Source organism: Panthera tigris, chromosome B4, assembly GCF_018350195.1.
Source record: "Panthera tigris isolate Pti1 chromosome B4, P.tigris_Pti1_mat1.1, whole genome shotgun sequence".
Taxonomy (NCBI): Eukaryota; Metazoa; Chordata; class Mammalia; order Carnivora; family Felidae; genus Panthera; species Panthera tigris.
Genome location: NC_056666.1, coordinates 48,482,120 through 48,604,015, shown reverse-complemented (window position 1 = coordinate 48,604,015; position 121,896 = coordinate 48,482,120). Strand labels below are relative to the sequence as shown.

Genomic DNA, 121,896 nt, shown 5'->3' with positions numbered 1-121,896 from the left:
TATTTATCTTTGAGAGAGAGAGAGAGAGGGAGAGAAAACACGGGAGGGGCAGAGATTGGGAGCCAGGATCCGAAGACAGAGGCCACCACAGGATGCGGGGCTCGAACTCACGGAACTGTGAGATCGTGACCTGAGCTGAAGTCGGACGCTTAACCGACGGAGCCACCCAGGCGCCCCTGGACAACCTTCAGTTTCTTAATGTCCCTGGTGATACGACTCTCCGAGCTACACACCGTACCCATCTTTAACTGAGGGCCCCACCGGGATCAGGCCTTGCCATTGCATGGGCTGAAACTGACAAAAAGCCTCTGGCTGTTCTGGGAGGCCCAGTGTCAGAGATGTCATAACTTAAGTTGTTTTTCAAATGCGTCAAATGCTGTGAAAAACTAGGGGTAGGAGTCTGCATATGTTATGTTTTGGTCGCTTTATAACCCCTTTGGCCAAAGTAGATGTTATATTTAGTCCCGGGCATGGCCTCTGGACTCTGAGCCTGTGCCGAACACCAGGCTAGAAAGCTGTGAGCCAGGAAGCGAGCCAGCTAATTTGAGGCACATTACATCAGACGTTTCCTGAGGTGGAAAGGAAGGCCTCCTTGCTAGAAAGCAGGGAGGATTTTGGCTCTTAGAGATTGGATTCAGTAACTTTAACTCCTTGGCTAAGGGCCAACCCACTAGCAAGCAGCTATCATATGGTCTGCAAAAAATTCAGATCCAAAGTCTCCAGATCCTGCTTTATATGTTAATACCACACCTTCCTTGAGAGATGGATTGCCTTTGGGGGAGTGGGAGTGGGGGGGGGGGGCAGGGACAGCTTTTATAACAAAAGACACTAGAAAATCTGATAAAAGATTTTATAAGAGATTAAAATAATCTTACTAGCTTCTCTCATTTTAAATTTGGAAGGGTAACATTGACTTTGTACTGGAAAATTTATAAGCCTTGAATCAAAATGCTGTCCTAAAAAAATGTTGTAATTTGTCACTTTTCTTTTTCCTTTTCAAGTTACATAAAAGCATGTGTGGTGGTGGATATGTTGGTATTAGATATTAAATTTATAAATTAGGCCTTCATGGTAGTTTCTCAATTAACTTCAGAAACTGACTTTTGCAGTGAGGAAATCTGATGTCAATAGCACTCCAAGTTAAATATTTTGTGACGATAAAGTCTTCCTCTCTCTCTGTACCACGTAAGCTAGTATGAACTGCATGTGCTAAGCACCTCTATGTTTAGAAGGTTGTAGCACGACTCAGATGATTACAAAACAAAACACCTTATTAATAATACAGAGGCCCTGGCAGCCTCCGCTCTGAATGCTCACACTGAGTCCTGGAGTGAAAATGAAGCTGCTTAAAATGGTTTTAGGGTACCTGAAGGGACGAGATACAGAGCATCTTTGGGTGAATTATCATGCTGATACTCTTTATACCTGAAAAATAGAGAGCTCTGAGGAGGTCACTGCTACAGTTGGTGAACTGAGATTCAGGAGAGGCAAGTTCCAAAGGCATCTGTTGGGATTAAAATCCAAGACTTCTCGGGCGCCGGGTGGCTCTGTTGGTTAAGCACCCGACTCTTGATTTCAGCTCAGGTCACGATCTCATGGTTCGCGAGTCAGTGCACAGACTGCTTGGGGTTCTCTCATTCTCTCTCTGCCCCTCTTGAGCCGTCTTGCATCTCTCAAAATCCAAGCCTTCTGATGGATGGATGCTTTCCCCACTCTAAATTCTATAGTTTCAGGAGCACCAGCATACCAATGGACAAAGTGACTGCTGGGGAGACCCCTGAGGGAGCCATCTGGAAAAGTGCTTTCGTGTGCCCTTTCTGTGGTCTAAACTCTTGAGTCTCCAGTCTAAACTCTGGATACTTCATTTTCTCTTTTGGGAAAGTTGATCTGGTACTATTTGATCCCTACACTGAAGGGGTGCTCAAGAAAAACATGAAATATTTATGAAGTGCTTTAAGTTTCAGGGGAAGTAATATTCCAGCCTACGAAAACGAAATGGATTCCGGCTTACCCATGCACCTTATCGGCTCATCCAAGTTTGCGCACGTCACTCCTGACCTGTCCTTGTGTGAAAATCTAAGGATGTCACACATACACTCGCCACCTTTCTTTAGCCCTGTGTGTTCCCGCGAATGGAGTGGGTGATACATTATTAACATGTCCAAGAAGGGAAATGAAGAGGTAGGGGTGAGAAGAGGAGGTGGCAGCAGGGAGGCGAGAAGGAGAGGAAAGGAGGTAAGAACTGACAATGCCTGAGGAGCCCAAGCTGTTAACCTGCAGGGTGTGGGCATCTTCTGCTGTTCCCCCTGCAAGGTGAACCTGACACTCGCTGGCCAGGTCTTGCACAGAACTGTGCCAAGGTCCGCGGTGGCCAGGGCTCCTCGGTGACGAGAGACAGTAGGGTGTGGAGCTGTTCACTTGGCATCCTTCACCACCACTAAGGTCACCGATAAAATATTAAGCTGATCCTGGGTACATGGCTTCATGAAGATGATCGGGAATGAAGGGAAGCCAGGGCGAGGGGCAGCCATCAGATCAGATGCACAGAGGAGAGCACGCACGCGCACGGGGAGGCAGGACAGCCACGTTGCCACAGTGAAGCAGTCAGCTTGTGTTTACTTTCCACTCAAAATGTTTTCCTTTGTATATCCATACCATCACCTCTTGTTTTTTAAGGAAGTGACACAAAATAACAGGCTTCACAATGCCGTCAAATGTCACAATGCACAGTCATGTACTGTAATTGTACAAAATCGGAAGAATAAAATGTTACTAGTTAACACTGGTTAAAATGAAACGGACAACCAAAAATGAAACCAAACGAAAAGAAATCAAACGCTGGAATCCATAGAAACGCTTGACAATATTACCCAAAAACGCCGCCAAATAATTGTCCTAGCATGCTGCAGCTCATTGCCATGACTTCATAAGTTCCCAGCTCTTTGGGGGAAAGAAAGTGCGTTTTCACAGCCTACAGTTCTCAAAGAAACAGCTTTCACATGTATGCAGGTCAACAGATAAAGGAATGCAAACTCCAGGCACCAAGGTTGCTCAGACAGCAGTGGAGTCTAAAGAGTCCTTCTTAAAACCATTCTGAACCAGATCTGATTTGTTGAAAAAGAATCTGGAGGGTGACATTAGTTGAAGAGGGCCAAGGAAAAAACACTTAGCTGTTAATAAGGAAGAAAACCATCAAGAACTAGAACAATTAAGACTTAAATATTTTTCCTACTCTACTTTGAAGCTGAATTACAGCTCTTCATATTTGGAAAAGATATGCAGTTGATCCGTGGGTACAACCCCTCTCTCTTCCCCCCTGCACCCTCCCCCCCTCCTGATCCAGCATCTGAATGTCGGAGTACAGATTTTGCCAGTTCAATTTCCGTGAAGCAGAATTACGGTTTCCTCATGTGTGGCCATGCCGCTTTTTAACAATGAGGTATAATTTGATACTAACAATGCCTGTTCCCTCTTGGGCTACGGGCTTGATCGGTCATGTGGGTAGAAAACAATTCAACTTCCTGATAAAATCACACATACAAAAATTATTGCACTTAGAAACAACAACAACAAAAACTCAGCCCAACCAGCCAAGGGCCAAGAAAACTCTTCTTCGGAAGTGCTGTGCTTCCTGCCCTTTGCAGAGCGTCTGGACCTTTCTGGTGTTCGGTTGAATGTGGTCCGTTATTCAATGTCCAGAAGTAAAAGAGTCCAAAAGACACTGGAGGCTCTTTAAGGCTAAGTCTTCCCGGTGCTTCAATGAGATAAATTATCTCCTTGGCCACATACTACAAAGCAGGGGCTCTTCTTAGCAAAATGGCTAGCAGCGCCCCTAAAAAACTCTGGAAGCAAGGGAGGATGGGTGCACACCATGTCCTGTCCTGTGGGGGGGGGGGAGTGGGGATGGAGAGAGAGAGAGAGAGAGATTGAAAGAGAGAGTAAGCGGTCTGGGAGGGTCAAGCCACACACGGACAGCTCTGTGACATAGGTTTATCTGTACATCTTTCTCTGTTTAAGCCTTTCCTGTGGATCTAAATATCTTTCCCTTTTCCGCAGATTTGTCTCTGTCTTAGTCTTTATCCTTCCTGCCTCTTCGGGCTTTCTGTCTTTTGATGGATATGAAGGTAGAATGCTAATCTTACCTTGCTACCCACTGGTCCATACGCTATTTATCCTTCCATTTTCCTGCCACAATGCACAGCTACCTTCTCCACACCCTGTGAATGGTCCCCCCACCCCCACCTCAGTGTAGTCAGATACATTTCACACTCCGTTTACTGACTTGAATTGGCATATTGTTACTTCAGCTAAGATTACTTACACCTCCCAAATCTGATCTCCTGGTCGAATTTGAGCACAAGGCACCAACTATGTTACTAATGTTTTCAGGAAGCTCTCAGGAAAATGTTCACATAATGGATGAGATCAAGGCATTCTTAAACTCCACTATTCTGAGAATATTGCCAATACTGTTTTTCTTCTCTGGGATGTGTGCTCCAGCTCACGTCTTTTTTGTAACTAACCCCTCGTATGACCCTTGTAATCAATAAAACATTTGCACAAAATATCTAGATAGAGTTGGGTGAGAGTATCCTGACATTTCGTGCATGGATCCAGTATCAGAACAATTTAAGGTTCAGGTGGAGAGAATGAAGGTCATGTCACAAGGAGTTGCTGAAGCCCCTAATGTCACACTTACCAACCCGGGTACATGGAAGCTCTCAGATCTGCAATGGTATTAATCTCGCCCTATGACCCCACTTGTGGGGGCAGAATCCATACAACTGGTGACTGCTGCCTTTTGTTGTTCTAAGACAGAGTGCCCGTGATGGCCTTTTCTCTACTTACTGCTCCGGGTTCTGAACTAGGACTTGCTAACATTCTCGTAGATGACGTCACTGATGCAGAACTGTTGTTTCTTCTTCGTCCACATCAGCTGCACACACTGATGGATAAAAATGTACTGCTCCTGGTGCATAGGACAAAAACGTGTTTCAGAACAAGATATTTTTGTGCAAACACGTTCCAAGACAGACTATTTTAATCCTATGGCAGGATTAAATACCATGATGTCAAAAAACAATTTCCATTATTTCTGAAATAATTTTATCACTAGGAAATCCAAGAGAATCCACTGTAAAAATATTCTGATTAATAATAGAGTTTACGTAATCACCGCTTAATGCTAAAGAAAATGTCCAATCGATAAATCATGGGCCTCTTTTGAAAAAGAAAAATAGTGTATCACTTCATAATATACACCAAAATAAAATCCAGGAAGTTTACTAAATTAAGCCATAAAAATATGGGGGGGGGGGGAAATATAGGTTAATTTTTGTCTGATTCCTTTTAGGAAGGACTTTCTAAACTTCAAAACGATGTAACAAATCACAAATGAAACTTTGAAAGTACTGTATATGAAACAAAGTGAAAAGAATAAAATAAAGGTCAAACCAGAAACTGGGAGAGAAAATTATTTTCTAGAATTATGACGGAAAGTCGATACCTTTACTTTTCTTTAAAATTCCTCCATTCAGTAACACACACACTTAAACTGGCAAAATATATCGACAATTAGACCATATATTCCTAGAAGGCAGGGACTGTACCTTTTTATTCCTAATGTCTAGCACTCAGCTTGTGCTTAGTAAATATTTTCTGAAGTAAACCGAGGAAATATTAAACCATAAGCAAAAAATGGCGACATAATAAAAAAATGTAAATTAAAACAATTGTTTTTCATCCATGACGTGAGCAAAACCGAAGGGGAAAAGTCACATTCAATGATAACTTGAGTTTGTTGAAGCTGTCGTTTTCATCTGTGGTTGGCAGAGGTATTATTAATAAAGTGCTAATAAGTGACACTCTGGACGCAGATAGTAAACAAGTGGGAAAAGACCCCAATTAATGTTCTATAAAAAGGAGAATGGTTGAAATAAGTTACAGCAGATCTATACCGAAACACTAGTCAGTCTTTAAAATGAGATTTATAGAGTTTGGGATAATTTGGGATGATAGATACACAGAGCAAAATGTTAGGTGGAAAATTAGAATGTAAAATTAGCATATGTATATGTAGCATCGAAGCACAACTGGATGAAAGTTATACTTGACTGAAGATGGAGATGAAATGCATCAGCATATGGAGAGTAGCTGTCTTAGTGCCATGAAATCAAAGAAACTTCATGATCTTTCTACTGTGTCTTCATTGCCTAGAGCGTCTCTGTAAGTAATACCATTAGAAATAACCTTGAAATAAAAACCAGTCGTGGTATTCGCAGGATTTAAGGGGTCTTTTGTACAACTTTATAAAAGATAGGTTAATGCTTCAAACCTCACTGAGTTGATACCTAAGCCCAATCTCTATTTTTCAACAAGCTTTGGAAAAAATACATTCCCTTATTTTTTAAATGTTTTTATTATTTTTGAGAGAGAGAGAGAGAGAGAGAGCCCAAACAGGGGAGGGGCAGAGAGAGAGGGAGACACAGAATCCAAAGTAGGCTCCAGGCTCTGAGCTGTCAGCACAGAGCCTGACGCGGGGCTCGAACTCATGAACCTGAGTTGAAGTTGGACCCTTAGCCGACTGAGCCACCCAGGTGCCCCCTATATTCCCTTATTTTGTGATAATATCATCAATAACTGGCTACTTCTCATTATCACACACCACTCTGTTGTTTCTGGTGTTGTGTCAGGCACTGGGCACAGTTAAGGCCAGAAACTGCCTGGCTCTTCAGTGCGTAACTATTCAGTGGCCAAACTTGGGTGTCAAAAAGTTAAAAAAAAAAAAAAAAGTAGACAGACCACAGGCAAAGTAAATAAAAGACTATTTACAGACACATCCTTGAGGGCCCCTGAGAAGTCTAAGCTGCCGATCAGGAGAATGGCTGCTCAAAGCAAAGCCGTCACTGACCTCCAGGGAAAGCCTATTAGAAGAAAATCAAACAAAACGTTTGATAAAAATAGAAGAGAGCCCAGGAGAGGGGAATGCCATCCATACAGAGCCCTTTACAGTTTCACCGTGCTGGTCTAGGTGATATTTCCATGATGTGTGCTGTACGATTCACAAATGCATCATTCACATTTTACAGATGACGGAGGGCCTGTGAGAGGTGAAGGGGGTTGTACAGAGGCCATGCTGTGACCCAGGCCCTCACGGGGTCTCGCCCCACCACCCCTACTCTCTAACTGCCCTTCCTGCTCTTGTGGAGAGGCCCAGACCACGTGCCCGGTCAGTTGAGAAAAGGCAAGAGGGCATGTCAATGCTGCAGACCATGCAGCATGTTGCCGGGACGTGAAATGTGCATCTCAGGACACAGCTGTTTTATCGGTAACTTCTGCAATTGCTCGAGTGGGGCGGGGTGGTGGAATGGAGATGGCGGGTAGTCTAGAGGAGGCAGGGAAATTAGAAACCAGCCACGGGAGGAAACCCGGTACACAACACGCAGGAGGTTTATAGAGAGAGAATCCAAACTGGCCTCTTGAAAATCATTAGTGTCAACGGGGTACTGTGGGATGATAAAGCTGAAGAAAATAATTGACTCTGCTCCTTACGTGTTAACATCAGTCAAGTAGAAGACAGAAGGTCTGGGGGGTATGAACGGGCTCAGGAAGGATGTTAGGAAAACCCTAACATTCAAAATACAGGCTGAACCATGATGAGCATAGAAGCCATGAAAAATAAAGGTAAATGGACAAGATGTTTCAGACGTAACTAACAAAACCGAGACAAATAAATAACTCCAACTAGAAAGCATCCATTGCAGAATCCTGAGGGAACTCAAGAAGCTGGAACAGTTGGAAAAAATCAGTAACCTGTGGTGACCTCCGCCTCTTTTACTGACTGAGTTTTCCCACAAGAGTTCAGGGAAGGGATGCTGTACTTTAAAAAGACCGTTTCCCTGGAGATGTCAACCTAAAATGCTGCCCCAAACAAAGAAGCCAAACAACCAAAATGTGGGGCCAGAGCGTTAGGGAGAAAAACAAAATACTTCCTCAGCTCTGCAGAGAGGCACATGGAGGCTGCTCTAGTTTTGCGCGATTACCACATGCGAGGAAAGATAATGGCGCTGAGAACTGGATGGAGGGTCGGCCATGTGAAGGTAGTTTTTAAAAGGGGATTAAGATTCTGTAATTGGGAAAGCCATAGGCAAACAGGCTATAATCAAAGTCTATAAAGTTATAAGAGGCATAAATTAAGTCAATGGGGCAGACAATTCATCACATCCAAAATACTTAAAATAAGGAGTGGCCCTTTGAAGGCTGGGGATTACTATACATAATGGGGACATTTTAAACCACATATGAGGATGTAAATTTATAGAAGTGGAAACCAAAAATATGGACCGATTCATAAAGCACTGTTTAATCACTAGGTAGTGGGCTTCTCTGGGGAACCAGCATATTTCAAGCTTACGATAAGGAGGTAATATTAGTTCACATCCCCACCACTGTAAATTAGAAGGCAGCAGAGTTGGGATGTGAGTGGGTTCAAGGAAGTGAGGAAGCAAACACATCATCAATGAGGCACCTGCGTGTGAATGGGTCACTCTTTCCAAAGTGGTATGATCTTGCTATAGCTCAGAAATAAATACCATCCATCGGCTGTGTCCAGCCTTGGAAAGGTGGGAGTGGGGAGGCAGGAGAGCAAACAGAAGCAGAGGAGAAAAACCGGGCACTAACAGCAGCCATGGCTGCACGCTTTTTGAGTTAGACTGACATCTAGTGGTGCATCGTAGAAAAAGCAGGAAAAAGACTAAGGCGGCATTTAGGCTGGAAATGGAATACGAGGTCAGGCCTGGTTGTGTTGTACTCTACAAGCATTCCTCTTGCACACCCCTTGGGGGAAAAAAAGGGATTATTGTAAGCCGGAAGCTAAGAAGTCGCAACTATGGTTTGGTGATTAAGATCAGGAACAAGCTATTGTGCGTAGGCTTCGGGGCGCCCCCAGGTGCACACCTGTTGCTGTTTGGAGGCAGTGTGTGTTGTGTGGTGGCAGCGGCCCGGGGCTGCCACTCCAGCCAGGGTGCATTCTGAGGCTTGCAGGGAGGAGAAGGCTTGGCTGAAGAGGAGGAGGAGGGAGCATATAACACAGCTGGATATTTCTGGGGGATGTTCCCTTGTTGTTACAATGATAAATTCATTCATTTAGACCAAGGGAACTGGCTGCACTGCTAGGTTGGGAGCTGGAAACCCTTAAAATCATAAGGGGGACAGGAAGCATAAATCAACCCTTGATCATCATCAAAAGTGCATTGGGACAGAGGGTTATGGAGGACAAACTAATGCCAAACTAACTGAACCAAATCTAGCATTTCAAGTATGAATTAAATCGTATCAGTTCCACAGTCCCCACTCGGTGGCATTTACCCAGATTGGCTGTCACCTTCACTGAACTCTCAGTCTGTTCAAAGAGGCTTTATTCTATTATAGATATCATAGATACATCCACGTGCTCTGGATTATGAAGGGCATATGATGCCAACAACAGTGCCAGCTCTATGCACTGAAGAGATTGCTAGAAGCTAGTATCTTTTTTTTTAATACCCTGAAGCAGTTTGAACATGCACAATAAAAAACTGGGACTAGTGGATGCAGAAAAAAAAATGGACACAACAGTTTTGAAACATGAGATTGAATAATGAGAAGTTTCTCATTCCAGGGCAAATTTGAAAATGCGTATTGATTCTGCTCCTACCTCCGTCTGCACCATAGACATCCGGTATGATCGCATTTCGGACACCAGCCCTAAGATGTCGACAAACTCGTGATCCCGAATGTGCTGCAGGAGCCTGTCCAGGGCAATGAATGTTCCTGTCCGTCCCACTCCAGCACTGCAAAAGAGTGTTCAGACAACATATTCCTCAGACATATTCCTCTGCGCTGTTGCAAACAAACTGGCAATTTAAATCCCACCCCCCCAAACTACAGGTGGCACCACTGAGAAAAGGGAAGAACTCCTGAGAGTATTTTCCTAACCGATTTTGAAGCGTGCAGTTGTGGTCCGGGGTGTCATTCGATGGCACATTTCTGACTATCCCTGCCACCTTGCTTAAGGAGATGTGGGTCTGCACTGCCTCACACACACCCCCTCTCCCGCAGGGCCCTCTGCTTCCGGAGGAAAGTGATGATTCCATGTAGAGCCTGTTGGAGAGCTGATACACATAAACAGTTGCAGCGTTCTGCGTAACCTCAGAGTTAGGCACACACACGCTGCTGGAAAGTCGGCTTGAGATGCCACACGCCAGCTCTAGCTCTGGGGCCATAGCAACTTGTGTGCCGTCAGGCCTAAGTTGAGTTCACCATCCCAGACCTTCCTTACAGCACACTGGCCATTCTGGTGGGTCCTGGGCCTGCTTCAGTCTCCCAGCGATCTTTTAGATAGTTGCCTCCAAATCACATTTGATATTTGGACTCAGTCTCTTCCAGTCCCCAAATCCCAGGGCTCAGAGAGCGGAACAAAGTGGGGCGAGTGACTGACACTGACCGCCGCCCACCGGCGGTCAGGAGAGCCCCCAGCTCTACATGTTCAAGTCAGCTCTTCTCTCCCAACCACTGAGAGGCTGCGGATTGTGAATTATGGTAAAATGAGAAAAGAGAAAGTCTCTGCTGGGAGAGAAATCCAACACTAGAAGCCTCGAGTTCAGAGATTGCTTTTCTACAAGACAACTCTTCCCTCCTAAGACTTACTGTCTAAGAGAAAACGTTCTGCCTCTGGGTGAGCACCCATAAAGTCACATCCAGAACTGTGGCTGCTTCCTGCTTGGAAAGGAACCACGAGTTTGACCGCGTGGTTGAGCACCTTTATTTTCTGCTCATGGGAAGAATGGTGTTGAAACCAGATAATGTTGTCTGGTGACACCTGTGAACACGTGAGGTGAACTCACGCAAGAATATCCTCCCTGATCCCAAACTGGGTAGCTTACAAAGTGTTTTTCTTTCCGGACAGACACAGACACATACTGCTCTCTCTCTGTCCCACCCTCCCCACCCCCCCCCCCCACACACACACACTCCCCTAGCCATTCTGGTTCACAAAGGCCAAGGTGTTAGACCCAGGATTATAGACTTATTTACTTAGGTTGACATGGCTACCAGTGCCTCCTCTAACATCCCCATTCCATTTCTATCTGTGGCATACAGTGGGAACATATTTATATCCCATGCTCTTTGGGGGTTGCATAAAAATTTTGCAACGAAATCATGTCACACTGATGGATTTTGACGGAGATTTGGTTCACTTGGTGAGAAAGAAAGCTTAAATTCAAAGATAATGTTTCTCCTAAGGAATTAGTGTGGCCCTTGTTTTTGGATAGTGTGCTAGATCATACAACCCCTTTCATTTGAGCTGTCTAGAAATTCAGAGACAATCTCTAAGAGCAATCATAGCAAATGTCTATCTTAATGAGCTGAATACTTTCATTTCTCCTTTCCCTCATCTTGCTTTTATGTCTATTAATATTATTCTGGGCTGTGATCGGCTATTTTTAATCTGCCCTTGCAGTTGGCCATGTTACAAACCACTCGGGATCTCTCATAGGCTGGGGTAATTTCACACAGTACCTAAAGGCACGACCTTTAGAGACCGTGCACCTGGATTTGAGTCCTAACCCCTCCACGTTCTGGCTGCACGAATTTGAGCGAGTCCCTTAACCTCCCCACTTCTTTCTTTCAGCTAAGAATGAGAATAAAAATATCTATCTCATAAGCTATAGGAGATAGGAAAAGCCACGTTATAAGCAAATTGTGTACCTAGTAAGGTATCATTGAGTTGTCAATGTTATAAATTCATAATTCATTTAATCGTTAATTCACTGTGCTCAGGGATTCATGGACTGGTGGGTGATTCCCTTTATAAAGCAAAGCCTGTGGTGCCGCGACAGAAAATGCGGCTGATGAGTTACCTGCAGTGCACGATCATGGGGCCTTTGCTCTTGGTAGCTTGCTGTCGAACCACGTGTACAAACTGAAGGATACTTTCTGCAGCATTTGCTGTGGGCACACCGTGATCAGGCCACGCCGTGTAGTTGAAATGCATCACATCCTGCATCTCGTCAGCCTTTAGGAGAAAAAGCCAAAGTGAGCATTAATCTCTCGGTCCACTAGCCAGCTGGCCCGGGCCGTCACTGCAGCTCACAAGTTAATGCCATTAAGAAGTGAAAGCCATGTTCCACTCCTGGTCAGCACGCTTCCCTTTCCAGCTCTGAGGGTCGTGTCTGGCACAAAGCAGGCCCTGGGGAAAAAATACTAATTGTTTAAAACTTCAAATAGTAGGATAAATCGGCGAATCCAGGCCTGTGTGGAGATGAGAGCATAAGCAGATCAGGGTGTGTATTCTGGCTCGGCCGTTTAGCAATGGCATCAGCTTTGGCCCAAAAATACCGTGGGAGGTGCTATTGGTGACCCTCCCCCATAGGGTCCCCTTTGCCAGGCTGACTGCCCCTTTTCCAGCTGCTGCTAACAGCATATGGCTCTGTCCTCCTCATGGTTGTCCCTCCACGAAGGGAAATGTCTTGCTGGAGTGTGCCTGAGAGGATGTGTTCTCCTACTGAGGGCAGTCCACAGCTACGGAGTGACCGATATTGGGGTATAAAATGCCGGCCCCCTTACGTCGGAGTGGCACATGTAACTGTAAGGTGCCGTTCATGCCCCAACACTCCCCATGGTATGCAGCTGAGGCTAGAATTCAGCTGAACCCACAGCTGTGCCTGGCTCCTTCCCTGCCCTGTCCTCTCCTGCTTCCCTTGCTCCCTTACAGTTTTACCCAAGATCATACTTGCCATAACTCACCAATAGGACAATCCCGGTCTTAGGCTCTGACCCAAGACAAACTGGCTGAACAGCAGGTTTCTCATACCTAAGATGCGTCTTTTTAGATGTTAGAGTACAATACGACCTATCGCAGGGGTTGTTGGGAAGATTAAGTGTGCTCACGTCTGTGAAGGATGGACCTGTCAGATATTAGCATCACCACTACTCCATAGTTTCCACCACTCTCTTCCTTCCAGCTCAGTGCATTTATATGGTTGGCTCTGGGAATCCCAGTGAGTGGGTATGTTTTGTACATGTATCTTATTCATATTAACCCATACATCAAATATATTGTTGTCCCCTCTGAACTGAGTAATTATCAGGATAATTCAAGATTCACTCTTTTTAGTCTCTACTAATTTGTAAGCATAAAGATTTATTCTGTTCTTGTTATCAACAGTCAGGAATATTCCAAACCCAGGCCCCAACAAAGATCTAATTCACTCCCCTTCCCTCAAACTTGGCAAGAGCCTAAAATCCCCTCAGTGAATGGAATACTGTATCATAATTTGGAAGAATTTGGCCTGGTTATGAGTTTGAAACTAAAGTTAGGTTCAGGCATTAAAGAGGAATGAATTCCAAAGAGTCAGTGGTCTTGGGTGGAGTAGAATTTGTATAAATATAAGTAAATGCATAAATAAAGCATATAAATAAACACATAGTAAGATCTGTATAAACATAAGTAAATCAGCACTCAATTAGACCCACTGTCCCCAGACACTTAAGGCTAAACATCCCAAGCCACATGCAGTACCTCCCTCACCACCTTCAAGGGCTCTTTCTTAGACACATAGAGCAGGAAGTCTGCAAAAATGTTGCCCCTCTCACTGCTGTTTTCAGGAAGTATGGCAATAAAGTAACCCAAGCATAATAAATTGTGCATAATGACTCCATTACTCAACACCATGAGGACCAACGGATGCTCAATCAATCACTAGACAACTTCGGTTGCCCAGAAAACCTCACAAAAAATGTTAGCTCTCTTCAAAGGCTGATTATAGGCTTAGTTCAAAGGCTTGTGCATTGTAGGCATATATGTGTGTGTGTGTGTATATGTATATGCATATATATAATTGATCTGAAAATGTCTCCAGCTAAAATGAGCAAAGTGGTTCCAAAATAGGCAATGCTTATATTGTCGTTAGTCTCTCTACAGTTGTAAGACAGAGGTATTGGGGTGATCCCTGGTCAAGCTGGATAGCAAGGCACACATCAATGGGGACAAAGTTTTGCTGGTTTTAGTTTCCAGTTCTTACTCAGTTCATGCCAAGTTTTTAAGCACTGGACAGTGAAAAACTGTGTGCTATGGTCATTTTCCTCCTTTCTTCGTTGAAGGAGAAAAACTTATTATCTTAGCTGTTCCAAAATCTCTCTTACCCCGATTTCCTCACTCATATACTTTTATCTGGTTGTACTCTGAAAGTTTCCACATATCAATATAGAGGGAATAAAGAAGAGTGTAAACAAAAATGGAAACAAATAGAAAAGCATATTCATTGGCAAGGCACAATGTTCTTTTAGATTCTGCATTTATGGCCAAAAGGGGGCCCTCTAGGACCAAATGCTCGTGACTGTGTCTACCGTATAAACATCTTACCAGAAAGCACTATTACTCAATATTTTATTCTTATGTTTCAATGACATGATTGTCATTGAAAGATAGGTCATAAGTTAAGACCAAGGACAAGAAGGGACCCCTGGGTGGCTCAGTCGGTTGTGTCCGACTTCAGCTCAGGTCATGATCTCGCTTTTCATGAGTTTGAGCCCCGCGTCGGGCTCTGTGCCGACAGCTCAGAGCCTGGAGCCTGCTTCCGATTCTGTGTCTCCCTCTCTCTCTGCCCCTCCCCTGCTCACACTCTGTCTCTCTCTGTCTCTCAAAATAATAATAATAATAATAATAAACGTTAAAAAAATTTTTAAAAAAAAGACCAAGGACAAGAAGCATAGTATTGATCATACAGTGATCTCTGACTCTTCCCTGCCAAGGAAACAGGTATGGGAACAGGTGTTGTCTTGCGCTCTGCAGTTTCTTATCTCCTGAATCCAAACCTAGGGAAATATTTGTCCTACATTTTTCCAGCAGTTTACACTGGCTTCCCAGCTAAAATAACCAAAAAAGAAAGCAGGATTCAAATGGCATTCAGATTGTCAAGTATTTTCTCTGATGGAACGTCTTTCCAAGTGCTTTATTATATTTGAAATCCTTCCTTCATTCACTGATTTATTCATTCCACAAAGATTTTCATAAGTGGCTAAGGGTTGGGATTATAAAGCTTATTAAAACGGGGTACTTGCTTCCCAAGCTCACTGGGTGAGACGGACACGAAGGGAGAGAACTGCAGCCATCTCTGATGTCTTGCGATAGAGCAGTGGGTGAGACAGAGCAGAGCGGTAAAGGAATAGTTGTCTAGAGACTACAGAAAGCTTAACAAAGGAGGTGACATGTGAGCTGAAACTCTGTGTGGGAATGTGTTTAGGGAGGAGATGGCCATTTCAAAGAAAAGGAACAGCATGAAGCAGTCTGCTAGGGATTTGCCCAAATTCTCATTGTGACAAAAGTCATTGTTAACTACCAGTGGTTAAGAAGTGATTTAACTTGCAAATACAGTAAGTGGCTAGTTCACGAGTACTTATGCTACACTGACGGGGACAATATTTGTTTCTATTGTGCATATTAAGGGTCACCAAACATTTTCTGTCGAGGGCAGAGAGTAAATATTTTAGTTTTAAGGGTCATTTGTCTCTGTTCCAACGACTCAAGCTTGATGCAGCACAAAAATAACTCATGGGCAATATGTAAGCAAACGTGTCGCCATGTTTCAATGAAATGTTATTTGTGGACACTGAGGTTTGAATTTCATATAATTTCCATATTTGGTGTGAAATATTATTTTTCTTTTTTTTTTCACGCATTTAAAAGTTTAAAACTCATTCTTGGCTCATAGGTTTTACAAAACAAGCAGTGGTCAGTTTGTCCATAGCCCAGTCTTGAACCCCTGACGTATACAGTTAGGAAGTGTTGTTTCTAGGCAGAGAACATTGTGATGAGGACTTTCCTATTGAATGGTGTCCTCAACAGAGAGCACATTTAAGCGAGTACTAGAAAAATTCCCTCCTATTTTCTGGGACTACTGTGTGTGAAGAAGAGTGACTGGTTGATAGGGGCACCCAGCCTGGCACACAAACATTGGGCATGAGCTCGAAGCCTAATATTCAGAGAAGTAGCAGACCCAGGACAAATACACTTTCCTTTTTCTTTTTTAAATTTTATTTGAGGGAGACAGAGAGAGAGAGAGTGGGAGCAGGGGAGAGGGGCAGAGGGAGAGAGAGAGAATCCCAAGCAGGCTCTGTGCTGTCAGTGCAGAGTCAGACATGGGGCTCGATCCCACGACCCTGGGATCATGACCTAAGAAGAAATCAAGAGTTGGACACTCAACCGGCTGAGCCACCCAGGTGCCTCTAGACTTTTCTAACATGCTAATATTCAGAAATCAATAGCATTTGAAAAGAGATATGGAACCATGATTAAAAAGAAATAGCTTTGAAATAATAAAAAGCCAAACCATAACAAAAAATAAGGAAAAAAGCCAAAGAGAACCAAATCCAAACTACTATATCATGGTTTAGGTGTTTAGTTTAAAATTTAAGTGTGCCTTATATATCCTAAGTATACCCATCCATAATTAGTATAAGTAATGAGAACTTGTCAATTGTAACTGGTGAGCAGTGGTGCCCTGTGTCTCCTATTGCCCTGGGCTGATCTGAGATGGAAAGGTGCAGACTTTTTATTCCATCTCCTCGGGATCTCCAGGCCAACCATTTCATCCACACAGCATTGGTGATGAAACTGGAAATAAATACACTAAAAGTGGGATTTATCTCTTGAAGAAAGCAGTGCTGCAAAGCTGGAAGAGCTCATAGTCTTACATGATGGGGGGTTGGTCTCTGACACGTCGGTGTCCCTCAGCATGGGGACAGCCACCTGAACTGGTGCTTCATGACTTACATAGTTGATCCGGAAGTGTCTGCAGGCCCAGTCTTCCCGTTCTTCCTCTGACATCATCTCCACGGTGATGTCCCCATAAGCTATGGGTTCTTCCGTGAACGGCCAGTAATGGTCACATTTCACCTGAGGTGACAATAGCACACAATCTTTTATTTATTTATTTATTTATTTATTTGTAACGTTTATTTATTTTTAAGAGGGAGAGAGACAGAGCTTGAGCAGGGGAGGAGCAGAGAGAGAGGGAGACACAGAATCTGAAGCAGGTTCAAGGCTCTGAGCTGTCAGCGCACAGCCCGACGCGGGGCTCAAACAGTCTTTGCAACCTTGAGATCATCACCTGAGCTGACTGTTGGATGCTTCACTGACTGAGCCACCCTGGCACCCTGCACACAACCTTTTAAAACAAACAGGCTAGGAAAGAAATAGTCCGTGCTCACTTAGAGAAAACAAAATTACAGTAAAACCTTGGACTGCAGGTAACTTGTTCTGTGAGTGTTCTGCAAGAGGAACAAACACTTCTAATAAATTTTAACTTGATAAATGAGCAATGTCTTGCAATATGAGTAGTATGTGATGCTGGATGTCACATGATCACAACTGAGCCAATGGTTCTTTCTCTCTCTCTCTCTCTCTCTCTCTCTCGCTCGGGATTGTGGGCATGGTCTCCCATGCTCAGACGCTAAGTCTCAGGCTGCGGTGTTTGGCAGAAATCAGTGATATTTCAGAATGTTGGAAGGTGCCCACACTGGCCCTAGTGTATTTTTTGTCACTTCAAAGCACATATGGACAGTCCTTTGCTTTTCTATACAAGAATAAGCTTAGGAATGCTTTGCTTCATTCTAGGTCAGGCTGCCTGCAGATATAGACCATTTCCTCCGCTGCCTTACTGCCAGTTACATTCAATACAGTATGTGACAAGAGTTTATTCATACTGTACTGTGGTCAACATCTGTTAGTGATAGTGAAAGCCGTCCTACACAATAACCCTCCCTTCTCTGGTCTCCCTCACACCAGCCACGAAGGTTTTCAAAGGTAAGTGCAGGTTAATTTGTTATTTTTCTTTATAGTTTGTATTTTCCTTGTTATTTTGTATTATATTATAGTATTGTGATCATTTTATATGAATCTTTTTGAGTTCTGGAATAAAGCATCTGAGTTTCCATTACTTCTTATGGGAAAAGTCGCATGATACGCAAGTGCTTTGGATTACAAGCATGTTTCTGGAACGAATTATGCTCACAAACCAAGGTTTTACTGTACTTGCCTCTGAAGAACTGTATAGTATTATTGTGCGCATTATAAAAGAAGCAAGTGGAAGTTTCTGGTACATAGTAAACACTCCAGCCATAGCCCTGGCTGGTACAGATTTTGCTGCCAGTGGGAACAGCCCCATTAGACACTTACCCTTCTTTTCTCATTACACTGAGTGAGCATGACAATAATCTGGGACTTCTGTTGTAGGACCATCTTCCAAAAGTCATTTCTGGTTTCAGGCAGTGGCCCCTGTGTGGCAATATACTCCTGGGGTGAGTTGTATCCCTGAAAGATTAAGTGACAAAGTGGTCACCCAAGAAACTACTGTCAACACCAAATGCTGTTCCACGCAAATGAAGAAAAACTGAAAATGTACTGGGGATAAGCCTAGCAAAGGATCACACACGTAGGTAATGGTTCCTCCCTTTCTCATCAAAGAGGTAATCAGAGTAACTGACCCATGTAGGTCGGAGTGATTGTAAGCATTGTTCTCTGAAGTGTATACATACAATCGCACTCACACCTTTTCATGAGAACTGTCACTAGTTTTAAAATAGGGGCTCAGGTGGAGCCCTTTGAGTTGCATTGCCAAAACCAAAGCTTATTTATTTATTTTTAAATGCTTATTTATTTATTTCGAGAGAGAAAGAGAGAGAGAGAGAGAGAGAGAGGAAGAGAGAGAGATGGGGCAGAGACAGAGGGATAGAGAATCCCAAGCATGCCCCCCACTGTCAGGGCAGAGCCCGACGCAAGACTTGAACTCATGAACCTTGAGATCATGACCTGAGCCAAAATCAAGAGTCTGACACTTAATCGACAGAGTCACTCAGGCACCTCAAAACTGAAGTTTAAACACAAAAAAAGATGATGTTTAATATAATTACTTACTTTCACTCTCACTCTTTACAAAGAAACATGAACATTACTAATCTATGGGCTTTTCCCCCTATTTGTTATTCTGAAGTGGGATACTGGGAATTAATAGGATAATTCTTCAGAGTTGGGTAGCCAGGTGGAGAATGGCTCTCTTTTTAACTGTTTGACATATATATATAGCTCTAATAGTCCTCCTGTGGCTGAGCTAGAATTTGGACGCCTGGTTTTAAAAATTTTTTATTGTCTTTTACTTACAGGAATATAGTTGGCATTGATATAGTCTGCGCCTTCCTCTTCATTCATGGAGACTAATCTCACTCGGCTAAAGTCATCTGTAAAGAATAAGAAGAAACAATGTCAAAACTCCGAGTGGAAAGAAGGATTGCCTTAACTTTCTCTAACCAACAGCAAGTCGGAGCAGCCCACGTTTACTTTAGCCCACTTGTTTAAATAAATATAGAAACACCTCGCAATCACCATTTCCTCCCCATCAGCTTCCCTGTCCTTGTCTCCAGGCTTCAGGGGGATTGTGTAGGATATTCATAGGAACTAAGATATCTGGTAGGTTGTATGGAAGGCTGTAGAATGTAGCCTAAATCCATGATTTCCATGTCACCTAACACATCCAGAGAATCCACTGCCTTTGGGAAACCCAGAGAAGATGGGGTTGCATGGACTTTGTGCAAACAGACTTCAGATGAGAAAAGTAAATTCTGAAATGCATATAGATGTAAAAGTGTAAATGATGACACTACCCAATTTTATCAAGAAGCCTGATCAAGGAAGGGTTGTCCTTCTAGAGCTTTTTCACCTCTCTTCTTTCCCATTCTCCATTTTCTCCCAGCATCCCCCACCTCTACCCAGTATGGCAGAAAGTTAAATCTATATTGGAATGTATTTTAATTGTCCTATAAGTACTTTATATTACTCTTCTCTTGAATGTTGGCTTTATTACAAAACGCTAAGCAACAGCAGAACCTGCCAGAAGAAAGAGGAGGTATTTTAATACACCGCACTCTTGCTGTTGTCAGGGAGTTGACTGAAAGTAGTTTACGAGAGCTCAGATTATCTTACCCCGAGTTTGGCTAAGACTTTTAATCTCCAAATAGAGATAAAAAAGAGCCAAATGGTCAGTCTTTCCTTCTCAGACACAATTCATTTGAAAGCAAAGAAATTAAATCTTCCTACACAGGACAGAATTGAGTAACACGGAAGCACGCTTGGGATCAATGCAGTGGCAGAGATGGCCTTGAGGATCCAGACCACAGCTGGGGTTAGCCAGAGACTGGGGAAACTAATCCATCTGCAGTAACAGTCCGTCAGCCTTTGAAAGACGACACTAGGACAGGCTCTAGTGATAAGCTTACATGGTAGGATGTTTGTGTAGCGATTTTTACATCGGTTCAGTGGAAGGTCTGCAGCAAAATGTGGAATGTCCAGTCCAATCAATTTTAACTCCTGTAAATGACAGAGAATAGAGTTGAGTTTCCGTACTTGATGTGGACTGGGTTACTGTTCACATTGGCTTACTGTTCATATTGGATTATTCCTCATTCCCTGCCTGTAATAGAAGTATCACCCCCCCTCTTCCACATGATGTTCCAGTAGCTCCCTTTTGGGGCCGAGCGTGCTTCTCCATTCCACTGTTCTCCACTTGCGTTGGCCCATGAACTTGGGAAGAAATCATTCCAATCAGAAGCAGTAAGTGTGCTTGCTCAGTTTGGTTTGCCCTCCTGTGCTGCAGCCATCTGCTGTGATAACACCCAGGGAGGCTGTGAGCCCCAGAATGAGGAGACACTTGTAGCAGACCTAATTCTGACCCATGGCCTGAAGCCGGCCCGTCCACTGTCCTACAGACCCTTGAATGAGGAAAATAAATTCATGTTGTTGTGGATCAGGGTGCCCGGCTGGCTCAGTTGGTTAAGCATCTGACGCTTGGTTTCGACTCAGGTCATGATCTCACAGTTTGTGAGAGCCCAGCATTGGGCTCCATGCTGATGGTGTGGAGCCTGCTTGGAATATTCTCTCTTCCTTTCTCTCTACCCCTCCCCTGTTTGCTCTCTACCTTTCTCTCTCAAGAAAAATAAATATTTAAAAAAATGTTGTTGTGGATCACTGAGATTTTGAGATTTACACTATATAATGCTTATATAGCATTACTGGAGGAACAGCTGACTAACATAATACATAAATACCCTCGGGGCACCTGGGTGGCTCAGTTGGTTAAGTGTCTGACTCTTGATCTTGGCTCAGGACATGATTTCACATGTGATTATAAATTAGAGTCCCATGTTGGGTTTTACACTGATGGCACGGAGCCTGCTTGTGATTCTCTCTCTTCTTCTCTCTGCCCCTCCCCTGCTTGTGTTCTTTCTGTCTCAAAACAAATAAATAAAACTTAAAAAAAACCACTTAATTCCAATGGATAGTTTAGTGATCATATGGAGAAGGTAGGAATTATGAGTATCATTCGAGGTGTGGAAAATTTGAAAACAGAGACATTTCAGATTTTTGGAAGTATGTATTAACTGAAATTTATATGATATATGTAAATATTCCTATTCTATGAGGTATTTCTCCTGCAGGCAACAGGCCTTCAAGAAGCAGTAAAAGAAAGAGTGAGAAATGAGTAGGGAATATTTTCCGTGTTACAAGATATAAGATCTACAGGCACTAAATATCTGGTAATAAATTCAACAGTAAGGATGAATCAGTAAAGGGGAGGGAAACCCATCAGTGAAAATAGGAACATCCAGGTACCTGTCTGTGTGTATCAGTACTCTTATAAATCCAATTTATCAGAATGTACATTAGTAGGGCAATTTTTATATAAACAGACAACCATCATAATTCAAAAAGATTATGTTACAAGATGCAGGCGGCTTCTAAGCTTTCATCTCTTATAGGAAACAAGCAATTACAGTCAGGTCACCTGGATTTTCCAGGAGGCATCATTCACTCTGGTCTGTGTGAATGGCGCTCCATATAATTGAACAGTGCACAACCAGTGCAGCAGGTCTGGTTATACCTGAACAAATTTCAGGGAACTATTAGTCAACAGCATATAGAACCATCTGTGAATGGAATCATCTGTATGGTATGCACCTTTCTATAATACTATTCAGTGAGGCAGTAGAGAAACCACCTGCTGTAAGTTTTTTTACTCGTATAGTATGTTAATGTTGCGCACACATTTAACTCTTCATAATTCCTCCCAATTTTTACTTCAATGAATCATAAGCTGGAGGAATACATATCTGGGGGAAGAATTTTGGAGACTCTTGGAAAGACTTCAGTAGGGAGTTGGAGACACTGGTGATGTTTTGAGAGGCTGACCAGGCATATCTCTTTCATGGCCTTTCTGTCTGGATTTAAGTGCTTTTTGCAAAGCATATGCTTTAAGGAAATAAAGTTCTTGGGTCTTTTGCTGCTTCCCCATAAAAGGTCTTTGACAGCTGAATGTGCTTACTGGCCCTGGGATGCAAACCTGTGGTCAGCACGAATGGATTGACGTGAATCACTCATATTTCTCTCCTCCTTTAATTCTGCAACTCTTTTGGCTTATTTTTAAAATTATTTTAGAGAGAGAGAGCATGCATGTGCAAGTGAGGGAGTGGGAGAGATGGAGGGAGAGCGAGAATCCCAAGCAGGCTCTGCTCTCAGTGCTGTCTATGTGAAGCTGGACGCAGATCTCAATCTCACAAACCATAAGATCATGACCTGAGCTAAAATCAAGAGTTGGACGCTCAACTAGTTGAGCCACCCAGGCATCCCAACACTTTTGGCTTTTTTAAGATCACAAAATCTCAAGTTCCTTGGCCCACGTTGAAGCCAACCTTAAAGACAAGCCATGTTGACTTTGATCCTCCATTCACAAAATGGGTTTTTTCCACTCAGGCAAAATACATGTTTGGTAAATGCCTTTAAACAGAAGCTTGTCACTGTCACTTTGTAAGTGGTTTTTCATTTTAAAGGGTTTTCAAAGACTGTATTTTTCTTGTAGGAAAATCATTTATTTTTATCAACTTTAAACCAAATCAGTTATTTTTAGGTTAGTTCCTCTTGGCAGTAATAAGCTTATTTAGATGATGCATCCATTGCCTAAAATATTTTGGAAATCTACCTCCTTTAGAGAGTGTCTTTATAGATAGTTTGCCAAAACATATGGCGTATTTTGTTGTACCACTTATAAATGGTAGGGTCTTAGAAAAGTTGTTCAGTTCTTGTTAACATCAGCTTAGTATTCTGTAAGATAAGGCTAACAATAAATACCTCCATCCCTCAGTCACGTATAGCGACTATCCACTGGAATGATTAAACTCAACAAATATTAATACAGTACTACTGGGCACCACCTACTGGGTGGCTCAGTCGGTTGGGCGTCTTTCACTCAGGTCATGATCTCACTGTTTGTGAGTTCAAGCCCCATGTCAGTCTCTGAGCTGACAGTGCAGGGCCTGCTTGGGATCCTGTCTCTGTCCTTTCCCCCACTCATGTGCTCTCTCTCTCTCTCAAATATAAATAAACATTAAAAAAATACAGCCCTATTGATAATGATTATGAAATGCTGGTGTTATGATGCTTTGTTTTGCTTTGCCTGTATGCATAGTTTCTCCCTCCTTTGCCATTTGTACTACCAGACCGACAACTTTCCCCACAAATCCCCTGCTTTGAGGACAGACTGACGAGCCACAGGAAGAGGCCTCAGATACAAAAGAAAAGTGTGGAAACAGATTGGAGCTGAGAGCTGTAGCACATATGGAAGCTGACTGAATGATAGAACTTTAATTGTGTGTTGTCTCCCTGCTGTAAATGCCCTTAGTTGATAAGAGAGGTTTAATTGTCTGAACACTGTAAATGTAAATTGCCAGAGCTGAACCATAGCAAAGCAGGAACAGGAGCGTATACACAAAATGCTTCACCATCTTTTGTAATTTAGCCTGTCACTAAGTGGAAAATCAAATACTCAGTTTCCGGTTCAGTGGCTTTGTAGTTATTTTCTTTCCAACCATATGGAAACTCCAGAGGCTTAAATCTTCATAAAGGCAAAGTATGAGGTGATGGCCCGAAACCAACATAAATCATTTTTGAATTTTCATTTGCCAGTTTTGTTTCTGTCACAACTTATCATTGTGTTTTTTTCCCCTGGGCCATGTAGTCATTTGCACATTGGGCTCAGTGGTGGCTGCCCAAAAGATGTGTCCACATTTTAACCCCTAGAACTTGTGGTTGTGGCCTTATGAAAAAAGAGGCTTTGCGGATGTAGTTATGGATCGTAAGATGAGATTATTCTGCATTATCTGGGTGAGCCCTGTATCTAACAACACGTGTCCTTGGAGGAGAGAAGAGAAGGCCACATAACGATGGAGACCTAGATTGGAGTCATGCAGGCTGCAAGCCCAGGAGTGCCTTGAGCCATCAGTAGCTGGAAGAGGCAAAGAAGGGTTCTCCCCTAGAGCCTTCAAAGGAAACACGGCCCTGATAACACTTTGATTTTGGACTTCTGGCCTCTGCATTGTGAGAGAATACTTCTCTGTAGTTTTAAGTTGCCAAGATTGTGGTAATTTGTTACGGCAGGCCCTAAGGAACGAATGCAATCCCCAAAACCCAATGGCAGTCTCTGTCGTGTGGGCTGTGTTTGAAGCGTGCAGGTCTTGGAAAGCAAAGCCCAAACACATGCACTGTATTAGTCTGTTCAGGCAGCCATAGCAAAATATCATAGGTGGGGTGGTTTAAACCACAGAAATGCATTTCCCACGGTCCAAGAGCCAGGTGCTGACAAGGCAGATTTCATTCTGGGGCCTCTCTTGACTCGCACAGAACCATCATCTCACTGTGTGCTCACGTGGCCTTTCTTATCTAACCCTACTTACGTCCCAAGACCCCACCTCTTCCACATATCAATTCTGGGAGAACACATCCAGTCCATCCCATGCACATTAATCTTCAGAGAAGACCACAACCTGTATTCTGGCTCTAGAGTCTGTAACAATGTCAGCAGGTGGTAAGCACTTGGGACAGGGTGGACATCAGAATGGGGTGAGTGAGATTACTAGACTACAGAAGAAGTGAGGAGGAACAACGGGACCAGTGGTGTTGACAGAAGCAGTGCCATCTGTAGCAAGTAAAAGGCTCAGTGGAATGGGGCAAGGTCTGGCTGGTTTCCAGATGAACACAAAAGGGCACGGGATTTAGAACAAAGTATTTAGTGAGGCTCTGCGTTCATCTGAGGGCCGCCATAACAAAGTGCCACAAACTGGGTGGCTTAGTGCAACGGAAATTAATTGTCTTATAGCTCTGGAGGCTATATGCCCCAAATCAGGGTGTCAGCAGGGACCTCTGGCCACTGTCACTTGTAGAGGAATATAAGAGTATCCCTCCTTGCCTCTTCCTAGCTTTTGATGGTTTGTTGGCAATCTCACTTGCCGCTGTATGACTCCAAGCTCTGCCTTTGTCACCACATGGCATTCTCTCTGTTTGTCTGTGTCTTAACACAGCTGAATTTTCACAGGGGCACCAGTCAGACTAAGAGCCCACGCTAGGCTAGTCTGACCTCATCTTAACTAATTACACCTGCAATGACCCTCTTTCCAAACAAGGTCACATTCTGAAGTGCTGATGGCTAGGGCTTCAACATGTCTTTTGTGGGGACACAATTAAACCCATAACAGGTATTCTAAAGGAAGAATAGGGTGCATTAGTAATGGGCATCTCCGGGAGGTGAAGGAAGACCGGATGAGGACGCCAACCTCAGGAAAGTGTAGCAGTAGCCTGCAGGGCTCTGGCGCTAGGATGGGATTTAGGGGCAACATTCCAGTCAGTGGTACAGACACTGGGAAACAGAGACCAAACCTAGAAGATTAGGAAGAGGAGAGAACTCAGGTCTGAGAACCAAGCAAGACCTCTGGTGTAAGAACTGTTGGAGAGGGTTCAAGGTGACTTATTTCAATAACGACCATGGGCAGGTCTCCAGTGCACTGGATGGAACACAGGAAAAAACAGCTGCAAACAGAGGCTATCAGAAATCAAAGATCATCTCTCATGAACTATGTGGCCAGGAGTGTAGCTAATCTTGACCTTTGCAACCACATTTCTGAACAAAAACGGTAAGGGCTTTCGCCAGCATCCTGATCAAACCAATACAAAACACAGAAATTAATGGCAGAATGAGCCATATATGGTATGTCTCGTGGACGCTCACATTTCAAGCTCTAAAGTCTGGCTCTTCAAAACCTTTCCATATGAGACATTTGAAAGGAGGACTTGAACTTAATCCCGGAGCCCCAAACCTCCTTAAGTAAAGATGTACAGTTTCGTCAGAAGGATAATCAATGTTTCCAGGAGATCCAAAATCAGATGCAGAGTGAAAAAAGAACCTATTTAGTGAGTGCAAATTAGCAAGTCGTATAGCTTCATGTATGACTTATAGCCGTATTGGTAATATATGTAAATCCAGACGTTAGTTTCAATTTGCATAATGCTTATAGATGATGTGATTTCTCAATATGTGTGTGATCTTTCAATGTCAGTATCAAAATGAATATAAAGTATTAAGCATTCATAGAAACAGGACAAATAACTGTTCAGCTACTGAATTTAGTTAGACCAATGATTCAGCCATCTTGATACCCTCTTGGGTTCCTATTAGAGTAGGAAAGCTTTTTTTTCCCTTAAGCTTTGATTATCAATTTCAGGAAAATCTGAGGGCTGCCCTGTGAAAGGTCTGACCTACATCTTGAAATCAGGTATGGGAGCATGAGTCTTTGGAAATAGCTGAGGCTATCCTGGCACGGAACCTGAGGATGTGGAGCCGGGTGGAGTTGGAGGCTGGCAGTGCCTGGGAGGCTGGAGAATGAAAAAGGAAGTGAGTCAGGCCAATGGGTCACTGCCTGAGCAAATGTCAGCTCAGAAAATATAGCTGAGCCTGTGATTTAAAGCAGACTTCTGGAGGGGCACCTGGGTGGCTCAGTCGGTTGAGCATCCAACTCTTGGTTTCTGCTCAGAGCAGAGATACAACATGAGGGCATGGCACCAAATACATTACCTATTTGACCAACAATGTTCTAAGATATATGCAAAAAAAAGCTTCATAATAAATGAAGATACTAAATACGCCTTCAAATCATGGTCTAGTGGTTAATTTCATGTGTCTACCTGGCCAGACTATATAGTGCTTTGTCAAACAGCAGCCTAGATGTTGCAGGAAGGTATTTTTTTTTAAATGTGATTAACATTTGAATCAGTGGGATTTGAGAAAGCAAATGACTCTCCATAATGTGGGTGGGCCTCATCCATCAGTTGAAAACTCTCAGAGAAAAGACTGAGATCCCCTGAGAAGGAAGGAATTCTGCTTCCAGACTGCTTTGGGACTTGCGCAGCAACATCAATTCTTCCTGGGGTCCACAGCCTGCCCTGCAGTTTTCAGACTTGCCAGCTCCCACAACTGTGTGAGCCAGTTCCTTAAAATAAGTCCATCTCTTTATATATATATTTCGTCTATTATATTATCATATATAGGATATAAGATATACATATTACAATGATTACATAAAATTAAATATATAATAATTACATAATGTAATAAACTTATGAAAGAATTATATTGGTTTTTATATTGTATTAGCAGTTTGTGTGTGTGAGTGTGTGTGTGTGTGTGTGTGTGTGTGTGTGTAAGTTTTACACCCAATGTCGGGCTTGAATTTATGACCCCAAGATCAAGAGTCACAAGTTCTACTGACAGAGCCAGTCAGGTGCCCTTGCATTAGTGTTTATACATGTATATGATTCTCATTGGTCTGTTTCTCTGAAGAACACTAATACCCATGAGTTAGAACGTGTGGATATTCCCTTGTCCTACATTTACTATTTCTCAAAGGAATACTATTGACCTGGGACAGTACTTTATTGTGCAAGACAGTCTCACTCAGAGCAGAATATTTATCATCCCTGTCTGCTTTTCCATTGAATACTACTAGTAGCTTCCTTCTAAGTCATTATGAGAGCCAAAAATTCTCCCACACCTTCCCAAACTCTCCCGAGGGGTAATCCCTGGTACTGGCCCAGTTGAAAACCACTGACTTAGTTCAGCCTACTCATTTTATGGATGAAAAAGTTGAGGTGATGAGTAATTGTGGCTTTTTTTCAACATTAGTTAATGCCAAAATGTTAGTGAGAATTAAGACTTTTGGATTCCCACTTTAGTACATTCCTACCTCCTTTATAAGTCCTATGAAATAAGCCTGGATGTGTTCATTTATATATCGAAGATATCAAAGCTCTCAGCATGTTATAAATTAAACATTATCACATAAAATTTATTACTCCACTTTTCACAATTTTGAAGCACCTGAAGCTAGGATCTAATCACTTCTTGTGTGATTCTCCCAGTGTCCTTTCTTTGCTTGGGATTAATGGTCTCCTTTGGTTTAGCCAAGTGGTTCCAGTAAGAGCTGTCCTGTTCTTACATGATTCCGCCCTCTCTGGCTGTGGTTAGTTTGAGTGGACGTCACAACCCAGGTCAACCAGTCAGAATTGGTTTGAATTTTCAATCTCTGAATAAGAAGGAGAGTCAACAGTTCCCTTTGGAAATTGTGGAAACCAGCATGTGACGCTCAGGGGTTGGTTTGTAGTGAAAGAAAGGGAAGCCAAACAGAGAGAGAAGCAGAAATGAGGAAAAAAACGAGGGTAGGGGGTGTTCCTGCAGGGGTGTGGCCTTTGGTTCCCATATACCTGTGACTGAGCTGCTTCCCTTTCCTCCCCCTACTGGAGCTCCGATTGTGATTCCTTTGATTACATGAGATAGCTCAGCCTCTTTTGAACAAATCCCCTCTTTCTTTGGTCTAGACTAGCTTGAATGCTGTGTCATTCACAACTAAAATCATCTTTCCTTTTTACCAGGAAATGGTAAAATTTGAATTGTCTTTATAGTGATGCAACCCAGCAGGACAATAATAGTCACACTGGGCTTTGATGGCACAAACCAGGAGGTACTGCTAAGCCTCCCAGCAAAGGCAGTGTCACCAAGGTAATATAATCCTGTAGGAATTAAGAACTGGAGATTTCAATGAAGTTGAAAGTGTGCATGCATCCATCATAATTGCCATCATCATTACCAGAATTACCTAGACATTTATTTTTTCCTGAATTTTGGCTTATGCATTCTTATAGAAAGTCTCCTTTTTTCCTGAAATGCCCTCCTTGCCATAGATCTCCAGTTCACACAGAATTTCTGTTCTTTGAGATACAGCATTGGTGTAGCATCTAACAGCCTCTTGTGCTCTTGCATGCAGTGGGTAACTGAGCTGGGCTCTGGGTAGAATTTTTAATGACACAGGGTCCTCGTTAGGGGGCTTTGTTTTTGATAATGTGTACGGTTCTTTTCCTTCTTAAATTCCCTCTTAGTATATCCACACCAGGACTCCTGCTGCTTCTCACAGACCTATGACATCCTAGGCTTTTGAGGGGAGAGAAGAACTGAATATGAATAATGAGAAGAAAGCAGCTCCATTCGATGACCTGGTGTTTTCCATGAAAGAGAACCTAAGACATTTCAAATAACACTTTCGAAAAGTCACTTTATCTTTTTCTTTCCCCTAGTCTCCTTGAATCACAGACCACCTGAGCCTTGCTGTAGGATCCTGAAGGATGAGTCCATCCAGACCATTAGGAGCTATGAAAAACATGGGGAAAAAACCCCTGAGGACCAGTTACATTCCTCACACGGCTGAGATCTGAGGCTGACTCATTTCCATCTTCCCTGACATGGGGTCTTGGACTCAAAGAACATGCGTGCTTCAGAGAAAGGAGGTTTTGGCATTTTTCTCTTCTTCTACATTAACCACATATAACTCTTTCCCAATTTCCCCAGGAAAAGAAAAGGGCAACCTCACAAAAAAATACAGTAAAACCTTGGATTGCAAATAACTTGTTCTGCGAGTGTTCGGCAAGACGAGCAAACATTTCTCATAAGTTTCAACTTGATAAATGAGCGATGTCTTGTCATATGAGTAGTATGTGATGCTGGATGTCACATGATCACGACTGAGCCAATGGTTCTTGAAATTCACTTTGATATACGAGTGCTTTGGATTACAAACATGTTTCCAGACTAAATTATGCTCGCAAACCAAGGTCTTACTGTATTCAGCAGAATGTCAGGAGTCCTATAGCTGTAAGAGCCCTACCCCAGTCTCTTCTATGCTCAGAAGACAAAGACATTTCAGCCACCACCTACCTTTACTGTGGGCCACGTGACATAAGACACACACTAGAAATTCCCTGGAAGTGAAATTCTGTTTCAGGCCTAAATTCTCACCTTGCTTTTCCCTACACTCTTGAATACACTGGTTTTTCAGTGACGGCTTCTCTTATAACCATGTTTGTTCGCCCCACGACCTGCATCTGTTCTCTGCTTTCCTCACCCTGACTTGCCAAAGGCAAGATTAGACACTCCCAGCCCAATTACCACCCTGCCCGTCATGAACCATATCACGGGTAGTGCCCAATGAGCAGGAAAATGACATCAATGCCAATATGCCAATTCCCATGCCTTATCTATCACAGAAGGTGGGAAATACTTTATCCACTCACCTCAAATTGAAGAGAAAATTTATAGTCAGAGTCTTTGGCCATATCCTTGATGTAGGCATCAAAGTCATCCAGTTGAACTGGGCTTTATCAAACACAAAAAAATGTATGCTTTAAAAATCCTGTTGGCAGGTATCTATTATATTGCTTAATGCCATACTTTTCACACACGAACAATTTTCTTGGAGAAAAAAGAACTTTTACTTCTCCAAGGTTACCACTCACCATTTGTTGTTGTTGTTGTTAAAGTTACCAGTCCCTAATATATTGTAATTAAAAAGCGGGCCTTATAGGTTACACTTCCTTGAGATAGGAGAGATCTCTAGATTTTTAATTGGCTCTTACTCTACCAATAAAATATTATATATATATGCATACTCATATACCCACACGTATATAATGTTGTTTCTAGAAAGCTCTGATTTGTGGGAAAGAACAAAGGATTCGAGCCTGAAGAACTGCTTGAGTTACGGTTTTTCTTTATTTACTGTGTGATTATGGAGAATTTACCTAACTCTTGTAAGATTCAACATTATCATCTATAAAATACTATGGTCCTACTTACCTTATAAGGTTGATATAGTATATTAAAGAACTTTCTAAATCTAAACAGCTTTACAAGTATAAGCCTTTGTGCTGCCAGCCTCGCCAGAAAGCTTTTAGTGCCTCGCTCTTAGAGAGCCAGGTTTAGAGGCTTGTGTATCTATAAAAGTGTCAAAATGGTTCAAAGGTACAATCAGGTAACACCTCTGAGTTTACATTTCTGCATCTGTAGCAGAAGTTGTCACCTCTTGCCTTCTTCTTTTCATGAATAAGAATTACATTTTATTTCCTATAGTTTTCTGTAGCTGCTTTTCCTTTCCAGAGCCTACCAATACCAACCTGTTCTCTCAGCTTCTGCAGGATGCTGTACTCTGTCATTTAATTCGAGCCTTTTCACCCTGGCAGGATCCATCCAGCCCACCTTTCCCTTAATCTTGTTGCAAATTACTCCATTTACATCATCTACCTGTGGTCTTAGGTCTTATTAGCCAATACATAATATTTAATAGATATTTGTTTCAAGTTGTTGATTAGCCAATCTGATAGATTATGTTAAGAGTTTAGTAGATTTTAAAGGGCATTATACTTGCCAGAGGCACATTTAAACCCTAATGGTTTCACTAAATAATATTAATGACTTGTATCCATAAAACACATGACAGTACATATATTCGCATATGGTATCTTGCTCAGTTGACTCAGTTGACCCCTGAAGTGCACATGGGCAACATTAGCCCCATGCTTCAAGTGAGGGAGACAAGGCTAAGTAAGTCAAGCAAATAGTCCAAGATCACATGGCTCTCAGCAGTAGACTAGCATGCAGGGAGAATGATTTCTGGTTCAAAGCTGTTCCTACTCCAAACTTGCTATCCTTCCAAAAGAATGGCTATACATGGGGCTCCTGTCCTGGAATGAACTCCATCAGACCTGCACTCTCTGGCTCTTGTCTTTGAGCAGTGCATTGACCTTCAGATTAGGTTTACAATTCTAGTTTTCATCCTGTTACCAGGAGAATGGAGGCGCAATAGGGAAGGCGATCTGAGAAAATATTTATGAATTAGAAAAAGCAAAAGGAAAAGAGAGACAGAGGAAGGGCCAGGAAATAGAAGGATGAACATCAGGGAGAGGAGGAGGATGGTAAGGAGAAGCAAAAGAAAGCTGGGAGAGAGCAGAGATGAGGAGAACAAAGGTTTAGAGGGAAAAGGGAGAGGAGGAGGTAAAGCAAAGGAGTGTTGAAATGAGGGTAGGTGGAGATAGGAAAGGGGAGCCATGGGGACATGGTGCAGGGGCTTTGGGAGTGAAAGAGAAAGGGTACAGAGACGGCAAATGGAAATGTGGGGTGGGAGAGTCCCTGGAGAACTGGCTTTTAGAGAAGGAGGGAGGATTAGAAAAGAAATGAGAAGCGGGAAGGAGGAAGCTGGTTTGACGTGAGTTTGGGGCCTGTAGGCAGGTTCTACCACACCGACACTCTACCCAGACTGTTGTCCACACCCTCCTTCTCCTCCTCCTCTCTGCTGAGTCTTGGGAAAAGCAAGCCTGTTAGAATCTCCCCTTTTGGTCCAGAGACCCTGTCCTCTAAACACTTTAGTCTATGCCTTTCTACCTTACTTAACAACCCAGCCAAGAACTTTTGGCAACAAATTCTTCCTGTTTCTGTCGAATCATTCTTTCCAGGTGATGGTACCTCTCTTCTGTGTTAGTTATTCTCATCTCTCCTGCATCAGTTGCTATATACCAATGGACCGCATACTGATTTGAAATAGATTTAGGAAAAAGTTATTCTGTTATCTATGTGTGCCCCCCCCCCGAAATCTATATGTCACGAAAGGCTAAACAAATATTTTTGTGTCCAAATTTTTTTGGTATTATGTATTCCATTAGCATGAATGCCATAGATTTGGCCAGAACCCCCAATTGCCTCCTATTAAGTCATCAATATTTTATCCAAGGCAAGAATCAAGGATGAACTCTATGTATGGAAATATTCCACTTTTTATATGCAGAGTTTGAACCAATGGCCCAGAGGTGACAATCTAATTAGGCTTTTGAAATCAACCGACGGTTAATTTTTGCCCATCAAAATCTTAATTCTTACGACTTAGCAGTTCAGTAGATAAGTGAAACCATAGGCTGGCTATGGTAATTATTCTTTTCTATTTATTATAAAGATTTCCAGAGACAGCATTTCTCAAAGTAATTATTATAATATCAAATAGAGTAAAAGCTTTTCCCTGCACTACGCACAGAATTTCAAAGTACAAACCAGTAAAGGTTTTTGTACAACTTTGATGTAGCTAACTATTAGACATTTTCTAGATTGGGAATGGCAAATATCTTTCTATGAAAGACTTTTATAATTCCTAACAACCCATTCTTTACCAGTTTTCATATGATGATGATTTTCCTTATTCCTAACTTGGTTTTTGTGATATGCTTTCTTAGTGATCACTGACACCAACACATGATAGTTTAGACATTGTAGTACACATTTGCCTCTTTCTTAAGCATCTCCTCTATTTGAAGGCAAGCAATTGTTTTAATTTGCAAAGTTAAGATCATTATGAAGACCTTTTTTAAATAAAATATTATTAAAGGAAGTAGTAAGAAAAACTTAAATGTATTGTATATTTCAAGGTTTTATGGATTGGATCTTAAATGTTTTCACCACAAAAAGGAAACAATAATTATGTGACATGATGGAGATGTTGGCTAAATGCTATAATACATCGCACAATTTACATTTACACAATGTTACATGTCGGTTATATCTTAATGATAAAGAACAACTTACTTAGTCAGTTTCCTCTTCTTTAAACCATTTTTACTCCTGAGAATTAAAAAAAAAAAAGACAAGTTTATCTGAGCAAAAGAATTGATTGACATAATGATTAAATTTGAAGAGCTTTAAATAATTATATCAGGCTCCGCAATTTTATTTAATTTTCATTAAACATTGTCTCCATTTTGTTTAATTACTTTTCCTTAAATGAGAAGATAATGATAATAATTTCAGATTCATTTTTTAAAAACCCTGTTAGATTGCAGGAACATACTGCATTTTAGGTTTCCGATTTGCCAAATACCGAATTCTAGAAATGTAATTCCTTACTACTAGTGGTTAAATTGCTGAAGTATTTTTATAAATATATTTAGAAGTACCTACTGCTTGAATACTCCAGGCTCTACAGACAAGAAGGAAAGAGTTGGGGAATAAAATGGAGAACTAATGTCTAGGAGGGTGGACATGTTGGTTGTCAAAGACTAAAAAAACCTTTGGACATTTTCCCTGGGAACATGAGTGTGTGCTATCAGTTTTGGCATGCATCTTACAGAATTCTATGATGGTGTTGTTCTTATTCAATCTTGAATTTGTTTTTTTTTAAGTTTATTTATTCATTTTGAGAGAGGCAGAGACAGTGTGAGTGAGGAAGGGGGAGAGAGAAAGGAGAGAGAGAGAATCCCAATCAGGCTCAACATGGGGCTCGAACCCACAAAGCCGTGAGATCATGACCTCAGCTGAAACCAAGAGTCGAATTTTTGAACTAGTTTTTTAAGCTATCTGAAGACTTGGACCTACTACTTACTAGTTCTTAATTCATTACTATTCTGTAAGCTCAAACACATACAATGCTAATGTGTGCTTCAGTTAATTACATTTTAGGGGCTATTTAGAGTAATTGTTTCAACCAATAAGTCAGATAACTGACCTAAGCTAGGGAATGCTAACATGCTATCTGATGAAACACTTCATTCCTGTATATTGATATGATTGAGGGCTAGCGACAATTTTTATAAGTAATTTCCCAAGGTCTTTAAATATTGATGGAAGCACCCAAACTTCCTGAAAATATACAATCTATAGTAAATAACCAGTTGTGACCTGAGTGCTCTCATGTGCCCAAATATTTATTTATACTGAAATTGTGAATGTTTGGGTACCTTCATTTCTAGAAAGGCTTTTGCAGAATGAAGCCCTGCTTCTTCTGTGCTCTCATAGTACTTTGTCGATGGAGTATTTCTCATGATGTCTATCAGCTGCATATGTGCTCCTTTCTAGACAGTTCTTCCCCCTGCCACCCCCCCCCCCCCGAGCTGAGCACAGTTAATAGAACACATGGTGGTGCTCAAAAAATCTTACTTAACTGGACCGAAACAAAACATCTTTGCTGGGGTGCTTGGGTGGCTCCATCAGTTAAGCGTCTGACTCTTGATTTCGGCACAGGTCAAGATCTCTCAGTTCATGAGATCAAGCCCCGTGTTGGGCTCTGTGCTGGGCATGGATCCCGCTTGGGATTCTCTCTCTTTCTCTCTCTCTGCCCCTCTCCCGCTGGCAAGTTCACACGCTCTCCCTCTCTCAAAATAAATAAACACTAAAGAAAATCTTTGCCATGTTGCCCTCACAGTTTTACTTAATGATTCAATTAGGAATTTGATGTTAGACTTGGGAAATGGAACTGGTGGGCGGAGAGGAAGTAATAAGGGTAGGGAATGTAGGGAAATTTCCATAAAGGCAAATGGTGTTTCTTGTTTTCATTTTCTGGTTTCAGGCGGTTTTTATTTCTTCCCACTTCTGAGTGACGGCAATCCATTCCACAGCTCGTGTCTTATTTTTTCTCCCTCATCCTCTGTCTTCCATACTTGAGATTTAGCGGGAAGAGACATTACAGTTTTTACTTTGCCCCCCCCCCACCCCTGCCCTCAAAAAGCCACTGTAATGTTGGACAGGGCTGTATCATCTAAGCATTTTAGAACTTAAAAGAACACCTTCCGAATAATGTTTACTCAGCTCTTGTGAAGGTAGCGAAGTTAACTTTAGGAATCCCACAATGACTTCATGTAGTAGAAACTAATTAATTTGGTGCTTTGTGACACAGGAATGTTAGCTTAGATAGGTAACAGTTTGGCGAAGCCAGGAGGCTGCCCAACATATTTTGTGATTGGGAGTGAAAAAACAAACAAACAAACCCAAACCTCAAGCCTTCTTATCCAAGCAGACTTCAAGGGAAACTTGGAAGAAACAAATGTCTGTGGAGAGTGACGCTGAATACATTCAGTGCTGAAATATTAAGCTGCTACTATTCAACAGCTGTATGGAAGCCTGGTTCGTGGAAGAGAGGCCCTTTTTTTTTCTTTCAATCTCATTCATTGATTGAATTAACTTTTACATAGAATGTAAAATTCCACCACATGGTTTGAATGACTTATTGTGTCAAGTGTATATTTATGTGTATATCTTCAGGATTTGTGTACAATCTTTATGTTTTGCTTAGATTTTGCTGAAATCCCAAAGATTCCAAAGTATCCTATATCCTTAGGCTGTGGGATAAGGACAGGGCTGAATTATGAGACTCCCCGGCAACGCTGATAGAACGTTCCTATGTTTTCCATTGCTGTGCTAATTCTAAGACTACAATCAGGGGACAATTCACTTTTGAACATGTAAGTTAAGCTTTTGCCAGCCATTTTACCTTCAGCACATTATGGAAAGAGCTAGCTTGTGTGTGTGTGTCACAGTGAACATCTGAGGTGATGTTAGGGTATCATCTTGTCATTGCAAAATATTTTTTTAATAAAAGTGATAACACCCATCAAACATGCGGAATATATGCATACACAGCCATGCACATCTTTTAATCTTCTCTTTCACTTATATTAGGTAAGGTTCAAAATCCTGATGACTTCAAGGAGTTAAGACGCATACGTTCTTCATGGTTATGACATCTTGAAAAGCCAACCAGACTGGAATTCATTGCAAAGGAGAATACAAGTCATGGCAGAGACATGGGATTTATAATGGCCACAAACAAACAAACAAGCAAACAAACTTCCACCTCCAACATAAACCCCAAACACTCTATATGTCCCCAATGTCATAAGCTCTACTTACTCTTTCATAGGTTAAGTGGAAATCATCCCCAAATCTTAAAAAGGTGTTTAGAGTTATATCATTCTCTGAATAAAGTGTGCAAAAACCATGAGTAAAGCCGAGCAGTTTAAACTAAATGTTGCTTCACCCTTAAAATGACAACTGTTGAGAATTTAGAGCAAGCAGATGAATACTTGAGTAGAGCATGAGGTGACTATGGCCTTAGAGAGAGAGAGAGAGAGAGAGAGAGAGAGTAGTAACAATGAATCCAGATGGAGCTAGTCTGAATGAAATGGTTTTCTCTGACTAGGAAACATGATCTGAGATGACTGTAGCCAGAAATCCTGGCAGAATACCATGTTGAGACTAAGCCACCTGGGCATTGGTGCTCTGCCCTGGTTTTTCTACCACCCTGGGACAGATTTGAGCAATACCATGAGCCAGAAAGAGTCCCTTGATTTCCACACAAACCGCTCATCCAGAGGATTTTACAAAATGATCAGGAACGTCTATTTCCATGAAGTTGGCAGTTTAAGGAAGAACCAGGGTATGTGTGAGGAAGGAGGCGGGGCAGGTGGCTCTGTTACTTCTAGAGTAGGTGAAATGTGAAGACGAACCATGTGGAGAGGATTAACAATGGCTATTTAGCAGGGAAAAATATCCACAAGTTACTAGATGAGGGGAAAAGTAGCAAACAGTAGGGAATTCGGGTGGCTTTGTGAGTACTGAGGTAGCTCTACCCGAAAAAAGCAAGGATCATGTATTTTACTTCTTTTATTTATCTGACACGGCACAAGCCAACGGCTGAAAGCATAGTTTATGTTCAGTCCATGTTCATTGGTTGATATGTGTGTGGTTTACTGAAAGTGACAGAGAGCTGGGGGTTCTATGTTTTGCCTTCTCTTCTCACATGGAGATAACCATTTCCAGTCTCAAGACCATTCTTCTAAAAACTACTGAACGGTTTTTTAAAAGCAACAAATAGGGGGCACCCGGGTGGCTCAGTTGGTTAGGCATCTGACTCTTGGTTTCGGCTCAGGTCCTAATCCCAGGGTCTTGAGATCAGGCCCCGTGTTGGCATCTGTGCTGGGCATGGAGCCTGCTTAAGGTTCTCTCTTCCTCCCTCTGCTCCTCTCCCCATTCTTTCTCTCTCTCTCTCTCGAAAAAAAAAAGATTTTTTTTTTTAAATAACCAACAGATAAAACTACTGAATGGTTTCCCCCCCGCCCCCCAACTTGGGTCTAGTGCTATTTGACCAATACTGTAAGTAGCAGACCTTAAAGGGTTTGTTGGAGTTTGAAGATGTGTTTATTAAGGGGACCTATTAACAAAGGCATGCAAAAATGCATAGGCCTGATATAAGCTTAAAAACCAAACTGTGGGAAAGTCAGAATTAAGTAGAGAAATTTATAGGGCAGCATATGCAGCTTTCTTTCTTTTGTTTTAATTGAGATCTGTGGAGGGTACTTTAAGGGTATTGACTACAACTGGTCTGATGATAGGTAGAATACTTGAGAATGATTAATAGATGTTGAGTAAAAATTGATGCATATGTTGAAGGTCAAAATGGAATTTATACACACTATTTGTACCTAAATGCTATCTGATGTCAAATACTTAAAATATTGTGTTGGGTATAGTGAAGCCCTATACTAAAAACTGTTATTAAAACCAACTTAGAGGGGCCCCCAGGTGGCTCAGTTGGTTAAGTGTCCAACTCTTCATTTTGCCTCAGGTTGTGAGATCTGATCTCTTATGGTTGTGAGATCGAGCACCGAGTTGGGTTCCACACTGGGTGAGAAGTCTGCTTAAGATTCTCTCTCTCTCTTCCTCTGCCCATCCCCTGCTTGCGTGCATGAGCACACACACGCGTGCACATTTTTTTCCTCTCTCAAAATAAATAAATAAATAAATAAATAAATAAATAAATAAATAAAACAACCAAGTTAGAATAACAACAAATGGTCCTCATCATCCAGAACATTCTTCTGATTTCCTTACTTAACACATCATGTCTAGTGTACTTCAACAGCTTTCCTCTAGTCTCTCTTTTAAAAAAAAGAAAAATGCAAATTCTGGTATAAACAATCTCTACTGTGAGGAAGTCCTTTTTTGTATTTCTTCCATTGCAACTCAAAATCCTAACCTTGCTAGCTGTATTTATTCTGTCCTTGGAGAAACTGAAGAACATTTAGTCAATTGTCTTTTTGAATACATAACTCTACAGATTGCTTTTCGCCTTTTACTCTTTCCCTATTCCCCCTGCCCATGCACCATTTTTCCAGTTCATGAACTATTTTTATTGCTTTTTTCTGAGTCCTTCTGAAGTTGTCCAGATACCTGGATCTGCCTGTACATAATGTAGTACCTAAACACCATGGATATCTCAGGACAATGATTTTTGGTTTTGGTCAGGAAACCACTACCTTTCTTTTCCTGTGGCTCAGGAAAGGGAATAGATCCTTCTAGATATGTTAGCCTGAGATTTCAAGATGATGATGATGATGATGATGATGATTATATTTTATAAAAACTGAAAAAATACTCTTTTGAGATTTGATTATTAAAAATATTTAAAAGTTAAGAAAATAAGAATTTAAAGGAAGCTTATTTTTACAGAGGAAAGAATAGATTTCGGAGAAACCTGGATTTGGAACCTGGATATTTTAGATGGTAGTATGATAAGATAATCTCCTTAAGAGATTCTTTGGCATATTTCTAAGATGGGGCTGATAATATCCTCTGCAGAGTTGTGGGGACAATTAAATAAGATAATTATACAAAGAGGCTTGCAAATAGCCAGTTGTTCAATATTCACTGAGTTAGCATTAACTACGAAAACACTGAGACCCCAAACACAGTACAGTATTCTTGGCTCTCTACCTTCATGCATTTCTTCGTTGTTGGAAACAGAGTTCTCTAATGGATGGAGATGGTAAGGAAAATGAGAAGCATCATTTACTAAGGTAAGAAGCCAATGCATCGATTGAATGAAGAAACAAATGACTAATAATAAATGGAAGAAAAGCTTGCCAAGAAAATCCCAAGAAGAAAATTTTAAGTGGGAAACCAATATACGTATAGGCCATCTTGGTGCCATTAACTACTTTAATCCATTTCAAGACAGGAGTCATAATTTCAGATGCTGCCAAACACATAAAATAATTAAAAAGAATTTTTCCTTTTTGTTTTACTTCTGGAGGGCTAACTTTATAGACTTTGTGTTAGGTAAACAGTAAAAAAAAATCACTTACCAAGGATTAATATAAAATGCCAAAAGATAATCAGTCCAAAGACATGAGGGTAGCAGGGTTAAGAAAGCAAATATACTCCTACGCCTGTGAGCATTAATAGATAACAGATGTAAAGATGAAAAAGTGGCAAGAGTTAGTAGCATAAACTGTGAACAGATATCAGTAAATTACCTACGAAGATCAATTAAAATGACAAGCATCTTAATTATGATTAAATATTATTCCATTCTGTGAAACTTAAATGTGTGGGCTTAAGTGCTATCATATTGCCAAAATCAGTTTGATTCGCACACATCCATATTGTAATCAGATATATTTCTTTCAACTTCTGTTGTGTCAATTAGTCTGCTATTAGGTGATTACATTTTACATCAGTTAAATGAGACTCTTCAATGCCTCATTAGCTAGCTCCAGTCTTATTCTTGGGTATTATTACCCTTGCAATGCTTAAACCTCTTTTAAGGAGCCATGATAACATCATTTGATAGCTAACAGCAGCTCGTGGGAGGAAATATAAACCGTCAATTTGTGCGTATACTGATTTTGACAAAGACTCCAAGCTTCTGGGACACATTCTTACAAAGCTGCACCCCTAGGTATGACTTTCTATATTATTTTTAGTTTATAGTAATACCTTCTTTCTGAAAAATAACCCTTAAAACAGAGCTATGGTATGACACTCAGGTATCATTTTTTAAGACAAGGAGCTCAGCAAACTGCCTGTTCTGGAATCTGACTGATACTTAGCTGAGGGGGAGCAAAATTATTTCATTTTACTTTTAACTTCTTATTCAGACTGATTTTAAAAAGTGTGTTTTGAATCCAATTTCAGGTATCCAAACCACCTGCAAAATAGAACATTCATTAATGTGGATTTTAAACTGCCCGATGGCTGCATTTATAACTATTCTGAGAATTAGTGGGGGGAAATGGCATCACCTTGTCACTCTAGTTACTACAAATTCCCACTGAGATATCTATTTTGTCAGCCAGGAAATGCTGGTGTGCTGGCAAACTATCTTTGCCAAGAGCTGGTGGAGAATTTTCTAGATTTTCTAGAAAGGTCCTGAAGTGAATTCTTTTTTTGCCTCAGCTCTCCTATAACTGGTCTCTCATATTCTATCCATTGTGAGTGATTGTGTAGTTAGTCAATTACATAGGTGTCCTGAGTCGCCAAGTGTAACTGGGCCAATTTCTACATGGGCTGCTCGTCACTGCTTTGTGACTGAGGCTTTTTAAAGGGTGAGCCAGACCAGAAACACGCATCAGTGAATTAGTTTCTTAATCTTGGCAAGAGTGTTAATGTATTCGAACAAACCTAGAAATGTTTACTAACTTTTCACCATCGAGGGGTTATGGGTTCTTTTTCTTCATAGTTAGCAAAAACCCATTCAGGCTAAAATTTAAAAATAGCACGACATATTGTCTTGTTAAAAAGAATCCTATCTCAACTAGACTTTCAACTGCTAGATGCCCACTCAGGGAAACAGAATTTATATTTCAGTTAAAGCCCTCCCTCTTTCATTGATTCCGTAGTTTCTAGTCTCACCTAACTATTTCTTTAAGATCACCATTTTGGGGGATTTGGAAAACAAGAAAAAAAACTAAGATCTCTTAAGAGGATTAACATGAAATGTATACATTTAAATAAATGTGCTTTGCATGGTCACTTGCAAAAGAAACAAAGTAGATCCTGTAAGCAGTGCTGGCTCCATTTTAAATGGTTACTTCATTAGCAATTTTGTTAGGCATCCATTGCAGTGGAGAGGATCGTTAATTCTCATCTATCACTGTTAAAGTATAATGTCAAGCAATTTAATCTCTTGACAATGCTTTCTTAATTCTGAAAATACCTCCTCCCTCCAGGTCCTTAATATGCCAGCAGGCGGAAAAAAATGAGGCCATGTTTTCCTATGGGACTTTACTTGCCCTTGAGATTTATTTACCTGTAAGTGTAACAGTTGAGAGCCCTGGGCTGTACGCGTCTACTTGACTTTTGAACAAAAGGTGGTGGCTCACATTCCTGGGCACTGAAGTGTCAGTTTGAGATAGAGATGCTGCTCTGTCACATGCTGCTTCTGTGGGGTCTGTCCTGTGCCTTCGGCTGCCACCTGTTCAATGTGGGTCTTGCACTTACGCCCTTCCTTAGCTATGGGCTACATTCATGACTACGTTAGTCCTTTGATTAATATAGTAAATACTGAGCAGACTAAGACATTTTCTCTACTTTGTGACTACAGTAAACTCATACGAACTTAATGTAGTTGGTGAAGAAAATCTAACCTTCAAAGTCCACTATCACCGAAATTGTGAAAGGATAATCAGACAAAACCATTTATCCGCAAAAGATAGTAAAATAAAGTTGGAGGCACACACAGCATAGATAAGCTGTCTGGAGGCTTATTCCAAAATAATGCTCACCAATTGTATGGAAGCTTTCCATCCCTCTCCAAAGATGCAAAATTGACAAAAGTTCCTGCTCCACATTCCCTGTTTGGAAGGAACCACAAAATTAGGTTACTGGTTGACAGAGCACTCTTTTACCTTGATATAATAGAGAGCCTTTACTGGTTTATCATCACAGCATTAAATTTATAAAGGGGGAGGCGCCTGGGTGGCTCATTCGATTAAGCATCCAGCTGTTAATTTTGGCTCAGATCATGATCTCACAGTTCACTTCATGAGATAGAGCCCCATGTTGGGCTCCATACTGACAGCACAGAGTCTGCTTGGGATTCTCTCTCTCCCTCTCTCTCTGCAACCCCTTTCCTCCCCATGCTCACTCTCTCTCTCCAAAAAAAAAAAAAAAAAAACAAAAAACTTAAAAAACATCTAAGTTCCATGTACTTCTCTTTCACATGCAATGCAAAATAGAAAGATAAAATAATTTTTCATAAGGTTGCACATGCCCAAGTCATTTGAAGCCAAAAGTATTTGTTTTCAATCCTTTCCAAAAGGCACTCATGATCCTAGCTTAAATCTCTCTCTCTCTTTTTTTTTTAGTGTTTACTTATTTATTTAGAGAGGGAGTGAGCATAAACAGGGAGAGAGGGAGAGAGAGAAAATCCCAAGTAGGCTCTGTGTTGTCAGCGTGGAGCCTGATGTGTAACTCGATCTCATGAACCATGAGATCATGACCTGAGCTGAAATCAAGAGTCAGATGCTTAATCGACTGAGCCACCCAGGCACCCCAATCCTAACATAAAGCTTTGAACTGTTTGGGGCATAATATTTTTTACAAAGCCTCCTAGACCGAGGGTTTTCTGTTTTCAGCACATATTCTTTGTGGGGTTTTGTTTTTATAGCATTTAAATTTCCTCTCTAGAATGATGGTGGATCAAGTTGGATTTTTTTTCCTCCAAAAATTTCTCCTCACGTTGGGATGTCCATGTGATGTATCAATTGAGATAAGAGTATAAAAAGTGATACGTATTGAAATAGATTGGCTTATGCAGTGCCTCTTGTCCAGAATGTTGCTTATTAATCTGTCAGTAGAAAATACTGCTAAAGTTGTTGTAAAGTTTTTTTCCCCAGAAGCGGAGGTAAAAAGTAAACATATTCTCATGCCTTCTCCACCTTTGCCTAATGTCATTGGATAAACAACACAGCTTACTGGGCTCATGCATCTCATTTTCCCCCCTATATGAAATTGATTGACTTATTCAGAACTGAAGAAGGGATTTTGAAATTACTGGCACACGTACTAATCACTTTAGTTACCTGCCTGCTCTTATTACAGTGTTCTAAAAACATTTTTCTTCTCTTTTTTTAAAAAAAAATTTTTTTAAGTTTATTTCTTTATTTTGTGTGTGTGTGAGTGAGAGAGAGAGAGCAGGGGAGGGGCAGAGAGAGAGGGAAAGAGAGGATCCCAAGCAGACTCTCAGCTGTCAGCACAGAGCCAGATGAGAGGCTTGAACTCACAAACCGTGAGATCATGACCTGAGCCAAAACTGAGTCAGACACTCAACCGACTGAGCCACCCAGGTGCCTGGAACATTTTTCTTCTTTGAAAAGTACACTAATATATTGTTATATCACATTGTGCTATAAATTACACACCATCAATTAATTTTCCTATGTCAATTTCCTATATATAGGATTTACTTTACCTTATAATTCAAAGGTTCTTTCTCTAGGGGTTAAGGATAGAATTTAGGGCTCTAGAACATAGTGGGGGAAAAGTACATCTTTAATTTCACCACCTCTAAATTTCTAACTGAAATTCAGCAATTCCTTCAACTATTAGAGTAGGCAACAAGCCACAATAATATCATCAGTACTGATGAGATGAGATCGCTAAACCATAGAAACTGCAGACATATTTCCATAATGAACCTGCTGCAGATATTGAAATATTGTTCATATTCATCACTCTGATGAAATTATGAGAGTTATTGGACATCTTATGCAATATTATCGTACTATATATTATCTAATATATTTATAAAAAAGCATGTAAAGCATTTTTAAAAATAGTCTGATGACCATATTTTAATATAATTAATTTCTTTTTAATCCTATGTATTTCATTGTATGCACTTAAAAAGAAAGCATTATTCTTGGAAGAGATCCACAGGCTTAATCAGACTGCCAGAAAAGATCACAGCACAAAAAAAATGTTAAGAATCTCTGCTCTAATGACCAGCTGGCTGAGGTAGATCCACTTCTAAATATCTTGCTGGGTGCACCACAACGAATGCTCCTGTGATGGTATTCTCAGAAACGCCACTACGTCCGTTACTATACCTATCCCCACCCCCACCACTGTTACTATTATGAGCTAACGTTTGTTGCATGCTTCCCAATGATTGCATTATTGCTCCTAACCATCCACTCACCTAGGGGCTGTTCCCGTATCTTCTTGAAATACATTCTTTCCCCTGCTTGCAGGCCACGTAATCTCTTAGCTTTTCTTGTACTCTGCTGGGTGCCTCTTACCAGTCTCCTTTGCTCCTATCTTTTTATTCTTCCCTGAAAATCTTGATATTAGATTGTTCTGGTGCTTAATCCAGGACCCTCTTCTCTAATTTACACGCACTCCCTCCAGTAAATGAGAATTTCATCCAGCTTTATATAGCTTTAATACTGTTTATATGCTAGCAACTCCCAAAGTTACATCCTTAATCCAGACTTCGCTCCTGAACATCAGACCTTTGTGTTCAACTCCCACTCCACACCTGCACTTGCAATCATCTTAAATGTAACATTTCCAAAACCAAAGTCTTGATGTTCCTCCGACTCTGAAATCCTCATCTGGAATCCCATTTCAGTTGGTGGTGACTCCATCCTTTCTAGTTGCTAGGACCAAAAACCTTGGAGTCATCTTTGACCCTTATTCATTTCCATTTCACGTGCAATTTATTAGCCAATCCCCTTAGCTAATGACTCTGTTTTCAAAATATATCCAGAATCTGATCATTTCTTCCTACCTTTATTGCTGCTACCCTGGACTAAACTATTACCATCTCTTGCCTGGATTACTGGAATAGATCCCCCAGTTAATATGCCTGCTTTTGTCTCAACAGATTGTTTTCTTAAAAAAATTTTTTTAACACTCATTTTTAAGAGACAGAGAGAGACAGAGCACGAGTAGAGGAGGGCAGAGAGAGAGGGAGACACAGAATCTGAAGCAGGCTCCAGGCTCTGAGGTGTCAGCACAAAGCCTGATGCGGGGCTTGAACCCACGAACCGTGAGATCATGACCTGAGGCAAAGTCGGACGCTTAACCAACAGAGTCACCCAGGTGCCCCTCAATACAGATTGTTTTCTAATGTAAGGCAGCTCTTCTGCCCCAAGTCCTGAACTCAGAATAAAAGCATAAGTCTGTCCTTTACTCAGGATAAAAGTATAAGTCTTCACAATGGCTTACAAAGCTCTACATGATCTGACATCATCTCCTGCTAAACCTTCCTTCATTTCCTCTGCTTTAGCTGCACTAACCTTCCTACTACTCTCTGAACATGTTCCTGCCTCAGGACCTTTGCACTGGCTGTTTCCTCTACTCTTCCCCTAGAAAACACATGGCTAACTCCCACATATCCTTCAAATTGTTTCTCAAATATCGTTTCAGTGAGACTCACCCACCTCCCAGAGATCATCTACACATACTCCTTATGCCTGTACTGCTAATTTCCCTTACTCTGCTCTATTATTTTTCTCTTATTGTCTGCTCACATGCCATGTAATCTTTTTACTTTTATTGATATTATTTATTATCTACCTCCTCCACTAGAATATGAGCTCCATGAAGGCAGAAATTCTCATCTGCTTTCCCAAGCATCTGGAGAGTCTGACACATAGCAGGTGTCCATTAATATGTGTTAATGAATAAATGAAATTTCAGTGAACCGCACAAGGTGACATAGATTGTAAATTAAGATTTGATCCCAAGGAGTGTAATTTCAGAGCTCTCTACTCTAGCCACAATGTGGTACCACCTTCTTCCCTATCCTTCTAAGATTTGTTTAAATGACAACATTCAAAAAGTTTGATATTTATATTTAGACTAATCTCTTTTATCTACGTTAATAGAAGCTCATTTTTATCTCCTTTCTGGGGCAGGTCAGTTTATACCTTTAAATGCATTTATTTATTTATTTATTTTCTTAAAATTTTTTTTTTAATGTTTATTTTATTCTTGAGAGAGAGAGAGAGCGCAAGTGGGAAAGGGGCAGAGAGTGAGAGAGAGACACAGAATCTGAAGCAGGCTCCAGGCTCCAAGCTGTCAACACAGAGCCCGATGCAGTGTTCGAATTCATGAACCCTGAGATCATGACCTGAGCAGGAGTCAGATGCTTAACTGAATCAGCCACCCAGGAGCCCCAAATATATTTATTTAGGTACATATCTCCACCTATATTCTAAGTGCTTAGTGGACAGCTTACATGTCTGATTTTTATTTAATTGTGCCATACAAGACACCGATTAAATCATTATTGGATGGATACATTTAGCTATGAATAGGTAAATGATAGAATTCTGAGAAAGAAAAAGGATGTGATTGGCAGTTCAGCAGGGTCCTATTGAGTAAATATAAATTTGAATCAAATTTCCCAAACCCTGTAGTACTCAACTAAACAACAGTTTTTAAGAGAATTGATGGATTGTTCTGATAATATAGGGGACCACCGAAAGTACTTGAGAATGTGCTCTGATGAGAAACGCATCAGTGGTCAAAGGAATAGGGAATCACCAAAGTCATAAATCAAAAGTCTTTTTCGGCTGCAAGAAAAATGAAAACTGCCTGCAAGTCTGAGTAGTAGGAACAAAACTGAGAGGGGGCCTTGAATGGACCTGATCATAGACTGCAAATGTTTTCTAAGACAGTTTTGGCAGAATTGATGAAGAGAGGGATGTTTTTCTTTCTTGTGGTCTCTCCATATATTAACTCCTTTCATTAATCATACTAAGTAGCCATAGATCTTTATTTGACTCCAAAATACGTTCGAAAATATCCAAATGTCATTAATAGATCCCTTTGTATAGGTTTCTTAAAATGACAAGATTGAGAGTAGGAGATCTGGATTTGTATAAACAATCCTTTGCTTTGCCATTTCCACTGTGATGTTTTCTTGTTAGTATTATTATTATCTTTTAATGTCTATTTATTTATTTTGAAAGAGAGAGCAAGAGGGGGAGGGGCAGAGAGAGAGGGAGAGAGAGAATCCCAAGCAGGTTCTGCGTAGTCAGTGCAGAGTCTGACGTGGGGCTCCAACCCATGAACCATGAGATCATGACCTGAGCTGAAATCAAGAGACAGACACTCAACTGACTAAGCCACCCAGGCGCCCCCATCATAATGTTTTCTAAACTAATATTTAAAAGTCTACCTAGAAAACACACACAACAGACACCGAAAACTGAAATGAAACTTATCGCTAATAAAATTTAGGTTTGCAAAAATATACACATATGATAAATTAAAATACTTTAAAGGCCGTGGGTAAAAGATTAACCAAACTTAACTTACCTTGCCATCTGCAGATGTTTTTTCCTAAGAATTATAAGGGTCACAAGCAGCAGTCCAATTAACAGTGTGCTGAGGATGGCCAGCACGGAGATGACCACCACGTTGGGGTTCATCTCTGTCACTAAAGAGAAAAGCCATGCATTTTCATTACAAACTTCCATTACACAAAGCTAACAGAACCACTCATCGTTTTCCATTGATTTTTAACACCATGGAACTTATGACGTTGAAAACAAGAGCAACAATGGTGTTTCTCCAAGCCGACAATGACCTCCTCCTGGTCAAATAGAATCTAGCAAAGCAGTTTGATAAGCGGTGTTCAGGTACCTAGAGGAATTGAGTCCATCTCCAAAGCTTCTGTTCAGAATGTTCTTACAAAGGGAAATTATAAACTGTGAATAGTGCCTGTACCATCGTTTAAATTCTTTTGAAAATCAAAATATCTAGAGGTCATCATCACGCGTTATTATTGCTTAACATTTTCAGAAGCTTGGAGAGGGGCAGGTTTTCGCGTTACGCCTATGACGTTAAAGGCAGAAAGCACAACTGTATATTGCACTCGCAACTAATAACGTATATGAAAAAGGCATTAGCAAGCTACCATCTGCTGAAACACTTAACACATCACTAGAAGCAGGCATTCTGATGATAGGTAGCCATATGTTGAGAGGTTTCCCATCTGCACAACTCTAGAGATGAAACCGATTATTAAGTCGTGGGGCCCTTAAGAACAGCAGCTGTGTCCCTCGCATATACTTTATATAAGGGCTGCTATGGCACTGTGCATTGCCTAGTTCATCACACTACAGGGAAGAGCCAGATATTAACAATGGGGACTACGTGTCACGTTTTTATGAAATTCGTTACGGTGGACCCAAGAGGAAAGACTGCTCCCATCCTCAGCATTGATCATAAAATCACACAACCGGCCACCACATTCAATCCATAAACCTTTGTGTATTTGCCACTTCCCATTTGGGCCAGCTTGACTCCTGTTCACAGGCAGAGTAACTGAACACAAAGAACATTAGACTCATGGTCAGGAGACCTTTTCCAGGTTCATCTGACTACTAACTGTCATGTGGAGAAGCTATTTTATCTGTCTCTCTGGGTCTCGTTTTCCTTACTTGTAAATAAGCTTAATAGTATCACCTGTTTCTGGGGTTGCTGTAGCAATGACAGGGAATAGTAAGCATGAAGAGACACAGAATGGTGGAAAGGACACAGAAGTGACAGACCATTAATATACTTTTCAGGTCCACTTTTGTCCTCTTTTCTGGAAAAATAAAAATTCAAAACAGAAAACAAACAACTATATGATGAATGCTACAGAAATGAAAATGAACCCAGTAAAAGGATCTTGTGACAGTGAAAGGTTGTATTACAGGAGGTTTCATTGAGGGTCTCAGGTTGCAGAATCACACTCCAACAAACAGGGGAGCAACACGTTTAATAGAACTCAGAAGGGGAAAAGGAAAACTCCCTTATTCTAGACCTTTCATTAATTTCTATTTCCCTACTTATAGTTTGGCTTCATTGGAAACTCGCCTGCTCTGACCCAGTAATTTAGCATTGTCACCGCATGGTCAGTGACGGCTAAGGGCCAAGGGACAACAGATGAGCCCTAATCGATCAGGGCACTGTGACCACCGCTGGACAGGAGGATGACGATGGAGGAGTTGATGGTGGCAGCTATCACTCACACTACGTGTGCAAAGCTTTACGTATTTCATTTCTAGGCTTCACAACAGCTCAACAAGGTACACATATTATGATTCCACTTTCGCAGATGAAAACGCAGAGGCTCAGAGATAGTAAATATCTTTCCCTAAATCACATAGCTGGTAAGGGCAGGTACGTGCTCCCTGACCCCGCAGCCTGGAATGTTTCAGTGGAGCATGGATCTATTAGAAGTACAGAGTACATATATTTGAAAAGAAAATGTGAGGAAAATCTAAAAAGATAAAACTTCTGGGGGTGCCTGGGTGGCGCAGTCTGTTAAGCGTCAAACTTGATCTCAGCTGAGGTCATGATCTCACAGTTTGTGAGTTCGAGCCCCGCATCAGGCTCTGTGCTGATGGCATGGAGCCTGCTTGGGATTCTGTCTCTCCTCCTCTCTGCCCCTCCCCTGCTTGTGCACTCTCGCTCTCTCTTTCAAAATAAATAAATAAACTTAAACAAATAATACAAAGATAAAACTTTCAAAGACACCAGATTCCACGAATGCCAGGAATTACCCATTGTTGAGACAGCTATGAATGTGGGGACACTGGGGCTGTCGTGGCTGAAGCTGGTGACACTACAGTTGTAGGCAGTGGCAGGAAGGAGGCTGGAGATGGTCACAACGTGAGAGGAAACAGAAATCGGTTCCTGGAGATGCAGAACATAAGATCAATGTTATATTATCTCTACCTGCTTTGTTTTTTAAACTATTTTTCAGAGCCGAGTGGGTAATATATAAACAGTAAAGAAATTAAAAGATGTGAAAGGATAGCAATGAAAAATAAGCTTCCTTATTTCACTACTTCTTATCTACCGAGTTCTCTTCCACAGATGGAGCCGTTGTTGTCAGGCATGTTTTTTTTTTCTTTCCCATCTATATTTTATGGAGGTAAAAACATAAGATACAGCTAAACAAAAGTGATAATGTAGTTCACACATCATGCTGCTTACTCTTTACCTTGATTATCAGTATATTTTGGTGCTTTGCCCATGTCAGCACAGGTAAAGTGGTTTTATTCTTCTCAAGGGCTTTGTAGAAATTCATGGAAAGGGACACACTTTATTTAACCAGTCCCCTACTGAGGAATGTTTACATTGTCCCTGATTTTTTGCGATTACAAACAATGCCACAGTGAACATAATTTTAAATTATGGGAACAAACATATATGTACACACACTCAATATATGTATGTGTGTATGCATGTGTACACATACAGCTTCGTACACAAAACCTGCATGTGTGTAGATGTGTGAATGTGCATATACATATATGTATACTCATGTTCCCAACAGTTGAATACTGGGTCAAAAAGTTGTGTAGTTTTCATTTGGAAAGCTATTGACATACTGTCTTCTACAGACATGTTCTATGTTATCCTGCCACTGTCAATGTGGGACAACACCTGTTCCCATTTACTCCTTCCAATCCAACGTGTCCGCAAACTCTGAGTTTTTCCAATCGTATTGGTGGAAATTGTACCTCATTGTAGATTTATTTTGCATTTCTTTTACCATAAATGAACTTGATCATCTTTTCCTATGTTTAAGAATCTTTTGGGGCACCTGGACGGCTCAGGTGGTTAAGTGTCCGGCTTCGGCTCAGGTCATGATCTCACGATTCATGGGTTCGAGCCCCACGTCAGGCTCTGTGCTGACAGCTGGGAGCCCGGAGCCTGCTTCGGATTCTGCGTCTCCCTCTCTCTCTGCCCCTCCCCTGCTCTCTCTCTCTCTCTCTCTCTCTCTCTCTCTCTGTCTCTCTCAAAACTAAATAAACATTAAAAGATGTTTTTTAAAAAAGAATCTTTTGTGTTTATTTTCTATGATATATTTGTTTTGGGTTGTTAGTCTTCTACTGAAGACATTACCCCCTTTGTCTGCCTTCTCAGCTTTTAAACAGCAGCCACCAAAGGCATAGCAACTTTGAGTTCTCAAAAACATTTGATATTAACCTATTCTTGAGTAGAACAGATTGTTAATTTGTTGGGCCAGTGGTTGGACCAGTGACAAGTACCACAGTACAATATAAAAAGATGAGCCAGCATAACATTCTTTTTCAAAACAGGGATCTGAAACACTCCTGCCTAAAGAGATGACAGCCATCAGCACTTATTTCCAATCCCACCTCTTTTATTATCCTATAAAAGAATGATTCTAAGGAAAGGCTCAATTGTAATAAGCAGCTACATAACCATTGTTTTCTTGAGGAAAAGATGTTACTATAGCCGCAGAGAAGAAAATCCACTACTGACAAAGCAGTTATTTCCAAAAAGGATTCTTTGAATAGAAAAAGAGATTAGCTGTTCAGTATAGATCAAAAAGAGATAAGTTTGTAGAAGAGAGTATCAAAAGGGGAAAGAAATCAAAGCAAATTATCTTAACATTCTGTATGAAAAGATTCCCACTCCCAGAAATCCTTTCTTCTTTTCAATCTCATGAACTGCATTATTTAAAAAGCATCAATTATTCATGTTCATAGAATTAGTCTCTACCCTGCATTTTGTGACATCCTTCACACACTTGACCTTTTCCTTCCACGTCTGACTGTAAAAAATTGTTTTCTTGTGGCTTTGTTACCCTGGGAGCTCCCGGTTCATCTCCCTCCTTCCCTTCCTTTTGACCTGGTGAATAACTCAGGAGTCATTCTACCTGCTGTTTGTGATTCTAAAGCCTTCACAATCACCTCTCTCAGCCTTCATTTTCCCAAGCAAAATTGTCCTCCTTACTGACTAGAAATAGTCCCTTCTTTAAATTCTCTAAGGAGAATGGATCTCTCTATGGCACTTGAGTTTTACTTTAATTATTTCTAGACTGACGCAATATCCATAACTACATGAAAAAAAATTTAAAGGCCAGTATTGATTCTACCATTTGTATCACACATAGTGCCTTTCACGTAACGGGCAATCAGTTCATATTTGTTAAACTATATTTTATATGGCAGTGTCTATACCTTTGGTCGATTTAATGGCAATAGGAAAAATGAACCCTTTTAAGTCCTCAGGACCCAGGGTAACTAAGAACTAGGGACAAAAGCTAATGCAAAGAGGAAAATAAACTTTGCAATTTTACAAATTGGTTCTTACATTTTAGGCTTATTCTAAGCACACTGTTAATTTCTATCACTGAAACACGAAAGCACAAATGAACAATTTTCATTTTCTATAGTTTAAACAAATAAAGGACTTGACTTCATTCAGATAATTAGCCTTAATCAAAATCAACTCAGAAAAGAAAAATCAAAATGTACAGTACCTGGAGTTTGGTTTCTTGACTAGAGCCAACTTGTTGACAAAAGACTTCAAAGAAATCAGCTACTCCCTCTTCCACCCACAGCAAAGTCACTGAAGTCTGGGTTTTATTCACGGCAAAGAGTGATTTTGGAGGAGCTGGTTCTGAGCAAAGATAGAGTTTTAAAATTTTATTTTAATTTAATATATTCTTTCTTCTTTCACTGATTGGCAGGATAAAATAGGCCAAAAACAAAAACCAAAACCAAATACAGGCAGTTGAGAGCACCATCAAAATTTTATATTGCTTTTGAAATATGTCCTTTCACCAAGACGGTGGTCACCTAACTTAGAAGGCAGAGGATTTGGCCTTTTTCTCCCCCTTTCATTTTATACTTCTCTTTTTGGAGCACTTCTGTTTTCTACTTCAGCTTTATTATATACATAATCTATTAATAGTTTTTATGTCATCTGCATTGGAGCTAGCACTGCCCTGATAATACAGACTTTCTGTAGGAGACACAAAAATCTGCACTTCAATGGCTGAGAAAAATGAAAGTGGTTTGCTGCCTTCTAATGCAGACATTCAGTCTGGTACTTAGCCAAAAAACTGCTGGAGACTACCTGGAATCATTTTGTCAGAAGAATGGCTTCTTGAAAATGTAGTCGAAATTAAGAGGGGTAGAGTTAAGTACATATGATTATTTTTTTTTTAAAGAAAAGGATTATGGAAGGGGACTGGATGGTTAATAAAATGTTAGAGGACTGATTTCTTTACCTAACTCTTTTAGACACTTCATCTTGATCAATAAATTAATCCATTAGTCAAGGAAACTATGCCCCTTCATCCTCATTTCCAGTAACTGAGTCACCGGATTTGTTGGCTTGAGACCAAACCCCTGCCTGTTCCTCAGTTTTAGGAAGTGATCTTGCTGTCTTGATCCCCCATTCTTGAGTCTCTCCTACTCTCCTCTCCGTGCCCTATCATTTGGATGTTGTCTTTCCCTTGAATTCCTCCAGTACGCAAAGTGCTATGCCTGAACCCCAGTGCTTATGCCAGAGTCCCTGTTACCCCCTGTCAGACCTCCTTGACGTTGCTTGTTTGACATATCACATATCTTGCTGTTAGGTTCATGAAACATCATACTCCGACCACCTGCATGTCCCTGTTAGACAACTACCTAAACTGTTTGCTCGTTACTTGGATTTCTTTTTATTATTTGTCCCATGCCCCCAAGTCTGTCCTCTAGCTCCTGGCTTTTAATAGTGCTTGAAGAAGCTCTTGAAGGCCATTTCACTCCTTCGACATATACATTATCTTTGTGGGGAAGGTTTAGACCTTCGTTCTAGAATACCATCCTCATGGCCCTATTCAGAACCAGGAAGTATGTCAGAACCATTCTTCTCATGGTTTATCCCAGACAACTTAAATTTGTGTGCAACTAAAAAGAAGCATTTTTCTTTCTAGAGCCAATTGACGAGGTTAGGCAGAAGAGCTGAAGGAGGAAAGGGAGGGGGTTAGTCTCGGGCAGGTTTGATTCACAACAGATGTCAGGACCCCTTTCTCATTTGCAATGAATTGTCCACTTGATGAAACATAGCGGTCAGCTTCCACTTCTCACATCCTTTATAACTGTCACTGCCAATAGGTATGAGTCAGAGAATAGGTCCTCTGACTCTCATAGAACTTGAATCTTTGGAGAAAAGTGAGGGTTGTCTGGGGGCAGAGATGGATGATTTTTGGGCTGAACCTTGGTTATGTCTCTTTTAAAATCCACAAGACAGAATTTCTCCTCAGAGTGCCTCTTAAACTGATTAGGTTTATGGACATTATGTCCATAAACATTATGTCTTGTTTTTTGTTTTTGTTTTTGTTTTTGTTTTCCCCTGATGGGTAGAAAAAAATCAGTTTAGCTATCCAACAAGAATACCGCCCAGGTCTCGATTTCCAGATCCAACTTTTTACACGTGTATTTCCAATCACCTATCATTCTTGCTTACTCAAATACTTCACTATTGCCTTAACCTCCATAGGGTCAAAATAGACCTTGAGTCTTCCGCCTTCCCGAAATCAATCTGCTTTCCAACCACTGATACTCTGACGAGCAACACCATTCTCTCAATTGACGAGGCTCTCCTCTGGTTTCTCAGTCCCTGATAGCATATCTTCAAATAATTCTTGTCATCTCTTCCTTTTATCTATTCTTTTTATTATATTGCACGTTCAAGCTTTTGTCACCACACTTTATCAATCAACACGACAGAGCTTTAATTCTTTTTCCTGCTTTTAATCAGTTCTTTCTTATTTGTCAGTGAAGGCATAAATCACCTAAAATACCACTTTGCTCATGTTAAATCCTATCTGCATAATAATCTATTGTGATCAATGTCTACTGCATCACATCAAATGTGCCAAATTTTGAAGATCCTACTTACATCAGCCACATTTACCCATCCAGCTTCATCACCATCCTTCCTACCCAGAAATGTTTCCTTTGGTAGGGCCAATTTTCTCACTGACTACCATACAAGCAGTACTCTTACTCAACTCATGTATTTCCCTTGATTGTACTTATCCTTCTATTTGGATCGTCCTAAGATCAGGAAAAAGTCTTCCTTTCTTCCTGAAGCCTTACCTGTTCACTCTGTCTTTTGATGATCTATCCCTTCTCTGACCTTCTGTTACCCTATTTGAACTACGTGAGTTAAGTCCTGATTCTACTAGGTCCCATTTGATTCTTTGAGAACAAATACCATGTGTTATAAATTATTTTTGTCTTCACCTTGAACTAGTCACCTGAAATTGCTCAATAAATCTTATCTATTGACTGATTTAAACCACAGGTCAAGATTCATTAATCAGAGCTGTTAAGATTTAAGCATCAGGCAAGATCAGACACACTGGGGTTGAATTTTGATGTCTTCTGCCTTTTTACAGTGATCGTGTTGCTAAAATTACCAGCTTTCAGTGGCAGAGTCAAAGATTGCCATGAATTGTAAGTGTTCTCAGTGGTCCAAAGATTATGACTTTGATAATGGAGTAGAGGTTTCTTTGGGTCTGGCTAAAAAATGTGAATCTAGGTGATAAGTTGGATCCTCAGGTAAATCTCCAAAGGCCACAAAACAAATTTTTCCTTTCCTTTGGCCAGCCACAAAACAAATTTTTCCTTTCAGGTGTTATGCAGGGGCAAGAGATGATTCCAAAGTCACTGCACCCATTATCTCAGTATTCTTTTCTGAAAGATATATGCATATTAGCTCTGTAGGTCAATGAATAACATACACAAATCACCTGTTTGAGGACTGTTTAGGATTTTTGTGATAGGTATATTTCTTTAGCTGTTTTGGGGAGAAATTTCACTCAGCTATTCCAAACAAAGAAAATTACTGCAATATTTCATAAGTGGAGGTGTAATTGGGTTGAGAAGGGATTCTAATTAAATTTCACTACACAAGACAACATCTGCCCCAGGAAATGTATTAAATGTTAGAATTGTATTGTTCAAAGTAGTAGCTATTAGCCACATACAGCTACTGACTATTTGAAATATGGCTAGTCTAAATTGAGAGGTGCTATAAGAGTGACAGACTGAATTTTGAAGACTTAGTACAAAATAAGAATAAAAATACCTCATTTATATTTCTTTGTATCAATTACATATTAGAGTGATACTACTTTGGATATATTTGGTTAAATAGGCATATTAAACTCAATTTCACCTATCTCTTCTTAGTATTTTGTGAAGTGGCTACTAGAAAATTTAAAATTACATATATGGCTCTCATTATATTTCAATTGTACAGGGTGGGGTTAGACCATTCCTTCTTGCTTGGTAGAGGAGAAGTGTGGAAATTCTTGGCAGAAGCTGCTTAGAGAGGCCCCCCTTTTGCTGTCTATCTCCTCTCATAAGAAGGCAAGGTCAGCTAAACTCCACAGCCTAGGGTGACTTAGATGATTTCTGTTTCCCATCCTTGGGCATGAGACCAAAAGGGAGTGTTGGCTAAATACTGTCCAGGCAATTTCATGTGATAGGGAATACAATGACATGCAAACGCCTTTTGATTGGTCTGTGTTATGGGCTAAATTGTGTTCACTCACATTCCTATGTTGTAGACCTAAGCCCCAGCACCTCAAAAATGTGAATGTATTTGGAGATAGGGCCGTCCAACAGGTAAATTGAAGTGATGCCCTTAAGGTGGGCGCTAATCCAGTTTGACTGGTGTTCTTATAAGAAGAGGAAATTTGGGCAAAGAGACACCAGAGATGAATGGGTTCAGAGAAGAAACCATGTGAGGACACAGCTGGAAGGTGGTCACCTGGAAGCCCAGGAGAAGGGTCTCAGAGAAACCAAACCTGCTGATATCTTCTTCTTGGACTTTCAGCCTCCAGAACTGTGAGAAAATAAATGTCTATTGATTAAGCCACCCGATCTGTGATATTTAGCTATGGAGCTCTAGCAAATGAATACAGTCTCTTACTATTCAAAATCTCAAATATAGTCTAGCTTATAAAAGGGAAGGATAGAGAGACCTCAATGATTTTATGAAGAGTCAATGAGCTTTAAGACGATGGACACAAAAACTCTTTATATAATATAAAGAGCCACGTAGATATTAGCTATAGAAATCCCCCTGGCTACTATCACTGTCTACTTTCCAAAGTGACATTTGAAATCTCAACTCCTTCAAAATTCCCTTGCTTCATAATGTCAGATTTCCTTTTGTTTAAAATCATTTCAGAGTCCACGATGTTTGTTGTGAGACTGTGGATATGGGGAAAGGAGACAGATGTACTATTTTTACAAAATAAGGCAGAGATACAGAATTGTTTGCTTTAAAATATTTTTGAACAGCTTTCTAGAGTTGCTGATGTTATACTCAACTGTCTTGCCCTCTTCTTCCCTTCTCTTCTCTCCTTTTCAGTGCCTGTCCTATTTGAGTGGGGAATCCAACCTAATTTTATAAGGAAATTAAATACAATGCGCAGAACATGGGCGGAAAGGAAAGCTGTAAGGCTACCTCTACCATTTAATTTAGATTGGATTATGAGAGGCTCAAGCTGTTCCCTAGGATCTCAGGGGAGTGAAGGTGACCTTGAGTAAAGTATGAGCTAGTGCCTGATTCTTATTCTTTGTTCTGGCAGCAAATTTCTTCCTTTCCTAGGAAATTCCAGAGGGAGTGAGGTGTAATAGTTAGAGTTGGAGACGAATAGAATGTATTTATTGCCTAAAAACCATCTTTTCCTGACAATTATTACATTGTTTCTTATTTTAATGTGACCCATTGGTTTAGCTGCCGAAAGAATGATGCTAATGAGGCCAAGATGATATCCGTGAGGGCCCATTAGTTTTACAAATGTGTGACATTGGTGATAAGAGGAATTCAACCAAAACACATTGTAAAAAAACGGTCAATATGACAAAATCGATTTTCAGTCCTCGGTATCAGTGACAGCAATTTGCTGGTATCCTCTTCAGATAACAAAGAATGGTTCAACATCTATATTATTGTATGTCTTTTACATCTATTTTTATTTCCCTCAAGGCAGGCAGTTCCTCCTTCGGCAGTGTAAGCCGTGTAACTTATATTCAACTTGGTCAAAGAAAACACCTGGGACTTAAACAGTGTCAGACACATAAAGTATGTCCAATGTGGTCAAAAACAACATCTGCAACAGAAAGAAATATTCGAAAGAAAAAGCAAAGTGGTAGAGAAATTATTCATAATGAGTTCAGACTGATATGCAATGAAATTAAGAAGATGAAAATTTATATTAAACAACAGAAACTTGTGTTAGAGCTGAAGTTTACTAAGCCTATTCTCTTGTCAATTTAGGGACGTTCTTTAAAAAAATTTTTTTAGTGTTTATTTATTTTTGAGAAAGAAAGAGTACGAGCCGCGGTGGGGGGGGGGGGCAGAGAGGGATGGAGACACAGAATCCAAAGCAGGCTCCTGGCTCCGAGCTGTCAGCACAGAGCCCGAGATGGGACTCGAACTCACGAACCACGAGATCATGACCTGAGCTGAAGTCAGGCTTTTAAGCCACTGAGCCACCCAGGCGCCCCAGGGAGATTCTTTTAATAAATAATGAGCAAAGTTAAAAACAACATTGGGAAATATTTTTTTAAAATTCAGGCAAATATTACATTATAATTAGGCCATTTCCATATCGAAAACACACAATTTTCTCAGGAATTAGAAATACCCATGATTTCCATTACATTTTAAATAAATTCTTTATGGCTTAATGATAGCAAGTGTAACATCCCCTTCTGTGAGTCATTGGGTGTTTCTATGGTTTTCCCAGCTCGACTAACTTCTAACGATTAGCAGAATTTTTCAAAGAAAGCTTTCATTTAACTTTACTTAGTTTCAAAACAGCATATCTAACTTCCTCTTTTTTTTTGGTTCCAAGAATATGATTTTTTTTTTTTACTTAGCATTTTTATTTAGTTAAGAGTTATTTTCACCAAATTCTTAGAAAAGGATCACTACCCTCATTGTATCATTAGCCTTGTTGCCTTTATTCTGAACTCAGGTATGAACTTTAAAACTGGAAGGAATATTAAAGATTATTTAGTCCAGACCCTCACTTTGTAGATGAGGCAACTGAACAGAGGGCTTAACCCACTTTTCTATGGTAACACAACTTGTCTGTGAGAACAAAACTAGGATCCAGGGGCGCCTGGATGGCTCAGTCGGTTGAGCGTCAGACTTTGGCTCAGGCCTGATCTCATGGTTCATGGGTTTGAGCCCTGCGTCAGGCTCTGTGCTGACAGCTCAGACCCTAGACCCTGCTTCAGATTCTGTCTGTGTCTCTTTCTGCCCCTCCCCTGATCATGCTCTGTCTCTCTCTCTCAAAAATAAATAAATGTTAAAAAAAAAAAAAAAAAGAACTGGGATCCAGACCTCTGCACACCTAGTTAAGGGTCCTTCTACACCTGGATTCCTCCCTGAAAATGTGGGTGTTTGCCATCTATTTCCATATAACTGAGGATGATAGGGCTTTCTGAAAAGTTCCTTTTTCCCCACAGGGCAACTTTTCCACAATGGGCAGTTGCTTATACGTTGAGATCACTACATCATAGTTGCTGCCCTATCAGTTCACGTCATGGGGTGCAGGGGAAGTGCTTTTAAGGACTTCCTTAAAAGGATGTCCTTTTTGTGTGGCTTGGCTGTGGGCAGCTGGAAATGGCAGTGAAACTCAGGAGACCACAGTGAGAAATGGGAGAGAGAGAGATTGAGATGAGGCATCAGTTAATCTTAGGACTAGGAACGGAGCCACGGAACATGACATGCCTGGCATTCCAACCCAGAAGCTAATGCTGGCATGAGGCTGCTGGCCGTGTAGGACCATAGATGAAGGCTGCTGGCCATGTAGGGCCATACAAGAAGGGTAGCAGGGCAATCATGGTCCTCTGAAAACCTGAAGAACACGCTTGTAAGAAGTCAGTAGGAGAAATCTCCCACAAGCTTCCATCATCACTCTCACCCGACTGGCCTACTCTATTGGCGGCCTTATGCTCTGTCATTCTTCCTTACTACAGATTCACTCCGTCTAAGGCCACCCCCTCTACTGGCACCCCAGGGTCCTGTCTCCTCTGGCCCAAGCAAGGAACCTCATTTTAATGAGCGTCACCTTCTAAACTATCCTGCACCATCATTTTTCCCTTTTCTGTTGAATCGTTTTGATTAGCCGTTGAAAAGCTGTTTCCACCCACTTAAAAAAATAGAAAGAAAGACAAAACAAATCCAACCAAACAAATAAAAACTCTTGGCTTCTTTTATCCTCAGCTCCTGCTCATTTTCTCGCTTCTTTATAATCACACTTCTCAAAAGTTTTGTTATTCCAGCTGTCTTACTTTTTTCTTTTATTCTCTCTTGAATTACTTTTTTTAAAAAAAAAAAGTATATTTATTTTGAGAGAGAGAGAGAAGGAGAGCAGGGCAGGGGGAGAGAGAGTGGAGAGAGAGAATCCCAAGCAGGCTCCCCACTGTCAGTGCAGAGCCCAATGTGGGGCTTGAACTCATGAACCGTGAGATCATGACTTGGGTGGAAGCTTAACCGACTGAGCCACCCAGCCGCCCTCTCTTGAATTACTTTTAATAGCATAATTTTCCCTCACTATTCCACCCAAATGCCTCCTTTCTGACTCACCAATAACTCCTGGGTTGCCAATTCTCACTCCACATCTTACTTGACTTACCAGCAGGTGTAAGCTGATCAATCAAGCACTTTCTTTGCTTGGTTCTTTGGACATCACACTTTTCTGTGCTCCTTTTTCCTTTACCGGCCACTCCTTCTCCGGCTCTTTTGCTGGTTTCCATTTCTTAACATTGGAGTGCCAAGGCTCAGTCCTTGGATAGCATGCTTTCTTCTTCATTCACCCCCTGATAACTTCATCAAGTCTGTTTCCTGACTACCCTCAAACTTATACCCCCAATCCTTAAATCTCCCAGAATCCAAGCTCCTTTATCTAATTGCCTACTCAGTATCTGTTCCTTAATATTTAACAGGTACCTTCAAATGTGGATGCATCCAAATCTGAGCTTCTGATCTTTCACCCAAATCTGCCTCTCCCATGATCTTCCCCAACTCAATAAATAGCACCTCTGTCCTTCCAACTGCTCGGGCCCAAGATCTTGGCATCTTCAAGATAAATTTTGAATCTGCTCACGGCTCATCACCTTCACAGCAACCACCCTGGCACAGACAAGTATAATCTCATATTTGGGTAGATGCAGTAGTCTCCTAACTCTAAGGTGACTGTGTAATTTATCAAATATGTCCAAAGTGGAATACTTTTAGGGAAGAAAAGAATTGCAAAAGAGGATGACTAGTCTTTAACTGATCTATAGCAGTGTAAACTGGTATTATGTGTGGTAACTGGCATGTAAGGTCATCTTATCTACCTGGTTTCCTGTTTTACCTTGATCCCTGAACACTATTCTTTACCAAAGTGATCTTGTGAAACTTGTCAGGTCATATGACTCCTTAGCTTGAACCATCTACTGGAATATCATCTCACTTGGTGTGAAATGTCTTTTCAACGACTCCACATGATCTGCTCCTTTGTTACCTCTCTATCCTCTTTTCTACTGCTCTCTCTCTCTCTCTCTCTCTTGTTCCTTCCACTTCAGCCACACTACCTTCCTGATCTTTTCTTGAACTTCCAGGTATACCACTGCTTCTGGAGCTTTGCACCTGCAGTTGCCTATGCCTACAAAATCTCCCAGTTATCTGTTTGGCTCACTCCTTTACCTCCTTCAGGTTTTGACTGAAATATCACCTTCACAGTGAAGCTTAACTTATGCCACCGCCTACAAAAATTGCACTCTGCTCCTCATTATGCTTCTTTCTCTGCCTCATTTTCCTCCACAGCATCTGACGTCCTTATATTTGTGTTTATTGTCTCTTTTTCTCCAGTAGAATGAGGGTAGAAATTTTTGTCAGTCTTGTTCATTTCTGTATTCTGAGCACCTAGATTAGTATGTAACACATAGTAAATGCTAAATAAATATGTGTTGATTGATAGAATAAATTATTTTTTTAAATGTGTATCTTTGAAACAGAGACAGAGAATGAGCGGGGGAAGCGCAGAGGGAGAGAGAGAGACACAGAATCCGAAGCAGGTTCCAGGCTCAGAGATGTCAGCACAGAGCCTGATGCGGGGCTCGAACTCATCAACCATGAGATCGTGATCTGAGCCAAAGTCAGATGCCTAACTGACTGAGCCACCCAGGTGCCTCTAGAATAAATTACTTTTTAAAGCATAGTAGCTTAATTAATTTATTAGTTTTTTTTCTGACTGGCAGTCAATATAGATGGGTGGACGGATGGATGGACAGATGGATAGATAGATAGATATATAGATAGATAGATAGATGAGAGATAGAATGGATATGCATATTTTCTTTCTTATTTCACTTTCCTCTTCCCTTCCATACATTCATTCATCCATCCATCTTTCCTTTTCTCTGTGCTACATTGACACAATTTATTCACATTTAGATCTTATTAAGCTCATTTCTTTTTGGTGGGGGGTGAGAGGGATAACAAGGTAGTCACTTACCAGGACATGATCCAAGAAAAGGGCACGGGAGGATAGAGAGAGGTACATTAGACTTCAGTATGCTCTGACTCACAGCATTTCACTCACTTCTTACCAAAAATAAGGGCTGCATATATCCAAGCAACCATTTCCCAAACTGTAAACTCAATGATTTCAACATAAGAATAAACAAATGTTCTCAACTGAGCATGAGATCATGAAGGGCAGTACTGTATAATAGCTGGGTTTTTCTTAAGTAAGAAATTACATTTCATCAAAATAGAAATAATTATTTGTAATCACTGAAATTTTATGACAGAGAGATTGTAATATGCCCCAAATTCCTAACACCTGAAAATATATGGATTCTTTCTTATCCATAGCCAAACTATGTTTAAAGATTTCTAATCTATATAAAGTTTTTCATGACTGAGATTAAGAAAATCAAGCCAATGTTATTAATACCCAAACTCCAAAAGAGGAAGAGAGAAAACCACACAGTGGGTGTGAAATTCCTTCCTTCTCTATTAGGAGTTTTCACTGAAAAAAGAAGTTTATAGGAAAAAAATACACTCCAAATCCAGGAAAACATAAACAGCAGATGGACAAAAAGTGCCAAATCACTGTTTCTTGACTCAGACTCAACAATGTGTGAGGTCAAATTTCTCTAGGTTGCAGCTTGCTCAGATGAGGACGTTTCATTCAATTACCTCCAAACCTCTCCTGGCACTGAAGTTACCTGATTCCTTATCTTGAACCTGTCTGAACACAGCTGTGGTCAGGATACTGCAGAAGTTTGACAGTGATGGTGTATACATTCTGTCTTTGGTTTTCTCTGACCTCGTTGGCTATACCTTCCCAGTCTCTCTGCTCAGTGTCCAAGTGCTGGAAGTGGTTCTTCTCTATTTCTGCTTACTAGTTAGTGATCTCATCTAGACACTCCAAAATTTATATTTCTAGCCCAGAATTCGCTGCTAATCTCCAGACACATAACAAGAATCATTTTATTTGACAACTGTATTTGGATGACCTCTCAGTTTGGTTTTGGTTTTTTTTAGTCCAGAGAAGAATCTTTGATTCTCACCCTATCCCAAAGTTACTCCTTTTCTCGTTTTTCTAGTTTTGTCAGTCTCAGTGAATTGTACCACCATCCAGCCTAGTTGCTTAAGAGTAAAGCCTAGGAGTTAATTTTAATTTCCCTTTCTCTTATTTCCTATTTTCACCCCACAAGCAAGTTCTATGGACACAACCTCCAAAATAACTCCTGAATTCTGTCCATTTTTCTTCATCTCCATTATTCCCACTTAACTAAAAGTTGCCCTCATTTCCAATGGAACTTACTGAATTAGAATGTTATTTTTTAACATTTTTTTCACATTTATTTATTTTTGAGAGATAGACAGAGCATGAGTGAGGGAGGGGCAGAGAAAGAGGGAGATACAGAATCCAAAGCAGGCTCCAGGCTCTGAGCTGTCAGCACAGAGCCTGATATGGGGCTCGAACTCACGAATAGTGAGATCATGACCTGAGTCGAAGTCAGACACTTAACCGACTGAGCCACCCAGGCGCCCCAAATTAGAATGCTATTTTTTAATATGAAATTTATTGTCAAATTGGTTTTCATACAACACCCAGTGCTCATCCCAACAGGTGCCCTCCTCAATGCCCATCACCCACTTTGCCCTCCATCCCACCCACCATCAACCCTCAGTTTATTCTCAGTTTTTAAGAATGTCTTATGGTTTGCATCTTTCCCTCTCTGTAACTTTTTTTTTCCCCCTTCCCCTTGCCCATGGTCTTCTGTTAAGTTTCTCAGGATCCACATAAGAGTGAAAACATATGGTATCTGTCTTTCTCTGTATGACTTATTTCACTTAGCATAACACTCTCCAGTTCCATCCACATTGCTACAAAAGGCCATTTTTCATTCTTTCTCATTGCCAAGTAGTATTCCATTGCATATATAAACCACAAATTCTTTATCCAGTCTCACCACTGTTGCTTAACATAGTGTTGGAAGTTCTAGCATCAGCAATCAGACAACAAAAGGAAATCAAAGGCATCCAAATTGGCGAAGATGAAGTCAAGCTTTCACTTTTTGCAGATGACATGATATTATACATGGGAAACTCGACAGACTCCACCAAACCCGACAGACTAGCACCAAGTCTGCTAGAACTGATACGTGAATTCAACAAGGTTGCAGGATACAAAATTAATGTACAGAAATCAGTTGCATTCTTATACACTAATAATGAAGCAACAGAAAGGCAAATAAAGAAACTGGTCCCATTCACAATTGCACCAAGAATCATAGAATACCTAGGAGTAAACCTAACCAAAGATGTAAAAGATCTGTATGCTGAAAACTATAGAACGCCTATGAAGGAAATTGAAGAAGATACAAATAAATAGAAACACATTCCATGTTCATGGATTGGAAGAATAAATATTGTTAAAATGTCCATACTACCCAAAGCAATCTACACATTCAATGCAATCCCAATCAAAATTTCACCAGCATTCTTCTTGAAACTAGAACAAGCAATCCTAAAATTTGTATGGAACCACAAAAGACCCCGAATAGCCAAAGTAATATTGAAGAAGAAAACCAAAACGGGAATGCTATTTTTAAAGTTAGGGCACATGGTGCCTTAATCGGTCTCCCTATCTTCACTGGTAACCCAACAATCCTTCCTCCCTTGAGCAACCAGAGGGATTATTTTAAATATGTCAGATTGTTTATTTTTAATTCTTTAAATTCTCTCTTATTACACTCAAAATAAAATCTCAACTCCATCTTCTTAAAAATCCTGTATAATTTGGTCTCTGCCTATTCCTTCTGCTTTGCATGCCCTTTCCCAAACTTTTCATGGCAGATCCTTTCTTGTGATTCATATCTCTCATCATTGCTTCCTCAGAGAAAGGTTTGCTGCTTATACACTGTCCCACACTACCCTGTTTTAATGTGGTACACAGCACTTCTTACCATCTCCCCCTTCGGCAGATCCTAAGCTCCTTGTGAACAGAAACTGAACCCTTCGAGTTCATTATTACAAGTAGTCTGGCATCTGGGCAATTCTTAGAAGGTTCTCAGTATGTATTCGTTGAATGAATTCATGAATGGATATTCTACTACCATAGAGCTATTTTGTGATAGGCCCAACCCTTCTCATCCCTATTTCTTTTCCTTTCTTTCTTTCTTGAATGGTTGCTTATCTGGTGTAAACTTACCCAATTCTCTTAAAGTTGGCCCAGAGTTTCAAGTGGATTCACCAAGACCAGAAGTTATGACTGGTTGCTGGTTGAAGCCACAGTTGCATGTAGACCAGTAAGTTCTTGTAAAATGACATTTCTTAGCACAGATTTGATTCACATTTGTGTTGACTGCCAAAGGGAACTGTCATCACATACCTCCATGGTACCGTGAAACTGCTGACAACTTACAATTCTTAATAGGATGATGGGCTCAATGCCCTGCAAACAGTACCACCGTTGGTAGATGTCTTCTTGTGGATGCTGATCGGTGACATAATATTTGAGAATCTTTGGCAATTGCTTTGAGGCTCTCTACCCTTGCACATACCATCCTGGATTACTTTATATTATACTGGACTCAATCATAGCCTGGTTTCTTCCCATAGATGTAGATCCTGCCCTCCATGATACCAAGTAGAGCCATTGCAAAGAGGCTTTTATCACAAAGAAACCGACCTCAGGGTTAGCCAAACCAGTTTTGGTCCTAGCTTTAACAACATCGTTCTGATTCACACTAGCCTTAAAAATCTGTGTGCCAGAGTTGCAGGTTTCTGTAAAGTAGAATTCGTATGACTTCTATGGACACCGAATGAATGCTATAAAGGAACATAAAATGACTAGAATGAAAGTTCTATGAAATAAAAGATAACTGCAATCAGCTATTACTAAAGCAAAATGTTATTTTACTTCTTTGAAAGATAAAATTTGGTAGAATGTATTCAACTTTGAGGTCTGTGGTTGCAGTTCGGTTCAATAAATATCTATTGAGCACCTACAGTAGGCAAGGCCATATGTGTTATGGAAAATTGGAAGAACCAAAAAACAATAATGTGATGAGTGGAATAGAAAATAGACTTCTAGACAAATGGATGACAAGTGAAATTATTTAGTTTTCAGGGGGAAAAAGGCCGAGTTCAGGCACATTATATACAGATTGTCTTGTTTTCAGAGAGCAATGATGTAGAAGCAGTATTTTGTCTGATATTTAGATCATAAAAAGGAAAACCTTATTGATTTTAAGAAATAATTTTTATGGAAACTGGCCTTCCCTTCTTGAAAAGTTTAAAGGACCTTTCTACACTGGTTTAAGTAGTCCTGCCTGCTAACAGGAAAATATGGAACCTCAAAACCTCATGATAAATTTGGGCTGGGAACTATCATGATTTTTACTCATACGCCTGTGTAGCGTGAGTATAACTGTACCAGCTCAGGACTTTAACTCATACTCCTGATCATATATCAACCATAATGTCACATTATGGCAACAGTGAGGCTCTCGATAGGCTCCCTAATTGCTGCTTTGGTAAGACCCACCTCTGAACAACCAAATGAGTTAGAGAAAGCAGCTAGCACCCAAGAAACACAGCCTCCTGTAATCATAAAGCTGGGGACAAGAAAGGCATGGGGAATGTGAGCATAATCTTTAAGCAATTCCAGTTACCTGGAAACGAGTTTTGAACGGATTTTTATATCCACGAAGGACAAAATCAGAGATAGCAGTTGCAAGTGATAGGCAGGCATTTTTTTTTTTTAATAGAAAGATCACACAACGTTGGAAGCTGGTGCTCTCCACATTTCTAGAGTTGAAGTACAGACCGTTGGGGAAGAAGAGCAGATTGCCTGCAGTGAATGAAACTGAACTCGTGGTTCTCAATGGGAGGGTGTTTGTAAATTTGTAGGAATGTTTTTAATAGCCACCAGGAAGGTTGTTAACTGGGCTTCTGTAGGCAGGAAGCAGAAATGCTAGATGTTCTGCAATGATCAAGAAAGCTCCAAACAGAAAAACTGTCCCAAGTCCCACATCCCACATATGTTGGTAATGTCATACCAGAATAAATCCACTATAAATGTAATTGCAAGTACTTTATCACATAATAATGTTAGAAAAGATTTTCTGGAAGTTGAGTAAAATAATTTAGAAGAAAGTTGTCATTAAGAAAAATACCTAAATGGAATTAAGGTGTTATTTACAAATTACTCAATAATTTACTTTTTCTGCCAATAGTTTCTATTTAATATGTTATGTATCTCCAGCTACCTATTTAATTTTATTTATTTATTTAAAAATTTGTTAATGTTTATTTATTTTTGAGAGAGAGAGAGACAGACAGACAGACAGACAGAGTGTGAGTGGGAGAGGGGCAGAGAGAGAGGGAGACACAGAATCCGAAGCAGGCTCCAGGCTCCCAGCTGTCAGCACAGAGCCCGATGTGGGGTTCAAACCATGCGATCATGACCCGAGCTGAAGTCGGATACTTAACCAACTGCGCCACCTGGACAACCCTAATTTTAAAGGGTGTCAGTGTGAGGATTTAATTTTTGCCATGGCCAATAGAAGACAAAAAGATTTAAGACAGAGTGTTTTATGCACTGAATTATAGAGAAAAGCAACTACTGGGGAAACTAAGGAAAGACTGTGTTTTGTTTTGTTTTGTTTTGTTTTGTTTTGTTTTGTTTTGTTTGGGATTTGCTACGAGTTTTCTAAAGCTACATCCCTACCAGCAATGGTACTCTGGGTGTTTGTTTAAGCTGCTAATAAAACACCCTGGATCAGTCTTTACCTACAGCTACGCCTATAAACATATGTGGTGAGAGTGACAATTTGACACTCTTAGAACAGACTTAGATACAGACTATAAATTAGCAGACATCCGAAACAGGATGTCAGTAAGTTGCATTAAGTGTTTTGAAAATATTCTTATTTTCAATATTGCCATTCTCTATACTGTTAATTTTCAAAATATAAAAAGGAGATCTCTGCTGTGAAAATCACACATTGAAGTGCATCCATTTCTAGGTGGCCCCCCTTACACTGACACTACCCAACAACTGTTTGCCAATCCATTCTCTTGCCTGCTGCTGATTATAGACTATTATCCCTGAGGCCCCTTTATGTATCAGAAACTAAATGTAATACCTCACTATGTGGAAAACTGTTGAATGTAAAAGATGTGTTTTGTGTTAAATAGTGTCACTTCCTAGTTGTATTTCATAATATAAATAATTATTTTGACACTACACTACACCATCATTTCCAGCTCATTTGCAAGAATATTATACTTTCCTCATTTCCCCCCATCCACAGCCTATTATTTTTCTTGGCATGTTCTCTTTACTTTAATTAAGGTTATTTTCCTCTTTCTCTCATCACATGCAAATACATGTAATCTCTTACTACTTATCCTAATTCTAACTTTTATTCAAGGGTCCACTTGTACTTATGCTTGCTCAGTTATTTATTCACGCCTTTATTTCCTTTTATACGTGTATGGAAGAACTACTGATTCCTTTACTGCTTGTAAACTTCAACTTTTTCATTTTAATTATGTGCAGTCATTAGACAATTCCATTTTGACTTACAGAAGCACTGTATCTGAACAAATACACAGGGAATCCATATGATTTTGTTATATTTTTTTTACCTTGGTTTTACACTACAATTAGGACATTATATCAACTTTGAAAATCAGTATGTGGGTTATTTTATCTATAAGTCTCAATTTGAGATATTAAAAAGGGCATCACATAATACTTACATGAGAAAGGAATGGTGTCTGATAGGGGTTGAAAGCACTGCACTAGATAATCTCTAAGGCTTTTCCTTTTCTAAATTCCTAAGATTTCTTCATTTCTCTAATCTCACTAAGGATGGGGAATACTCCTGACTCCCAGAATAGCAAAAATTCCATTCACAGAAACCTATATTAAGTTGAACGAGGGCGCCTGGGTGGCTCAGTTGGTTAAGTGTCCGACTTAAGCTCAGGTCATAATCTCACAGTTCATGAGTTGGAGCCATGCGTCAGGATCTCTGCTATAAACACAGAGCCTGCTTTGGATCTTCTGCCCTCCTCTCTCTCTCTGCCCCTCTCCTGCTCATTCTCTGTCTCTCAAAAATACATAAACATTTAAGTTGAACATACATGTTTATGTTGCACTTATGAAAGAGAGTGAACATTTTTCTGTTATTTCATCAAATTGAAAAGACCATGACAAATCAAGAGATGCAGACGCTAGTTCTCTGGGCATGACTATTTTCACAAACACCCTCATGTATATTTTTCTTACCTAGCTTGACAAGGCGGAGCATGGAGGTATTACTTCCTCTTTCAGTGCAAGCGGTTACTGAGAGGTTGTAGATATCTCCTGGAGGCAGACTGAGAATCGCAGTCATGACATTGCGTGTTACCTGAAAGACCCATCAAGATTGAAGGTTTAAACTTCTAATGAACTTGAACTAGAACACCACTCCAAACAACTACAGGGCTATGGTAGGCATTCTGTCTACTCTATGCTGCTTTCTATAGTTGATTACAACCCTACGGATACTTTATTTCCTTTGAAAATGATATGAATTCCTCAACTGAACCAAATGCAAGGTAGCTCTACCCGTGCACAATAAATATCAGAACATTTTTGCAATTAATCCTCTATTTAGAATAGGTACTACTCTGATACTTTTCTTCTTATTCACAGCAAATTTTAGAAAAGGCAACTGTTAGGTGTCTGCTGATATGTATATAACTCAGCCCTAGCTGAGAAGCTCAGAAGACACCTAGTCATATCTATAGCCACTGGTTTCTTAACTAAAGACTACATTTCCTAGTTTCCTCTATAGCTAGAGGGAACCATGTGATCTACTTCTGACCAATGGATCATAAGTGGAAGTCACATGGGCAGCTTATAATCCTGTCTACACTCTGTAAGTGCTGGGCCTCCATATCTTCTCCTTTCCTCTCCCTGCATGCTAGAATATGGATGTAATGATGATAAGGTTCAGCTATACAAATGAAGACTACACAGTTTTAGAAGAAACAACAAGACAGAAAGAATCTGGACCCCTGGATGATTGATCCTTTACAGCAGAGGTGCTCTGACAGTTCTATGCTAGCACGAGAGAAACAAGCTTTTATTTTCTTCGAGCTATGTTTTTTTTTTTACAGTAGTTTAGTCTGTACCCTAACTAACGCCATGTCAAAAGTGTAATTAATAAAGCAGGAGAAAAGAAATCAGTATTTTCAATGTACCCAAATATTTAGGCATTGGTGATATATGGAGAAAATATCAAAACACATTAACTGTGGTTTTCTTGAAAATGTTTGACATCCTGAATAAAAACCTCAAATCATAACTTTAAATGTAAATGATGAGTAGTTTTAACTATTAGAGATCACTATTAAACATTAAAAGGTAAACTCTCTGAAAGGAGGAATTTAATTTTTTTTACTGTCCCTTCTCTGGAGCCCAAAACAGTGCCAACTGGCATAAACCATTTGTTTAATGTTTCAATAAATGTTTGCTTAATGGTTTTCAAGAGTTTATGTAAATAAATGTTCAGATGCCCGATACTGGGATTCAAAAAAACATACGCTTTTTTTAATTTTCTTCTTTCCTTCTGCAACAACCATCCAGTGTAACATTCTAGAATGGGAGAGGTCAGTTGTGTCGTCCCCATATGTCCAACTGATATATAACAGACTGTTGAAATACTCCACAGATGTGATTTCTGGAGCAACTGGGGCTACAAGGAAGGTAAGAGGCACATTTTAGTTTAATAAGAGACTAATATAATTAAAGTACTTACCAACAGAGCATGCAATCCCATGTAGAGTTAATTTAGAGAATTAAAATTCACACCATAAAGGGGTACCTGGTGCCTCAGTTGGTTAAGCATCGGACTCTTGATCTTGGTTCAGGTCATGATCTCATAGTTCGTGGGTTTGAGCCCTGCATTGGGCTCCTCACTGACATCGTTGAGCCTGCTTGGGATTCTCACTCTCTGCCCCTCCCCCGCTCACTCACATGCTTTCTCTCTCTCTCTCTGTGTGTCTCAAAATAAATAAACCTTAAAAAATTCACACCATAAGATGGTCCTGGGGATCCCAGGACCTCTCAGTAACATAAAGAAGGTTGGTGGTAAAAGCTGGGCACTGATTTCCTGGGTCCCCACCTTGTATGGCCCAGACACAAGGCAGCCAGACCCATCTGTACCTGAGGATATCAGGTCTTTTATATTGATTTCATAGTTAGAAGATTCCTAAAATGTTCACTTCTTTGCATCCACTTGTTGCATCAATAAATTAATAGTATAAGGCATTATCGAATTGATTTTCCAAGCAGTACTGGAAAACTTGGGGTCCTATAAAAGTATATTTTTTATTGTGGCATAGCAAAGATGTTTATAGAAATAAAGGGCAGTAAGATCAATGATTAGAGGGGCAGGAAATAAATATTGTTTATATAAAATCACAAAGCAATACCATTGATCATGTCTAACCAGCACCTTGCAAAAAGTAGGCTCTTAATAAATGTTACTGAAGCAAGTAGCAAGGAAGGAAAGAAGGGCTCTTTTATCACACCACGAAACTAACTTCTAACACTGGGTTTCTTCATTTATTTTATATTCTGACACACTTAAATTCAAATTTTTTAATGGGGAGGAGAGTTCATTACCAGCTTTATAATATATGAGCTCTGAATGTATATTTTAATTATTTTTTAAACTTAATTGATAATTCTGAAGATTTTAAGAAACACGCACACACAGTTGAAGTTCAGTTCCCTGTGCATGCTGGTTTGGACAAGCAAGTGTTCCATTCTGAGAGACAGCACAAGACCAAAGGAAATATCTGGAGGAGAATTTCTATAAACCATGAAGATTTAGTTTCCTCGACATGCTACGAGTACTTGTAACAAACATTCATAACTATGCTTTCTAGAACAATTTTTACGGAAGAGACTTGTAATATAGAGCGTAAAATACATTTCTGTAGCAAGCAAGTTAACACAAACCCAAATCGTATTTCAGAATAGTCTAATAAAGAGAATAATACCTGTGGTTTCTTTCCTCCATTATATTTCTATGTACTTCGTTATACATATGTATCTATACTTACATTTTGCCAAAGGATATTTTCTCATGTTCTAATTCTACTGAGGACAAGAAATACTTTTAAAATTGCAAACCCGGAAACGTATTTAAAATTGTATAAGTATTAACACAAATCCCCGCACATAAGTATTAACTAGAGATCTTTAGATTTTTATACGCCATGTTGTTGCCTTAAAATTCAGCATATTGCTGAAAGGCCACAAGATGTCACTATTTGTTTATTAAACATAATTTGGTACACTGGCATAATTACTATGCATTTGACTTGCAGACAAAGTTGCCTAACAAAGACAGTAGTCCAGAGATCCTAATAAATCACACCTTATTCAAATATTTTATTCCTGTATCCTTTTATATCACACGATTTGGCATTTTGGATCACAACTAAAAGCACAGGAAAGAGAAGTGTGATATCCTTGTTTGCTTTAAACTTGAGACGAGGGAAGAAAAGCAAAACGAGATAAGGCAAATATTTCAATTGGTTTTAAAAATAAGTCTAAAAATAAGTCAGTGCCCATATATATTTTAATAATGATTTACATTATATAATTTACTTCTCACACTACCTGTGAAATATTATTATGCCTATTTGACAGATGGGAGAGTTGAGACCGTCTATATTCATATGCTTAGGTGACACCGTGAAGGGACAGTGTCAGCATGACTTAGGAGATAGTCCCAGGAGGGCTCGCTTTGGCAGCACATACACTAAAATAGGAGATTGTCCCAGGAAAAGATAAGGAGTTCACAAAGATCAATTTGTTGGAGACAACAGACTGCTCACCTAGCCAAGCAGCTCACTTAACCATAGAACTATTCAGACTTGCCAGGCCCATAACTTTTGCCAGGTCCCAGTCAGTTCCCAGCTCTGAAAGGCACACCTAAGCCACTTGAGTCCAGAACTCCAAATCCTGTTAATCGTTCGTTTCCAGTGTCCCCCTTCAGAGACACCATAGAGAGCCTGGCAAGGTGGTTTTCTGCTTTATTACAGAGAGTTCTAAAACACTTGGTCTTGCTCTATTAGCCGGTTGTTAGGTCACATTTTGAATTCTGCCAATGAGAAAAAAGAAGTCGAGGATCATTAGGACAATTTGCTCAAAGTCTGACAGCTAGAATTCTGGAGGGCCAGGTCTGCTCAATCACGTCTTCAGATGCAAAGTCTGGGCTCCTTTCAGACGTCTCTGTCTGAGGGGGAAAGAGTATTCTCAGAAAGGCAATGTCAATAAAGTTAAGCTGTATGAATTATTTATATGGTAAAATGTAACTAAAATTAAGTATGCAATTATTAATATAGTCAAGAAGCTCACACACTACTTATCACATAATTGGTATTTTCTACCTTTTTGATATTTTGGTAGTCTTTCACTTGTCTACTCTAGTCTTACTATTAATATCTGGAACACAGGGAGCTCCAGATATTGTCTAGTAAAGGAAAGGGATATACTATGTATGTTGATAGTGTAAGAATTCACATGATTAACTTCTTCTTTTTTTTTTTAAGATTTTATTTTTAAGTAATCTCTATACTCAACATGGGGCTCAAACTCACAACCCAGAGATCAAGAGTTGCATGCTCTACCAACTGGGCCAGCCAGGTGCTCCCACGCGATTGATTTCTTTGCATTTTCTTTCATTGATAAAGTCTGACAGAGTAAAACTAGATGTCCAGTGAAGAAAATATTTTGGTAACATTTTTCTTCACCTAAACATATTTTTCTCACATCTTCTCTCAGTATAACACTAATTATAGCCTTGTAGTCCAACCAAAATTTCCTGAAAAATCATAGTTCAAATAGGATTTTGAAATAGTCAGTGTTTCTTTGATGAAATCCCCCTTCCATTGCCATCTCTGACCACCTCTGTTATCTATCTCTGCTATATGAAAATGAGCTAACAACTATTTCAGTGCTTTAAAAAAAAAAAAACCTGAGGCTTACAAAAGTTAACATGCACAGGTTACACAGGGTAGATGGCCGATCCGTGATTCAAACCTAGGTCCATCAGTCTCCTAAGCCTGTTATAACTCCTGCTGTGGACAATGCTGCCATCAGCCTGTAACTTTACAACTTGAATTAATAAGGAAATGGAGGCACTCTAGCAAACAAAATCATTGAGTGGGTAAAATCAGTTGAAGCCCAAAGTTCTGTCTGCTACATCTCTATTCTAATCGATTCCAAACAGGGGCACATAAATAAAGGACAATGACTCAGGATGAAAATGTATTTTGATTTTCAAAGACTATCATTTAAACAAATAATGAACTTTCAGAATCAAGGATACTAGCTTCCATGAGACTGAGCTTCAGTCAGTGCTGGGTGAGTGCCTAGCACTTTCTGGAGATGTATCTCTTCAGAAACTCCTCAAAATGGCGTTCTCTCCCCGTGGAAGCCGTTCCCATAACACCACTCACCTGTTATGAAGCTTATGGTGGAGCTGTCGCAACAGCTCAGTTCTGGGTCTCCCCATGTTACCATGGTAACTCGAAAGTTGTAGTACCATGCTGGCAACAGATTGGCTATCCTCTAAAAAGAGCAAGGAGACAAAAGAGCAAGGGAGAAAAAATCCTATTTTTGGAATAGAGTTACTTTTATTAGGTCATGAAAATTATTAATAAGTATTTTTTATTTTCCTTCCCTTACCTTTTTGTATTGTATGTATATACATGTATGTATATCTGCATGTAAATAGAATGATCTACAAACAGAACTTTTAAAAAAGTGATTCATCGGTATTGAGTCAAATGTTACTAATATTGGTCTCGTTTTGCAGTTTCCTAAGTTGTATTACGCATGTGAAATAGTACTTATTTGTAAGCGACTGTACATACACATTCCCCTATTTCTACAAAAACTGGCCTCTCACGACTTTGTGTTCTCCCAGTTTGGACCATAATCATGCATCCTTGTTGGGTGGCAAATACCAGAGACATCAACCGGGTAGAGGGCAATCGTGCACTTCATGTGTGACCTGTGCCTTAGAAATTATTCCAGCCTCAGAAAGTGCAATCTTTCCCTGCTCTCTTGAAAAGCATCCTCTAGTTGCACCTGGTTGCAACCAACCTCAGTTGGTTAAGTGTCCGACTTCAGCTCAGGTCATAATCTCACAGTCTGTGGGTTCGAGCCCCGCATTGGGCTCTGGGTTTACAGCTCAGAGCCTGGAGCCTGTTTCAGATTCTCTGTCTCCCTCTCTGTCTGCCCCTCCCCTGCTCATACTCTCTCTCTCTCTGTCCTTCAAAAATAAATAAACATTAAAAAAAATTTTTTTTAAAAGAAAGAAAAGCATCCTCTAATAGCCTGACATCATAGGTATTTAAGTGATGTGTAGATGTTAAGAATACTCATCACTAGTGTTAAAACAGTGTCAACTAATTATTGAATGACTAACGGTAACTTTTTGTGTTTTCCTCCTAGGGACAGAGACAGACCATAAGCTCTTAGCTCTATTAAAACGTGGATATGCCCAATTAGGGGTGAAAGCATGCTTCACATAATTATTTCTCTCTCTTTCAATCTCTCTCTCTCAATCTCTCCCTCAGAAAAAACAGTCCTACACGCAAAAACAACTAAAAAAAATCTTGAAGGTAGCAAACCACCCATGTGTATTTACAGGTAACTTTTTCTGATACACTTGGTACAGAAAGGCAAATTTCTTTACACAGGAAGTGTGACGGCTACTTAAGGAACCATTACCACTGATGCAGTTAAGGAGACAGTCGCTGCTATTTCATAGTATGTTGTCCACTCTGATGTCATTGTTGCAGGGTTGAAATAAAACATTTCAACTACATATTTTCTGAACACTCCTAAGTAAGGTCTGCTCCAGCTCAGAACCACTGCCGTAGGACCCAAGGGATAGAGCATTAGATCCTTTATTCCCGTTGGAACTAAGAAGAAGCAGGGAAGGATGAGAAAAGAGAGCCAAGAAGAAAGGTTTAATATCTTTTCGAATGTCTTAGAAATGGCTTCAAACTTCTTAAAACTAGAGTTTTTGCCCTTCTGATATGGTCATTGAATAAATCATATTTGCCTCCGATGTTATTTTTCTGAGTAATAGTTGCTAACTTTAGACCCCAGGTTATACAACTGTAGTCATTTATGACTCTGGATGTAGAATATTGGGTGAATGAGTATGGACCCCCCATATATGATGCTAATGACTTGGGCATGGACATTGCGTCCCCCTCCCCACCAACAGTACTCTGGTAAAGTAATTCTTGAGGCTGGCCACTTACCGATAGCAAATGTCACAGGATCTGAAGGTGGGCCAATCAAAGGGCCTTTTCTTAGGTACATCACGACCTGGTACTGGGCACCGGGAACCAGATTTTCAATAATAGATTTGCTTGAGTTCACCTTTAAACCAAACACCCAACATGATTTATTTAGAGGTGGGCTTTCAGAATGTGACACAGAGGCTGATACCATATTCAGGGACTCTTTGTGGAGCCGCAGACGCCTTTGAAATCCAGAAGCCTTTGCTCGTTCTGGGGAAGGTCAGATTTCAAAATTAGCATGATTTATAGTTTATGTGAACACTGAAGGGAACCCGGAACATTCAAATTCTACGGCTGGATTTAATAAGCCCCATGAACTGCTTTATACCATCAATGTCAATTTTAACCATGTACACTAGAGACACATCAGCCTCTAACCATAATCAAATCAGCAATACCATAAGGGTAGTCTGACATCCTAAATTGTAGTGTCAGCTAAAAACATACAAAGATCAGTGCAGGAATGTCTTTGGTCTCTTGTCACTAAGAAGCATATAATATCTAATTATAGAGAAGGAAATGACCTCAGAGATTATCTGCTCCAAATCTCTCATTTAATAGATCAAAACAGTAAAACCAGGAAATGGCCAAGGTCACATATTCAGATGCAGTGTTGGGACTGGAAGCTTAGTGTTGTGACCTCCAATGGCTGTTACAGGCAAGTCTGGGACTAAGCATCAAGATACAGTAGGAAATGCTTCTGAAGGCTATTGTGACCCCTTAAAATAATGTTGTAGAAAATATTTCTCATATAGATGAGCCCTTCTTTACTGTTCTTTTTTTTTTTTTTTAACTTTTGGTTAGGTAACAAATACAATATAGAGAAAAACAGAACCGACATGAATGAAATGTACATTTAAAAAAAATGTACTTATTAAAGTTAAATGTTGGCATGCACTAGGATTAATGCATTAATGCATTAATGATTAATTACAGGTCAAGAAATGTGACCTTTAATGCCTCTGATATTGAAGACAGCCTTGCTTAGTAGAGAGAACACAGGTTCTCTATTCAGACTGCCTGAAATCAAATCCTGACTCTACCTCTTATCAGCATGGGAATTTATTTATAATTTTTAGCGTGGCTTCATGACTGATAAACTATAGATAATACTATTATATACCTCACAGGTGAGGATGCTTATATACCTCACAGGTTTCTATTGAAACTAGAGATTCAATAAAGATAATTCACTCCTCATCATTTTTTGGCCTCTAGGGTGTATAACATTGTAAAATTACTGTGGAAAGGAGCAGAAAGAAATCAAAGAAAAAGAATAATGTTGACAGCTTACCTATGCTATAAGGTTTTTTTTTAAGCTTCGTTATGATTTTAAGAATAAATACAGAATTGATGGATATGAATTTTAAGCCTTTCTAACACCAGAAACTGATTCTACACAATAGGAATTGTATAACTTGAGTTGGGACAACTTGCTCTAAATGTAAGTAGGGGGAGCAGCATACCATAATTTCTTTTCCAGTAACTTAAACAAAATAAAATGAAGTTGAATTCACAAAATAGCATTTCCACCCCTTCTTTCCTACTCACTCATACCAGAATTTTTTGCCCATGTTTTACTTTTTAAAAAATTTTATTATTTTTACAAGTCTATTTATTTATTTTGAGAGAGACAGAGACAGAAAGAGAGAGCATGAGTCGGGGAGGGCAGAGAGAGAGGGAGACAGAGGATCCCAATCAGGCTCCGCACTGAGTGTGGCTCAGGGCTCCACCTCGTGACTGCCAGATCACGAGTTCATGACCACAGAGATCACCACCTGAGCAAACATCAAGAGTTGGGCGCTCAAGTGACTGAGCCACCCAAGTGTCCTTGCCCATGTTTTAGAATGTGAATTCTGCTGGAAGCCATCTAGGTAAAGTTAGCCAACTAGATATCTCATCTGATGGAGCATTTCCTGAAGAGACAAACTATGAATAAGAATGTGTATGCTGTGCACAACTAAGCAACATAGGCTTATTTCTTTAAAATACATTTTTAAATGATAAAACTAATAATGCGCATTGCGAAAATTATTCACCCAACAGAAGAGCAAATGAAGTAAACTGGCAATTTTTCTATCCTCCTCCCCCCACTTCCAGCATTTTGGGGGAAAATCTTCCAGACCCTCCTACACACATATATAAATAAGCAATATTATATTGAACCATATAGGTGTTGCATTATCAATGTCGCTCCAAACTTTCCTTTAAGACTTAACAACATATTATGCACATGTAGGCATGCCTGTGAATGTTAACCTAGCTCATTAATCACTCCTTTAGAATATTTAGAATAGCAGGACAGACAAAGCGTAGATTACTTCAGGGTGGTGTTAAAATCTCTTTGGTTTGATAATATTTTAGGCAACTACTTGATTCTGATTATTCAAATGACTACCTGAAGTCATAGCCACTTAAGTTTGCCATCATATTTAATATCCTGAGGGTATTTTGCTAGTGAAATAAGTCAGAGAAAGGCAAATACAGTATGATTTCACTGTGTGGAAACTAGAAAGCAAAACAAATGAGCGGACAAAACAAAACAAAGCTCATAGGTATGGGGAACAGAATGGGGGTGGCCAGAGGGGAGAGGGGTTCACAGGAGGATGACATGGGTGAAGGGGGTCAAGAGGTACAAACTTCCAGTTATGAAATAAACAAGTCACCGGGCTGTAACATGCAGTGTGGTGATGACTACAGTTAGTAATATTGTATCACCTATCTGAAAATTGCTAGGAGAGTAAATCTTAAATGTTCTCATCCCTAGAAAAAAAATTTTGTAACTTTGTATGGTGATGGATGGCAACTAGACTTATTGTGATGATCATCTTGCAATGTATGTGACTCTTGAATCATTCTGCTGCACACCTGACATTAATATAACATAATGTGATAAGCAATTATACCTCAATGCAAAAAATATGCCATCATAATAAATTCATCCTAGGGACATGATTCAATTTTTTAATAAGAGGCAACTATGTGTATATACATCACACTACTAAAAAAAAAGGAGAAGAGGGCAATGGTGTTGCAAATAACCTTGGTAACAATTAATAAACACCAACTCCTTTCTGCCACCCTGTTTTCGAATATTTGCTAAGCTGCCAGCTGGTATCTGTGCTTTTATCCCTCTTATGTATTTATCTATCACTCTTTATTTATCTTGGACCGCCTTGGGAGTAGGTACACTGCACTCTACTTAGTAAATAATGTGTATAATATGTATTTTATTCTCCAGAGGATCATTCCACATCCCCTTCCCCAATTTTCATCCCATCTTTGCATTTCACTATTTCCTCTCTCCCGTTCCCAGCTCACTTGGTCTCCATTTCAGAGAATTTTGTTCAGCCCAATGCCTCTCCAATGAGGCACCGGTCCTATCCCTCTTCAGCTAAAGAAATAGGAGGAAAGATGTCTTAGCACAGGAAATACATGCAGACTATTAAATAACAGGGTGTGTAAATTGTTGGAAGGCACTTACACAAGGCACTTACACAAGGCAGATCACATTAAAAATAAATACACATACATATATTATGTAACGTTTTTTAATCCTGAAATTTAGGATTGTGTGTGAGTCTTCAGAGAAAGTACTGAGAGCACGTTTACTTTGAAGAATTGACAGGGTCCTTTATGTATAACACTGATGGAGCACAGACTTTATGTTCCTCATATATTTGTTAATGAAAAGCACCACGATGGTTGTTAGGGGGCATGCAACGCAAAACACCCTTTTCCACAAACATTTGCCCGCAAACTTATACACGAAACAACCAGACATGAAGAGCACATGCGGGATTTGGACAAGTTCAAATTAATGGGTCCATGGAAGGCCAGACTCTAAGCCTCATGAACTCAAGGTTCGAGTCAAATTTGTTTTATTTCTAGGATCTTGCACTAGGACCCACCTAGCATGCAGAGATCAGCGGTGGTATAAGGGAGGGTAACGGTACTCGCAGTGACTCTCATGGATGACCTGGGTGATATATAAACAACGATCCCGTGGTATAGTCAGTGGTAGATGCCAAGTAGGGAGAGTGAAAGTATCAAATAGCGAAGCATTATCTTAATGTTAATACAGTAGTCCCGCCTTATCTGCAGGGGATTCTGTGTTCTAAGACCCCCCAGTGGACCTCTGAAACCATGGGTAGTACCGAACCCTGTATGTACTGTTTCTTCTTATACCTACATACCTATAAACCTATTGTAAAGTTTAATTTATAAATCAGGGACAGTAAGAGATCAACAATAACCAATAGTAAAACCAATTACACAGTATACTGTAATTAAAGTTGTGTGAATGTAGTCTGTGTCAAAATATCTTATCGGACTATACGCTCTCTTCTTATGGTGCCGTGACACAATAAAATGTCTGTGTGATGAGACAGAGTGAGATGAATGATGTAGAAACTGCGACCTATCGCTAGGCTACTATTGACCTTCTGACTATATGTCACAGGAGGATCATCTGCTTCTGGCCCGTGGGTGACCATGGGTGACTGAATCCATGGAAAGTGAAATCATGAATAAGGGGAGGGACTACTGTATGTGTTTAGCCTTAGAATCACTCTTATTTTTGAGCTGCAGGAAATCTTGAATTTCCTGTTGAATGCATTCACAGTACCACTGCAGACAGAATTAAAGAACTATTAATTTTTTTTTTTCTGGATAACAGTTGCTTTAGGAAATAAGCCCAAGTCAGACAGGTACTGGTGATACTGTCTTCTGGATTCTTTTGATTAATGGCCACCTGACTGCAGGCCAGTTTTTGAGACTTTTTGAATAATGTTTCCTCATCTAAACATATGTGTGTGCCTGTGTGTGTGTGTGTGTGTGTGTGCGCGCGCGCGTGCACATGCATGCTTGTATAGTGAGGCAATGGATAATGTTGGTGTAATAACAAAATCTTCAAAATGTTCCTGTGGTAATTGAGATAATGCCTCACACAGTGAGGTCTAGATCCCGGGTCTAGATCCGGGCGGGTCTAGATCCCGCCCTCCATTCTAAATATTGGCCTTCTTGCCTGTAATCCTTAACAGTTTCATGTTTGCATCTCAAGAAGGCACTGTCAAAGTACACTTAGACCAGCCTTTTCTGGCTCATTTATAATTTACAAACTCTATCTATACCGTTAGCCTTTGGCTTCTATGCAAAAGATACATAATTTGTACATCAGATGAAGGGCGAAGCAATGTACCTTGGAGCAGTCAAGTTCTATGTCATGTTCTGTAAGAGAAACGGATGTTTCTAGCAAGGTAACCAGTCAGCCGTTTTCGGTAGGCTCAGGAAAGGAAGCTAGTAAACTGCACAGTGAGTCGTGATTACAAGTTAATCTGTTTAGCATATTTACTCCTTAATTTAATTGAAGTCAAGGGGTAGCCTCATCCTCAAGTAAGAGCCTATCTCAGTACTTTTAAGCCTTTCTGGCGCTCCAAAGGCCAGGATTCCTAAATTCATCTTATCAGTTTCAAGTTTCTCACTCTTTGAATTTCATTAAATGTCCTAAAAGCTTTCATATAGCAACTGTTGCATTTGAGTATTATATTTCCAGTGTATGACACACGAGTTGATAATTTTACCTGTGGGGAAGTAAATACTCTGTTTGTAAGACACCAAGAATCAGTACATTTGACCGTATGAAAAAATAAAACTAAGTTTTGGGAAAGTATGGCTGGCACCAGGCTCCCTGTGGATACTTCTGGGCGACGGACTGCAGGATCTGCCCCGGGGCCCATGTGGCAGGGTTTCCCTCCGGATGGATGGTTGGGCCTGAAAGCTCACTCTGGTAGCCATTCCCAGAACTAATGATTTGCACCCCATTTCCACTTGCCCTTCATGCTCCCTTGTGCTCAGCTAAGTCCTATTTCTCCTTCAAAGCTCTCCTCAACGGGGCACCTGGGTGGCTCAGTGGGTTAAGCCTCTGACATCGGGCTCTGTGCTGAGAGCTCAGAGCCTGGAGCCTGCTTCTGATTCTGTGTCTCCCTCTCTCTCTGCCCCTCCCCGGCTTCCACTCTATCTCTCTCTCTCAAAAATAAATAAACATTAAAAAAATTTTTTTTAAAAAAGCTCTTCTTAGCTGCGATTAGTGAGGGGGGAGTTTTTTTCCTTTCGTACTTTTAATTTTTGAATTAGTTTTCCGGTGAGCATGAATTATTTTTTGTAGTTTAAATAACAAGAAAAAGAAAATGGGAAAAGTAAAACAAACAAAAACTCCCCAGAATCTTCTGCTTGGTTGTCTCCTTGCCGGGTAAAAGTTTCTCTGGCCAGTTTTCCCAATCCTCTTGCCCCAATCCATATTTACTCATGCCCAGCTCGCTCTTTCTGAGAACTCATAAGGGCTCCCTGGGCCTTATTTTATACTCTGCAGTAACTGTATGTTCCCTTATGCGTTGTTCTCACTAGATTATAAACTCTGCAAGGGGCAGATGCATAGAAATTATCTAGATCCCCAACATCTATCAGAGTACCTGCCACATCGTAGGTCTCTTTTTTTCCCTTAAGTTTTTTAATGTTTATTTTTGAGAGAGAGAGAGAGAGACAGAGAGACAGAGTGTGACCAGGGGAGGGGCAGAGAGAGAGGGAGACACAGAATCCGAAGCAGGCTCCAGGCTCTGAACTGTCAGCACAGAGCCTGACGCGGGGCTCGAACTCACGGACCGTGAGATCATGACCTGAGCCGAAGTCGGACGCTTAACCGACTGAGCCCCCAGGTGCCCCCCACATCGTAGGTCTCCTGAATGAGGCATGGAAATAAACGGGGGATGGTAGTCCTGAGAGGGACAGGGAGGAAGACTGTCACTGAAAAGCCATGCACACTCATCCCCCGTGCACAACGCACCCGGGGGAGACCTCAGCACAGCCTCTTGCACCGGCCTCCTGGCTCTGCCTGTCTGGCTGTGCCACAGCAGGCGAATGAACCCGTCAGCATTGTTTTCTGTTCCTTTACCTGAGTGCAGTACTGCTTTTCTAGCCTCTGGCTCTCCTTTTGTTTCTGGCAGGTGAGTGACACCACAGACACGATGGTGCCATTGTAGTTCTCTTGGGAAGACGTCCAGGACATCAAAGCGGTGGTTGAGCTTAAAACGTGGACACTCACATGCTGGGGCTTCTCAGTCAGTTCTTCGATCCACTCTCCTGACGGGCCTGAACATTTCACATAAGAGCACAAGGGAGGTGTCATACCGAGCTGGCTGAGATAAAAGAGTCTCATTTTAAAAATCATGTTGTTCTCCTTTGGCCCTTACAAAGATACTCAAAGTAAGACCGGCAGCTGGACCGGCATGTCTGTATGTTCTCTGCCCAGCTGGTCTCACCACTGCCCGAACAGCAGTGGCAGCAGCAACAAAATCAGTTCTAGGGACAGAGAGAAGCTCTACATCAGCTGTTATGTGCATCTGAGGTGACGCTGGTCAATTCTCCACCCAAGAGAATCTACTTCTCTTCTAGCAAACAGTGGGTGGGGCATTTCATCAGTGTTTATGGTTCCTTTGCTGTTAGGACCTTCGGTCTCTAGAAATAATTACTTTGAGATTCAAATTAGCCTCGACTGCCATCGTGTGAAAAGATTTTAAATTTGGTAACAGCAGGATCAAAGAGGCGGGGTGTGACTGTATGAGAGAAGAAACAGGCAAACTCAATTATAGAAGCTGCCTGCAATCCCGGTGATCATTTGAGGGTCGCGGTGGGTTCCTCATTATAAAGTATCAGCATAGAAATGCCCACCGTTAGCTTTGTTCTCTTAAGTTTTTAAAGTGGTTATTAGCACAGTGCCTGACACATAGTAAGGACTCAAGAAGTGTTAACATGGTTATTATCTACAGAAAGTCCTTGTTGAAATGCAAATGCACAACTTTTCTTTATTTGCTTAGGATACACTTCTGAGTGTCTTCCTGGGCTGGAACCCATGAAGAGAAAAGAAGGAAGTGGCTCTGCAGGGGAGAGCAGTCTCCAGCTCACAGCAAAGGGGGCAAGGGAGATAAAGACAATAAAAAATGACCATAATAGTGGTGGCAAAGAGACCTGGCATTCACCATGTATCAGGCTCTGTTTGAAGCTTTTATATGTTTACAGTTTAATCCTTTAATTTTCATGACAGACCTATGAGATAAGTACTAGTACTCCTTCCACTGTCAGATGAAGAAACTGAGGCAGAGAAAGGGAAAGTAGAGCTGGGATTCATGCACAGGAAGGCTGGTTCCAGAATCTATGCTCTTAACACCTCCATGAAACTTCTGGAGGCACTATGAAAACATTGGTTTGGAGACAGGTACGTTGACCCAGACTCAGTTTTGCTCATTAGTGAGCAAATGACTGGGCAAATGATTTAACATCTCTGAATCTCAGATGGATAAATGGCCACAAATGGCCAAATGGATAAATCATAGAATGTTAGGATTGACAACTTTAGAGATCCGATACCTCATTTAACTGATGAGGAAACTGAGGCCCAGAAATGCGAATGGCATGTCCAGTGTCACAGAGCTAATAAGTGCTTGGGGCCCAACCCAGACCCCCTGTCTCCTGGGTCATTGCTTTGTGACAATTTATCATGATGCCATCTGTCGCTGGGATCAAATGAGATTATACGTGTTAGAGAACTATGTAAATGTGAAGTGTTAACACTGTTATGAAGATTACTGGGGTAGCAGGTGCACAGAGAGCCAAAGTGGGAATAAGGAAAATAAGTTCACTTATTTGATAATCGAGCCAAGGTAACAGGTCATTGCAGGCTACATGGAAACGGACTTTGCTAGCAAATATTCCTAGGTCTAGTCCTCACTTGGACACTTGGGAAAGTCATTAAACTTTCCGTGAATTAGTTTTTTCCACCTGAAAAATGGGGGTAGTTGAAATGTAAGGCTATTGGGGGACTCATATAAATTTCTACCTTACTTCTCATCTCTGAAGGAAAACCTTCAGAGCTACATACCTAGAAATCATAATGCAACAAAAAAAACACATAAATCTGAATGAAACGTAATAAATATTAATGTCATAGCTTAACTCCCACCCGGTTTGGATCAGGAAAATGGTCTGTGAATAGAATTTAGCTGGTGTGAGACTACACTGTGTGTAGGGGCTTACTCAGGTAAGTATAGTATTTATATCTACAGTGTCCTGTTTTAAACTAAAGATATATATACAGTACACCTGAATGACCCACTATTGCAGAATAGAATATCCTAATGCTACAAATATTATTCTTTTATTGGCAGAGAAAAAACAAAAATTTTAGTGCCTTATATTTTTCTAGATGAGTATTAATAGGTACCTCTTTGAAATAATTATATTTTGGAGCATTTCTGACACATTCTCAATAGCACTAGTCAATTTGGATACTCTAGGGCAGAGTGCCTGACGCATGAAAGTAGTTCAGTGAATTACTTGTTGGTTGAAGGTACAGCAGAATTAATAAATCAATAGTATAACCCCAGGCTAGGATTTTGTAATTTGGTATGAGAAGCGAGATGTACGCATATAAAAGAAATGGAGAGAAATATTCATACACAAATAAATTCTGTATTTTGTGCTGAGCACTATGAAACACAGGAGCAATTCAGAGAAGGGAAAGCCAAGCGAGGTTAGAATAGCTGAGGGAGTGTTCCTGGATGCTCTTCACACTTGCGGTGGACCTCTACTGACAGGCCAGGAAACCTTTTGGTTAATGAGACATTGTCAGGTTCAGAAAAAATGGAATACTAAACTTTGTCCTCATTCTCAAGTGACTTCAGGTCAAAGATCGATGTGCAAACAATTAGGACTAATCTTTCTGTATCTCTAACGGATCTTTAGGCCTCTTATCAGCGACGGCATTTTTGGTTTCTTAAACAGCAATGCTACATGGGTCATTTGCAACATTTTTCAGCTGTGAAATAAGCTGATCTCTTCCCTCTGCCTCCCTTCTCATTCTCCCACCCACCTTTCTGAGGATTGACGAAAGGTGGTATTTTGCCTTTGGAGAGGGTGATAAAGTATAGGGTGGTCATCCTTTTTGATGAGCGGTTTTTATCCACTGCCTCCTGGTTTTTCCTTTCTTCTGATCGGAGACACATCTAACTGCTTTGAACTGATTTTTGACCTCTAAACCTCTAGTGAACATTCAGATTAGCTAAAAGCATTACAGACACGCACGATTTGTGCAGCTTTTAGAGGTAGTAATTACTTTACTCTTGCCCCTCATGGAATCAGTAGAAGTCACCCTAAGACTTGACACCGGGGCTTCTAGGATGCTCTAGCTTTGCCCTCTCGTGACAAATTTATGGCAACCACCTAGGTCCCACTACCCATGAATCTTTGTTTGTCCTTTGAATTATATAAGCTCAACATTCTAGTGAGAACTTTCACATAGTCCAAAAATATCAATTTTCTATACGGCCTTAAACAAAAGTCATATTTCCTAAACAGTGCGTCCATGTCCTTGGAGAGTTTGCGATGGCTAGTGTGGAAAGTCAGCTTAATAAATGTTCAATTATCACCATAATAAAAAAAATCTGTAAGCTAAACCTCTGAGTAGGTCTGCTACTATTAAACATACATATATTTCCTCTGCTGTCAAAATCTCATGGATCTGGGCCTCCCCTGACCTTGAAGATTTCTCAGGGTCTCTGAGGTTTGATGAATCATTGATGCTGGAGCATCGTTAATCTCCCCGGTTCCATTGTCCTAGTCCCCCTGTAAGTACAACATAATCCCTTTGGTACTTACTGATATAAAAACTGAGTGATTTTGCGGACTGACTTTTTCGAGTTTCACAAGATCCTGAGGAGCTAAAAGTTGTTACAGATAACTTATATTTCCCAGGCTCCTTCAGCTCTGCGACAAATTCATGCGCTTCTTCATCCACTGTCAAATATTCAGTAAAGTTTTCTGAATCATATGTAAAAAAGAGAATATATATGAATTGGAATCTGAAAGGGCCTTGAATGTAAACAAGTCAATTAATAAAAAAAGTAGTTTTTAAAATATTGTTTCTTTCCTTTTGTCACGTTATATTACACATCTTAATCAAAGGTGCTATAAAAAAAAGATGACTAAGTATTCAAACTGGTTTTCATAATACTTTTAAATAACCAAACTAAAATATGGCATCGAAATCAAGAAAACTTAGGGATTCTCCTGTACGGTTTCCCAACAACATTATATGTACACAATAATAGGAGAATGTGAGGAAAAGATCAAAATAGTTGACTTTTTCATCTAGATATAAGGAGTAAAAAAATAACAGACAACAAAGTATCTTATAAATTCTTGGTGGTAGTATTAAATATCCAGAAACGCCTTAAAATAAGCTGAACTCTTTCTAGTTAGAAATAATTCTTCTGGGCAGATTTTCTGACACTTGCAATATGCTTCCTTCATCTGTTTTCTTCCAGAACTTCTAAAAGTAAAAATGATTTTTACATTGCTTCAAAGTTCATCTCCTGCTGCTTATTACTGCATTTGAAGTTGTTCTCACCCGTTGGTGACTACAATAGCCTTCAACAGAACACATTGAAGTCACATAAAAGCATGACTGAACCTGCACAGAAATACTCGTTTAAAAAAAATTCTGAGTTAAGGGATCCTATTTTCCATAGAATATACTAAGGAACAGAAAAATAAGAGACAAACTAAGGGCAGATTAAGACAGATTACTTTATACAAGTAATTCCAGGCAAATGTGAAGACTTTTTCTCGAATAATTGGAAATGACAAAGGATTTCAACTTTATACAATATATGGGTATGGTTGATTGCACTATAATCCAGCATAGAGGAATCCACAGCTTTTGATATCTTCCTCTATTAAACAAAATAAGAGCAAACAATATATAATACATCAGGGTCCATGATACTAATGCCCTACTCTGAAATAAGGCTATTATTTGGAACTTCAAATTTTGCCAACTTGACAACTTTTATCACCCAAACTACTGGACTGGAAAGTATAAAACAAAGTATGTTATTTTAGAAACAAAACAAACAGCAAATGACTATAAAAATCTACCAAACAATTTGGATGTGATTCATGACCCAAGTTTACTGAAGGCCATGGCCGTTTTTCTTATGGTAAGGGCTAAAATACAAAGAATGGGGGCTCAGTCGGTTAAGCGGCGGACTTCAGCCCAGGTCACGATCTCGCAATCCGTGAGTTCGAGCCCCGCGTCGGGCTCTGGGCTGATGGCTCGGAGCCTGGAGCCTGCTTCCGATTCTGTGTCTCCCTCTCTCTCTGCCCCTCCCCCGTTCATGCTGTCTCTCTCTGTCTCAAAAATAAATAAAACGTTAAAAAAAAAATTAAAAAAAAAATAAAAAATAAAATACAAAGAATGGCTCTGAGATGCTGGATACATGAACATGAGACACAATACAGCAGCTGTAGTGAGACTATCCGTTGCTGTGCGTTTTCTATTTTATTACCAGCTCCTCTTCAGGAAAACGTGAGTGGTACAGGTTCCAGAGGGGCGCACACCCTAAGGATAGTAAGAGTCCCTAAATAAGCAGTACACAGGTCTGACCCCTTTGGGAAAGCAGCCATCTTGTCAGAAAGACTGTTTTGCTGCATGCTTCCACAAATTGTGTCCTGGAAAGCAGAACATCTCTCCAGGATATTTTGTAATTGTGATGGTTACAACTTTAATCAAAATCTTTCCAAACGTAAGGTTTCCCTCAGCGGCCGGGGGTACGTGACATGTTGGGCAGAGAAACGTGTCCTGTTGTCAAAACTTGCAATTTATACGCTTCCCGAACCTTGGATGCTGATCCTACCTGTTCAGTTTTGTTTTCTAATCTCAGTCCACGTTGCTACTCAATTAGACTCTTCCCTTCCTTTACCATTTATCTTGAAATCTTAACTGTCTACCAGCAGTCTTTTTTTCTAAATTTAGTTTGAAAATATTTCAATTTCCTTTCCTTTGCACACCGTTTGCTATTTTCACCGATTTCCTATTACGTTACCTTCTCTTTCTATGTGGATATGGAACCCATCAAAGGCAGTGGGTGGTTTGGGTGGTAACCAATTCAAAATCATTTGTACAGGAAAAAATGAGAAGGAGCCTGATGTTGACTTCTCAGTGTCACCGAGTGTACTGTTATGTTCATACTCCACGGGAAGTACGCTGACAAAGTCATCTTCGCTTTCAGGAGCTGTCGACGCGCTGCCCCACCAGTACGGCTGGGATGTAGCTTCGTAGTCACTGCTGTTAAAATCAGGCCAACCAGAAGAAATGTTGCCAGAGGGCATTTCTGGGGTTTCGTCTGTAAAACGGAAGAGTTTCTCTTTTCCCATTGCATCCTGTGATCTCATGAAGGATTCCTCTGGGAAACTGCCACTCTGCTCTTCCCAATTGTTCTTGTTCAAGTTTACAATGCGAACTGAGATATTTCGGGGTGGATACGGGGCTGTAAGGGAGACAATGTTCATTCTCGAGTGATTTTTAATTCTATGACAGCAAATAGTTTTTCGTGAGTCAAATATGCAAGCGGATTTACAAAACAGAGGTTCGTTTTACTACTACTATATAAAGATAATCTACATCGAGAACGACTGTGGTGGCAAGTACACATTTATCTAAGATTTTGTGCACGATGTATTCACATTAGTATATCACCACTCATACTTCAAATACAGTAACGAGTGATAGTATGCTTGTCCAACAGGTAATTTCACCATGCCCAAAGCAGAGCTTTGTAAATATTCTTCGGCTTATCAAAATCTCCTTTTAAAGCAATTGAGTCTCGCCACTGGATCTTTCTTACAACAAGCAGCTATAGTGTACTTTAGCTATCAAGATAAAAATGCTCCCTGTGACACAGCTGTGCTTAGAAAAGGTAAATACATGTCTCTAGAAACAATAACACACATGTTAGAAATATGGCTTCACACCTTACCTCTCTAGAATGAAACATACGAGCCCAAAATCAGTTTGTGAATTATGGAAGTATACTTTTCTAGAGGGAGAAAATTGTGAAGGCACACCATATGGTCTCTACCTGCAACAGTTTCTACCTATCCTTCAAATAGCAGCTTAAATATCACTTTGTCCATGAATTTCTAATAAAAATTAATCTTTCCCTCTTCTTGGAGTTATATAACTTTGCACCTCTTATGACATTTATCACCTTCTGCCATGTATGATTGCCATTTGTATTGTATCTCTACCATTTCTTGAGGACAGGGAACCTATCTCACCAGATTTTGTCTTCATCTCTCATACTTAGAACAACTTCCAGGTAGAAGTCACTCAATTGGTGATGTTTCCTTAGTTGAACTGAATAATTAAAAATACAAATAGATTCTTATTTGTAAGTGTTTTATTTGTAAGTGTATTGTAACTGAATAATTAAAAATACAAATAGACTCTTATTTGTAAGTGTATTGAGGTGAATAACTTGTTTAGCTGAAATAGTTTCTTTGTCTTGGTCTAATTAATGAAAATCATAGCATCTTAGAATTCAGATTGGCAGGGCCTCAGGGGTGATCTATTACAATCCATTCCCAACGTTCATATGAAAGGCATCTCCAACATTCGTAATGAGTAATTTAGGCAAAGGTAATGTCATTAGGCACAGGTAATGTCAACTATATTGGAATTGGTGACAGGCATTGAGTATGTGCGTATTTATGTCCATCCATCCATCCATCCATCCCATAACCGTGCTTCGTATTAGTGATGCTACTAAAATTAAACACTCCAAGCTTTAGATACATATGAATCCCAATATTTTCCTTGAATAATCTGATATTCTGTACTAGAACATCTCTTATCTGTTTATCTGCCATATGAGCATGTTACCAGGTTATAGAATAATAGATGTCTACTTGGTCATGTTAAGTCACTTAATTGTAACTTTTAGTCGTATCATGTACTATTTTCCAAACCAAGATTGTAAGTCTATGATTACATTGATATATTTTAGATTTTTTTTTTTTTTTGGATATTTTACTCAGCTCCTCTTACACTGATAGAGAATTTGTTTAATACTATTACAAATATGTATGTATCTCATTTCTTAGCTCTGGAACAGAATTTTTCTTAGAATGATAGAATATTTATATGCAACAAACATATAACTTAATTGTTTTTTCACTAAATTTGATTCTTCAGAAGACTTACCAGTTCTATGTTGTTTGGGTTCATGACTGACTCCACTGTACTCCACAAGAGTACTTTTATTAAAAGTTGCCTCAGATACCAGCTGAAAAGTGATATTACTATAACATATTCCTGGCAGCCAGTGATTAAATACTGTTTTTCCCTTAAAGAAATCTGAGAAGAAGAAAAAAAAATCAATTATATTACAATTCTGGTCTCCTAAATGCCACGTCTGTTTAGGAAGTTCTAAACAATCATAATTAAATTGCCATAAAATAATATCCCCTTCAACTTCTGGCATGGTCAGTAATACAAACTTGGCATAAGGTTAGAGGTGAAAATTTGGATCTTTCGGTCTCAAATCCTGAAAAGCTTTTTCCACAAGAATTGGATACAATTGGAATTAAATTTTTATTGCAGGGACATTTGGTGCATTAAATGGAGAAAATAGTATATAGAAATTATCGAGATTAGGTTTATGCTAGCCATTTACTTTATGATAAAAATCAAAGATAGTTTGCCACTTTATGACTTAGGAAAAAATAATTTTATAAGACATGTTTTCACTAGGCTCACTTGTAATATCTGGCCCATTCTTAAAGTAGAATGGTTTATCTGCGAGTTGGCAGACAGCACTTGATCAAAAACAGAAGAAAATACAAATCTGGATTTCATTTGGAAAACATTAGGAAAATAATAAATTTAAGATTCCAATCCAAATCAGAAAGAAACATGGGAAAGAAACTAAAAATATCACTTATTGAACTAAAAGCCAAAAATAGTTTAAACAATTAATTAACTTAAAAAGGACAGCATATTAATTAACTTATTTTAAAACTGCTGGCTTTAAACTCAACAAAAATTCCACAGACTGCATCTCAGTCATTCATGAACTTGGATTTGCAGGCAATCACTAAGCAAATAAGGTCCCGTTTATTATTTTGCAGATACTCTGTTCTCATGGAAAATAAAAAATGTGATTAATTTGTGGAGTTCATGATTATATTTATTTCATTTTTTAAAGTTTCAAAAACTATAAAACCGATGCATGTGTTTTAAACAATGTCTCATAAAAATATCCATGGAAGAAACGAGTTTGTAAAAGCAACAAGTCAAAAGGACACTTTTCTGGATATCATGCCCTGTGTAGTTTGGGACCCATTTTCCACCTCCCTAATACATGTTTCCATTTACAACCAGCCAACAGAGAAATGTTACATGTCGTATCCTGAGAGTTCTAGGTTCCTTTCCTTCCCAATTCACTCCCAATGGAGCTGAATGCTTCCCTTCCACCCTTCCTTCTCTATCCTCCTCTAAGAGTCTACTCAGAGAAGTTGAGCAGGTTTTTTTGAGATTGATTCCCATAGGATTGTCTTTCTCCTTTCCCATCAAGACAGTACAAACAATGAAACCAATTTTTGTATTTTAATGCATGAAATCATTTAGCTGGTCATACAGATAAAAAATACATCCAAGGGTGCAAAAAAGCATTATCATTTGCCTTTGAGAATAGTCTTGGACCACCTCCAAGTGAAACTTGGTGGAAGGTGACTTTCTAGCTTCTTAGTTCTAGAAATGCCCTTCTAACACACCTGGAAGGAAGTGGTAGGGTGACGTGTTTCTAAGCTTAAGTTTTAATTCATTTCTTGTACCAGACATGCTGCACATATAAAGTGGTAATAATTTGAGTATTTCTTATGCTTATGCATTGCACGTGACTCTAGCAAACCAGATGTTCTAAGATTCATGACGACAAGATTTTCATTAATTAATACTTCTTTGTAATGGTTCTTTCATGGTCAGATAGTGAATCCTGAGACCTCTTTAGAGCAAGAGAGAAGACCTTTTGGCAAACATCATGTAAAAAGGAATCGTTATCATTCAACACTCTTCCTTTTGCCTCTTACCTTTATATAGCATTGTTCGGAAGTCTTTACCTTCCCAGTAGCTTATGTTTACTCTTGTGAAAACATTATATTTTTCTGGATAATGAATTTCAAACAGGACTCCTGTTTCAGGAGAAGGTTTATAGTCATATATTGAAACACTGGTTACAGGTAGGGGTTCTGCAGAAGGGAAGTACATGGAGAAAGGGGAAGTGGAGGAAAAGGGACAGAAATCATTATCAGTACTTGAAAGTACCAAAAATTATGCCTCTCAAAACCTTATATACTTTTATTATCCATGAGCATTAAACTGCTGCATACTTATGAGCTGACTGGTCTACTTAGCAGTAACTAACAGAATACATTTAGAAGGTGTTTTGTGCCTTTCAAAGAACTTTCATATTCATTTTTCCACTTGCCTTTGCAACAACCCTGAGATCTAAGATGAGCAAATGTAAATACTGCCATTCAACCGATAAAAACAATGATGATGATTCAGAGACTTTAAATTATTTGTTAAAAGCAACTTAAGTATGTGGCAGAGCCAATGTCTTCAAATTCCTAGTTCATTTTTCTTTTTTCCAAGCCAAGAAAACTTGATATTAAAAACAGACCTGCAGCAGAAAATACATTTGGCCCTGACCAAGGATAAATGTTTATGTCATCTTTTATTTTTGTGTGTGGAGTTACTACTTATTTTTCTATATTAAGTATAAGAATGTAAACCATCCTAGGTTGTGAGAATCATAATTTATGGTGTTTATCAAACCCCTCTTCCTGCAGAAGTTTGAAAAAATGTTCATTTATATTTCGCTTGACTTATTAATTCATTACAAACTTTTTAAATACTCATTTTTTAAAACTGCAATTTAATGTATGTGTGCATCTCCTCCATAACCCATTCTTCAGCAAAAATCTTGTAAAATAATTGAACTCCTGCGCCCCTCTTATGGTGCTATTGGATAAGTTTTACTTGAATTCATTTTATTCGAGAAAATCTTTTAAATAACTTAGTTTGGAGTCAACTATTGTATTACAGAAAAAAATAAATTTGATTCAAAGTGTTATCATTAGCAATTCTTGGAAATCATCTATAGTCCAAAGGGAAGCAATATCCTTACTTTAAATTTTACACTTTGAAATTTTCAATTTTGATACCATAAGACAGCAAAATTTAATTTAACTTATTCCACAATTATCAAGTACCTACCTTGTTTCAATCTACTTTGTCTCAACCAATGAAAAAAAATATTTTTCATTTTGCCCTCCAGGATCATAATCTATTTTAGCTTTTTCTTCTGATTAAAGAGATCCAGGAAGGATTGAAGCAACATGTTAAAGCTTTGATTTTTCCTGGAATTTTCTTAAAAAACCAAGCCAAACTATCAAAAAGTCAGGAAGGGCCTTCAGATTAGGGTATATATTGTGATCATGTCCCTGTAGACTAAATGCTATATTTTCTGGTTAAAATGTTTCTATTTTATCTTTGATGTGTCCTGAGTCTTCCTGCTTAAAGGTAACAATTACAGAGTGAATTCACTTTGTCATGTTAGCAAACCCACCAACCAACCCCTGAAGACTCTTGAGTATTGCTCTTTGATTAATCCCAAAGAAGTTTTGAACTATTTGAAGGTCTTTCTTTCAACCCAGTCCCTTTACTAACCCAGGGAGTCTACCAAATCCACCTACTGCCTCTGGATCTAAGAGAACCAAAATGAAAGCTAACAACAAAAAGCAGGCACTGAGCACGGACTCTTCCAGGCCTGGAGTCCTGTTTCCCACCCTCACCAGGGTTCTGTCTATGGAAAAGTGAGATGCCCACCCAATCTTTCATTCCCTGTGGCATGGAGTATGCACATCAAAGCCACAGCCCAACTTTGAAATTCAAGAGATAGATGAGGATTACAGCATGGGTATTTTATTTTGTGATATATTTTTTTCTGCTGCAAGGTACTTAAATTTAAACTAAACGAATTTTAAAAAATGCCTATTTGCATGTTCTCTTCTTATAGTTCTCTGAGCTTCAACCTAAGTGACCCAGGTCAGCTATAAATTCTAAACTGCAAGCCCAGGCATTACAGAGGCAAATTCAATCCAAGAATTACTATTTTCAATAGTACTCAAATGCATTCTCTAAAAATGTTTTACTGTCTCTCCAGTTCCTTCCCTCATTCTTTTTCTTTTTTGCGATTAGGGGTGTGCTATAAACCAGAGCTGTTATTATGTGTTTTTCAGTGATGGCAAGGTTAAATTCTGATCTAATTTAATATTCCTTCCTCTTTACACTTCCATTTCTTGCCTTGGGGACCAGGCTGGACTAGATAAAGAAATAGAATTGTTAGAATATGTGTATCATTTATTACTTTTGCTTGTTTATAACTTTTTTGTCCTCAATCTTCTTATTGTTCCAGAAGTTTAGCATTACAAAATATATTTGCAACTCCCTCATATAACTTACTCAGATCCTATTTGCCTTCCTCCAATGGCCAGAAGTCAATTATTACTCTGAATCTGGTGGTTATCTTCTGATGTGTTTTTATTTTTATATTTATAGGTGTACGACATCCATGTGAAATGTTATTTTACATGTTTTAAAGTATGTTAACGGTCTCATATTATATGAATCATTCTGAAGCTTACTTCTATTACCTATCACTGCTTTTGAGCTGTCCATCTTGATTCTAAAGTGTATAATTCACTTTAGAATTATACACACTATACTGTTTATCTGTTATTTTGTTAGATAGATCGCTTTCAGTCATTCACTTTTGCAAATAATGCTGCAATAATCTTGGGACATGTTTCTGGAAGCTGGAAATCCTGGATAGTATGGTATGCACATCTTCAATTGTATGAGCTATTGTAAAAATGTGTTCTAACTTTCTGTCAATTTACATTTCGATAAGCAGTGTATGATAGTCCCTCTTTTTCCATATTCTTATCCAGCACTTGCTCATATCAGCCTTTTTAATTTTTGCCACATGAAATTTGCCATGTGAAAGTTTGTTTCTTTTAATTCATGAAAGAGGTTAATTATCTTTTCTAATGTTAGTCATTCAGCTTTTCTTTTCGTAAAATTGGTTCTTTTGCCTGTTTCATGGATTCTTTTTCCATATTCTTCTAATTTGTAATACAACTTTTGTTGTATTCCACATGCCCACAGGTTTTTTTTGTTTTGTTTTTTTTGTGTGTGTGTCCTGTGCCTTCCTTCTAGATTTATCTTCCTTGTTAAAACACATCACTTAATAGTTATTTAAGTTAGAGTCTAAGTGTTAGATTCTCCTAGACTTTGTATTCTGGACAGGTTCCTTATCTTCATTCTTGATGTAGTTGAGCTGGGCATAAAATTACAAGATTTCCTCTCACTACTTTTAAGCTATTGCTCCATTGTTTCTTTAATCAATTACTGTGCAAGAGAAAACTTCTGTCAGTTTTCCTTTGTAGATATGATACTGGTTTTCCTTTGGTAGGTTCTAAGCTTTTTATTTATTCTTGGGAATCTGCAGTTTCACCATCACATATTTAGGTGTTGTCTTATTTTTGAATTACGCTACCAGGTATTTGGAATGCTTTGTCCATCTACAGATTGATGTCACTCTTCAAGTCTTGGAAGTTTTCATAATCAACTCTTGAAATACTGTGCCCATCATTGCCTTCTTTCTCTTTTTCTTGAACTCTTAACCTCTTAAAGCCTCTCCCACCTTCCTACCTGAGAATGTAAGGCAATTATAATTATAAAGCAATCACACAGTATTATCTTTGTTTACTAGCTATTTAACTGTTATCAGTATAGAATTTATCCTATCTACTGAAGTTTTTCAATTAAATTTAAATTTGATGCATCCAGATAATTTTGTCTCATCTAACCAATTAAATATTAAATTAAATAAGTGTATTTTTAATTTCTAAAACATTTATTTTATGCTTTTTTGATATTTTTGTTTAATTTTTGCCAATCTTTGCTTCATAATTTTTTAATCCCTTTAAATTGATGCAATTCTTATATTTATTTCTTTGAACATCATAGCATACTGTACATTTGTTGTCAGATTGCTATATAAAATATAATTTGCAATGTTAGAGTTGTTGTTTTGATCTTTTTTAGCAGACATTTCTTTGTGTGTTTTGAAATGCAGGCCCTAGGCTAATTTTTTGTTTTCTTTTTGTCCCATTTCTTGTTTCCTGCTGTTGAAGCAGTTTAGCCATAGCTTTCTTTCAGCTCACCACATCCCCTAGTCTAGAAACAGGGCATACGATGTTACCTGAAATTCTTCATATTGTGGGAGATAGAGTGGCTATCACAAATTCATTCCAAATTAGAGGATAACTAGCTTGGTCCTTGATAGTAAAACTGACTGTGTGTGTTCCTTGCATCTCAAGGCCTCCATCTATAATTGTATCACAGGCAGAAAGCATCTCTGCTCCAAGCAGAAAGCCTAGCTCAGTGCCCATCTAGTATGAAGAATTTCAATCCATATTCTACTGGGGCCCAAGATCAGGGCTGTCTTCTTTCAAATATAGAGCACAGAGGCCCCAGGGCTTCAGCGCACCTCCTTGCTTGGAGTTTCTGTTGTGTTATTCTTAGAGACAACTAACTTATTTTTGAGGCTACCAAAGTACTTATGGTTTTCTTTTTGCTTTGTGGTAGGAGTAAAGAGTGCATCACAAGCATGTATTTACTGCATTATTTTTGCTAGAAATCCTAACATTAAATGCCTATTTTTTCTTTTAATCAAAAAAATTTTAATGACATTTAATATGATTATTTTTTTCTCATTAGGTGTCCCCATAATAAAATCTGATGTTTAAATTGAAGAGTGTTTTGTGTTCCTTAATTACCTTTGAATCTTTCATGACAATCATGAATAAGAAGTTTCTTAAAGTTCTGTAGGTGACTATCTTAGATAGATGATGAAACAAAACAAATGTGGGGCGAATACTATTTTCAAGAAAGTGGAATTAGCCCTGTGCTTATGGGTAACTGCTAAGTGCTGAGAGGTGCTTCTTTCTGAGATTGCTCTGTTTTTATGGATTAAAACTAAAAGAGCTGCTGGGTCAGTGACCAGTATCCTTGCTTTTGATGTGATCAATCTAAGAATCTACCTGTTCTAACACATTCCTCTTGAGGGAAAGAAACCTGTGACTAGACCCTCGCTTCTGATGGAGAAAAAAAAAAAAAAAAAGACTGTTCCCAGGTCCCAGGCCAGAGTTCCTAACTTATGTTTAGATGGTGATCTGGAGGGGCACCTGGGCGGCTCAGTTGGTTAAGTGTCTGGCTTTGGCTCATGTCGTGATCTCATGGTTCATCAGTTTGTGCCCCGTGTCGGGCTCTGATCCTCTGTTTCCCTTTCTCTCTGTCCCTCCCCCCCGTCTCAAAAATAAACATTTAGATGGTGATTTGGAACCTAACCTGACATCTCAGCTTTATTCAAACAGGCTACTGAGGTGAGCTGGCGGCAGCAGCCTCCTGTGGTCCAAGAGTCATGGCTCCCAACACACCCATAAGCTTAGTTCAAGTCTTCACCGTTTCTTTCCCAGAATATTTCAAAAGCTTTCCAAACTATTCTCCCTGCCTCAAATCTCACCTTAATTTTTCCTACTTGTTTCTGCTCAAAATCTTTAAGCCTGCAGGCTACCTGGTGCTCTCACTTTTGTCAGAATCTCTGCCTTAAACCAGTTACTTCTACCTCACTGCCTCTGCCCTGCCTAATCTGTGTTGACTCTCTTTTGCTTCCAACCCCTTAAGTAATTTTCTATTTAATGACATTGGTATTGTTTGTATTTATTGATCTTATATTAAGTGCTACACATTTTGTTAAGGAGTTTATTTTAACATTTCTCACATTACAAAATACTGACATTGTTTTACAGCACCCTCTCCCAAATCAGCAAACGTACAGCCCCCAAGACAAATCTGGCCTGCCACTTGTTTTTATATGACTTGTGAGGTAGGAATGGCCTTTACATTTTTAAATAGTTGACAAAAATTAACAGAAGAATAATTTTTCATGACACATCAAAATTATATGAAATTAAAATTTTGGTGTCTTTAAATAAAGTTTTGCTGGAACACAACCATGCTTGCTTGCTTATATACTGCCTATGGCTGCTTTTGTGCTGCAACAACAGAGTTGAATAACTGCAACAACCACAACAAAAAAACAAAATAATTATTATATAAGTCTCTACAGAAACCCCAACCACTGGGACAGATTACAGACTTAGAAACTAAGACTTAAAGAAAATAACAACCTATCTAATGCTACACATATGGTTTCTAGATTTCTTTACTTGCTTTAAAGTTCATACTTTGAACCACTACTCAAATTACCTGCTTGACAATTTGCCCATTCCAACACACGATTCAGGATTCTATGACTTGCCGCTCTGGTATAATAAGCTTTCCCCAATCAGATCTTACTATGTCATGTCTTTGCATCTGTCACCATTCCTCATCTCTCATATAAAGTCTACACTCCTTTGTAAGGTAGTCAAGGTTCTTCTCAAGTTTTCTAGCCTCTTTTCCCATCATTTTCTGGGACCATGGATGCTTGCCATCATAACTCCTTGTAATTTACAAGTGGGTCATGCTATGCAAGCCTCCATTCTTTGCAAACATGCTTCCCTTGATTCTGTTGTAACGCTTTACATTCTTTATTCATTTAGCAAATTTTCCTTAAATTTTCAATATGTGTTTCTTTTAAGGTGCCTTCCCAATGTTTCCTAGGAGAGCTGGGCAGTCTCTCTCACATAAATCTCTTACAGCATTTATATTTTTGTAATGGTTTGTCTGTTTTTCACACTACAGTATACCATCTTTCAGTGTGGGTATTTATTTATCTTTATTTTTCTAGAACATAAGATGTGACATACAGAATGTGCACAATAAATAAAATAAAAACTCATGCATTATTTTTATTTATAATACATTATATTTGTATAATGTATGGATATATGTTTATATTTGTAGAATATATTATAAATATTATATTTGAAGAGTGTCTCTAAAGTGTTTGGCAATGTTTACAACTACTCTCTCTCAGATTTTGCTAACCCATGAGACAGGGGGATACAAATAACAATTCCCCAATTTTTAAGCAATTGTTTTCATGTATTAATGTATCTATTGAGAAGCAACTTCTCTCTAAAGTGCAGACAATATACTGAAGGTTCTCAATCAGTTAAATATTAACCAGATGTCAGAGCCTAAGGGTTGTAAAATTCTTTTGAAATGGCCAACTGACTTCTTTGTGCTGATTTTTTTTTTGCCATGTTTCTCAGCTTTCTCTAACAGCGTCAGACTCAGAACAGCTATAGACAAGTAGCAAGGGACTGTCCCAAGGCCAGTTGCTTTGTCATTGCTTATTTCATCAAGACAAGTATCTAACACACAACAAATGACTGCAACAAATATACCCTTTTATTCTCAAAAACAATGTGTCAACTCCTTGAGCAGATACTATGCATGCTTCCTAAACTTTAAAAAGAACTGCTTGTTATAAAAATAAAGATGGCAAAAAACACATCATTAACTGACAAATAATGGTAATTTTAGAGCTCAAAACTAATCTTAGTCATCATGTACTTTAATTCCCACTTTTTTTTAAAGGAGGAAGCTGAAACCAAATGTCACCGTTGTGCCTTAATATTTGTGCCTTAATTCCCAGTTCTTATATTCTGAACTTATTATCCCTTTTAAAATCTGGGGGGATGTAACTGAGTCTTTAAAAATGAGAAGATGAGAGATAAGAAACCATCACTAATTAATTTTTGCTCTTTAGAAATCAATGCAAATTTCCTCTTCCACTTAGGATGTAGAAAGCTACAAGTCAATGTCACACTCAACCCCCAACAAGAAGAAAAAGAGAAATAATCCACGAGATCATAACTTTTCTTGAACCTATCAGGGAAGTGAGGTTGCCAGGCAATCGAATGAACTAAATACTCAGGAGTGGCAAGCCCCCTGCAGACAGGAGGGACTTTCTCACCTGTAGTAGAGCATGGCAGGAAGAGGAAGGGCCCCATTAAAGCAGGAAAAAAGACAGCAACTGAGATCTTAATGAATTCATAAGGGCTGAGTGTGTTTCCAATGACAGTTTAGAACTGCTCTGTCCAAAAGAATAGTTATTAGCCACCTGTGGCTATTTTAATCAGACTCAGAATGAATCAAAATTAAATAAAATTCAAAATCAGTGGCTACTGTACTAGACAATGCAGATATAGAATATTTCCACCACCTAAAAGTTCTAGGACAGCGCTAGTTTCAAATGATTGGGAGGCCCAGACACAAGTAGAGTCCACACTCTCTTTCTAGCTCTTATTGTGGGCTTTAATCAGGTGCTCAGGAGAATATTGAGGGTAAGAGCCTCCCCTCCCCCCAGGGGGTTGGGGTGGCACAGGTATGCAGTTGATAATTTGCTCCACTAATAGATCATGTTGAAACCTTACTCAATTCCCTGGATCTTTCCTGAATACAAAGCAGAAGCCTTAAGGCACTGGGGAAGGACAGAAACAACTTTCTGTTCAAGTTCTCAGGCAAAGATACCCCCTTCTGAGGGATGGATAGAAGTGAAAGAGTCTGTTCCTGGGACAGGGGCAGAATCTCCCTTGGACCTATGATCATGCACTCATACAAAGTAGAATTCTACTACTACTGGGGAAAACACAGAAATTCCAACCCAAGTAGACTAGCTGTCAGTGTATAATGAGGGGTAGAAATGCTGACAATTTCCCAGCAGGATCACAGGATCTGCCTAAGCCTGAGGCTGGATCAGGAGAACTAAAAACCTCCCTTATCCTCACCAAAAATTTAGCACTAGTAAAAAGCAACAGCAATCCATTGTGAGAAGAGGGGCAAAATCATGGAGACCAGTGGTGTGGGTGTTCAGGACTTATCGATACTGAGGGTAGAATTGGAGCACTGAGAAATATACTCATCCACTGCTGGCAGAAAACACTGGAAAAATTTGAAATCTGTGATGAACTGAAAGTGACAATACCTTAAACCCAGCTTGCCTCAATCTCCCACACTAACAGTCTGGCAATATGGTAGATTAAAATTAAATCCAACAATATAAATACTTATGTTAAGTATAAATGCTCTAAGCGAGCACTGTCAAAATTGGTACCCACTAGCCACATACACTACTGACCACTTGACATGAGGCTAGTACAACTGAGAAGCTGAATTTAAGCTTTATTTAATTTTAGTAAACTTATGCTTAAAAGTTATATGTAAACTTTTATATTGATTATATACTGAAATAGTAATATTTTAAATGGAGTGGATTAATATTAATTAAAATGTTATTAAAATTAATTTCACCTTTTCAGAAAAATTTTTAATGTGTCTACCCCAAATTTAATATACATATATGATTAACATCCTATTTTTATTGGATACTGCTGGTCTAAACACTCTGCTTAAAATTCAGACATTTTCAGATTGGAAAAAAAAAGTACAATGCTAAGAAACCCATTTACATATAAAGACATAAGTAGGTTGAAAATAAAAGGATAAAAAAAGTATACCATGAAAAGACTTAACAGAAGAAAGCTAAAATATCTATAGTAATAGCAGACAAAATCAACTTCAACACCAAGCATATTTCTTGGGATAAAGATGGCCATTGCATATAGAAAAAAATGTCATGCCTTATTAGAGCTGGTGCTTGTGTCTCAGTCCTGTGCTCTCCCACTGCCTCCCTAAAACCCATACAGTCCACGAAGGGGGTGTTCCTTGATCAGCCAGCTCTGGTGGCTTGGCGACTTCTGTCCCTGGGCCCCACAGAACTGTAACAACTGGAGAGGCAGTTGTTGGCAGGCTCCCATCCTGAGGGCACTGCACAGGCAGTAGACTGAAACATACCACCGGTGTGTCTGTGACAAAGGTTTATTTAGTTGTCCTGGAGCTTCAGCCTGAAGGGCAGTCTTCAAGTTTGCCACACATCTACAGACTGCGCAGGGAACTTAGGTCAGGCAATTCCATTTTTGTAATCTTTCTAAGTCTTGCTACAGCTTGTTAGTACTTCCCAGAAAGGAGCTTGTATACCTGTTTGGAGCCCTGATTTTTACAACAGTTGTCCAGGGGACTCTTCCAGATCAACTGGTTTGGAAGTCAACAGGGTTTACAGTTGTGGTGCCTCAGGACTTTACATACTTGCTTACCTTAAAAGCTTCTGCCTCAGAGCATGGCTTCCAATCAGCCTGAAACTAAGTGTTTACTGAGATCCCTCCCTTTGGAACACTGACAAATCTTAGCACTCCCACTGGGATCTCCACTGACAAATCTTAGCACTCCCCTTAGCATCCAACTGGGACGCAACAAGAATAAATCAAGCTGCTTAGTTGATCACAAAGGTTCAAGAGTCAACCAAGAGCTAGGGCAAGGTTGAATGATAATGTTCTTCTCCTGACATAAGGCCACTCCTTCAAGACTGGGAGAGACAGTTGTTTTACCTAATACATAGATACAAATACAGAGAGTCAAGCAAAATGAGGAAACAGAGAAATATGTTCCAAACAAAAGAATAAAATAAAACCCCAGGAAAAAAACCCTTAATGAATGACAAGTAATTTACCTGATAAAAGGTTCAAAGTAGCCGTCATGGAGATGTTCACTGGACTCAAAAGGATGAATGAACAGTGAAAATTTCAACAAAAGACATAAAAATATAAGAAATTACCAAACAGTAGTCACAGAGCTGAAGAAGGCAAGAACTGAACTGAAAAATACACCACAAGTATTCAACAGCAAACTAGATGAAATGGAAGAAAGGATCAGTAGAAAACACAGCAGTGGAACTCACCCAAACAGAGAAACAGAAGAAAAAAAAAAAAACAATAAAAAAAATGAAGGCGGTTTAAGGGACCTGTAGGACTGCATCAAATAGAATAACATTTGCATTCTAGAAGTCCCAGAATGAGAAGATAGAAAGAGGCAGGAAACATATTAGAAGAAATAATGGCTGAAAGCTTTCTTAACCTGAGGAAGGAAATAGACATTCAGGTCTAGAAAGCCCAGAGAGTTCCAAAAAAGATGAACCCAAAGAGATGCACTCAAGATACATTATAATTAAAATGTCAAAAGTTAAAGATAAAGAGAGAATCCTAAAAGTAGCAAGAGAAGTTTCATACAAGGGAAGACCCGTAAGACTATTAGCATATTTTTCAGCAAAAACGTTATAGACCAGAAGGGAGTGACAAATATATTCAAAGTGCTGAAAGGAAAAAAACTTCCAACCAAGAATACTCTATCTGGCAAGGTTGTCATTCACATTTGAAGGAGAACGAAAAAGTTTTCTAGATAAGCAAAAGCTAAAGGAATTCATCATCAAAAGAAAGGACATTAATTAGTTATACACACATACACACACACATAAAATTATTGTTATCATCAAAGTATGATAAAAAGAAAGGACATTAATTAGTTATATATATATATATACACACACACACACACACATATATAAAATTATTGTTATCATCAGAATATTTGGGATCTGACTAGACATTTTTCCAAAGAAGACATACAGGTGTCCAAAAGGCACATAAAAAGATGCTCAACATCACTAAGTATCAGGGAAATGCAAATCAAAACCGCCACAGGATATCACCTCACATCTGTTAGAATGGTTATTATCAAAAAGACAAGAAATAACAAGTGTTAGTAAGAATGTGAAGAAAAGGGAACTAATATGCATGGTTGGTAGGAATGTAGACTGGTGCAGCCAGTATGGAAAACAGTATGTATATTTCTCAAACAATTAAAAATAGAGCTACCAGAGAGCTACCAGATCCAGAAATTCCACTTCTGGGTATTTATCCAAAGAAAACAAAAACAGTAATTCAAAAAGATATATGCATCTCTATGTTCATTGTGGAATTATTTATAACGGCCAGGATACGGAAACAACCTCAGCATCCATCAACAGATGAATGGATGAAGAAGATGTGGTGTATACCTGTGCAGTGGAATACTACTCAGCCATAAAAAGGAGTGAATTCTTGCCATTTGCAACAACTTGGATGGAATGTGAGCATATTCTGCGAAATGAAATAAGTTAGATGGAGGAAGACAGATACTGCAGAATCCCGTGTATATGAAAATCTAAAAAACAAACAAAACAAGGCAAAACTCACAGATGCAGAGAACAGAATGATGGTGGGGTGGGCAAAATTTGTGAAGGGGATCAAAAGGTACAAATTCCCAGTTATAGAATAAATAAGTTATGGGATGTAACGTATAATGTAGTGACTATAGTCAATAATATTGTACTGCATGTTTGGAAATTGTCAAGAGAGTGAATCTTAAAAGTTCTATTGCAAGAAACAAAATCTGAGACTCAATGGTGACAATAGTAACTGGACTTGCTGTGATGATCTTGCAGTATATACAAATATCAAATCATTACGTCGTACACTTGAAACTAATATAACTTTATATGTCAAGTGATACCTGATTATAAAAAAAGAAGACACGGTAATCTTTAAAGTTTAAAGATATAAAGTCAAACTTCATGCAGAGTTCAAATTATGCAGAGCATAAACTAAAAGAAGTGCAAGGAGAAACAGACAAATCCACAGATATAATTGGAGACTTTCACACACCACTATCCATCATTATTAGAACAAGTAGACAGAAAAGTAGTATGGGTAGAGAAGGCTTGAGCAACCAACTTGACCTGAGATGTATCAAAACTTCACCCAACAAGTGGGTACAGAATACATCCCAAGATAGACCATATTTGCAACCATAAAATGAACTGAAACAATTTTAAAGTAATTGAAATCATATAGAGTATGCCTTTTGATCACAACAGCGTTTACCTAGAAATTAATAAAAATGTTTCTGAAAAATGTCAAACTTTTGAATATTCAACACACTTCCAAGCCCACATGTCGGAAAAGGAATCACAAAGGAAAATAAAGATATATTTTGAATAGAACTCATTGCACATGCTAAAATATCAATGAGATATTATAGAAATCTCTTACCATGTACCTACTTATCATTTACTTACTTATCAAATGTCTTTACGAACCGTTAGCTCAAGGGCTGACTGCTAGAGCTTTGTCTGATCTTGAGTGGCTGAATGCATGTTAATGAATGTTAGGTCAGCAACACTTTTATTTTGCTTTGTCTTAGTCTTTTTTTTCCTCTGCTCTTTCTCCCGTTACTTGCTCAACTACATTGAATTAATATTTATTGTTCACGTATTAAGTATAAAATTCATGCCAGGTGCTTATGAGATTGTGAAGATGAATAATGCAGGACTTCTGATTTCAAGAAATTGTATTATAGCCATTGTATACTTAGATCTGTTGCCATACCTATTAACTCTCAATTCACCTTTTTTCTGCAGCTTGTTTAAAATAGTATTTTAAAGAACAGGCAAGTTCTTCCTTTAATTCTAGTAGGTCGTAGATTTGTTCATTATATCTATAAACCTTGAAGGTCTTGGGTGTGTGCCATTCCATTCCTAATTTTTAGGATTCAATATTGATTCTGAGACTCTGCCAAGGGAAACTTTAATTAATTTCTGACAGACATATTAAAAATATGTCTCCTAGCTTGATTCTGAGTTCTTGCTTCCTGATGTTTCTCTTTCCTTTTATCCCAAGAGAAAAATATCACGATGTTCTTTTCCTTAATTGTGGTGAAAATGATTGCATGTAGCTGACATTTAAAAAATCGCAGCCACTGGAAAATCTGCACTAAAGAACAATAAGCAAAAAGAACTCCACTGAGCCATTAAATTGCTCTAGTGATAAATTCTAGCATCTTATAGATAACAGTTTTTCTTTCAACATATACCTCAACATATTCAGTAGAGTTGTATCTTACTTTGAGATTAGATATTAAAGTTCCAGAGAGTAAAGTGAAAATCACATATAGTTAAAATCACTCCTAAGAATTCCTAATACCAGCATCACTTCTTTACTTTAAGACATGGGCTACTGAAGGTTAAAATGCCAATGATTTGTTTTTCTTGGTGTTTTTCTTGGGCAGTGGAAGCCAAGGCTATTTTGAGGGCGAGGTCAAGAATAGAAACTGATAAATAATGATATCTGTTTTCTCTCTCTCTCTCTCAGCTAAAAATGTATAATTAATTTTGAGCAGGTTAAATACGAGTATAAATTCATTGTCTCAAAACTCAGATTGCTTAATATGAGAATATGTGTTCTGGAAAGAAATAGTTTAGTTATGATCATACTATTAAGTTATATAGCAAAAAATTACATGGCCCAATCATGAATCTAAAATTGTCATTCCGTCTCAAAGCATACTATTTCACTGAGTTTAAAGCAGAGTTTTTAAAAATAAAAGGGAACAGTTAAACTATCAAATGCTGGCAAGCAGCTGTACTCTTAATATAAAGCAGAACTTTGAATTTACCTCACCTGACTTCAAGGCGATTGATCTTGACATTCTGGGCTGCCTTCCTTTCAGTGAGAGCCCCAAGAAAATATACCCCAAAAAGAAACACAAGAGGACGATATTACAAATGATGCTTACTTGTTAACACAGTGATTGATCTGGAAGGCTTGGTAACCACATTTCCATTTACCACTACCAGAGTGATTATGTAATAAAGGCCATGATAATTAGCCTTAAAGGTAACAGGAGGAGGCAAAGTGCCATTGAATTCCTCAAATTCGAAGAAGTAATTTTTTGATTCCCCCGTTATCTTCACGACATACACAGATGATGGACTCGTGACATCTGAAGCTTCTAAAGAGACAACGATGCGATTATCATCTTGAACAGTTACGCGGAATGTTGTGGCATTCTGTTTGAGAGAAGAGAAAAAAAAGGACATGAAGGTCAAATTGAGATTATTGGCAATAAAATTATGCTGAGATCATTTTTATAAAACTAGTATTTGTGATAAGCATCACACAGGTGTTTTAGCGTTCAGGGAAAAGCAGGAAGAGAGAGATTTAACCCTCTTATGACTAATGATCTTCTCAGGCTTTCGCTTTTGATTCTTCTCCGTTGAAAAGCTGCTTTCCAGTTCATGGGTTGTGTTGTGTAATAAACACAACAAAAAAAATCGTGGAAATGAGTAAAGAATGAATGAATGAAAATCATCTTGGCACTGAACTTCCAGAGAAGTCCTTGGTTTCAGCTATTCTGGAGAAACTATATGGTTTGAAGCACTCTATTTTACGTTGGAAGGAGTAATGTCGTGGTAGTCCCAGGGAAATTCTAGAAGCATGTTGTAAGGCAGTTATTTCCTCTCTCACTTTTCACCTGTCAGTTCTGAAAATAAAGTCAGGACTGAGAATCCTGTGATAATCCTCTTCATTAAAGGTTAGCCAATCTTTAATAAGAAAAGCTGAAATGCTCTTTGAAGAAGGAACCAGACTGAGAATCACTGGGATCTGTGGGAATGGCAGCGGTTAGGGGAATGAAAACTGCTCCAAGTGTCTAGATAAATGTTTATGGACAGCATTTGAAAAGTCATTGTGTACTTGGTTTAAGTATTCCTTCCTGAGTCTTTCCCGTACTGCACAAGCAGATTCAGTCCTTCTGCTCTCTGATATCAAACAAGACTCATATACTTTATATCAGTGCTGCTCCATTTTTATTTTTTAATTGTTTTATTTTTTTAAGTTTATTTTGAGAGAGAGCACGTGCATGTGCACACACGCGCATGCACAAATGGGGGAAAGGCAGAGACAGAGAGGGAGAGAGAGAATCCCACGTGGGCTCTGTGCTGTCATTGCAGAGCCCAATGTGGGGCTCCATCCCAGGAACTGTGAGATCATGACCCGAGCTGAGATCAAGAGTTGGATGCTTAACCGACTGAGCTACCCTGGAGCCCCACTGCTGCCTTGTTTTTAATTTATCTTCTGGGTCTGTGGGGTCCAAGGAAGTTATTTCACTGCTCTGAACCTCAGATTTCTCTTCTGTGAAAGTGGGACACAAAAACTGCTAATTCTTGTTTAGGACTTACATGGATCCAGATATGAAGCTATGTAGTCTATAAACGTGATCATCTCATTTAATATTCAAAATGACCTCATGACATAGGTATTATTTTTCAATCTCAGTTTGTAGTTAAGGAAACTGAGGCTCAGAAGGATGAAGTCACTTGCCCCAGGCCACACATCTAGTTTGGGCTCTTAAGCACTTATCACACAAGTACCAAAATTGAGTTCCATTATTGTTCCACATATTTATTTATCTTCCCCTCTTGATTTCTTTTCCTAACACTGAGTCTGACACACATACACAACTGGTAAGTCTCTGTTAAATGAATGAAAGCATTGCTGATTGCATTAATTATATGTGGACATTTGCCTCTGAGAATTAACCTAATGGTACCTCACACATTGTCAGTAGCCAAATCATGCATACAATACATATATCAGCTCCCTAAACAAGGTTAAAGTGTACCTAAAAATGTTTTTTCTTATTATTTGGATTTTTTAGAAATCTAGTGTTTACAGGTCCTAGTATTTGTAAGGAATATCTGGCCATTGACAGAAGTTTAATTCTATGTTAACATTTAGTAGATTTAATTGTGTTTATGATATTATAACCATACTAGACCCCAAATCCTCTAGGGCCAGGGGCTGTGTCTCATTGCTAGCTGCATCTGGAGTTCTAGGACCACTGCCTGGCATATGCTAGGTGCTTTGTGATCCGGTCAGTCGTAGGCAGGTCTCTCTAATATAGAACAGTCAGTATGGACTGATGTTTAAAATGTACTTTTATCCATATTGTCTGTCATCCTCAGACACATGGGCAGATTTCTAAAATTGTGTTCTTTTGGTAAACATAATAAACATTTAGAAAATGGGACGCATTCATATTGCCAGTGATCCAGATGGAACTGTGATGCTAAACCAAGCATTGAATATCCAGTAACACTGAACTCTGGCTTTTATTAATTTTTGGTTATAAATACTGGTTCACCAACTCAGAAAACAGTTAAGTTTACAAACATCAGGTTCATAATGACAAGAGTTTTTTGCTCTATGTTTTGTTTATTTATTTTTGAGAGACAGAGAGAGAAAGCAGTGGGGGGGGGGGCACGAGCATCAGAAGGGCAGAGAGAGAGAGGGAGAGAGAGAATTCTAAGCAGGCTCCACGCCCAGTGTGGAACCCAACTCGGGGCACCATCTTATCTCGTAATCGTGAGATCTTGATCTGAGCCAAAATCAAGAGTCGGAAACGTAACCAACTGAGCTACCCAGGACCCCTGCTCTATGTTGTAGTAGCCAATAACAAAGTTTTTGAGGTAATGAAAAGAGGGATAAATAGACTCAGTTTTGTAAAGTGTTTAAGAAACATATATCTAATGGGTCATGATGCTTCACAGACAGTGCAATCTTCCAGGGAAAGAGACTAATCTTCCAAAATCTAATGACAGCTTTGGGCATGATTGTATCAGCCATGAAAATAAGTATTGGCCCATGTGCTCCCAGGTTGCCAAAAATAAATCAGGGTAGGCTAATCAGATTCAGTCAGTGGGACTAATGAGAATAAGGCAGCAGGCCAAGTGAGTCTAGGCAGTGAGCCTAAAGAAATGTCATCATGCTATTTCTTCTCTGTCCTCTTTGCTTCAGCTTTTCCTGGAACCTATATTCAGGAGAAAATACTGAATGTATGATACAGACATGTAATCCTTGCTGGGTACAGCAAGAAGGAAGACTTATAAGTAATAGAAATGGATAAACTTAGGCAAGGCCAACATGGATTTATTTGGTGGATAGAGAAATATTTAAAACTTTTTTTTTTGAAACCGAGTAATAGTATTGCTTGACTCTGCAATGAAAATATTTTTACTGAAATTTTCTTTGCATAATAAAATTTAATACAGAAATTTCTCCGCTCCAACACCTTCATTTCACACTTGAGAGAACAGCGGTGCAAATGTCACACAGCTAATTGATGTCAGAACAAGGTTTAGGATCCACACATCCTTACATCTTCTGGTATTTCTCTTTCATGAACTAGAGGTAAGTTGCTTGAGACAGCAAAGGGAGCCTGGGTGCTTGGCCTCAGTAAGGAAGGGGGAGCCCAGGAGCCTATGACCTGTTCAATGGTCAGTCCCAGGGAACAGAAGCTACTGGAGACAGAGTGGGCAGCACTAAAGAGCAGGAAAATGCAGGATGAGTGCCTAGAATGTGGGACAAGGAAGAGAACTGGCCTCAGAGATGTTGGAGTCAGACGTCTTAGGAACATCTCTGATAAACACAGCAACTGTTATGTACTGATCCCCTAATCTGGATCAGGCTTTGCACTTGGCATTTTATGTTGTTTTTTTTTTTTTTTCATTACAACAATCTTAGAAATAAGTGTCATTTTCCCTATTTTACTCAGAGAGGTTAAATAATCTGCTTAAGAACACAGCAACAGACTTGGAATCAGAAGGTTTGAGTTTCTATTCCTTTGCTGCAGCCTATCATCTGAGAACACAGGGAAACAAGATCTCTTAACTTCATCTTCTTAATCTGTAAAACAGGGGTGATTCTTATAACTCATGGGATTTTAGTAAGAATTAAATGGCTTTTATAAAAATGCTAATAGAATGAACTCAATAAATATTGGTTGTACTTCAAAGGTTCTGGTGTTTTAGTTAAGTGCTGAATCCCTCAACGACCGTTAAACTATAGAGGTTCTATAAACATCCATTTAACTAACTTCAAAACTCTTTGGGACTCTGTAATCGTGTTCACTTGATGTTATATTTACAGAATATTGGAGAGCTATCCATTTTGTCAATTCAACAACAAACAAACATTAGCTGAGCTCCCACTTGGTATCAGATATCTTGCTGGGTGTTGGCGACAGGCTCTGAGGGGCACTTGAACTCCTGGAGCTTGGACTCTAGTGACAAAGGCTCACTCGAATGCATAATTTTAACACTATGTGAGTACTGCTAGTTTAGTTACAGACTTTGAAAGCCTGTCTGGTTGATGCCTGTTTTTTCTGCCTGGCTGGAATCCCTTCTTAGATTGCACCTCCTTATTTTGGAGCACTGTTTCTTTCCCACGATAAAGCCAACAAGGGGTCCGATGGAGGTTGCTAATAGTGCCCTACTCCCAGGTCAGTACCTTGACTCAGTCTGGGTGAATCATATTGCCCAGTCCTCCCTTCACGGAGAGAGCCATAGGGAAGCTCATGTGGACCAAGTCAGCCAACTAGAATGCTTTCTCTGAAATTTTATGACTGGAATTAATGGGAAGGAGCTTTTTTCCCCTCTGGTGCCAAGTATGTATGGATGTAAATCTGGAGAAGTCAGTATCTATAATTTCTGTCATGAAGAAAGAATTGGGGGAGAATCCCTGATACGGTCTGAGGCCCTGGTTTCAGACGTTCTATGGCCCCGCCCCTGGGCAGTTTGGTGACCTGAGTGAATAAATTCCAGTTTATGGCTTAAGTCAGTTAAGCTGAACTTCCAAAACTTACAGTCCTGGTCAATACAAGAGAATTGTTCAGTGCTATCGCCATGTAGAGAAGAAAGCAATTAATTCGGCTTCTGTGATGGGCGTGAGGGGAAGGTTTCAAGGTGGAAGTGATGCTTGAAAGAGGCTCAGGAGTTTACCAGGGAAACGAAGGTCAGAGAGTCATCTAGAGAAATGGGAAGAAAAGACTCCACAGTCCTCTGTGGTGGCTGGATCATAGTAGGACCTTCAGAGGGGAAGGTAGATAGCCCAATTCAAGATGTGAATTTGAGTATTTCTTGGGCCAAAAGAAATCGTGGACTGTTTTAATGTAGAAAAGTGACATGATTAGGTCACAGTTTAGAAAGGTCAATATAATTAGGAACATGGACCAGTATAGTTAGGAATTGCCCGAGTAGGACCACCTAAGGCCAGTGGACTGTTAAGGAGGCTGTTACAACCATTCAGGGAAGACCTGATGAAAGTCTAAGAAAATGCTGCCTACACCAAATCTGCCTGTGTGACCTGCATCCAGAACATTATCAATGCTCCACTGGTACCCCAATCAATGATTAGACTTATGAGAGGGCATTTTAGAAGGAACAACTAGAATATTCTGCTGTGCTAAGGTTACCACATAAGAAGTAATGGGATGCTCAATTCTTTAAAATAGTAATATCAATGGTGTCCGGTGCTTATATAGCATTTATGGCCATACTTCTCTGCAGACGCTATGTAATTCATCCGCTTAGCCTCCTGTGCAGCTGCAGGAAAACTTTTCCAGCAACATCTTCTTTCCTTTTGGTTCCTTCAGGAAGATCAAAGTCCCAGAGCTGTCCTGACAGGACCGAGTTCCTCCTGACACTTTCTCAGAATCATGCACAGCACTCTGTCGGAAATCGTCAGAACAGAATTTGGATGTTGATCTCAAAGGCTAGGGATGGCCTCCCACTAATTTTCCATTATTTGTGAAACCTTCAGATGTGTCTTGAGCAGCAAGCATATATCAGGAACGGTGCAGGATGCTGGGGATTCACTCTATTTAGGAGTAAAGAGGAAGACAGGTAGTCTGTGCCTTTGTCCTCGCGAGCACTGCGTCTGACCAAGCATAGCGATGGTGATGATGGTAAGGATGATGATGAAAAGTAAAGAACACTAACTTACACAGTTATGTGCTTGGTATGTGCCGCCAGAAACTGCTGTGAAGCTCCTCCAGCAAGTTGCTGGTATTTACAATCTTCTGTGTCATACCAGATTTCTTTGTATGTGACCTAAATGTATGTTTTCAGGTGGAACATGTCAGCTCTCCCTCCATGCCCGAGTCCACATTCGTGACAGTTCAACCTCCATATTTTACATGCCTAGATACCTTCCTTCACTTCTGTTTTTATGATCTCATAATGCAGAGTCCTCATCTCTTTTGCCTCTTTTTTGGCAAAGGGGTCCACACTCACACGTCAGGCAGGTGATATAAATGTGAGAAGCGGTCTAGTAGAACAGGATTGATGGATGAAATAGTTAGCAAACGGGAGGGTGCACACATTACCTAAAAGCGTCCTTAAAATGCACAATTATAACAAAATAAAACTATGCTGGCCAAAGAAAACACATTTGAAGGTCAGTGTCAGCCCAGAGGCTGACAGTTCATTACACCCGAACTTGTTGCACTGCCATTTCCTTGATCAAACACCTTATCTTTGGACCAGCAGCTTCCCGTCATACTCTTTGCTCTGCCCAACCAGAGTGCAGAATGGTAACAGAATTCCGTTACCCCCTATGCATTCATTTAAAATAAATACAAATGGCATTTCCTTATCAAGTTACCATGTATGTATGTGTTAACTGGCATTTTATTTTTATTCATTTTTCAGAGAAAGAGAGCTTGAACACATGATGGGGGAGGGGCAGAGAGAGAGGAAGAGAGAGAATCCCAAGCTGGCTCCTGTGCTGATGTGGGGCTTGACCTCCCAAACCGTGAGATCGTGGCCTGGGTTGAAATCAAGAGTTGGACGCTTGACTCACTGAGCACCTCAAATGGCATTTTATTATATACATATGAATGCAGTAATGATTTCCTGATTCCCAGTATGGACTTGTGGTGGAAGCTGTACAGAACTCTTAATTTTGGAGATTAAACAAAACATGCCTAAGGAAAGAACTTAATGTGGCATTTTTAAGTTGGAAGAATTATGTTATGCTGCAGAGATGTGCCAAAATTCAATGTGATATTTAGGAAAACAATAACAACCATATATCACATTTTATATTTTATAAAGCACTTTCAAACACATTTTCTCATTTAATCCTCAACCCGTCTCGTGAAATCATTATCTCACTTCACAGATGAAAACACTGTGGTGCAAAGAAATTAAATGGTTTCTCCAGGCTACTCTGTTATAATGGGGAGGAACTGGCGCTCAAGGCAATTCTTTTCTTTTTTTCTTTTTTAAGTTTATTTATTTGTTTTGAGAGAGAGAGTGAGAGTGAATGTTGAGTGAGTGGGGGAGGGGCAGAGAGAGAGAGAGGGAGAGAGAGAGAGAATCTCAGGCAGGCTCCACACTCAGGGCCGAGCCTGATGCAGGACTCGATTCCACAACCCTGGGATCATGACCTGAGCTGAAATCAAGAGTCAGTTGCTTAACTGACTGAGCCACCCAGGCACCTCAAGGCAATTCTTTAACTGCAAATTTTATGACTCTATAACACTACCGTCCCCAGATTGTAAGATCCTGGAGCCAGAATGATTTCCCAAACACTACTTTTCATATCTGTATTTAATTGGTGGTGAACTCCCTCAGCACAGACCATGACTTAATCCTCTAGATTATGCTTGATAGATACTCCAAAAGGCTGGTATCACAAAAGAGGCAACTTTGAGAGAGAAAAAGAAATTCTGGAGACAGGCAAACCCGGGTTCAAGTCCCACTTAAGTGATACCTTCACATTTTGACTCTTTGAACCTCAGTTGCTTTGGGCAGATTGTGGTAATACTAGAATGACTGGGCTTTTGAAGAAAAGCAAACAAGACTATATGTGTGCATTATTTAACCCAACACCTACTACTTAGTAGATTCTCCAAACACAACTAATTGTTACTACGAAATTTCTGATCTGCATTTTCACACTGATTTTCTTTGGAACGTGTAAATTTTAGAAGTTGTATCTTCTTAGGACACTAACACCATGATTTATACATGGTTCAGTAGCTCTTCTGCCTTTCAGGCTATTCATCCAGCAATCAGCATTACCCCTTTTTGTGGCATCATGAACAAGAGCAGCCAGTATTTCTTTTTCTCTTATGCCTGCGTATAAGCCTGAGCTGCCCTAGTTGACTGAAGGTTACCATGGGAACAGTTGTGAAGCTGTGCCTGGCTGATGATTGACTCAGGAGGAGGTGGGTCCACAGTCCAGGAAGCCACAAAATACATTTGTTCTCAACAGTTCAATGATCAGGCCACTCCTAAAAATAGGCAACATTCTTCTGGTTTAATGTTTTTACAAAAAATAGGGGTTCCTGGCAGGTTAATTCTATCTGTGAAACAAGTGTTACCTTCATAAAACGAAGCACTCAAAAAACATAATTTTGCCTGAATTTATTATTCCCCAAACCTCTTTTCTATCCTTACCAGTATTCATAGTTTTAAAAGAGTGTTACCTAAGAAAGATGCTTCTGAAAAATGTAGCTGTCCCACTTATTGAAAGATAATGTGGAAGATGATGGTGCTAATCATTTATTTTAGAATGGATGAGTTCAGTCAAATTTCCCCACAGGCATGAAGTGTCTCTCCAACTGTGACACCAGTTAATTAAATCCTGATGATAGCTAACAAAGAGTGCAGTCTCGTTACTAAACATGTAGTTCGCAGCATATTTAGATGTGACCTTCATGACCTTTTGTGAGCACTGACCTTTAATGCTCCTGAGTTGTTAACATCCTCAGCAGCAAAACTGCCAGACCTTCAAAGCATATAGTTTCCTGTGCCCTCCGCCGTCATTGGGGTTTTATGGTTTTTTTTAGAAGACTGATCCAATCCGTGCCAGATGAATTCAAGCTCAGAAGTTAAGGGAGATGAAGTACATTACTTTACATACACACTTTTGGCTCAATGTTTACCTTCATGTAGTTTTTCAAAATTGAGTGCTTGCTGTATGCGTGGTGCTAAGGATACAATGATTGAGAAAATAAATTTGGTCATTGTCGCAATGGTCTTTGGAGTCTACAGCAAAAGAGAAGAAATACACTATTTTAAATAAATGAATAATTACAAGTGTTGAGAAGTGCATAGTGATGAAAGACCTAGCAGGAGAATCTAATTTGGAGGAAGTAAGAGTACACACAGGTAAGTACAGGCCTTAAGTCATAGTTGACCTGATGAGGAGCTGGAGAAAGAAAAGGATCGCTAAAAAATGTTGAGCCTTATGCTAAAGGCAATGGGAAGCCACTTATAGGTTATTAGGAGTGTGAAATGACTGGATTTGCATCTGTAATAGAAGAATATATTATGTTAACTGCTGGTTCTCAAATTTCTATTGGGGGGACTTTTAATAGAAAACTACTTGGTAAAGAATGAACCACCTAGGATGGAAGGGAACACTCTACAGATGTGAGCACAGGAATCTAGGCAAACAAACAAAAACAAAAAGAAAAAGGGTCAAACGAGTTACAAGGAAAGCTTCAAGTTACAAAGAAAAGAACGGCTTCATTCCAGAAAGTAAGAGAGCGAGGTAAGAGGGAAGGGGCTAGAAAAAACAGAGAGGAGAGCCAGCAGGATGGTGTGATGCTGGCATAGGGAAGGGAAATCAGTCAGTGGAAATATCCAGATGGAGGAGGTCAAAGAGCATTTTTAAAACTGGAAATGCCTAATGTTCCACTTGAAGTTAGCATTTTGTATAGTAAACACATCTCCATCTTCCCAAATCCCAACCTTTAATAATATCTGCCATACTTGCAGATGCTTCGTGTGAGTGGGTCATTTGTGGAATTTGCAGAGAAGGCTGAGTTTCCCATCCATGTGTTAGGACACAGAAGCCCTATTTGTGGAACTTGGCGCCTGAGAGAGGAGGAAGTGAGAAGGCAAACCTCCTGGAAAGTGACAAAAATCCCAAGGTAATTTGAGCTTTCATGGGACATGGGAAGGGATTTAAAGCTAATTTCATTTAGGCCCTCCAAGGGGCAGGCAGCTCCTTCTGGTTATATTGCAGAGAGCTGGTTGGTGAGGACAGGCAGAAATAAGTGTGATCGAAGTATTCTATTACGGATGCGAAGGTGACTAGGACCAAGATGTCAGCAGAAATTTAGACAGTGTGTTCCACAGAACTCAGTGACCTGAGATTCGAGTTGGTTGTGGTATGGATTTTATACACACTCATCATCGTCATCATCATCATCATCATCACCATCATCATCATCATCATCATCATCATCTATAGGAAAGACTGTCGATATTAGCAGGGTCAGAAAAAGGGTAATGTGTATCATTCACTCAGTTCAGTTTGATACATAATGGAGTATGAGATGCCTGTGGACATTCAAATGCAAATGCCAAGTAGCTGGCAAGATATATGGATCCAGAATTCAGAAGAGAGCTCGGCACCAAATATTATTTCACGGATGGCAGCTGGGGCCCTGGAAATCAAGGAAATACCATTGCATGGGACTACAACAGCTACTATTAAGAAAGCTTATACATTTAAGCTTTCTTAATAGTAGCTGTTGTACATTTAAAAAATTTTTTTTAATGTTTATCTATTTTTGAGACCAAGAGAGACAGAGCACAAGCAGGGGAGGGGCAGAGAGAGAGAGAGGGAAACACAGAATCTGAAACAGGCTCCAGGCTCTGAGCTGTCAGCACAGAGCCCCATGAGGGGCTCAAACCCACATACCGCAAGATCATGACCTGAGCAGAAGACGGACTCTCAACCGACTGAGCCACCCAGGCAGTTCAAGAGAACGTATACTTTTATTAAGAATCTACTTTCTGCGAAGAACTATTTAGGCATTACTTTGCTTCATCTTCTTAACGACCTTCTGAAATAAATATTATTATTTGTATTTTCCAGATTAATAATTGAGCCTCAGGAAGATTTAGTAACACATCTGAGGAAACACAGCTTTTAGGTGGTAGACAAGAGAATTAAATCCACATGCCTTTGAGCCCAAAGTCTGTGCATTAACACTGATCCTACACATGCTTCTGTTACTGCCATGAGCTGCATTTCAGACCACCTTTTACTTTATTTCTTTGCGGCCAAGAAGGATGAATGTCTTTTAAGATCACTCATCTTTATTTCATGGGGAGTTGCGGGGCATTTGGCTGTAGTAGGAAGAGTAGTGACTTAAAGGCAAATAAAGTTGAATATGAGTATCAGTTCCATCACACAGAGACCTCTCTGAACCTTAGTTTCTTTATCTATAAAATGGGAAAAGAGTGCCTACTAAGAATGAGAATAAAATGAAAAAAATGTACTTAAGATACTTATTATATTTTATACCTTATACATACTAAGTACTTAATTTTGATGGTTTAAAAAAAAGTGGAAATTACACTCAATGAATCTTGCTAAGGAAGCTCTTGTTAGCTGCATCAGAAAGCTTTCTGATTATCATAAGAAACCTAACAGACAACAAAAGGAATTTAAGTTTGCACTTGTGTAAGAACCCTCCACATCCTAACAAAACCCTAAAATAATAATCACTCAATTTTTCAGTGTGCATTTTTCAGGAACAACGGTAGCTCACATTTGGTGTTATCTGAACTAGTGACAAACATAATTCTATTAGAAACTATTTCTTATTGTTCGATTAAAATGGCCTCTAAACTTGCCAGACTTTCTCCTATTTTCTGTCTTCTTCAAATATACTGAATTATGAATAGTAACAGAATTGTGATGTTACAGGATCTTGGTTAAACAATAAACTTATGAAAATGGGATCATGAAGAGTAAAGAACATACAATTTAGGGTAAAAAAATTTGGCTTACTAGATTGCTGACCACAGGCAAGTTATGTAGCCTTTCTGAGACAGTTTTATCATCTGTAAAATGGGGTTTTTCTCATCTTCTTTCAACTACATTTTTGTGGTGACTCTATAGGATAATGTTTGTAAACTACCTACCTGGGTGCATTCTAAGTGCCCCTAACACATGGCAGAGTTCTGATCATGTGAATGTTCCAAGTTAAAAACCTCGGGGGAAAATCACTGAGCTTAATATTCACTATCAAATAAAAACCAGATTCTTTAGCTTGACACTCAGCCCCCTCCACAGCCCGTCCCAGTTTACAACTCTACCTTATCTGCTGCTGCTTCTCGGTCAAGAAGTTCCACGAACCCCTGAAAACCCTACACACTAGTCAAGCCCCCCATTCCCTATGCCCCAGGTGCTCTCCTCTGGGTTCTATTCATGCATTCCTTCAGCCTGCAATATCCCTTCTCCCACTTTCAATATCCAATTCTATTTGACACTGACATCTCCATCAAATGCCACCTTCTTTGCAAAGCCTTTATAACCATCCCATAAAGAATGGGCTCTCTCTTCCTGTAACTCACAGCCCAATGTGTGAAGGACACATCACTTTGTACACGGGATCACACGAGTCTAGTAACAGGTACATTGTTCCTGCAGTAAGAAGTGGAAATAATTTCAAAGGGCTCTTCTCGTTTACCAAAATCCCGCTATCCTCACGTTAAGTATTTATAGCATCCACTTAAGCCATTTGAAGTTAACATTTCACATATTCATCTTCATTTCACAGTGTTAGCTTGAAATTGTCACCATTTCTTACTTTCCATGGTATGAGTAATATGTTCAGCCAGCACTGATGCTATTTTGAATTACAAGAAGGCTAGAACAACGATCTGATATTTATGTTTTATAAATGAAGCTCAAAAATATCTTTGTCTTTGGGAACAGCTGTAAAAAGACAGTATGCAATTTACTGCATCAAGTGAAAGGG

General features: G+C 39.6%; 1 protein-coding gene across 1 annotated transcript; it reads right to left on the bottom strand.

The window, feature by feature from the left end:
- Positions 1-3,294: 3,294 nt before the first annotated feature.
- On the bottom strand, positions 3,295-77,258 carry PTPRO (protein tyrosine phosphatase receptor type O). Its single transcript, XM_042991828.1, has 18 exons — positions 76,999-77,258; positions 75,720-75,831; positions 71,787-71,938; positions 70,486-70,606; positions 53,137-53,276; positions 50,399-50,531; positions 48,162-48,282; positions 42,614-42,682; positions 33,864-33,899; positions 30,533-30,614; positions 20,311-20,401; positions 19,199-19,275; positions 18,218-18,352; positions 16,814-16,936; positions 11,901-12,055; positions 9,695-9,830; positions 4,849-4,969; positions 3,295-3,881 (listed from the first exon to the last, which is right to left on the bottom strand). The coding sequence occupies exons 1-17, from the start codon at positions 77,167-77,169 to the stop codon at positions 4,865-4,867; spliced, it is 1,959 nt and encodes a 652-aa protein (XP_042847762.1). The 5' UTR covers positions 77,170-77,258; the 3' UTR covers positions 3,295-3,881; positions 4,849-4,864.
- Positions 77,259-121,896: the final 44,638 nt, after the last annotated feature.

Bases quoted from the DNA above. Each gene is read 5' to 3' on its own strand.
- PTPRO (XM_042991828.1), bottom strand. From the start codon at position 77,169: ATGCTCTATCCCTTGGGTCCTACGGCAGTGGTTCTGAGCTGGAGCAGA. The intron at 30,615-33,863 runs GTAAGTTGTTCT...TGTTTGATAAAG, and splicing joins AAGAAGAGGAAACTGACTAA to CCCAGTTCAACTGGATGACT. The intron at 19,276-20,310 runs GTAAGCTTATCA...TATTCTTTACAG, and splicing joins CTACACAAACATCCTACCAT to ATGACTTTAGCCGAGTGAGA.